Source organism: Phalacrocorax carbo, chromosome 9, assembly GCF_963921805.1.
Source record: "Phalacrocorax carbo chromosome 9, bPhaCar2.1, whole genome shotgun sequence".
In the NCBI taxonomy this organism is placed as follows: domain Eukaryota; kingdom Metazoa; phylum Chordata; class Aves; order Suliformes; family Phalacrocoracidae; genus Phalacrocorax; species Phalacrocorax carbo.
Window position 1 is genome coordinate 34,426,049 of NC_087521.1, and position 129,351 is coordinate 34,555,399.

A 129,351-nucleotide genomic window follows, 5' to 3' on the forward strand; every position below is an offset into this window, starting at 1 on the left:
CACAACTGGTTGCATGATGGCTGCCTCCTGTCAAGCAGGGAGAGAAATCTTCTTCCCCTGCACATCCATGCCAAAGTAGCCTCACATATCCCAATGCATTTTTTTTCCCAAGCATTGTGCTGAAGGGGTTTCCATGCTTCCAGATGAAAGCGCTCCAGTGCCTGACCTGCTCACCACCACTGCCCACGTCACTGCCACCAAGGTAGCCAGTGCTGGACAAGACCAGCTCCTGGGTGAAGAACAGCTATCTGAAGGTAAAACTGAGGAGCAGAGATAGTTTCGATCCTTGGCTATCCACAAAGCACGTGCTTGGTGCAGCCAGGTTGGAGGGGATATGATATACCTCAGACAGAGCGGATGGATAGTGCATGTGAGCTACATCCACAGCCATCCTGCCCAGGGCTCCTCAAAAGCCTGGGGTGGCCACAGCATCAGTCGTCTTCTCTGTGTGCTACGTAGCCCAGACATTCCCAGACATGTCCAGCATTTCTGGACATACAGCAGCCGTCAACAAAACTGCAGTGCTGCTGTGGCTTCTCACTACTAATGCAAAACTCCACAACACTAAAGATTATGGCTGAACATTTAGAAATGATCAAAATATGCCCAGAAGAGATTTCCTGGTGGAAATGGAAGACATTTTCACCATGTAGCCCCAGATGGAACAATTCCTGGGTAGGAAGAGCCTGCAGCTGTTTGCACAATCAGGATGTCACAGGCTCCTGGTTTCCCACTGATGATGAACTCAGGCACCGCAGTAGCACCCTGTGATGGCTCCCATCATCCTGATGAGCAACCACCCTGCCCAGGCAGGCAGACAATGACCTGCTTTCAGGCAGACCTCTTGCCAGCTCAGGGTTGAATTACAGCTGCAGCACAGACCCAAGCCCAAATCATCATTGATTTGGAAACCTCAGGGAGCTGGGGATGTTGCAGATCATGTCCTAAATCCTGCCTTGTCCTGTCCTCCCCTCTCAGTGCTTTCTTCCCCAGGGATTCAGAGCCATCATCTCAATCTTTAAAGCACCCTGTGATCAGGCTCCAGACCAGCTGAACACACCAGTAACAAGCTAAATCAGTTGCCAATGGTGTTGCTGCAAGAGGGGCAGTGCTCAGCTGTGCATTAGCAGTGCTTTCTCTGGGGGGTCATCGGCAATGGGGATGAACTCCTCCAGGAACCATCACAGACCTCTCCATCGCGTGCAAAGGGCATTTTGCTTACCTCAAGACGGCAAAACAACACATTCTTAAATTAACAGAGACAAAACAACACGAGTGGCTGCTCATCTCGCTCCCAGAGGAGAGGATAACACGACAAACACCCAGCAGATGCTGGCCACCTGGCTCCCGGCACGACTCAGAGACTCTCCAGTGTGGTGCACCAGCCTGCAAAACAAAACCTGGGCTCTAACAGCCCAACACTTTCCCTTAACATTGGCATTACCGAAGGTGTTGGGGGAACGGGACTCAGTGTTGCCTACCCTCGGACTGAGGTGCAAGTCTCTTCATCGTTAATATTTAAAGCCCCAGGTTCTGGAGTCAACATGATGATGGAGAGGGCTCCATTCTTTATATTTCAACCAAGTTTAGCCCCTGAAACCTGCACCAAAGCTGGAGACACAGTTTCTTAAATATTTTAACAAATCCATATTTTGAAGTCAGGCCCAAGGGCAAGCTGGAAGCCACCTTAATGAGCTGTATTCAATCACCCAGGCCCCATGGATGACTCCAAGACATATCAGGTATCCTGCTCTGGCAATGAGATGCTGCCTGTGTATCCTGACCCTTGTGTTAGCTTTCCCTGTTAATTTTTCAAAAGAATGAACCCGAGCCTGGGACTCCTCTCTATTTTTATTCTGTTCCATCACTCCCAGCAAGAACCAGACAAACAACCCCAAGAAATGCCTTGGAAAGTCTGGAGGACAAAAATAAATGCCCAGACTGTGGTTAGAGGGGCTGAGCATGGCCGAGCCAACTTGGGCTGGAAAACAAGCAAGCTGTTTTCTTTTAAAATAACTCTGTGCCCAGAGAGGTAGAAACGCCATCCCACAGGACTGGGGCAGCGCAGATCCATGAGGTGGGAAAGAAGGACAGGTCTGGACAGCCCCAGCCTCAACATGCCCAGAAAATGAAACTCCTGTAATCCCAGTGTCACATTAAAGAGCTCCTTTCTCTCCCTTTCTTCCCCCTCCTTTCCCGACAATTCTCAGCCAAGCCTACATCTGGATGCACCAAAAATAGTCTCGGAAATCCTGTTTTCGCCCAACTTCAGCCACCCACGGGTGGCTGGGGAGCAGATGTGGGGCATAGTGGCACTGCAGTAATGTAACCCAGAGAAGACCTGAGCTTAGCCTTCTGCTCCACTGCAGAGTTTCTGTGCAACCCTGGGCAGGTGGGCATGACACGTCACCCTTTGGAGCTCCTCTTCCCTCACTTGGAGATGGCAGCACCCTCTCTTTGTCCGCCTTATCACCCCAGTTGCTGAAATTTTGCAGGATGTAGTAGGTAAAATGGATATGAGAAGAGCCAATAAAGTAAAACTTGTGATTTCTCCAGACCCAATGGAGGCAAAGAATCGCCCCATCAATGCCCTACAAGCCAATACACTGAATTAAGCTGTCCATGGCCAGAGCTGGGCTGAGGGTAAGAGAGACACATGGACCTGTGCAGGACATAGGGAGCTTTCCAGAAAGAGCCTGATCCTTTGAGGGTGAGAAACCCAGGCACATGGGTGGGATATAACCCAGAAGGAGGTTTTCTAGAAACTGAGATCAAGAAACAGAGGAGAGAGGAGGCACCAATATCTCTTTAGCAAGGAAAAAAAGGAGCTCTAAGTTAGAAGGTACTAACATCCCTGCTAAATCTTCTGCTGGACACAGGTTTGATCTAGAGCTGTTGTGACCATGGAAAGAACCTTGAGCAAGGATGGGGATGGCTGTACCAAGCAAGTCTCTACCTACCCCAAAATACTGTCTTGCCTAGGACCCTGGATCATTTGGAGATCTTAGTAAAGGATCCAAGATGCTGGCTCTGGGTCCAAGCGACACCTGCAGACGGCCTTGCTGGCAAAGCAAACCCTTCCTGCTCTTGTCTATTATCAATAAAGATGCAGCCTACCCCAAGTCTTCTGTATTCTTGGTGGGTCTTAAGAAATTCATGCAATCCTTAGTAGTCAAAATAATGAGATTGTCTCCTAATGTGAGATTTCCTTTGCAGAATAAAGTACACCTAAGGGCTGCTGATGTAATTCTTTCATACTAAGCTGATTAAATGCTGAGGAGTTAGAGCCTTTTATAATTTTATTACATTAGATTCCAGAGATGAAATGAATAGAAATGACCAGACACTGAAGGAGGCAGAAATCTGTGTCCGCAGATTTTAGAGACTATAAATTACATTCGGCCAATATAGCTAGGTGTCTGCAAGAACAAATCTAATAATAGAGTATCCGTCTGTTCGACAATATGGATAAACTTGGGCTATCGGTATTGTACAATATTAAAAGGAGAATTACAAGCAGGACCACAGAGAACAAGTAAAGGTCGTTGTATCCCAAGGATTCATGCCATCCCTTTGAGGAAGAGCAGCAGCCATTAGTACTGCTTAGCAACTGACTGCTGGATATTATTACCACCGCTAATTATTTGTTGTGAGAGATGAAGGTTTGCTAGGCTGGACTGAGTATGGGACATGATAAATCTATCATCCCTGCCCAAAAGGTCTGAGCTGGACCCAGCTGCACACACCCATGTATGGAACCTAGTAAAGTCCTAGATTTGGCTGAGTTTGGAGAGAAATAAGGATTGCAGTCTCCCCTGAAGAAGCCCAGATAACTCTCAAAATCAAAGCAGAAACAGCAAAATGCTTCAAGGTTCAAATATAGATGTGGCGTTGGCTTTGGGTGATTTGATAAGTTTCAGCCATCCTGGCACAAAACCCTTCATTTCACTAGACTCTGGCTTAGACAAGTCGGCTGGGGACAGAGATTACAAATGAAGCATCTGCTTTTTGAGCTCCTTCCCATTATCCTTCACAAGGAAAGCTGGATTTATAAGTAGCTTCCGACCAGCTCTTTGTGCACACTCTTGGGTCTTATTGGCCATATTGGCCAGACGATCTGGTTTGCAGTTGCCCAACTGGGTGATTTATGCAACTCATCAACAAAGCAGCCAGTGTGAGTCAGACGACCTAATGCACAATGTGAAATTCAAGGGATATTCATGCACCAGTGCTTTACATTTTTCTCCGGGCATCGCCGTCAGCAAAATGCTCCAGTATTCAGATGAGGGTCCTATAAAAGGTCAAACTGAAATTTGCTTGCATATCTGAACAAATATTTGTGAACAATTTTCCCCATTATTCTCTAAGCTTTACATATGGCCTGTTCAGCTGAGAAGCATGGTCCTTTTTAAAGTACTGCTAGGGACTGCAGCGACTTAAAAACTGCCTGAAAGCAATTAAGAAGCTGACTATTCAAATGTATTTTCTGCAAACAAAAGTTTATTTGCTATGTATAGATAAATGCTGTCAGTGGGCTAATTTGGAAGCATTGTTGATTACCCATTGTAATGAGGCCTATTACATAATTAAAAGAGTTTTCTCCTAACTGCGTTTTCCTGCTAATTAACATTTTATGCCATCCACAATGGACACTTTGGGCTGCATCAAAGACATTATTATGCAATTTTATCCTAAGAGCAGTCTATGAATTATTAATTAATGTCAAATCTGTTGATTAAAGGGTAATTTGTAAGTAAGCCAGTCATAGCTAGGAACATGCTTTGCCCATAAGTATTCCCCTGAAACGCACTCCAAAATAATATGGGCTAAACAAAAGGTGGAAGACTGGGAGAATGAAACATAGGAGACTAGGATAATTTATGAGAACCTCTGATGTTTTTCCAGAAATTCCAGTTGTTGCTGTTTTAATTAAATAGGGTATTCTAAAACACTCTGTCATGTCCCAGCAGGATTCACGAAGTGAAAACGATAGAGTCCTCGTTCTTTGTGCAAGTCAAACAATCAACAGAAACCTACTGAATAAATTCATCGCAACCTGGAAGTTCAGATCAAAAAATACCCAGGCTGGGGGTGGAAGCAGCAGATGTTGGCAGAGATTGGAGAACACCTACAGAAATGCTTTTGCTGCAGCATCACCTTAAAAAATGAAATATGGGTCAGACCATGGCTGCAGCACATACCTGGGGAGAGTTGCCTTCCCACTGGTCACTTATACAAGTGCATTTGCCTAAATATAGGTTCAAACGGTCAAACCAAGCTGTTGAATTGTTACTGGGCAAAGTCCTGGTTTGCGGGGTCAAGAGCAGACTCACTTCAGCGTGAGCCAATTCATCATCTGAATTGCCCACCACGGGCGATACTCAATGCACATCAGGTCCCGTAACATCGAATCCAGCCCAGCTGCACCCCCTGCACCTCTCCTGTGATGAACGGGTCTCTGGAGAGCAGCATTACCTGCTGGGCTTGTCGAGCCGCCGGCTGGGAGCCACAGTCACCCGGAAAAGTCAAACCGTCGAAGGCCAGGCATCTTGCAGGACCAGGGTGGGAGGCTGGGGAGCGCCTGCCCTGCGCTGCTCGGCCGCCGTGAAGTCAGGGCTCATTAATCACACGTGCCGCGACGCAGCATCGTTCTGGGTTTTGGAGATGAAGGTGCAGCCTGATGAGCCCTCCTCCAGCCCCGGCACCTGCTTGCTGCTGCAGCAGCCTGTTTCTGCTCCATGCTCAGGCTTAAATCAGCTGCTCCTGAGGTCAGGAGTGGTGGTAGTATTATAATAATAATAATAATAATAACAACAACAGCAGCAATTATAATAGCAAAAACAATAAATATCATACAATCATCATCATCATCATCACCCTGGTGATGTACATGCTATAGCATAGCTGGAGATACCTGAAATGCTCTCCGTGTGCTACACAGATTGCACCTGGTCAGGGAGAGGTAACCAGACTACTTTTCCTCCAGCAAATGCCTGTTGGGAAAACCTACTTGTAGCAGTCTTATTTACCAACGTGAGCTGGCTGCAGGAGTGCTGTGTGTCACCACAACGGGCACGCTGCGATCAGGCTGCATGCCCTAATTATAATAGGAGAAGGGGAGAGGGAAACACTGGGGGTGATGGTGGTGGTTGCAGCACGGTACAGCCCCGACTCTGTGTGGCAGCTCGTGATCAGAGTGGCACATGACTTGGGTGAGAAAAACAACAAAATAGGTCATAAATAGAAAAATAGGTCAAGCAAACAGCTGTGCTTCAAATCTTGGGCATCAGCAGATGTCTTGGATGGAAAGGATGTTTCTGAAGGCTTAGAGGATGATCCATGCCATCTCTCCCTCAAGATCATCTCCAGCACGTTCCCACCCCCAAAAAGGTGAAACTCTCCCAGATTCCTGGTTCAAGCACGTCCCCAACCCCAAAGGTGCAGGTCCTCTCCCTTCTCATCACAACAGCTGCTTGTATGGACCCTCCCTCTTCAAGCCTGTGCTCGCTCACAGCCTGGCCGGAGGCATGTTGTTAACTCCTGTGGTGTCTGGGAGCAGTAATGAAGCCCAGGACCAATTACTCATTGTCCTCCTCCCAAGAAAAATACACAGAGAAAATAATTGTTGGAATTCATAAGCCCTTGGATATAGCGGTGATTAATGAGAGCAGCTAACTATAGAGACCTGGAGGAAGATACAGCTATGTTTTCATCAGCCATTTTCATTAAGTTTTTCTCATTTTGACTTCTGCCATTATTCTGGAAGATGTAATGAAGGGCTCCTTCAGCCATGCAAAAATGAAGCCAGGTAGTTCTTGAGGGTTATGGCTTGTAGAGAGGATCTGGAAGGCTTTTCTTTGCAAGACTGGGTAATTTTGAAGGCAAACTAAAGGAAAGGGGTGATCACATAATTTCTTTACGCTGTATATAGTCATCTCACCTTTAGCAAGAAGTTTTGCACTTTGGATTAGCTGACAGGTCCTATCTCAAGTGAAAACCCCAGTGCAGAAGGTATTGGTGATAGCAGATCTCCCAGGTTTGGGTGCTTTTCTTTGGTCCCCAGCCCCACTATACCACAAAAACGAGGAGGTGCTCCCCAAAACTGAAGGGACATTCCTCCGTACCGCCCAGTGCCATACCAGCACACATGGTTTCTCCATGGGCACTTGCACCATTTGGAGCCATGTGAAGGAGACATCATCTTTTCTAACACATTTCTGGCCATCAGGACTGAGGAGGGCAGCATGAAAACAAGCAAAGGCTCAGTGGAAAAAGAGCCCCTTCATTGCTATTTTTCTCAGATTTTAAAAGCAGTGTCTCACCTGGCTAATTTCTGCTCTTTAACTACAAGGAGGTGGAGATTGTTGAGATCACTCATTCAGCACCCAGTGTAACTCCAGCCTCAGCATTTCCACTACTCACTGAGCGCTCTCACAGCGAAACCAACCCATTCATTTTTAAAGCCACGAAAACACAGGCGACAGCCACCTCTCCCATCCTGGTAAGCTCTCTGGGCAGTTCAAGCCATACCATATTTCTTGCTTCTACCAGACTAGGCTTTGGACTTTTTGACCCTGGCCGTTGGCAGAAAGCCACGCCATGCTATGGACTGCAGCATTTATTTTTTTTTTTAAATAAATGTTTCACATATGAGAGCCTATAAATATCCAAGCAATTTACTGCAGATTTACCACTCTCCATTTTTCTGATCTCAGCACTGGTGCTCCAAGTTCAGCCCTAACCCAAATTAATACACAGGAGTAGCTTTGCATGTCAGTTAGAGGGAGAAGGTTATTTTCTGGCCTGACCTCTGAGATCAAATGCTAATGCACTACAGAAAAACGCAGTGATCTATCATCCAAACTCTAGCAAGGACCACTTTTTCCTACGAGAAGGGCTTGCAATAATTTACTTGACATCATCAGTCATTTCTTGGCCTTCCTCTCGGGGGCATTCATGGTGTTACGTCCAAATGCTGCAGGACCAGGAGCATTCAGCCCCAGACACTCATTGAACACAACACTTTATTATTCATTTTATGCTAGTAGCTTGCTGCCCAGGTCATGGAGCAAGACCCAGCCATGGAGAACAGCAGACCTTGTGCCTGGAGACTTTGTGGTTTGAGGATATGCTGTGTTTTGATGGTGGTGCAATAAACGCTCCTTTCTACGGAGGAGTTGCTGGAAAGGGCAGCAGTAAAGGAAGGAGAAGTGAACTGATAACGAATTATGTCTGGAAGCAGTCAAAAAGCAGTGTTCTGAAGCCCTTCCACTGCCTTGTGCTTTGTGTATTGGAAATCACAGTCTAATCTGTTTTCATACATAGACCAAAAAGGGAAGCAAGCACCAAATGATCCCTGGGGCCAAAGAGATAAAGCTGTGTCCCCAGAGAGTGAGCTACCCATGGGGACACAAGACAAACATCATCGCCATCTCCTCCTCTTCCTCCTGCTCTCCTCCTCTTCCTCACTAAGCCCCAAACCCTGCGCTGGCCCCATGGCTTAGCAGAGGACTGTGACTCTGCTCTCCTGCATTATTGCAGCCCCTTGTCTCCCTGGTGAGCCCAAGCCCGTGCCCATGCGTGGTCAGGACAGGCAGCAGCTGTCACCCAGAGCTGCCATCAGCCTCCCCTGAGGCATAAAACAATCCCTGCCCCAGTCCCACGCCAAGTTGTCTGAACATCCCAGGCTGCAATAGCAGCACGTGTTGGGGATTTGTCCCTGCCTTCACGGGTCAGGAGCTGGCTTGCTGGTGAGCTGTGGCTGGGCTTACTAGAGGCCAGAACATGGTGGTGTCCCATAGCTGCAGGGAAAAGCTTCCAAAAGACCTGCTGGAGCCCAGCATGGCTCAGGATATTCTTTCAAAGGGAATATTTGAGGGCAAAAAGGAAAGAAAAAAAAAAAAATCTTAATTTTCTCCTGTAATGACCTGTGCTTTCCTGCTCTTTCCCTCCTTCCCTCCTTTCTTAGAGGGAAACTTTTAGGCTTGGAACAGAGCTAGAAAGTCTTCCCCTCAGCACAGTACCCAACACTGAGAACTGATGGCGTCCTGTCCCTGTGGGTAACATGAGCTGGGAAGGACGCCAAAAAAATGGGAACTATTTCCAAATACCTGCTGCATGGTGAGATCTGTGCATCCCTGGAGTAAAACAAATCTGCTCATCAGAGATGCTCCTGTCAAAGCAGCGGTGGGATATGGTTTATGGAGGAGGAAGGACCTCTCTGGACAGAATGGTCCCTAATGGTGCTGCAGCTGGGGAAAGGCAGCACGTGCCCCTTCGCTTTCAGAAGCAAAGCACCATCCCAGGTGCCCTTCAGGGTGGCTCAGAGCCTTGTATGCTTTTTTTCCCCAATTTCATATTCATCTGCTTCGTTTGTGAATCCCTGGAGCCTCATTTGTCCAATTAGTGCTTGCTGAGTCTCTTGCTACTGGCAAATAATAGGCTTTTCCATGAGCTATTGCATTACCCCAAAGAAAATTACTTGGCAGCTAAGAACTGAGGCATCTTAGTGCCGTGAGGAATTGAAGGGAGGAGATGCAGCTCCTGCACCTTAACTGGCCCTGACATAAGCCCTGCACGGATGGGAGGGCTCAGCCTCAGCTCTCGCAGGGATGTGAGGTCGTTTCAGTGAAGTTTTGGTGTTCTGGGAACTGGGATTTGAGAAAAACTTGCCCGATCCATCCATATCCAGCAGCTTTGCAAACAACCCACTTTAACTTCATGCCTCTTAGTCTTCACGTTACAGGCGCTGTAGCATCCCACAGCTCCTTAACAGCATTTCTTGCTTTGCTCCCCATTACAGCTTACTGTTGGTGAAAGTTAATCTGGGAGCCTCCCCTCCAGGCAGACCTTTTGCATTCGAGTGGGTTAAAAAAGATTCCCAAGCATTTAAAGAATGAGAACATATCTTTTTTTGGGGGGGAAGCGCTCTTCTTCCCCCCCTCTCCTTCTACTGGTGCAGTTAATCACTGAGTGAGAGGGCTGTTAACACCACCAAACCCAGTCCCCTCCAGCCCACCGAACAGGCAGCTGTTCCCTATCCGCTGAGCTTAATGTCAGCATGAGACTGCTGAAAATCAAATTAAACACTAACAGACTGCCCCATCTCACCTTGAGCAGATCATCCCACTTTACTTACCTAAATCCCTCCAAATCTAGTCCATGTATTTCTCGGTACTCCTTGAGGCAGAACTGAACATACCGACATCAAGGTTGGAAACACCGGTGGAAATTAAGCTGCAGACTTAGACACTTTGGGGCTGGGGCATCTAACATGACAGTGGGACGTCTTGCTGGAGACCCATTGCTTGGTTTGTTGGGGGGAAGAAGAGGGGGCAAAGATGCAGCATCCAGATGCAAGAGCAAAGAAGGATATAACTAATGAAATCGCGCATGCTGGAATGTAGCAGGACCACAGAGCTCAGGTTATCTTTCCTCTAGCCCGACATTTAAGCTAGACATATATATTCCTTGACAGAGGTTTGTGAGCGATTTGACCTGTGCTAATTCTTCACCCCCAGCTGGGAGAGAGCTGCATACCAGAAATCAATCTTCCTTGCCTCGATTTCTTGTCCCGCTGCGTGCAGTTCCTTAGGAAGAGGCAAGTGTGTCCTTCTCTGATTTATCATACAACTTTAATAAGTGCATTTTATAGTTTAGGTCATATCCTTTCATGAGTCTCATTATTTTAGACTGGTTTTATAGCAACAAAAATGTGCCATAAAAGTGTCTTTCTCCAGTGGAGTCAAATAGCCCTTCAGTTTAAGCCCCCTTCGTGACTTGGAAAGAAGGAATTTTGTTTGTCAGTGTCAAATAAGACACCAAGATGACAATGTAAGTGCCTAAAAAGGTGTGTAAAGTAATTGCAGCTGTAGCTCGAGTCTGTTGAGTGTGGCTGCAACATCGCTCACTCCTCCAGGAGGGGTTTGGATATGCTGTCTATTTGCAGCTTGCCAAATCCTGCCCCTGGAGCAGGCTCTCTTCTTCCCTTGGCTCAGTTTTGGCTTTACAGAGGTGGTAAAGGAAACAGAATTAAGCTTTGATCTGCTGGATTACTGTCTGTCCCCAGAGCAGCTTGGTATCGAGCAAATTCCATGAGACTTCAACGGGCATTGGGTCAAACCCTTGGTTCTTCTCCAACCAAAAAAGCCAACATTAGAACTGGAAATAAGCCAAAAACAGAAATACTTGCCCAGATTTCAGAATAAGCTGAGTACAAACCAAATTCCTAAAACCTGGAGCTCAAACTAAATCAGGGATTGATCTGAGTATAAACTCTGTATCAAATCCACCTGGGTTTTAGGGACAGCTTGGCTCAAGTAAGACCAAAAGTCAAACCATCCTTACTTGGCTTTTACAGAGGGCTGATGACTTCCTTTTCCCTGCATTGAGCCCTTAGCCATCCCTCTCCAAACAGAATAAGTACTGCAGACTGAATTGAAAACCAAACTGAAATTTGCTTCCTTGCAGGCCATGGGGATAATCAGCGCATCCTTGGCCAGCAGTGTTTGACAAAGTCCTGATATTCTGACTCAGTCTTCCACCTTTACTTATTTCTGCTAAAATCTATGCATCCCCAGTGTTTCTTTACCTTTATGACCATGCTTTGTGCTCTCCAGGTGAGTTTAGTAGGATCTACTGCCCAGCTTTAAACTCAGTAAGTTTAAATCTGGGCTTCCAAATTTGGGGGTTCTTATTAACAAGAGGACTTTGATTTGGGACAGCAAAGTTTGGGTATGACAGAGGTATTCCCCAGCACTTTTTCCTCTCTGCCAAGGCAGGGTAACAGCCCTAACCACTGTTTTGCACTGGTGGAAGAAGCACACGAGATAGCTGACCCTGCTTGTCTTAAAATGGGTGGGACATGAAGGGAGGAGGGAAAAACTGCATACCACCTTGAGTGGAGCTGGATTAGGAAGCTGCAGAGAACTGAGGACACAGAGAGGTGAGCCAAAGCCTCCAGAACAGCAAACCTGCAGGAGGTCCATGGGTGCAGCCCCCAGGCTTCCACCCCAGCACTGAGCCCCATCTCCTCCATCCAGGACACCACCACAGCTCACCAGCATGTCGCAGACATTTCAGAAGACCTTTCTACCACTACACAGGATTGCACCCTGGGGTAGCCAAGGAGGGATGCAGGACCTTCCCACCAGGAGACCATGGCGTGAGATGGGGACAACCCCATCCTCTGGCTTTTGAAACCATGTTTCTAGCTGGACAGAGAGGAAACAGCTCTAAATTTAAAAAAGACATCCCAAATTAGCAAACCTAAACCGAGCCAGACTGAAGGATTAAATAAAATAAGACAAAGCCTGACAGTGTCTGTTAACCTGCTCAGGACAGAGTAAATATTTGCCTGCTAGGTCTATTTTGCTCTTCCAGCACGTATCCCCGTCAGCACATACGTCAGGAGATTTCGCCACTCGTGCTCAGAGGTCTGCCTTCACCAAGAGGACTTCACGTGGATTTTTCTTTGCCTTGCTCCAGAAAGAAATGGAGACCCACTTGCAAAGGACGCATTTCCTCAATTTTCCGCACCCAGACTGAGGTGGGATATGGGGATCATCACGGAGAGGATAAGCTGCGTGCCACCCATGTTGGCATGGCCAATGGGGCCAGCAAGCCACCTGCTGAGCCCTCCCCATCCACCAGGGATCTTCTCCAGCCAGGAAGTATTTGGTCTTCTCCATCCCACTCATTCAAAGATCCCTTTGCAAGCAGAAGAGGAAACCCACAGCAAAGTGTATTTGCCCCATCACATTTTAAGTTTCGCATCTTCTCTTTCTTGCAAGCACAAAAGCTGGAAATTTGCATTTCTAGCCAAACACCACTCAACAGTCTCCAGCAAGTAGCTGAGGGCATGGGGTCCCCTTTAATTAAAAAGCAGCCAAGCTCATAATAGACATAACTTTTACTTAGCTCTACCTGACTTTCCTTGTTGGGAATAGAGCCACCAGCCCCAGGCTGCAGGACCTGGGAGAAGCTACAGGTGTTTTCCTTTCTCCCAGTTGAGCTTCCTCCATCTTCTACAATGGGAAGTGTAGAGCAGAGGTTGGAGAGGAGTTAAGCAGGGATTTATGGACTGAATTTGCCCAAAGAGGCAGCTGGAGGAGTATCTGGCATTAATGCACTTTTAAAAGCACTAGATGTTTTTATTCAGGACCCTGCTGTCCTTGCACTGACCCCTGAGGGGGGGGTCATGTTTGGCCATGCAGTGGACACCCTGGCATGCCACAGTGAATGCACAAAAACAGGAGCGATCTCTGGCCCCAGGAAGCAAAAACACACAGTTGGGTCATTGCTACAATGCCCGGATCTGGTCCTGAAGCTGGTTTTGCTGATGTTGGGTGAAACATTGTCCTCAGTCTAATACAGAAAAAGCTATCAGAGGTGGCCACTAACCTATATCTAAAAGACACCGCCTGAGACAACTGGTGTTTAAGGGTCCTTGCTCCACAATGGGACTAAGACAACCTTCCCCAGGCAGCGGGAAATGCCCCACCACTGCTTTTGCAGACAGAAAGGAGATGGTTTGTTTCATTTTTATAGTCACATAGTAGGGAAAGCAGGCAATACAGATTTCCCGTATGAGCTAATGGGGTATACATACATTCATGCCCAAATACTCTCCCTTCAGCAAAAAACAAGACATCTGCCTTTGAACTGCACACTCAGCATCGCATGGCAATTATTCATTGTGAGCCTAAAGAGGAACCAAGTGAGTCACGGCTCCATCGTGGAGTAATTTTTTTCTCTATTTTGCAAATATTTGCTCTTGAGCAATACTGTTACTTTTGTCATGCTTACAGACCAGCTCCTTTGTGGAAGGCGTCTCATTGTGTGCAAGGAGATAGCTGCTAAACTGAGAGATACAGAAGACCTCGACAAGCAAGCGCGCGCCTAGGGAGAGTGGCCCAGGCCATGCTGTGCCAGCTGCTCTGCGCTCGCAAATGGTGCGCTGCATCCCGGCACAGAGCACCGACGAGCACAACTCCTGGGAGCCACCGATCCCCCTCCGAAGGGCTTCTTCCAGCTCAAGTTTTTAATTAAGGGGGTTAAACACTGTTGTCTCTGCAGCCATCATTGCCATCAGCCTCTGTTTGGGCAGCAGAAAAGGAGGGGAGGCTGAGTCCACCTGAGCTGGCTCTGATTTCAGTTGATGTCATGAGCCCGTAATATATTCAAGACACAGATCCCAAGATGTCAGACACTGGTTTAGGCACCAAAATGCTTGGGGAAGTAACAGCTCCATGAAATCATGGGCTTCCAATCTGTGCATAATGGGTGTTCTAGCACCACGTTCTTGACTCTGAGCTTTCAGGAGGATGAGCTGAAGCCGTGTCTCATGGCTAGATCAGCTCTTGGCTCTGTGGGAGAGGCTGTGTCTTGGATGCTGTGCCTTCATCCCATGATGTCATATTCTCCCTTCACATGTGGCCATACCCCTCCATGCCCAGAAAAATAGCAGCTTCCCTTTCCTTCTGCGTTCAGACCTGCAAAGCACCCCAGTCTGAAACATGAACCACATGGAGCTGGGGAAGGACTCACACAGGACCCCACTGCTGCCATCACCACATGCTGCCTCTGGCAGGGTTGGCCCCGGTCCACTGTGTACCAGCACATCCCCCTTCCACGGCAAATTGCTTTAAGGAATAACAAAAAAATCACCCAGTTTGTGCAAAGAACAGAGAGAGCCTGTTCCTAATGCCGCATTAAAACGCTTAGCTTAGTGTTGTAACAGGTTTTTCAAACATTTCTGGCTCCGGTAAAATATTTTAATAACACTGATAATATTTATCGTGTGGTTAGGGATGTTTGGGCTAGAGCAAGCCATAACTCCAGCTGGCAGAAACCCCAGGAGCCAAATAACTCCTCTGTCTCTCAATTGCGAGCTGACGTTCCTTGCTTGCACACTCCTCGGACCGTCCCCAGTGATGGGAAGCAGCACTAAGCCCTTTGGGAAAAGCTTTTTTAATGGCCTAAATGACTTAGGCACGTAATGCCACATAAAGCCAAGGAGGCTTAAAGGCAGATGTTTTAAAGCAATTACAGCATGTACTGAAGCAAACCTGTTCCCATGAGGGCTTGAACCGAACCATGGGGAATTACCTGGCAGGAAAAGATGCGACAGCTCCTGGGGCATCACCTGGGTCAGGCACTGAGAGGGATGGAGAGGAGGTGCCGGGCTCAGAGAAGACATCACGGCCACTGGATGCCACCACCCCACTCGCCAAGAGCGGGTGCTCCTGCTCCAGGGGCTGCAGCGATCTCCTAGACCTCTTATCCTGCCAGTACCTTGCCAAAAAGCCTTCTATTAATCAATTCCTTATTAAGACAACTATTTCAGCTCCCTAGGAGATGTCACTCAAATGGTAGTGGTGCTTGTTGGAACGTGTGCCTTGCCGGTGGGAAGCGGGGGCTTAGGTAAACAGGATATTCCCTGTGGGGAGCACTTGCATCTACATCCCCCAGCAGGCAGGAAAGAGGCAAATTCCTGGAGCAGAGTATTTTCCACTCACTGATAGAAAGCGGTGGACACGACCCCAGGCTATTCTTTTCCTGTTATGTAAGCAAAGTTTTAGGTGGGTTTCTGGTTTTTTTTTTCCATTTCTCTCAGACATTCCGGATTTATTTTGTTGATTTAGTTGAACAGCTGAGTGTGCCACACCTATTTATTGGGGCTTTCACCCTGGCTTCAGGATGTGTGATGTGTATATGTCTGCTTGTGCACGTGCGTCAGCCCAGGATGGTTTTTACGCTGCTTGAAAAGCACTTGGTGGTTAGAAAGGACTCCCAGCAAAGATATCAGCGTAACTCCACATGGTGGAGGAAATAACACCAAACCGAAAACAGTCAGCTGAAATCCTAGGTCACGTAAACAACTATGTATACACCCCCCTTTTTTTCTATACCATTAGTTAGGGATTCACTCACAGGGCATAAGCAGCATCAGGTGTCTGTGTGTAAATCCATTCACTTGCATTTTTCACCTGTATTTCTAATTCATAATTTCTAACTGCTGCTGGGGTCCTGACCCTAAACCAGAAAGCTTGGTACAAGCACCGAGCGTCCCCCAGGCTCCTGCTAAAACTATCCCACCCGCCCCATTGCCAGCTCTCAGGGGCAATCAAGGCTGGTGGTGCTACTCCTGATCCTCATGGGGTTGCAGGAGATAAGCCAAGGGGAGAGGTCAGGTCTACAGTCAGGTCTCCTGCTAGGTGCTTCAGTGTCTTAACCATATCATGCTACTCAGGAGACCATCCACAGTATAATTAAGCTGTAAAACAATCAAGAGAATGTGCTTATTAGGAGATGATCACACTCCCAGGATGTCAGCGGGTGTAGGCCTGCCCAGAGAGACCCAAATCCCTCGGGAAGGAGATTAGCAACTGACAAACAGTCCAGCTGTGATTTACCTTTTTGCATGGTAACTGAGCCAGGATGGGGTGGAGAGGGGAACTGGGGGCTGAGGGAAGAAGGACGGGATGTTTGCTATCCCATTTAGCCATGTCTGTGATGCACTTGAAACAACACCTCCTAGAGCAGCACACAGTGAAGCCTGGATTAAGCCCCTGACTTTTATTTTAACTATAAAAGCAAGAACATTCCACAATGGATTATAGAATTTCAGCAAGCACGTATCCTACACTGTCTATGGAGAAACTTAATTCAGTGGGAAGGGGAGGGACGGGAGGTCAAGTACCAGGAATTAGAGTCTTGCCTGGTATAAAATTGGCTTTTGTGGAGCTGTGCCGATTTATCACAGCTGAAAATGGCATGGGAAAACTTCTCTGCTAGAGTATGGTGCAGCTTTGGAGCAAGGATTCAGGGTGGCATCTCCCTTTCTGGGGGTTTTCAGGGCTCGGGTAGACAACAGAAACCAGCAAAATCCCATTTCAAGGAGCAGGTTGCACAGGAGATCCCTCAGATGTCCCTCCCCACCAGCACTGGTGTGATCCATGATTGGGGGTGTGTGGTTCTCTCTTGAAGGACACAACACAGTGTGACTTCTTGCCTGTTAGTTTGCCCCTAGCTGTCCCACAGCACCAACCCAACACGGTGGCACAGTCCTGATGCACTTGCAAAAATCCTTACCAAGACTGGCCTGTCAACACATCTAGACCAGCAACCCAACATGGGTCTCCCTTTTGTCAGGCCCAACTGTGTCAACTGTCCCCTTGTCAAGGAATAGACCCCCGTGGTCCTTCAGCAAGCCCTGGTGTGACCACTGACCCTTGAATCTGCTGCCACACAAATTATTATCAATAGCAAACCCAACAACAAGCTGATGGGTGGTACAAAGCACACCAACGGGCTTTCAACCCACCTCCAGTGGTGCAAGGAGTGGGGCTGGGGTCCCGAGGGCTGGGCACTGAAAAAGTCAGGATTTGCAGGCACTTGGAGTCTGCAGGTGGGGAATAGCTTCAGAAAAGCTCTTGGCCACCATGCAGCAACACTCCCCACCCTCTGGGCTGAGCTTTTTGGAAGGCGCAGCTCCCCAGCCAGCACCCGAGGCTGCAATATTGAAAGGAATCTAAAGCATCATTGAATTTCACTGGGATCTGAGCCCCGGCCCCCTCAGGTGCCTTTCCAAACCCCCAGCCAGCAGAAGCAAACACAGCCCTAGGAGAGCCACATCACTTTATCATCATCAACACGCACACCTCTTAGAGACTGGTGCTGGCCCTCCATCTCCATGTGCCTTGAAATACACTGTACAGCTCCAGCAGCACACCCCTCCACCACAGGCCTGTGTAGCAACTGACCTGCTGCTGCTAATTACCCTTGATATTAGTGCTGTCAAGAGCTCGTAAGCCTGTAATTAGAAGCAAAAAGAGGAGATGGATAGTTTGCAGCAGAAAACTGGAAAGTATGAGACACTGCAGGTCAGCGGGCAGGCTGGAGAACATGTGCAACAAGAGACCTCCATGGGCATTGTTAATCTGGATCCTTTAATTGGGAGTTTGGAAGAAGCCTTTTCCATCTGTCTTCAATGAGGGAGGGCCAGAGCTATCCCGAGGAGGCTGGAGCAGGATGACTACTGACCCTACGAGGCTGGCATCAGCCCTCTTGCAATGATTTCCATCTTCCTTCACTGCCAGCAGCCTCCTGGATGAGGGACTCATGTCACAACGTGTCCCTGGCCCCTTCCCTCTCCTGCACTTGCCCAGCTCAGCAGCCCCAGGGGAGGATGAATTTCCATTACTGCCTTCAAGTCTTGTCACTGGTTATTGCTTACCACTATATCAGCCATCAAAGTTCCCATGAAAACAGTGAATAGGACACAAATTGCAAATTAGGCTTTAATTAGAAGCTGGCACCTGCTTTCTGACCAAGAAATACAATGAAGATGTCTCTAGGTTGCTATGGCAGTCCAGAAATATAGATTTCTGTTTCAGGACCCTTTGAAGACAAATTTACTCAGCACTATAAACTTGTATGCCAAAGTGATTAACACTTTAATGCTAATATCAAGCTGGACCAGTTACACACATTTTATTCATTAGAAGGCATCATTTTTCAACTGTGTCTTATCAGTATGTAAATGAGATTTTGACTCGGTCGTTGTCTGCTCCCAAAAGCGCAGCCAAATTGAATTCAATTAATGCGATTTACATCCCAATGTGACACGCAAGGCTGTGCGGGGCTTGATAAGGCAGCCAGATGGGAGCTGGGCTCCCAGCACCGCTGTGCCATCGCCCTCCACCTCCTCCTGACACCCCCAAAACAAAGACCTCTGGCCAACCCAAACCCGAACCTGATTCTCCCCGCACCTTGATGCTCCTACTGGCGTGGGACATCCCATCTCCTGCCACCACCTGCTGCTGGAGTCTTTGAGATGGCATTGAAGCCACCGGCACCAGCACAGGGTCACACTGGGGTAAATAAGGACAAACTCCAGCTTTTCTTTATGGTTGAAGTCTATGATCTTAAAGGCCTTTTCCAACCTAAATGATTCTATGATTCTAAATGATTCTATGATTTTTCTCAGCTCAGGCAAGTCCTGCAGATGTGCAAAACAGCTGGTTAAGCGGCTTGCACTGCAAGGACAGACCCTCAGGAGATCCTGGCTCCCCCCTTAAAAACCCCTGCAGCTTTTCCCTGATTTGGGCCAAAATCCCAATCCTACTTATGCCAGGGTCAGACTGGAGGAAGCTGGCTGCTTTCAGCGCTACGTCAGGCACCAGCCACAGATTTCGGTGTAAACACCGATGGAGGATGATGTACGCAGGCTCAGGCACTGCTCGGCTGAGCTAAGGGGAAGAAGGACACTTGTTCTCCCTGCCTCACACTGTACAGCAGCTGCGCACATGGTCATTTTAGCCAGAAACCTGAGTTTTGTCTCATAGCTTGAGATTTTTTCCACAGGCCCCACGGCTCTTGGCACCTATTTGGCCAGAGCTGGCTCAGAAGCAGGGAAAGCCCAGGCAATCCCCTCCTGGGAATGGCCTCGTGGACATTTTGCCAGTGCCTGGTCAAAATGGAATGCAGCTGGGTCTAAGAGTCATCCCAAAACACCTAAAAACAAGGCTTAGTGCCTGCTTTTAATGCAAAACACAGTAATTTGCCCAAAAGAGTTACTGAAATATATGTGGTATATCCAAGAGCACTTACCTGAGAGCCTGGGAGGAAAAAAAGAGAAACTTTTCCTTAAGTGACTGAGCTTCATCTGAAAATAATAGGTGTTTCTGCCCCTGCTCATGCCAGGACATGGCCCAGACGTTGCGTGGAGGCACCTCTTTGGCTGCAGGTTTGGGTGTGAGGCCAAAAGCCATCATGACATTACTCGCCAGGCCAATTCGTGCACAGTGTAATAAATTATTTTCTGCAGGAATAAGCACTTGCTAACATTTCCAGAGCAGGCAGTATTTATTGCTTTATTTATGCAATGCTGCTGGTATCCAGGTAAATCACTGATGTCTCACCTGACCCCAAATTTTGCCCCAACCCTGACCTGTGTGTTTTGCCCACCCAATATGGATGCTCGCAATGGAGCACAGGGGGGCTCCGCAATGTAAATCCAACACATGACTCTGAGCGGGCACCCGTCCCGATCCAGCAGTGACTGGGAAACAGTGGTCAAGAAAAGCCCACATGTCCATGACAGCTAATTAATCCAGGGAACGTGCTACCCTGCTCTCGGGGGAAGTGCAACGCCTGACTGCGCAGGAAGAGCCAGGAGAGCAAAGTGGTGCTTAGCTGATGCTGCAACCAAGAGCCGCCCACCCTCTGGTTGCAGTCCTGCAGGGAGCTGAATCTATGCCCAATGGCTCTGAGCTCACCCTGCCCCCTGCACCCCCCGTCCGATCGGGGATACCCTCCCTGCCTCTCCTCTCTCGCTTCCAAAAAAGCCTCTCATTTTTTGTGTTTGCATAGCTCATTGACATGATTGCATAGTGCAAGGTGGGAAAGCTTTTCCAGGCACCTCCATGTCCTACCCACTCCCCTTCAACTCCCACCCAAGCATGGATGTTCATTCCCTGCCTCCCGATACTCCACGGCCCATTTCCACCTCCCACAGCCCCACAGCCCCATCCCTACCACCACCCCAATCCCACCGGCTCCCCCACAGCAATCTCCCCACTGGCAGGGATCCATCCCAGCTCAATTTGATTTCCAGGCATGGATTTGGTTGGACAGACCCACTGCGCTGAGCTCCCAGGCAGGGAGCTACCGTTAATTCATTGCATGCCACTCTGCAGCCAGGCAGCAGTTTGTTATCCCACCTGTGAGCAAGGTTAAACCTTTTCCACAAATAAAACTTTCCACAATAATTATTCACCTTAGCAGAGTGATTGTGGAGGGACGCAAAGAGAAGAACTTTCTAGGGAGGTGAATTCTGCCTGGGAGCTGGCGCGGTCCCCATGACCCCAAACACAAAGTCAATTGTTGCTCAAAATCTTCCTTGCAGGGTTCAAAGCACAGGCAATGACCAAGCTCAAATTATTGCTGGGCCTTAATGAAGTTGCATTCAGCCTGAGCAGAATTGCCTGCTTATTCATGCAAATTCACTGTAACCAGCTTACGCACATTATCCTCCAGCACAGGGACCTGTGGGAGATCCTACTTGCTGGGGGGAGATTAGGAGAAGAATTTCAGGACCTTGTATCAGCACGAGCAGCTAAGGTGCTTCCAAATACCCCGATTAATTCCCAGATTGGCCCCGCATTAGGACAATATAATAGGCCCTCATTGTCTGAGTGCATATGACTGTTAATGATGGGGAAAGTCCTCGAGTGCTTGGGACAGGCTCCAGCCAAGCAGCCCTACACATCCAACCAGGGAAAAACAGCATCGCATTGATCAGCTGGTTCCCAGGCCTTAATGACTTTGACTATGTGGAAATGCTCATTTATCTGTCGTGTGCAGATAATAATGAGATTGTCGAGGTGGCTGGCTGAAAGAAATGCCTCCTCCTGGGAGGATGCTAACAACCTCTGCGATGCCAGCATCACTGGGAATTCTCATTTCTCATTCGGGCACAGCTGCAAATTTTAGGTACAAAACCTCAGCGGCTTGTGCTGTCTGGGGAAGGCACCCACAGGCCACCGCTCGCCAGAGCACGCAGGGCCAGGACTGGGTTTTGCACAAACCAGACAGGCTCCCAGGGCTTGCTTTAGAGAAATTTGGGCACCCAGCACCAAGGACCTTCACCCAAGAACCCTCTCAAGCATAGCTTCAGCTCTGCCTTTGGGAGGAAACCCATGTTAATCTCGGCAGTCTCACATCAGTGAGCCCAGAGGTCTCCCTGCAGTCATCCAGGTGGGACCAACCTCATCCAAGGTGGACTTCTGCCCCAAGGCCATGCCTGCCCCAGAGGAAACAGGTGCTGGCAGGGCACAGGGCACACCTCAGATAAGGGTGCAAAATGGGTCAGTGAACACATCCAGGTTCATCTTTCATCGATGGGATGAGCCGAACACAGAGATTTGCATGCAGGTACCCAGGAGCACTCCTCCAGTGGTGGCTGGGGACCACAAGTCCAGAGGCACCTGCAAGGCAAAGGGAGTTACTCCAAGTGCAAGGAGCACAGCTCAGTGTCAGTTTTCAGTTACTGTGGGGTAAATCCGGCGTGACGCACATGCACACCGTCACTCACGTGCAGCCGCAGCCTTGCAAGCGATGGCAGAGTTTGGCCTCGCTGATGAAGCCCAGTAGGAAGGAGCAGCCAGAGGGGTTGCCCAGAACCTGGGGATGGAGGGAAGAGCGAACAACATTGGTCTGGAAACCCCAGGAATCTCATTAAACTTTACATCTGGTACAAAAAAAGCCAATAACAAAAAAAGGAGATCTAAGTGTGTGTAGCTGAAGGCTGGGGTTTGAAGAACGGGGAGAGACAGGGCAAAGGAAACCATGGGGCACAGCACAAGGGGCAATGGGCAGCACAGACTCTTTGCTTCCCATTTAGAACCATCCCACCACCAATGGTTTGGAGCAGATAGCGCCAGTCTCCAAGTGGTGCCGGGGTGTTCCCATGGTGTGTGGTGACCCCTTTCACCAGAGAAAAGCCACATTCCTACAAAACAGATGCGCAACACTTGCTCTTGCGTGGCAGGAGGAGAGGCAGCCCCAGCGGTTATTTTGTAGCTTCAGGAAAGAGGGGTACCTTTGGAAACATGTTATTTTTCCGTTTGTTATCTTCCTATTTAACAAGGCTGTTGCAGGGACAGAAATATTAACTTCCTTTTCCTTATCAGCTAGGGGAAATAAAAATAACAGGCTGCTGACCCCGGGTAACTCCTTCCTGCAGCCACCGGCGGCAGGGTGCTTCACACATGTTAGCTGCATCCCCTTGAGGTCAGTGGGTTACGGCTCTTCCCAAGGGTATCTATTTCAAACTCCCCAAAAAACCCCGCTGCCACAAAACAACAGCTGAAGGGGAAAAGAGGGTTTGTTTTCTGACTGAGCCTGTTAAAACTATTGGGTGCCATGAAAGCAAGCAAGAGCTGTATATTTCCAGGAGCAGCTCTGTAGAATACAGCTCACACAAAATCCACTCCCTTCCACTAGACACCTTCAAGCCCTGAAAACTGTAGGGCTGGAGCACTGAATATTTAAAGGCAGGAAAGACTAAGGGTGAAGATGATTTAGTAGAGGTTGGCCAGAAGGTGGGCAGGGCAGCCAAGGCTTAAACTGAGACCTTCCTTCAATACAGCACTGGTCCAGGATGTCCAGGGGGTGGTGGGATCTCCATCCTAGGTGGTTTCAGGTTTTCAAGACCCTAAAAGAGCCCATCCCCATCAAATTCACATTCCCCACATGGGGAATTCACACAGTTTTTATCTCTCCCACCAGCCCAGAAGCACCAGCCAAACCAAGTACTGCCATGACACAAGCAAGTCCCATGAGAAGTTTCTTGCAGCAAGGGTCAAACTCTGGCTAATCTAACAGAAAAACCTGGCTGCATATATGTATGGGTACAACCCTAGAAAGCCAGTGTTCATTAAGCCTCTCACTGGCAAAAGCATAGCTGTAGGCAGCCTGGATGGAGGGTGGGCGATTAGTGCATAGCTGTAGGGAGACTTTCCGTGCTCGTGCTGCCATGGCATGCAAGCCCATGCTCCGCGCTGGAGAGCCCAGAGCAGCAGCGGAGGCAGTTGCTGCATGGAGGTAGACCCAGAGCCAAGGGTCTGGCCCCCTCTCCAGCCAAACCCTCATCCCCAGCCCCCCCCGTTCAGGTGAAACCCTGGAAGGATTTGCAGCCCTGCCTTCTCCTGTTGGTCTTGAGCAACCTCCCTCCAGCCCCATGCATTGCTCCAAGGAGGGGGAAGCAACCTCCTCTGCCCCTCCTCACCCCAAAATAGTGCTCTGGGGAGAGCTCCTGCATGGTTGGCATCAAACCCATGTTCTTCCTCCTTGGGTATTGAGGGTTGGGCCCACATAAAGGTTTAGTTCCATCCAGGATGAAAGTGCTGGGTGAGATCAGCGTTCCACATGGGTACAGACCCAATCTCTGCTGGTGCCCAAAATCTCAACTCCAAATGAAGAGCATGACAGCAGTATTCCTGCTGGTGTCATAAATCACTGCCCCACACTCTGCTGTGCCTAAATTCCCCGACCGCCTTCACCCCAGAGCCAGGAGCTGCTCTAGCTCCCCTCCCCGGCCAGGATGCCCCATCTGCAGGTTTGCACAGGCAAGATGCACTGAACCCTCACACTCTTATAGAATCACAGAATCATTAACGTTGGAAAGACCTCTAAGATCATTAAGGCCAACCATCAACGCAACACCCCCAGGCCTCTTAAACCATGCCCTGAAGTGCCACATCTACACGTGGCAATTATGCTAAGAGGACATGCACAGTCCCTGTCCCTTTGCCCTCTCATTTACAAGTGCTGGCTTGAAAATTAAGCCACATTAACCCCCAGCCTAGTCTGGCCACTGCGACCTCCCCGGCTCACTCCCGCTGCCCCTTCCTAATTGCCTCCTGGTGCCTGCTGTTGTTCAGCCCAGCACTCGCAGTGGCTTGTGGCTGTGATTAGCTGTGGCTCTTTTAAATCCCTACAGAGCTGCAAGGCTGGTCCTGATGCAGGGAGAGGAGATGGGAGCAGTTCCTGGAGCCACAGCCAGCAAATGCAACTTTGGGGTGGTGTAATGAGGGTTATTGAGAAAGGAGATGCTGGGGCTCTGCGGCTAGGAACAGGGGAAGGTTAGATGCTCCAGTGAAGGAGATGAGGGAGAGGCAAGGAGCTGCTGTGGCAGCCAAAAACTCAGGGCTCTCAGAGCTACCGGTCACTGCCTATGGGCTCAGGTACGGGCTGGCCCTGTGCTGAAAGCCCTGCCCCTTGGCTGTCGAGTCCAAAGATGCATCTGCACTGCTGTTCCCAAGACCCCACCACTCCCAAAACATGGTTGATGGACCAAACTCTGTTTTGCAAAGCCCATGAAGAGGAAGAGGAGTTAGCTTGTCTGAGTGCTCTCCTCTCCATGAGGAGGGATGGGAGAGAGGGAGACATGGGGATGCATCTCCAGGGGACTGGGACACCCAGGACTCCTCTCTGGGTATCACAGTAGGGTCATCCTAGGCACCCCCTTCCCAGCCAGGTGATATGCATGGAGACCCCAACCTGCTGAGCCAAAACAAGCCACCAGCTCTTTTTGCCACACAGTTTCAGGTCCCTTCCCCCAGCTCTGATGCTACAGGATGAAATGCAGTCCGCGCCTGCCTCCAAGCTCCGGGAAGATTTCCAAATGGCACAACAGCGTCACGCTGGGGGCCAGATCCAATGCACAGCTGCCTCTCACCCAAGACACCACTCGCTGCTCGGCTCCTGCAGGATAACAATAGCAGCCTCCATCCCCCGAAACAAATGCAATTGCATCCGATGCCCGCTGCACTCTCCTCCCCCTAATAACCAGTGCTGCGGCTGGTGGGGATGGTGCTGCTCCCCTGGGCTGCCACCACTTCCCCATGGCACCCTGGCTACATCACAAGCCAAAAAGGGGCAACATAAGTTTGGTACCAATCTGCAGTATGGAAGTCTTCCCGCGGTCACCATCGAATAGTGCATTAGCAAAACAGGGAGATGGTGGGAGCAAGGCTCTTTCTGCTCTGGTTTCTGCAAATAAGCAGAAATAATATCATTTATGGACAACACCAAGCCAGAGAGGGACATGTTTTTGCCCATGGGCTGACCCCGCCTGCTAAGAAACCCATCGCTGCGTGGCAATCTGCCTTCTCCAGCTTTAGGGATTTTATCGTAGGCAAGATCCAAAGGCAAATTCAATGGGAAATTGGGCCAGGCAGCCAGGGGATGGGACACTGCAGTGGTCCATCTGCCCAGCCCGAGGGCAGATGCTGCCCAGTCCCTTTGCAGAGGTTAGCTTTGAGCATCCCTAAAGCAGGCAGCACCATCATCTCTCATCTTCTTCAGCCCCACTGATCCTCCCCTCCTGCTCCCCTCCCCAGGCACCCACCTCCAGCCCCAGCACACTGCACATCCAGATCTCCACCCCTCTGCAAATCCCATGAGGATTTTTCATCCTGAAGGAACAAAATACCTCTAGGAAAAAAAATTAAAACTCGGTGCTTACGTGACAGGCAAGAACACACCAAGCGCAGAGTGCAAGCACTTTCTCCAGCATCGTTCCCTTGCAGTGGCCGTGGCTGGACCTGATGCTCCATTTGAGGCTCCATCACAGCTTAAAGATAAGGCAACTCAATGCCCCTCTGTGCATGAAAACCAAAAACCACAAGCCAACGCAGGGTGCAGCAGGGTGAGAAAGGCAACGCTGAGCCCTGCAAACACCAAATGTGCGGCTGGTTGTTGCTGCGGGGCTCAGGCTCACTTCAGCTCCTCTGACCTGGGTACCAGCAGCACCATCCCATCCCCAACAGAAACCTGCTGCTCTAGATGAATAAGACAGCTCAGGTCCAGCACTAAATAGATAAGCCAGCTCAGGTCCAGCAGGCAGCATCCTCAGGGACGATGAACCGGCCGCGGTCCTGCCAACCCACCGCTCACAGCAGAGGGCTCGGAGGGTTTGCTCCTGTCTCAAATGCCTGTTGCAAGGAGGTTATTTTGGCTTTTTTTTGGTTTAGATGGATTTTTTTTTTCTGATTTCCTTCTATGCTTTCCATTCAGAAATAAAAGCAACAGCAGATCTTTTTAGAAGCGGAGAACAAAAGAGCTGTAAAATTAGGCGACTGCATCTGAAAAGCCGCTGTGTTGTCTGAGCGTTCAGCAGTGCCCCTGCTTCCCTTTTGAAGTGTTCTTGTAAAACCCCATTATTCTTCACTCAAACACATAAAACAACTGCAATCGGGCCCCTGTTGAAGGAATAATATCTTTGCTTCCATGCCAGCACTTTGCCATTAATGTTTTATTGCTTTTAAAAGACGTCACAGCCTCCCTCTCCTCGTGTCCCCCCCTTTTCACGTACCAAGACATTTTGCAACTTCCAGAGGTGGACACATGGGCTCCTGCAAACCTGCCGTCCAGCCCTCGATCCTCCCAGGCCGGCGGGCTGAGCCTTCGCAGGGGCTTGGCATGAAGTGAGACTGCTCGGCCTGTTGCAGGAGCCGGGCTTTAACAGATTAAAGACCAAAACGCAGCCCCTGGGGAAATCACTCCTCTGATTTCCATCATCTCCTGGGTTGAATTCAGCTTTCCTCCTCTCGGCATTGGGCAATAACAGAGCAAGCCCCAGCCTCGCTCTCCCCACCGCTCTAGAAGTAGTAGAGTGGCTCCATCCTCTATTTATTTCCCACCTCTTTTCTCAGGTTTTCCGAAAGGAAGGAAATTTTTTTTCCCCCAAGGGAAAGCCTGGGAGAAGATTTCCCAGGGAAATCTTGTGGCAGTTGCAGGCAGGGACCCCCAGCAACACCCATCCCAGTGCTGCCTCCCCACATCACCCACCCGATGGCAAAGTCACCAGGGTTTCCCTTCTAAAGGCAAAATAAAACACAGATATTCCTTAATCAAGCAATAGCATTAACCAGAAAGACCATTGTCATGGGATAACGCTATCCCTGACTCCCCATAAATGCAGGAAGGAGCAAGGTATTTATTTCCAAAGGCAGAAGAAATGAATCTTCCAAACACTTCTATCACAGTACATAATTTCCATTATACCTTGCGACCGGCGGAGATGTAATCACATCACTTGATGGATGGCGGCGTACGAGGGTTCCAACTGTGTTATTGACCTGCTGAGTCCGGGCTGCTCCCGAGCATCGCTTGCCTTGGCCAAGGAGGTGTGGGAATGCCTTATCCACACAAGCACTTTTTGAAGGTGCACGAAGCTTTTTCAAGCCTACTTCTGGTGGAAGGTTTCTTTTCATGGCAGCAGTCCTGCCGCCTAGGCCCCATCTATTTTAACACCCCGTTAAAACATGCTGTTTCTGAAAGGACATGTGGCAGGCACAGCAATTGCAAATGAGGTTGTTGCCACCTGCTCCCTCACAATGCAAATCATATTAATGCAGGACAAGGGGCCACCTCCGCCGCAGCCGGCTGCTGCCTGCCACACTGCCGGGAGCCCATCGGCTCAACCAGCGCAGCACCGACGCTCCCACCAGGCCACGAGGGCTGGGGGAAGAGCGCACCGCACCCGGACACATTGGGGTCCTGCTGGGATCACCCCGCAGGTGGTCCTTCCATGGGGTGCAAAACAACTGTCCCCTCGCCTGGGCATTAGCAAAAACAACCCAAACGAGATATTTATACGTCAATGACACTGCTCATGGTGTCAGAGCAGCCCGCCTTGCCATCGCAGGGCTGGCCCTTCCAGGCATCAAGTAGCGCAGCCAGTGCCCAACTGTCCTCCACCGCATCCTACAACCAGGCAAAGCATTAGGATTTATTTTAAACTCCTTGTTTATAACCACTGCATGGTCAAGGAAATGTGACAGGGGAGGAAAGAAAGTCCCACACGTTACGTGGGCACTCCAGCAGACATCGCCTCCGAGCAGGGGTCAGCCTCTCCTCCTGCAAACCCCTTAGCGCATGGGGTTGCTGCCCACATTTTTAAGTCCATCACCAACTTCTCTCATCCACCTTGTCAAAGAGGAGAAAGAGCTAACATGACTTGCGTCCCTGGGACCACGCCGGTCACGTGCAGGGCAGAAAAATGCAAAGCACAGTAATTAGCTGTTGCAGAGCCCTGTTAATGATTAAGTTTGGGAGACGCTAACAATCAAGCCTATTGAAAAGACTACAAGGGTTTCAAAGTGTTTCCTCTGAACCATGTGACAGAAAATTGTTCTGAGTAGACGGCTCTTAATTCAAATGCTCGTTGTCATGGGGACGGGATAACACCCCTCCTATTCAAGGATGCCACACAAGAAGCCTACTATTTGCTACAATAGGCTTTTTAGTTCAAGCTACACTTTATAAATAGCCAAAAAAAAAAAAATCTAGAGATTAATATCGGTACTGACCTTCCCTAGCACAACAGAGCTGAAGGGCCAGGGGATACCGGGGCCAGAGGAAAAGCTGTGAGGGCATGGATGGACGGACAGATGCGGGTCGCGGGTCGCTGCAGCCCGTGCTGCCGTGGCATTGATAGGGCTCAGCCACGCGTGTGTGGGCAGGGAGTTTCTCTTTAATCCCAAAATGTCACCCACAAGGTCACCTCCTCCTCGTGCTGGAGCTGAAAAGCAGCCTGGACGCTGCCAGCCACCAGCAGACACCAGCTCCTGCAGACCTCAAGGAGGGCAGGAGCCCGGCCCTGGCACCGGCCAGGAAACCCAGTTGTCACCAAGGACCCTGGATTCAGAGCAAAATCTCATAAGGGTGTTTCATAGAATCGTAAGATGCCCTGAGCTGGAAGGGACCTGCAAGGATCATTGAGGCCAACTCCTGTCCCTGCACGGGACACCCCAAATTCACAGCATGTCTCTGAGGGCGTTGGCCAAGTGCTTCTTGAATATCACCAGCCTTGGTGCCGTGATGCCTCCCTGGGGAGCCTGTTCCAGGGCTCCATCACCCTCGGGGGGAAGAACCTTTCCTAATGCCCAGCCTAACCCTCCCCTGGCACATCTCCCTGCCATTCCCTCGGGTCCTGTTTGTACCAGCACAGCCCGTTTCATGCGTTGGAGAAGTGGCATAGGTCCTGCTGATGAAACCTCTGCTCTCATCAGTGTTAAGGATGGGAGCAGAGGTCTGAAGGTATAAATAGGCAGCTCTATGGCACAGGGAAGGAGAAGGAGGAGGCGGCAGACTGGATGCCCCCAGCATCACCCCCCTCGATGCAGCAAAGCAGACACCCGCCCCAGACATCGCTCCAGCCTCTCTTTGGGCACATCACTGGCCTTGACCCTCTGTGCAAACCACATGGCAGCAAGACCACGACCCCCAAAGTCCACCCTCAGCTGATTCCCCTTATTCCCACCTCACCCCACCCCCTGGCCCCACAAAGCAGCAGGAGACTGACTGACTCCTGCTGCCACCCACCACGTGCAGAGCTTCAAGCAGCACCCATGGCAAGAAGAGGCGCATAGGGCTGCCCAAAACAAGGGCTGTGGGGTTAAAGGTGGGAAGTGCCAGCTCACATCTTGGGGAAGTGGCCTAAGCTGAATGAGAGAAGCCACCACTGAGGGTAGAAATATTGTTTTTTACATAGAACTGAGGTTGCACCAAAGATGATCTTCGGAAGATCAAAGAAATACAATAGCCAAGAGCATCTCTTACAGTATCCTGAGCAAGAAGGCACCTGGGCTTGCTGGAGCTGTGTGTGGCTTATGTTTCCATCAAGTCACCTTGTATCCCTAGTCCTCTCTGCAGAGCCCACCGTATCCTCTGCCTGCCATGTCTCTCTCACACAGATGTCATTTCTGCCATGGGTCACAGCCAGGCACCAACCACAAAGTGCTACCAAATTCCAGGATGGGGCCAAGGAAAACCACCACTGGTCAACATCTGAAGGAAAGGCATATTCCTCCTCATTGCTCCCATGCATGGGAGGACAGAGACCCACCTTATTTCCCCTCCCTGAGTCCAGAATGGACTTTGCACCACCTGAACCCGCCACCTGTCTCTCCTCTAGCCCCTGCCTTCTTCCACACACCCCCTGAGTCTCCCCAGAACCCTTGCGTGACAACCACTTGTCCTGAATGCATGAGGGACCATGAAGGAACTGGCTCAACTTCTTCCAAAGCCAAGCATCATCAGACCAGCTGCAGCACCACCCATCCCATTGCATCTCTTCCCCCATGCATAGCCCTTTGGAGGGCTCTCCAATAGCTTATGAAAAGCCACCAGGCTTTGGTGTTTCGCCCAACACCTATAATCGCTGGGACAACTGATTGAAGCAGCACACGTGAGCCCCAAGAAGAGGGTAAACCTGATTTCTCGGTGTCTGCTAACGACAACCTGCTTCAAACTCCTAGAACCCAGACTGGCATCTGAACCCAGCTCCCATCGGGGAAAAGAGCAGCACCCACTCATCCACATTGAACCCTGCCACGAGGGGGACTGTGAAGCTGAAGCCTTCAGGCAGGCTCTTCTTATCTGCTCAGAGGTACCAAATTTAGGGCTAAAATCAGCTGTGGCATCAGCAGCTGCTGCATGAGCCGTTCGCTCGCCTTCTGCTCACAGGGGCTGGGAAAACATTTGTACTAAATATGAAATCAGTTCCCAGGAGCTGCTGAAACATGCTAGGAATTTCTGGAACAAATCTTGCAGTCTTTAAGTGCTTTGTTCACATTTGGGGTTATAAACACTGGACCGGTGGTTGTGTAGGATTTAACGATAGATCCCTACAAGTGCATGTGTTTAATCAGTGGATCTCCTTGCCTTAGGGCACCTAAGTTAGGTGGGCTCCAGGGAGGACTGGATGAGCTCATGGATGGTTACTAAATACATGGAAACCACATGTGGCTAAGGAAATCCTGCGCTGCAGATCGCCAGCAGCTGGGAGAGCATTGCTACATCCCTGCCCAGCCCCTGGGCTCTGCCCTGCACTGGCAGCTGCTGGAGAGGGGGCAAGGGGCTTGGAGGGCTTTGGGTATCACCCTGACTGACAAGCCTTTTTCTTTTTTTCTCCCCTTAGGTGAAGCACAAAACCACAAATGGCCCTGGAGCTGGGAGATATGCAAAGGCGCCGGAGGGCCGCGGTGTGCCCACCAAAGGGTCCCGACCTATCCTCACTGAGGCACCTCTGACAGCAACCAGGGTTTCACGCTGTAGGAGACAATGGGCTATGACAGCTTTATTGTTTCCCCTGATGAGGAAGGAGGAGAACCACCACCTTCTCGTGTGGGAGCAGCGCTGAAGGGGGAGAGGCGACCTGCTAGACAGATGACTCATTTCCATCACCACCTCCTCCTCCAGTCTAAGCATCCTCAGAAAAGAACAGGAGGCAATCCTTCCCCTTCAGGCCCCTCTTTGCCTGAAAGAGGAGGAAAAAACCAGAGATGCAGCCAAAACCCCATCCCTGCAGCCATGAAGGATGCGTGCTGCTTCCCAGATCCAGCAGTGATGGAGCAAAAGCTCTCAGAGCATCACTAGCACCCATCGGCATCGCCCTCGCGTGCAGGCTTGGACTACATCAGCAGCCACGTTGCAACCCCCATGAATGCGACGCCCCAGCCAAGGGTTTCCCCCGCAGCAGCATCCTAAACCAAGAGGATGGGGGGACAACCCCGCTCACAGCAGCAGCATGCCCCAGCACCCCAAAACAAGCTCTGCAGGGGCTGGTGCTGTAGCAGCCCCCATGGAGGCTCCACACCGTGATGCGTCTCCAGCTGCTGCAGGCTGGCTGTTGATGTGGAAAATCTCCAGCCTTACTCCTGAAATGACTGGAAAAGGCAAGAGAGAGGGTCATGCATCTCCCCGGGGCTCTTCCGCTCACTCCCACCTTAGCAGAGCAGCGAGGGACAGCTCACACCTCCCCCAAATTCCCTCCCAGCCTACTGTAGACCAGCCAGGCTGTTGCTTGTCTCATCTTGCAGCTTGAAGCCACCAAGAGCAGATCTGACCGCGCAGGCAGAAGGCTCCTGCAAAGCCAAGGCTGCCTTCGCCGCTTGCTCCCGCGTCTGGTAACCAAGCAACTTAAAGCCGCGTAGGAAGAGATGCGAATCATCTGAACCCACTTAAAATTAACAGGACACACACCACTGGCCCTACCACTGCTCTGTGCAATGTGTAAATATTTCACAAAATTAATTAAGATGCTCTTCGTTAAGTGTCTGTGCTGCAGCCCTGGGAAACAGAGGCAGGAAATTGCGCAACTGTGATGCTGCGGTTTTATCGGCCGACAGCGCGAGCCACCACGGAAAGAAAAAAACCTGGGTACAGAGTTGGGAACATTTTCTTCTGTCAAGTACCAACCCATTTTAAAAGCCTTCCTACCTACAGGCTACCTCATTCCCTCTAGTCAGCAGCAACAAGAAGACTTTCACATAAAAGGGGGGGGGGGGTTGTGGGAGAAAAATAATGAAAGTGGGGGAAAAAAAAAAAGTGGAAAACACTGAATAAAATCAGGATGCAACAGTTCAAATCCTGTGTGGTTGCTGGTCTATGTAAGCTTAGCTGCTTTAATCTGAGCCGTTTTCTCCGTTTCATAAGATGCCCATCGCTCTGCTCACAATGTACACAGTGTGTTTATTATGCAGCCGGTGAGCAAATGGTAACGGAATAGTTTAATCAGATTTTAACACAACTGAAGTCCATGCAACCCGAGCGGGAGAGTAAGGTAAACACCAGACAGGAAGGTTTAATGCGCCTTTCCATCCCGCTAACTCCAGGTTTGCTACGTGAACAAGCGGCGCTCACTTTGCTCCATCTTAGACAGCAAAATGACATGGCCCACATCCTCGCCGCTGTATCCATCCCGGCACGGCCTGATGCCCGTTGGGTTTCTGCCAGGGACAAGCCCTCGCAGGGGGCTCCCTGCCATCGCCCTGCTCCCAAAGCTGACCCTCTCCCACTGGTTACAACTTGCCCCCAACGTTTAATCCCCTTTCTCTCGCTGTTATTCCATCCTAACGGAGGCAGTTGGCAGTGGGGGACAGGGGGAGCAGAGGAGGAGCCTCCCATTTCCAGAGGGACTGATTAATGAAAGATTTTTCTATTACTGGGTTATCGCTCCCCATTTTTCTTAATTGAGGCGGTGCACCTCCATCCTCTAAACTTCAAGGATGACAATAATTAGCACAGCTAGTCTTTATTGCTCTCATCATCTCTCCCCTTCAGGAAGTACAAGATCTAACGCACCAGTGATGAATCTGAAAACTAGCTTTGCAAGGCACACGCTTACGGACCTCACGAGCCACCCTGCGACCTTGTAATGAGCGGATTAGCACAAAATACATATGTGGCCCTTTAAAAGAGAATATTTATTAAAAATACATCAATATATCACTGCTGCGGTGCACACACAGCTCATGAAGAAGAGACCCCCCCTCCCGAGACTGCTTTTGTCAGCAGCAAACAGAGACACAGAGACAAACAGTAGCTCCCATAATTAAGAGTAGCCCTTGCATTGATGCCAGTTGCTGCCACAGGAGCGTAGTGCTGGCTGCAGAGCCAGGAGAGCTGAGACAAGGACAAAGGCTGATCCTGAAATGTGGATGTAGGTAGTAAAAGGTGAGCCTATAACGTGATCTTAAGCAAAAGGTAAGAAAAATATTTGTTCTTGGATTTAACAATCCTTGGGCAGCTTCAGCTGCCAATTAGGAATTAGCACTCCTAGACTTACGGGTTAAATATGTACATATATCATAAAATCTTAGCATGGTTTGTGTTGGAAGGGACCTTTAGAGGCCATCTAGTCCAACCCCCTGCCATGAGCAGGGACATCTTCAACTAGATCAGGTTGCTCAGAGCCCCGTCCAACCTGGGCCAGTGTCCCACCAGCCTCATTGTAAAACATTTCTTTCTTACATCCAGTCTAGATCTACCCTCCTTTAGTTTAAAGCCATTACCTCCTGTCACACCAGGCCTTGCTAAAGAGGTTGCCCCCATCCTTCCTATAGTCCCCCTTCAAGCACTGGAAGGCCACAGTGAGGTCTCCCCGCAGCCTTCTCTTCCCCAGGCTGAAAAACCCCAACTCCCTCAGCCTGGCCTCATAGCAGGGGTGTTCCATCATTCAGATCATTTTTGTGCCCCTCTCTGGACCTGCTCCAAGAGGTCCATGTCCTTCCCGTGCTGAGGGCCCCGGCGCTGGACACAGCACTGCAGGGGGGTCTCAGAGATGATGTATTTGTAGGTATACATATACATGCACATGCACCACATCAGATCAGAGCCCCAGCTGGCACAAGACATGCTTAACACACAGACACAGTGCGACCCTCTCCTGATCTCAGTCTTATAGGATTTGCCCCTTATACCCAGCTATAAAGGATAAAATTGCTTCAGCTTCCAAAAGGAGCCAAGACACTGCTTACACAACCCTGCAAACAGAGACTTGCCAAAAACTGTCAAATGCCTCAAGATTTATGATAAACTCGCCCAAACCGGCAACAACAGGAATCCAATAGCAAAGAAAACTTGGGGACGGTTTGTCTTTCTGCCTGCACAGCCCCTCCAGCCCCCAAGCGCCTGGCAAAAACACATATATGTGTGTTTAAAATACACCTGTGTGCTACAAAGCTCTTCACGAGACAGCTCCAATCGAGCAGGCTGAGAGCCAGACCGAGAGGGCTCTCCCGCACATCGCTTGGGGATGCGGTGGCAAAGCCACACACAGGCCCCGCACCCACCCAAAATCAGCACTGAACCCAACCGCCCTCCCCAGCAAAGTAGGGGGAAGGAGGTGTGGTGTGTGCATGTGTATCTATATAAAATATATATATATAGGGTTTATTATATTATACACACATATATATATAGAAGTTTGCCTTCCCCAAGAGTCACATTTTCAGGCTTTTTCCCCTACAAACACTTAAAGAGAGGAGTTGGATTCTCCCCCCGCAGCAGTAACATGTTGCTCTTGCTGCTTTTTCCTCATTAGGCATCAAAAGCGCTTTAAGAGGAGGGAAGTATCATTTTCTCCTTATTTCAGCTGGGGAAACCTGAAGCTTACGGTCAGGAAATGCCTTGCTTGGTTGGGAACGGGGACAGATCCTGCTGCTGTCGGTGCAGCCGTCAGGTTGCACCGTCTCTTTAACCCAAGACTATCATCCCATTGCAGGAGCAAGCTGGAGATTTAGGAAGAACATCCCGTAGGAGACAACTTACTGTTTGGGAGTCAAAGAATGCTGTAGACAGCTTTATAAAACCAGGGACAAAGGACATAGACCCCAGCATCGCAAAAACTACTATTTTTTTTGCAATGTCTAACAATTCTTTGAAGGCTGGTGGTCCCATGCAAACTTGCTGAAGATTCAACAAAACGTCTCAGCAAGGCTGCGAGAGAAGTGGTACTCGTAATTTTGGCTGCATCCGTTGAATTAATAATGGCCAGCCAGGACTAGCGTTGCTGATAGGAACCCGCTCCCACTGCTCCTGAAATATTTATTGATTTGAAAGAATTATATCCCAGCGCCTGATGTGGCTCAGGTTGTTTTCAATAGGTTTGGATTAGGACAAGCCTATTTGCTTAAGCAAGAGATCAGGTCTTCAAGGATGGCCCCAGGCAGCATTAACATACCATAGAAACATGTCTGGCTCTGAATATAAGCTTCGAAATGGTCTCAGGCTATTTCTTTCCTGTGCTTTAAGCCTGGTTGAGGAGGTGGTGGGGGTTTTACTCAAATAGTTCCTGCAAGAACATCAGGAGAGTAAAGCCCATGAACCTCCCCAGGCCTCCATCTCATGGCTTTTTGTCCCAGAGCAATATAAACAGGACCCACAGATGGATTTGACAGCGACTTTGTCAATATAAAGAATTGCTGAAGGCTAGCCTGGAAAGCAAAAGCCCACTGGGACCCCTCAGCACATCTGAGCTGGACACTAACCCTAGATCTCTAGAAATTAATGGGATGAAATTTATTATAGCTTAAGCTGTTTGCCCAGCCCCCATCCCGTGTCCAGCTGAGCACGGAAGGGGGCTGCGGCCAACACTGCTCATGGGGTTCATATGATGGTTGCAGTGGAGCCCAGGCTGAAGTTCAGGGGTTTAAAGCTGCACAACAGCAAGTGCTGATGCCTGAGCACCAGGGGTGTGAACCTGCCCTTCCTCCAGAGGAAGGTAAACGATCTTCTTGTACCGCAGGAGCAAAGGCCAGACGTGGATCATTGCAAAAAGGGGGGGAGGGGGGAACCAAACAAAAAAACCCCACTATCTTCAGCAACAGGGAACAGGCCCTGCTCAAAGGCCTGAGTTTCCTCCCAGTTTAATTAGCTCCTCAACAATGCACAGCCAGCCTCCCCAGGAGTCTAAAGATGTATTTTTAGGTGCAACTGCTCCAAAAATAGAAATCCCCACAGGAAGCTGAAAGCAGCCGCTGAGGAGCCACGTGCAGGTTGCGCTGTGGATGCACCAGCTGAAAGCACAGCCTGTGCCCATCCCAAGCTCAACAGAGATCAAAACACACTCCCCTTGAGCCGGGACCTCAGGACCTTCCCAAAATTATGCTTGCAAAGGTAAAAATGATTAAAAAAAAAAAAAAGGTTAAAAAAAATCAGGCTTTTGCACAGATCTGGGTCACGTCCCACCTGACCCACCCCAGAAGGCCCGAGGTTACTCCTGCACATCTGCGGAAGCAGCGGGGAAGCGCCCCAAGGCCCCACGCCAGCGCGGACGCACAACCGGCAGGAGCTGCCCGGCAAAGGCGGCGCGACGTCCCTCACCCCCGCGAACGACGGAGACGGGCTTAAAGAGGAAAGTGCTCACGGCTGTCAGGTTCGCGTTATGTAGCAAAACTGTTCCCAAGCTGTTATAAATCGTCATTGCAGGTATTTCAGGAGGAATGTATTTTGTTTTCTTTCCTAGAAAGAACATCAGACAGGAAGAGAAAAAAAATATATAACTTTTTTCCTCCTCTTCCAACTGAAAAAGAATTCAATTTTTTGAAGGGTTGGGAGTAGTTTAGGTGTTTTGGCAGAGTCATTTTTCACTTACAAGTGTTTTCAATTGACTTTTCATTAAAAAACAGCCTCACCCTGGCATTAAAAAAAAAAACGCAAGGGCAAGTTATTTGGTCCTGATGCTGGCTTTTGTTTCTTCCATGAAAAAAAAAAAAAAAATTGGTTTTGGGGAGGCAGTTTTTTGGGGGAAAAAACCCATTTCGTCAGGCTGGCATGATTTCTTTCCCAGCCGCTGACACCAGGGATGCCTGTGACACCTGCCTCTCGCAAGGGTTTTGTCACTGGTTTGGCAACATGTGCGTGGTTCAGGGGAACAGCTGGCAACGAGGAGAAGGGAGCTTCGGAATGGGACACACCACGGGCGACCTCCCCCAGCGATCTCCTGAGCAAGTCTTGGCATTCCCATGGGTTGCCCCTATACTCCTGGTCTCTCATATAGACGCAGGAAGCTCCTCAAGGCCTTTACTGACCCGTCTGCTTCAGTGGAGTCTTGCAGAGGACAACATCCAGATGGAGCTCTGATGGCTGAAGCCACCTCTCGGGTCTCTAGTCCCGCCCCGCGACAGGCAGAGCTCCCAGCAAAACCAGTATAATTTGTACCGTCAGGAAGCTAGTCCAGGTTTATTTCAAGCAATACTGGGAGAGAAAGTGCCCTCCATGAAGACACTTGGCTAAACCTCACTCCAAGGAGCACCCCTCAGCCATGGCTCCCCACCGACCACCCCAGGACACTGCAGCAGGGGAGCCCAGCCAGGGCTGACATGGGAATCACAGGGGTTTGTCAGAGCGAGCTAGATCTCCAAAAGGGCATCAAAGAAAACTACTGCTTCTCCAACATTCAAGCTATCTCCATTTCATTTTAAAGCTTTTGGAGACTTATCATCCTGTAGCATTACCAGAGACTCTTTCTCCCCAAGACCTTTCCTCTCCAGCCAGGACATAGGCATGCTTTGGAGCCACAGAGGAGAGTTTGCTGGAAGATCATGGTTAACTGAACAAATCTATATATATTGAAGGGTCCAGGCAATGAAGGGAAGCTCTGGCATGGTGATGTCCACACCTGGCCTGGCTTTGGATTGTGTCCTGACTTTGTATCCTGGCTAAGTTTAACCAAGCTATTGAAGCCAACCAACAGGCAGAAATGGTGTTTCTCACCTTCTGGATGCTCCCTTAGGAACACCCACCTGGCCCACAGCAGCTCTCTCTGCTCACAGCTTCCACCAAGATCTACAGAAGAGCTCCCCCGTATAACCCTGCTGTCCGACGTGAAAGGCAGAGCCCTGCCAAAACCAGCCTGGCAAGAGCCTTGGTTACCAGCAAAAGATTCAAGGAAATTCACGGCTTGCTGCAAACAGCACTGCAAGTGCTGCAGAAAAAGGCCAAGGTCACACACCGAGCACTGGGGCACAGGGACCACCACGGCACGGACCACCGGCACCCCTGGGGAAAACACAGCTCCATCATTGCGAAGGGGGTTTATGACAAAATCATTTATTTGATGTTGAAGTTGTATGAGATTTCTTAATCACAATAATAAATAGCCGAGTGAGTCATTGCCTGAGAAAACCCAACAGCAGCTACTAGATGAACAACTTATCGCTCACATCTGCTGGATACAGCTGGGAAAGGGTGGGAGGCTCGTGCTTTGGGATGAAGAAGAGGCAGCACAACTTCAGTGAGAGTAAACAGACAGCTCAGAGCCTTCCCCTGCATTTCTCATTTCCATTTTGAAGGGGCCGGCTAAGAACAGAAAGCAAGAGAAGCCGGTTTTGTGCGTGAGTTAGGCTCAGCAACACTCCACAGCCGGCACCAATGGGAAACGCTCAGCACCCCATCGCAGACGGCTTATGGTGCACAGCTTTGCCTAGCGCAAATCGCCTTGCAATTAGAAAAAAAAAAATCCATAGCCGGCATCTGAACATCCCCATTTGGGCTTTTTCCAAGAAAAGCATCTCTGTATCCATTAGCTATTGTCTCCCTCTAGCGCAGGCAGAGACCAAGCTGCCTCCTGCCACGGCCGCAGCTCCCGGCCTGGCTGGAAACCAAGAGCTGAAGCTCTGCGGAGAGCCAGGGGCTCGCAGCGGCCTGGGAAAACACGCCAAGTACCAGCTCTACCTTTGCACCGATGAATCAGCTTCCCGCACACACACCTCTTTTTTGGGGGGGCTTAACGTTTTCTCTCAGCAGATGCTCAGAGCAGGAGAGCTTTCTTAGTGACCAAATCAGCAAGCTAAAGCCTTCCAGATTTGAGAGACGACTGCCAGGAGCCGCATTTTGTGAAGGGCTGGAGAGGACACCAAGATGAAACAGCATCCATCCCCCTTCCCACTGCTCCATCCTAACCTCCCCTCACCCTTCAGAGAGGGGATTAGGGTTTGCTCAGCTGGGCTTCTCAGGGGATCTTTGCACAGCTGCTTTTAACACCTTTGTACATCTCCTAAAAGAAAATAAAAACCTGCGCTTAAAATTTCAAAACATAAGATCTCGCATCCTCCCTGGGAGGATTTCTGCCAAGAGAGAAAGGGAATGATGCTACAAATCTCTCTCCTTTTCAACTAAGCACTGCATCAGCACCTTCACCCCCTGCTCTGCGGCTTAACCCAACAAAAACAAGAAGTGCCTGGAGACCTGGCCAGGTTTCCATCTCCACAGTCACACCACCTTTGCTCCTCCAAAGGCTGCATCCAGAGGCTCTCCAGGCACTGCTGTCCCTTCCAAGTGTGTTTCTTCCTTGAACGAGGCACCATCAGCATTTGCGAAACCATCTTTTTGATGAAAAAGGGACATCGCTTTACCTGGAGACGCCAGTTCTCACAGGGACGTTACCTGTGCCAAGCTCCAGCCGTGGTGTCAGAGGGAGGCAGGATGAACGCCGCAGCTCCTCAGCCTGCTCTGCCTTCACAGCACCACGCTGAGGGGAGATACGGGCGAATCAACGCTGCTCCGCTTGGTACCTGTGCCACTGCGCCTCACTTACCATGGCATGTCCATGGCAAGACCCGCAGGAAGGCTCCGAGCACCCCTAGACTCGTTACACAGAAACTGGCCACTCTGTTACCTGGTCAGCCCACGCAGGACGGGAATCAGCTCCTTGCAAAGATTCCCTGCTGCCCATTGTCCTTATCCGTAAGGGGAAAGGAGGGGAGCAAAACACAGCTGAGACCCAGCTGCACGGAGGAGCCAAAGGAGAGTACCCGACCCAGGGGAAGGCTGAGCTTCCAGCCAGCTGCACGCTAGGTAACGGATGCGGTAGCAGAAACTCGGGTCTGCTCTCCCACACGACCACCACCTGCCTCCGCGAGCCTGCGTTTTACTAAGTGACAGAGCCTCAAAGAGCAGGAGCTCCCCAGCTGGGGTGGCCGTGGGGACTCTCCAGATGGGCAGGACCGCAGTCACAGCAACACCACGACACCCCTCGTCTAAACTAACATCACTGCAACTTGTCGGTTACGTTCATGGTTTCAAAACAGTCAAACCTGCACAGATCCATTAAGCTGCAACTTACCCCTAAAAAAATTTATGTCTAGATATCTGCCAAAGGATCAGGCTCTGCCCTAACCTGGGCAAGCGCCGAGGCCCTCCTGGGCTCAGGTTTTCCCTCGATCGAGTTGCAGGGGGTGTCCCCAGCACTAGAAATTCTTTCTATTTCAAGCCACCTACAAAGCAGTTAGACTAACGGCATTTGAGTTTTTACTCAGTGAAGTAACATCTCCGAGGAACATGACAGTTTAATGGCCGCCGTTGAAACCCAAGGGTAGCTTTTGTGAAGAAAACACAGGTTTTTCAGTTCTCTCCCTTTTCTGGGCTATTTCATAGCTCTCAGCAGGGCTTGCATCATCCAGGAAACCACTGGGCCTGCTTAAGGAAGACACTTCACCTCCTGCCCAGTCAAGGGGGGTGGGTGACAAAGGACCAAAATTTTAACAAAAAAACCCACAAAGGCAAGAGTGTGAAAAGCTCAGGGTGAGCATTATGAACCATTTTACCTCTACAATTAATTTACTTTTGCCCGTTTTGTAACCTTCTCTCTGATAATCACGTCCTCAAGCATTATCAAGAACTAAACAAGGTAAGATGTTGTTGCTCATTGAAGAATCTCCTGCAGGAGCAAAGGGTTCTAAGACACACTGAAAAACCCAAAGCAGAGGATGGCCACCTGATCTCCCCATGCCCCCAGGAGAAGCCCTGTCCCAAAGACCCACCCCAGATCCCAGATTTGTTCCCAACAAAGCACCCAGTACAGAGCATCCAACCCCTGCCCAAAACTCCTCACACCAGACTCCCACCCAGGAGGCAGGTCCAGGGCAAAGCGAGATACTCTGCGCACCACTGGTGGCGGGGCAGGCTTGTCCAACACTCCCACAACAGCTGGCTTTGCCAACCCACCCGACGTTTCTAACTGTTCCTCCCGCTTTGTACTCCCTGACTTTTCCCCAAAGACGATACATGACATGGAACCACAGTTCGTACGATGGTTTGCTGGGGATTTCCTTTTTTTTTTTTTAAACCCTTAGTGCCTTTTCTTTAAAAGGAAGGCTTGCTCTGAAGGTTGCAAGCACCCCGGTTTACCTTTTCTCAAGCTTGTGCCGCCTCCTCTGCCCAAAACCAAGTACACCAAGTGGAGCCTGATGCTCGTTTCAGAGAGGGGAGAGGTGGAAATCTCACCCAAGTCATCCACATTCAGTTAAAAGAAGAGAACAGAAACACCTTGAATAATAGCATCCCTTTATTTGCTGACACCATTACAAAAACTGATTACGTTAGCAACCAAAAAAAAAAAAAAAAGGAGTGTTTACTTGAGGATGAACTCAGAGGCAGCTAATCCCAAAAATGTAATTAAGTAAAACAGTGTACAACATCAGTATTAAAATGTTATATCCCATTGGTGACTTTACCACGTTGGAGTCTTCTGAACAAGTTTCATTGAGCAAAATAAGATAAAAGATTATGTGTTTACTGTCTCTCCAGGAATGTAAAGGTCTAATTATCCAAACAGGTTTGTTTTTATTATAAAACTAAACTCTGGAGGTGTCTACAGAGTTGGGTTTTTTCTTTAAATCAGTAGTCTAACAAGGATTAGAAAAGACAAAACTCTGTTCAGTGTTTCTGACGAAGTAGAAAGGGTGAAAACATAAATAAGGCTTTAATTTGGCAAAATATAATACAATGCCTTCTGCTATCCTCAAATTAACGATTCCCCCGTGACTTCATTCTGCAAGAGAAACACAAAACGCCACGTCAGCAGAGCAGTTTCTGAAGGGCAGCACTCAAGCAAACCCACGCCCCGCCAGCACTTCAGTGGCTCACGCCAGTCGCTTCGTTAGCATCGGCCCACAACAAAGCCCAGAGGAACAAACCAGGGTGGTGGAGGCTGAGCAAGAACAGCCTCCCAGAGCAGAGGCCAAGGTGCCAGTAGCACCTTCCTCCTATGTGCACACCAAGCCCGTCCTACAAGACCGGGCTGACCCCACCGTGACCACCCTGGTACCAGCTCTGCTGCCCACAGCATATTACAGAGCCAGGAGCAGAAAAATACACCTAAATTAGGAAAAAAACCAAGACCCATCCTCAGGAGATGAGAGGGAGTTCTGACACTTCTTGTAGCAGCTCGTTCAGTACCAAGGTGTGCTGCCTCCCAAACCCAACAGTTCACAACCCGCCTTCAGCCCTGGCTCACAGCACACCTAGCAGAGGCTCACAAGCTGCAGAAGCTTCCTAAGAAAGTTTAGTGCCTCGACTTTATCTGACCGTTAGCTAACTTTGGGCCATTTAAGAAGTTTACCAGCATGATGCACTCAGCCACAAAGGCCCAGGTTTCCACACTGGCTGCAAATTAAAAGCCTTGTTCGTGTGTCTATAATCGGATGAAGAGCCCATGCCAGCCTGACGCTTCAGACACTCATATCCCCGTGACCACAGCAAGCCGTTGCTGTTAACTCAGTGAAAGCCCAGTGGGTTACTTTATATCCTCCATCCCAAAGCAATTAGAGCACGGTAGTGGAGACACTTGGCTCACGTAGCTGGGACAAAGGAAACAAGGCAGAGGCACCGTGAGAAAAAAAGCTTTGGGAAACCTGGCTGCGTGAAGTGGCACATAGTGGAAGGGAAGGACAGAGTGACGTACCCAGAGAGGGATGTGGAGATGTGAGATCAGGCCCAACTAACTGAAGTACAGATCCAAAGAGGGACAAACACAGTCCCTACCAGAGGCTTTTGATGAATTGCATGTCGACAGTTTCAGATTTTGACACCGGACTTGTTAAATCTGAACGAGGTCCCACCACCACAGACCAGTGTTCTTCCTGACAGCCACCCAGTTCAACTAGGCGGCCACCAGCCGCACCTACCTACTAGCTGGTAGTGTTCTCGTCCCTTTGACAGCATTTGGCTTACTGACACGAGCAGCTTCTTGAGATGACCTACATCCTCGTTAAGATTCACTGCCACATTTAGTCTTTTATCAGTCAATTCCTGGAAGAAGGAAAAAAAAAATCATTAAAAACTCATTTACAATCTAATTACCAAGAAAGCCTAAAATTAGATCCTCCGTATAAAACTACAACTCTCTGCGCAGATTGGAACAATTCTGGTAAGTCAGAGGGTTAGGGCCACATTTAAAGAGAACACGGTTCAAAGTCAAGAAGCTGTTTCCTGTTCGAGGGAATCACCTGCACGTGCCAAACACCGGCGAGAGCATCGCTGACCCCTGGCTCCCACCCTCCCTGCCCAGGACTCCACTTACTCACTGCTTCCAGGAATTGTGCTCGTAACCGCGGCTGATCCGGCCTCAGAAGTTATTACCCCACGTCCCCACAAGCCTGGCTGAAAGCCCCATGCAGACAAGAGCATGTGCTTTATCACGCAGGCTGCTAAGCACAGTGACGGTGTGCCCGGTGGGAGCGATGACTTCTGACCCCTGCAGCTGTAACAACAAGGCTGCTGGACCACCAAGGACTCTGTCTGTATGGGGATCTGTCCTCAGCAGTACGTAATACCCAAGCTCAAGGCAGTTCCAGCTATGAAACCATTTGAAACAGCTGGCAGGAGGTACATACCTTTCCCCACCCCCATGCCACAGCACCAGTGCTCCTGCATGGGCTGCTGCCCAGCGGCTATCCCACGGGTTCACCCTCTGCTCCGAGCTGCCGTGAAATCCCTGCTTGCCAGTGACACCCAGACTTGGATAAGGGCTTCACAAAGCAGCCTAAGCACCAGTCAACACCGAGAGATGGAAAACAGCAAGCTACCAAGAGCTACAAAACTGGTTTCTTGCTCTCAAATGAAAATGCTGAGCTTGTTTTTTTAAAACAAAAATAATTGCTTTTACTTTTTAAGGAGTTCAACAGTTTGTTAATAGCAAAGTGTCACAGCTTGAAATGGACTCCTCCTCTCTTGCCAGCCCCCCTCCCCCAAGTCAGTCTTGCTGAGCTAACAGTGATATAATCCCTGTTTTATTACCTTTATTGATTAGTTCCTCCAGATATGTACAAAGAACTCCACATCTAAAACACACGTTACCACTCCTTATTCAGCTCATAATATGACGTGCAGATAACCCGTAGGAGAGCTTTCCCTTGCAATTTAACAGCTAAAAATAAGCAACTTTGCCTTGGTGTCAGCAATACCGAAGTACCCAATTTTCAACATGAGAACAGAGGTGTTCGCAGGCGCTCAGCATCGGCCAACTCCACTCCAAATGAAAGCAGTTCTACTTAACAGAATAAGACTAATGCATGACGCTGTTGCAAATCTCTCCCTAGAGTTTCAGGGAAATTAGAGTGAGTTCAGAGAAGGCCACTTTTCCAGCTCCCATTTGGCTGGAAACGCCGCTAGACTTGCTGTAACGCAGAGCGGGCATTAAATCAAACTCAACTGCCTGCACCATTACAGAAACTACTGTGGGCTCAGGCTAGAGAACAAAGCAATATATTGCAAAGCTCTTAAGTGCAACTAGTAAACATTTTTCTACTGTAAGAAATCATTGGGAATCTGTATTAGGGTAGCCTTAACCTATTTTACCCTTATTAAAGTAGAAAATCAGGCCTGCTAAGCAAATTCTCAGTCTTGACAGTCTCATATGGATTGATGGAAGCGGAAAGGCAAATGCAATTAGCATCCCGGCAAACGAACGAATCGCAGCGCTGACCGGCAGCGCCAGGTATGAGAGTGCACGTGCATTAGCATAGAAACCATCACGAGCAGACGCAGTGAAGGAGCCTTTCAATTCACTCTCAGCCCTCATCTCTGGGAAGAGCTCTTCTCCCTTATTTGCTTCCTCTCCCTTCTGTTTTGCGGTTTCACTAATCTCAGGCAGTGTTTACTCGTGAATTATAGACACATCCCCAACCCTCCTGGGGCCAATTCTGACCGGCTCCTGATGGATATGGGCTCACCACAGTCAACCTGCAGCTTCTGCTAACCCAGGAGTGCGAGACTGCCTTACACAGCCGCTGCTGTGCCCCAGACCCATGGTCTTCGTGACGCAGAGAAAAGCATGTCTATGGGATATGGGGATGAAGAGAGGAAGAGGACGGTAACGGGGAACGCCCTGCGACCACAGACCCAGTAGCTACAACAGGCACCGAACTGACAGACCAAGCTTTACATGTATGGCATTTCCAGTTTTCAATGGCAGTGTTGTACACCGAGATCTGGGGGGAACAGCACATTAGATTTCATATAAGCTTCAAAATAAGTTTACTGCCTAAGGAAGCTGCTGAATATAAATTACTTCCTTAAAGCATACTAAAAGGCACCCTTTAGTCATCATCTAATCCCATAAGTGACAAGGAAGCTGATTAGAAAAACCTAATGGTCTCTTTTAAAAAAACAAAGAAAAGGAATCTAAGGGAAACACATAGAATGTGTTTAAGGGTTTACACAAGCACCACTTATCAATTTTGTGGGTTGGTTCCAGTACCCAGAAGGAACAAATATGCTCGGTTTTAAGCACGTGTTTTCAGGTCCTTCTTAGAAAAGAGACACTGTTGCTAGGTGGAAGTGGCTGGAAGACTTTTTTTAATCTGAGAGCTATTTTGAGCTGGGTTTTTAGGCTTCTGGAGAGACAGCCTTTTTTTCTCTCAAAAAAAAGCAGCAAAAAAAGATTGGGAAAAAGATAATGTTCTAATTTCAGCCTCTGCCAATGGCTACCTGTCAAGAGCGCTGCTTAGACAATTAACATATTTTTACTAATGAAGGCTTAATTACAGGTTTATTAGGACTGTTTTTCCACACTCATCTTCAGCATAAACCAATAGATATTCTGGAGGAAACCTGGTTAGGGTTCCTCAGTGTGCCCACGCAGCTACAGCAGAGCAACACATGAGCCAGAGGGATTATGTAAATCAAGGGTAAAGCAATTAAATCAAACTTAGCATATTCGTGCCACAGCAGGGCACATCTTATGACGCCCAGCTCAGGATAGGGCTCAGCAGTGTCACCAGCCACAAAACACCAGGGCTGATGGCATTGCTGTTCTGATGTACCACTGGCGTTGGTTTGAGGAAGGCTTTTCTTCTCCAGCCTGCTGCAGACAGGGACACAGAGCACCCGATCGCCACCGTCACCGGCTGGTCTCCTGCTGGCAACACAGGAGAGGGCTCGGCAGAGCTGCCAACCCTCCCGGGCAGCCAGCTCACAGGGTTGGACATCTGTGGTCTCGCAGGCCCAGCTGCATCTCTGGCTCAGACACGGCAAGCCCACAATGCAAGGGTCAACCAGCATCCACAACTGATCACCCTGGAAGTGCCATTTCATTTCTGCTAACTACCACAAAGGTAAAGATTTTTCCACAGTACTCCTTAGAGGACTCCTAGCTTCCTCTCTCAGCTGATGAAGCTACTTATTTTCAGCAGCTAAAAAGTGAATATAAATTATTTGTTCTACCAACAAGAACTCCTCTCCCTCTCTATCCATCACAAGAAAATGGGTAATGAGTTCCCAGCATGTTTTACACAGCTAAGTGGTGTCAATGGAAGGCATCTGCTTTAGCCTTCCCCTTCCCAACTGCATCCTGGAAAGCTGTTGCGAAGCTATTTTGAAGCTGGTGTGAAAGCTCTCGTTTCCAGAGATGGAGAAGCCCAGTTACAAAGCCATAACTCAACCACTTGTACAGGCGGTGGTGTTTTAAGGCCAGCACTCGGAGTGCCAGCTGCACAAGCAGTTCAGCAATCATCCATGCAAACAGTAACCCACAGGCTCAGGCAAGTCACCGGCAAGCGTGAAAACAGGCCACCCCAGAGTCCACCCAATTCCAGACCCTGCAACTGCAATAGTGTTTTTATATCCTCCAGTAACAGCATCAATCTGGAGAACTGCTCATCCACAGCACAAGGCAGCGCTCAAGTCTGTTGCTTACTGAAGTTCAGTCTAGTAAGACTTTGCTGCTGGACCACTTTTAGGTCAGCACACATTTCCAGGAACCAGGACAGGTTCTTGGAAGTAAGAGCAGGCTCTTGCCCACAGCTGCAGAGGACAAAGGAGCAACCTTCTGGCAAGAGACATTGTCTGCCTTGGTGTTACAAGGGCCCTCACGACTGCCTTCTTTCTTTGGCGTTACAAATGTCAGCAAGTGCCAATCCAACAATTAATATTTTAAGCTCATTTAGTAATCAGCAAATCTTTAGCTTCCCTTCTTCAAAGGACAAGTCTGGGGATCTTCCCCGGGCTCTTCCCACTTTTGCCCAAACCAACAACCCTTCAGAAGCCCAGATCTCACATCCAGAATCTCTCCCCTTCCTCCTTACAAATCTGAGCTATGGGAAAGAGGTCACGATCCAGATGACAGCAAAACTCCCAATGCTTAGAAAGATGTCAGCATCCTTGGGATACAGCTCCAGGACACCACCCTGACAAGTTGTACTACAAGAAGTTTAATCAAGCCTTAATTTACCATCAGCAGAACACGTCCTGTTCCTTTGCTAGACCTCACTTCCCAAAGTTCACATTTCCCATGAGACCTGCATTGCCCCCTGAGCATGGGCTCCAAAGAAACACTCACCGACTCTGTGCAAACGTCGCTGTTTTCAATAACATTGGCATCCCCAACAACTTTTCCAATTTCTCTCTCAAGAGATGCCAGAGACTCCTGGGCCTGTAGGGGAGGAAATAAAAAAAAAGCCACAGGGGAGGGACAACAATTAACAACGGCTGAGAAGCAAACCCCCATCTCTCCAAGAGCACTAGAGACACAGGAAATCACTGTTCAGGAGGAAATCTGTTTTATGCCAGACTTGCTCAGGGGACCAATGCATTTGCCAAGATTGGCATGTCTCCTTACAATCAGCACGTTGCATGTCAGCCTGCTTGTATTTGAAAGCAATCCTACGGGGAAGCTTTAATAGTCTCACATCAAGTTATTAGGTAAAAATTGTGCAGCAAATTTTTTTGCACAAGAGTAACAGCACAGGCAGGTCTCCAAAAGCCTTGTCATATATCTGCATTTATATAGAATACACCGTGAATCAGGGACATCAGCACAGCTCACTTCATATGTCAACATCTAATGTAATTGTCCTGAGCAAAATGTTTTAAACACTTCATTGCAGCAGGTCTCCTTTGTCTTCTCACCTCCTAGCAGTGCTTTTGTCATCACTTGTCCCCACTCCCAGGACAAGACCTGCCCCACCAATAGCTCTCCCCACTCCAGCCCTGCAAGAATGCAGCCCAGTTTCCTTATTATGCGTCTCCCGCAGAAGGAACAAGGTGTTATTGCAGTCTGGAGCCGGAGCTCAGCCACTCTGCAGACTATTCTTATCTCCATTTATCAATTCTCCTGCAAGAAGTTCATTTCTGGGGTGACAGACAGCACTGAGACCTCTCATGCTTAAAGATTTCCCACTCTAATCCATCTTGCAAAAGCAGCCATTGAGGAAGAGCAGAGGTAACCCAACTGCCTGTCTCACCAAGCTTGCACAGATCTCACTTTAAAGACTTGCAAGTCTCCTGGGTTACAGCTGATTTGTAACCATGTGCAAATGGGCAGACAGCTTGTAAACCAACTTGTAACCCACTGCCATTTGAGACTGATTTAAAAGCTGCAGGCTGTGGATTGGGTGTAGGGCTGTGGGATGGGCTTTTTGTTAGGCTGTGTTTCTTTAAATAAAGAACTATTTGTCAGCCCCGAATCACCACTTGATCCCATTGGCATAAAATTGTCATGAACAAGAGGGTAATTAAACAGAGCCGTTAGTTGCATTTTTATCATTTTAGACAGGCAAGGTATCTTGCATGAGCTCTTACACCCACAGTCCCAGTCACCTGGGGAACCAGCGAGTGGAATAAGACACCAGGCAGGCAGTCTGCTCAAGCCGCTCAAATCACCATGTTTTCCAGCACTGCTGAACTATATAGATCTTGAGGTTTTCAATAATATTTAGATCTGCAACTGTTAAGGGTCTCTGCTTACCTTGGGCAAGTCACCAGCTACCTTCTGTCTCTCGTTTTGATCAACTTTAAGTTTTGATAGTGTTTCGTTTAGCTGTGTTTTCAGCTGCAAAATAGTAACAAAGAAAAATCAGTTTCCCTCACACACACAGACTCTGTCTGTCCCACGGATTAACCCAGCACACACTGACTGCAAAGGGAGTAAGATTACTAACAATTATTGCACACGCTAGATTAGTCAACATGTATGATGAGGTTTACAAGGACAGTCAAGGAAGAGAGACTCCATATGTAACGATAAATGTAGAGAATGGAACTACAGAAGACAAGACAGGGTTGGCATCAGGTTGATTACAAGTAGTTTCAACTTTTAAACTATATCGCCAGAAGGAATATTAGCAATCCTGAAAGTACATAAGCCTCTCCAGAACGGTTATCTCCAGTCAAACCCAGACTTCACCTTAATTCACAGCAAATATGCAAAAATGTAGATTGTCATCTTCCTAATTCAGGCTAAACAGTCACTTTACTGCTGAATAAACTAAAAAGCTCTACTTGTCATCTTAATAAAGCACCACTTACTACAACTTTGTTGACTTAACCAGTCTGTTAATGTCACATCCAGGCATGAATCACTGACAGGGGTATATTAAGTCGTCAATTTTGTTTAAATTCAATCCAAAAAAGTGAAAATTATTTCAGTCAAGAGAGAGGAATACTTTGCACTGGCTGCCCCTGAACTACTGCCTTCCAAAGGATATAAACATTTTTTGAAGAATATTTCGATTGCTCTTCAGCACATCACTTCAGCATACAGAACCAGCCACAGCACTTAAGGCTTGAGCCTCAAACAGGAGTGCTAACAAGAAGCTCGAGTGCCAATTTTGTTGGATTTGTGCCTCTGGAGTGCACTGTGCTAATGTTCACTACTCCTGCTGTCAATCTTCTTGGGAGCCAGCAGGGGATTAAAGAATCAAACAATAGGCTACTCAGAGCCCTGAATTCTCACTGATTCCAAACCTACGCATTATATTCATCTCACCCTTGGAAGGTTTCCCACTTTGGAGCACCTGGACTGGTGGATGCTGGTTTTCTACATTTTGAGGAAGCCCTGTTGAGCTCCTCTGCAGTTTCAGCTTCTCTCCTTGCTCACCTTACAAGTTAGTGGGAAGCGCATTTTGAAATCCCATCATTTCTACTCCTCAGCCTCCTGCCTACTGCAAAAACCCCTCATGCACACTGGACAGCATTCCTGAGCCATTTGCATGAAGGTAACTGTTTACCACCTCCTCACACTCCTACCAGCACAGCATCATCAGATTGCAGAGTCAAGTTGCCCTAGCAGGGAGCTCAGCTTTTTAAGCTTTTGTTGTTACAGACATAATAGATTGTTGCCTCTTATATTCAAGAGGTTTGCATTTACTGATTAACTCTATGATATGCATTCAATTCCCATTTCCCTTGCTTTCAAAACGAGAGGCTTTGGTTGCTGAGGCAGGACGCTAATCATTGCTGTACTAGACTTGCCAAGCATACTATTAAACTTAAGCAGATCGTTATTGCGGGCTTGGTTTTTTACTCGACTATTTTAACCCAGTTACATTAGTGGCAGTACCCTGGTGAGATCAGCAGCAAAGCCTGCAGCGACAGGTTGTGCCATGAGCTACTCTAAAACCCATCAAAGACATGCTACATAGACAACCTTCCCTGATCCTGGCTCAAGAGCAAGAAAGCACTGTTCAGCACAAGCAGAGGAAGGATCTGACTGCTCCTGAAGCCTTAAAAAACACATTACTCAAACCAGAAAACCACGCAACTTTGCGTCTATAGGACTGGCCTTGGTTAATCCAACTCCTTCTTGAGAAAACCTGATATAGCAGCTTTATTGGTTGGAGAGCATTGCTAGCAAAACATGCACCAAGCCAGAACAGGTACTATGCCACATCAGGATGCCAGCTGCTGAATGGTTGGATACTCTGAATTCATCTAACATCAGGTTTGGGCAATTTCTGCACATACAGAGGAGGATGGAAAAGACTCTGCACAGTCAGAGCATGATACGACTGTTGCATCCTCAAAAGGTTTGGGGGAAAAAAGAATAATCCTCATATTAAACGAATGGGAGCATAACTTTGTTGCTCCAAGGACATTATATTTGCTACTGCGTTTGTCTATACTGTAAAACATTGAATCTCAAGAAGTTTCAGGAATGAAAGTCCTACAGACTTCGGAAAAAGTCTTAAGAACCAGACATGCTATTGTTAGGAGCAGAGAAAGAGACAAATTGTAAAAGTCAGACTACATAAATGATTGCAACAGACAAAAATATCAAGCTGAAGAGGTTAGCAGAACAGACAGGATTTGAAATAAGTCTCCGCTTCATAAGTATGCTGGGAGCCTAGTTTGTGCCCAGCGGAGAACGAGCTTCTTACCAAATTTAACTCTTCATTCTGTCTTACTGCTTCAGAATATGAATCATCAAGTTTTTTCTGCAATTCAGTCAACAGATCTTTGAGCTGAAATGAAGTTTAGAGTTTTAGGATTTGTCTCCTTAGGATGCCCACTTTTCTTCTGCTCAGTTATTACTGTGTCGCTCTACCCTAAGGTCACAAGCATATAAACTCCTCAGCCACAGGGGCTAAGCATTAGATTAGTTTGCCAGCCAACTGGTAACCAAACAAAAGAAAAAGAACAGTGTAGTTCATTATGTTTACCTCTCTGACTTCTGAAACATAAGTAGATCGTTCCATTTCTGCCTTTTCTAGTTCTTTTTCCAAATGTTCTCTCTCTTTTTTAAGCTAGAAACAGAAAAACAGAGTTAAAAGATGTTTTCAGTGGTTTCTTGCAGTATTATTTTCTGGGTTTATTATTAGCTATGAATTTCTATCAAATACTCCGTGACATTTAGAAAGCATTTCACATCCAGTGATTGCACAGCAGATTTAAACTGTTACATTTCAAAAAGGCAACAAGAAAAACAACAAAGCCCAAGATCATCAACAAGCAGTAAACTGCTCAGCCTCACAAGGGAAGAGCTCCAGCAGGTGAGGACAGAAATAAAAACCAGGACGACTTCCAGCACCCAGTTTCTCTCCTCTTTAAAAGCACTGGCCAAAAGATTCAGTTTAAACTGCAGCACAGACCGCACTGGACTTGCGGGAAGTGCTGGGAAGTTCAGACTTACAGCATAAACCTAAATCATGTTTTAAGGAACACAAAGCTTCAAAGAAAAGACACCTGCACGTACAGTTTCAACTTCTTTGATTTCTTCCTTTAACTTCTCTACCTCGTGCTCCAAAGAAACGACCGAAGAACGCATCTGTGGTTTTCAAAATAAATAAATAAATAATTTGGTCAAATCAGTCTAAGACAAACTCTCCATATACATCCAAGCTTGCTTCTAAGATTTAAAAATATTAAGGATGGAATCATACTGAATAAAATTAGATGCTCACTCAAATGATTCAATATACTGAGTCTCCATCGTAACACCTTCTCCCAACATAAGAAGTTCTCTGATAGTTAGAGCCTAAAGCCTGAGAGATTTGGAACATAAAGGACTAAGCCAGTTGTCCACTAGCCATGGTACAGGAACTACCTTTCCTAGACAAAGAAGACTCTCTCCATCCATGTATTATATGCAGCCAAACCCAGCATATTTAGCCTTACTAGAGGCTGCGCGAGTGCAGCAGATGGTAGCACATCTATAGTTCGAGATCTGACAGCCTTTTATAAGCCACTCAAACAAGATGTTTATAAATCATCTCTCTGTTTGCTCCAGGCTTATACTCCAGCACTCAAATTACTAAGCAGAAGTACTTTAGAAATAATTTCTTTAAAAAAAAACCAAAACAGTTTGACCTACTTTAACTCTAGATTAGGAAGAAAACATAAAAGGCTTTTTTTCTTCCCACTTTTGCTAGTAGAGCCTTCCTAAAAAGGAAATCTTTGGAGGCAATTCCAAGTGTAATTAGTTGACCATAGTGGATTAAGCACTATTTTAACGGCTTCCAAAAAATTGTTGCGATCATATGATACTTAAATTTCAGCACAAAAAGTCTATATCTGTTCACAAATGGACTTTGGGGAAAAAAGTGCTTAACAGAAATAACAGTCCGAGTTGCCAAGATCAGAGAAATATATATTCCTGGGCACATTAACAGAACACACATACATTCCTGGATCTTTGGCTTCCTATCCCCTCAGCATTAATATTACTACATGCTATTTGGCTGCCTCCTGCATCACCTGCAAAGGACTGTGACACAGGCTTGCCATAATGGCCAAAGATCTTGTACTCGTCATTTGTTCTTGCTGCTCTAAAAATGGCAACAGGAAGAGCCACAGAAATCTAAAGACACCAACAATTCCTCCACTTTTTAGTTTTTTACATGGAAAGATGTTCCTCAAGGAAATGAAAGTCACTCTTACCATGAAACTAAGTATCAGAGCACCAAAAATCCTTCTGTTCTAAGGAGGGATCATTCCTATTATACTGGTTGCAGACTTCACCTTTTTCATCCCACTGGTCACGCACACATCAAACCTGGCAGCCTGGGCTGTTCTACACCTGCCTTCACAGCGCTGAAACACCCTCTGCCACTTCAAGCAGAAACTGCCTGGCTGCCTCAAAAAGCAGATCTTCAAAAATACCTGTGTAAGTTCCTTCTGTGATTCTTCAACTTTTATCTTCCATTTGCTTTCTTCCTCTTCCACACTCCTCTGTAGCCTTTGTAAAATCCCCTCCTAAGAAGAGAGCAGGGTTTGAAAGCTTACAGCAGAAGACAGGCAGCCTGCAACATCACACAGCACAGGCAACCAGGCATCCTGCTTACCGTCTCTGCCAGAACCGATTTGTATTTCTCACACTCCAGTTGCAGCAGTATGTGCATTTCCTCGGCCTCCTTCAACTTCTGCTCCATAGCCTGGCAAAGGAGGAAAGGGACCAGAAGAGTCACATCTCAACTGACTGTTTCGAGTTCTATTTACCTTATTTCAGCAAAGCAAGCAGGTATCATTCACATGGCAGGTCTGTCCCATCCCTAGAAACATCCAAGGCCAGGTTGGACGGGGCTCTGAGCAACCTGATCTAGTTGAAGATGTCCCTGCTCATGGCAGGGGGTTGGACTAGATGGCCTCTAAAGGTCCCTTCCAACCCAAACCGTTGCATGATTCTGTGGTTCTGTCTTTCCAACCCATGCAAAGACAACAGCAAGTGCCACGTTGACCTACATTGACCCCAAACTCTATGTAAGTTACCGCAGTAATTCCGAGTCACCTGAAAAAACATAATTACTTGAAAAAGGGAACGGGGATTTTGAATTTCAAACATTTTCACAACTACATAAGGTGCTTTTGAAAGATGCAAATACCTATAAAACAATTCTTGCCACCTGTTCTCCAGTTCGAAATTCACAATCCAGAGCACAATTTGCAAGATTTACACTGGAAAAACACGCTACGCCACGCACAAGGCAATCGTCCACCGTTTGTGCCTACCTTGACATCTTCAGATCCTGAAGACTCTCTCATGTATTCTTTAGCCATCTTTTCAAACCCACATATCCATTCACTATGACTCTGTTGGGAAATACATTCGGTTAAAGCTGAAAATAGCTTCAGTAAATCTATCTTCAGGACATTTGTCTCCCAGCTGCAGGCTTACGGAGCAGTGTTCAGTCCCCTAATTCCCCAGAGCTAAGACACAGTGGTTGTTCAGCTAGTACCGCACGAAGGCGAGCAGAGATGACAGTCAGTGGGCAGCAATCCAGGAGGCACAAGGTAACGAGACACACACAGTTCACGGGGGCTTGGACATGCTGAAATGCAACTGGGTGACAGAGGTCTCCCTGCAAGTGTCAGGGTTTCTGCAAGGAGTATTTGAAGACTTAAGGGAATCTTTTCCAAAATCCCTGAGCAGTTAAAGTAGACGCTTGCTATGTAATTCTAGAGACCTCACTAGGAAGACTATTTTATAACCTTACAGAAACAGTCTTTAAAAAGACTATTTCTAGTTCATCAGGAGACTAACTTTAGCGTATTTAAGAATAATTTTAAGTATGAATATTCAAAACCTCTAGACATTACAAATGAAATGTAGACCCCGATTTTCCAGCCTCACTTCACATCGTTCACACCGACTAAACCGTATGAACCCAGTGCACTTCCCTCGCAAGCAACTGAAAGCCACCAAGAATAAAAAATTGGAAACCAGCGGTTTCCAAAGGAACTTTGGGAACAAAACAAACCCTCCTTAATTGTTATTAACTGGCACTGAGGCAGCACAGCCCTTCTGGAAAGGGGGGCCAGCCGTTATCTGCACAGCTGCCGGGGAAGATATGGATCCCCAATCGTGCCAGACAGCGAGGAAACACGCAGCAGACCTTATCCACCCCTGAAAATTTACTGTCTCGGTTAGACACCAGATAACACAGGCAGATGAATCAGATGTTGGGGCAGTAAAAAAAACACAATAAGGCAACGATAACTTTCTGTTTTCACATTTTTCTTGACGTAACAGTCTGCAGCTTTGCTTCTTCACTGCCAGCAAGTACAGGTATTGCCAGCAGAAGACACTCACATCCCACTGCAAAAACCTTGGGGCAGAGGGGACTGCAGGGAAGTGCTCCAGACTACCCAGCACAGCAGGACCAGAGCTCCCCAGCAGTAGGGTAGGAAGAGCCCCTTCTCTTACCACGTTGGAAGGAAGAGAGACTTTAGGGAACAGCTTCTGGAGTAGTTCGCGCGTCTCCACCTCGGCAGCTTCCAAATGCTGCTGCTTCTCCTAAACCAAGAGAAAGGCTCATGTGAAATTGGGCAACACGCTCCATGGACCTGGCAATAGCCTCGTCTACACCTAGAGTAACTTACTTAACCCAGAAAGTCATTTTTTAAGTGAGAAAGGCTCTACCATCTCTAAGATTGCCAGTAAATTGCTTCAAAAATTGACACTGAATCGCTTCACAATTTGGCCTTCACATTTGTTTGTGCTTTTAAGCTTTTATTTTCATTAAGCTGTCCTCTAGCCTAGCCTGTTGTACAGAAATTACGCCACCATTCACTTCTTCACAACACAACACAAACTACACTGTGCTAAGTAACTGCACAGATCACACCAGCCCTGCCACTCAAGTTGAGCAATCTCAGAACCAAGAAGTCTGGTCAATCAACAATTTTTTTTTAAATTCATACTTATTCTAAACAATTTTAGGTGGGGAAAAATCACCATAAAATAATGTCACCCCATCAAAAAACAGATAATTAAAGTCAAAAGGAAACTTTGTGTTAATGCACATTTGAACCAGGCCAAGAAAGCAAGACTGTATCTTCTAAATATTACTTATAAGTACTCAAGAGGGAGACCTTTACATCCTCTTTCCCCAAGCTTGGGTGCAATGGGAAATAATTATTAGAGCTGTGTGACAATCTCCAGGTTTTCTTTGTCACTGCTCTGGAAATATAAATACACAGAGCCAAGGGCACCACAGATCCATCGTTCCGTTTATTTAACATTAAAAGCAGACCAGCCTCAGGACATTTTTGCTTGCTGTGCTCGTGGCAGATTGGTTTAGTTTAGCCATGCGACACTCAGGCTCCCATACAAGTTTAAATGCAGAAAGCCTGAACTTCTGCGCAGAAGGCAGCTTTCCGCAAAAATCCTTCACTAATCTTTGGGTTTATTTCCTTTGACGTGAGCATTACTGCGCCTGGCTGCTCAAAGTTCCTCTGCTGCAAGAGATCGGTGGCATTAGTAGGTTGAGATTCAGAGACAGAAACGGACAGGAGACATTAGGTTGTGAAGTTGTGCTAAGTGTGTTAGTTTTCAGCAATTTAGGAACCACCGAGAAGTGGCAAATGGCTGTTTGATGGAGTCTTCCGACTGCAAGAGAAAGCAGGCAAGCGTTAGCACACAGCAAAAGCAGGTACACGGCTTCCCTGAACACGTGGCCGAGCAAAGAGCAGAGACACCTCCAAAACACAAGAGAGACAATCCCAAACCAGAGCTCCTCTGCTTCTAGCTACCTGACTTGTGTTTTTAAAGTTATTTTGATGCTTTTTTTTTGAAATCTGCATGGTGACAATTAACACCAAATCAGGCTCGTAGCAAATGCAAGCTCCTTTCAGGGCAATTCACGCCCTGTATCGTTTTGAACGTTGGCTCTGACATAACCTGTCGAGCTTCATATGCTTTCAAGGAGGAAATTCACAGCTGTGGTGACACTGTTTTCCTGAGAAGTTCCCAAGTTTTTAAATAATAATTTAATCCTAGTTCTTCTCAGGTCCAATAAATTTATTCAAGCACAGCAAAAGCCCAGTAGATGAAAGCAGGTTGCTCACCAGCAGTTTTTATTCTAGGGCTCCCCACAAAGACAAAAAAAAAAATTCACAACAGCTCTAACAATTATGCAAACAAATCAAAAACCAGCATGCCCACAAGGATTAAAAGAAAAAAAGAAACCTAAAGACAACAGGAAGAAGCAGAGGTGAGAGTATATGAATGATCACTCAGAACAGACTATATTTAAATTGCAGTAAAAGTTAAATGCTTCCATTTCATTTAAAAAAACCAGCTGCAGATCTGCTTCTAGCTTAATGCAGTGTTTCTAGCAGTTAACATTACAACCTTGGCGGTCTTGTTCACTTTGTCCTGCAGCAATTTTTCAGTTGATGCCAATGCTTCCATTGCTTTCCAGTTTTTCTCCCGAAGGTCCTAATCATTTTTAGAAAGAATGATTTCAGTTCAGCCAATATTCAAACTGTTTCCGCTTTTACTTCAGAGATATATTTTGCATGACATTCCACCATTTGCATTTAAATGCTGGTTACTGCAAAATGATTTTGCGGGGTAAGATAACATACACTAGCAAAAATAAGTGTGATGATCAAAGAGTTTGAATGAGGGGGGGGGCGGGGGGGGAATTTATGCCGATTTCTGTCCAACCTGCCCCCACGTCCAAAACTGATCCAAGTGTTACGGCAGAGCGTATCGCTACAGCAACCCCACACTTTGACTGCACTTGTAAGAAGAGAGAGGGAAGTTTTCAAAAGTAGTGAGGAACACAGACACCAAACCACAGATTACACAACAGAGTGTTAGGCATGTCGTGTTGCAGAACCCAGCATGGACCCCAGTATACATGGAGGCGTACACATTTATGCCCCTGATCTTGCAACCAGATCTAGCTGCGTAGATCCTTGGGCCTCAGCCCAAACCTACTACTGATTTTAGAAACACAAAGCTCCGGGTCTTGGTTCACAGCATTTACCCACGCAGCTCTCTCCACCGTGCCCAAAGAAAACTGGTTTGCTCACCAGTGCCCTCCTGGGAGGTTTTGGGATTTCGCCAGTGGCGAGCACACCCCAGATCCACATGGAAACACCACCGTGCCCGTGCTGCGCTCCTGCATCTTTCTTGGCGAGGTCATCAAACGTGTACTCCACAAGACGTCAACATGCAAGCTCAGTTAGGAGGCTGGGAGCTCTTATAAAAAGAGCCTCACAGCTCTTATCTGGGAAGGACGGTGGGCCTTGCGGGGAGGAGATTACAGTGTTTGGGATTTAACCCAACCCTCAGAGCAATCTGCTTTAGCAAAGGGCTATTTTTGAAAGGCTGTATTTTTTTTTAACTCACCACATAAAGCGGCATCCAAATCCTAGCGTGCACCTGCACTAGTTTTACTTTACCACCTCTATTTGCCTGCTGTCCTAAGGGCTGTTTCACAGGACATAAAAACAAGGTTGGATAAAATTGCGATGTGGAAAGCTGGGACCTACAAGCATCGTCTGCATTTAGCAGTAGCCAGATTTCTGCCTGCACCACAAAGGGTACTTAGACCTTGCCATTCCCCAGGAAAACAGGCACACATATGTTCTACCTTTCCAGCTCATCTGTCTGAGCCTACCCAACCACTTTCCCTCTATGTTATTTCAGCTCTTAATCAAACACTACTTGCTCAAAAGCTCACATTCTCAATATTTTCCGTGTGCATCTTCCCTTATATCACCCCATTTTTAAGCAACAAAGCTTATTGCATAGTATTCAGGCAATAGCCTTCATGGGACGTCAAGGAGAGACAGGAGAGTTTAAAACCCTGTATTTTAACAGCTTTCTTCCATATAACTTAAAACATGCCATTCTCTTGCCCTGCATAGGTGAGGTATTACAAGAAGGTAACTTCACATGTCTGTGTTAGAAGATACAATCTTTACTTCCACCCACAAACAACACCTACTGCACCATCAGCAGCTGCTGTAAAGGAAGGCTCGCTGTCCTTCACCTCCTTCAGAAGATCAGGATTAGTCACTTAGGAACGGGAAGAGCCAGATCTGAGAGCCCTGAAGCCCTGAGAGCCTTCTCCCATGTCCACACACAAGGACTGTAACTCAGGCAGTGCATGGCCTCCTTCGCCTCCCACCCTCTCCCCAAACCCTCGGCAAAGGATGTGTTTCTGAACAGGGCTAACAAGGCTTGAACCCAAGTCTGAGAACTTGCTATGGGATGTGTCCTGTCCCCCAGCAAGTCCCCTCCCTCTCATCAGATCCGCAAATTGTCAAAGACGTGACAAAACTTGGAGCTGTAAAGTCACCTATGCTCAGTCACTCCCAAGAGGAGAGGAGTGTCCAGGAGCACAATACAGCAGACAACTCTCAAACATATTCTTAGCAGAATACCCCAGGCATCGAGGAGTGCTGTGCACACAGGTTGGGTTGTTCTTTGGGGATTTTTTTTTTTTTTTGGGGGGGGGGGGGGGGGGGGGGGGAGGTGGAGGGGAGAATTTCCTTACGTTGTTCTTTTTCCTCTGTTGCTCAAAAGCATTTCTCTGAGAGGCGAGCTCGTTTTGGAGACTGGCGATTTCCTTCTCTTTCCCTGCAACCCTGAATTAGCAAAAAGAACAATAAACAAGTCAGGAGGCATTTAAGAAATTTCAAGTGAAGCACTGACACCCTTTCATATACACTAACCTTCCTTCCCTGCCAGCAACACACTCTCTTTGAAAAGCTGCTCTCACTGACTTGGCAGTACCGCTTGCTTCCTACTGCTCTGTGAACTGCGGGCTGTCAGAGCAAAGCCCGTTGTAAAGCTGTTGTTTGCCTACAACAGGCATCTGCACACATTTATCAAGGCCACAGAAAGGCAACGCATTAGATGAGGATAAGTCAGCCAGCCCACGCTAGTACACCACCACAAAACAGGCACTGCCTGCTGGATAAGAGCATTCTTTTTCAAGCACCTAGTTCACAATTTATAACTCATTTAACTTGAAAGAAAAACAATTCAGCCAGCCAAAAACGCATGACAGTGGCAATTTGTGTAGCGCAGTAGAAGCCAGCATGGCATTAGCTTCCACATAGTTTTTTAGTGCACTTCAGCTCCCCGTTATACCACACTTTTACCCGAGACTTCCCCTGTGAAAAGATGATTTTATAACATGAACAACCACCCTCTACTAAGCTGAAGTTCCAAGAAAAAAGCCTGACACTTCTACTTGAAACACCAACATTTAACTCTTCAGAGCTGAGCTGGTGTGCATTTGAAAGTAAATCAATCGTGGCTTGCTTACATGGTGGGCAAAACACACTGCAAGCACTGCCTGCAGAAGACTGCAGCTGAGGATTATTAGCATGAGCAGAATATCTATGTTCAAGTTTTATTAGATAGTAGAGTGGTTTTTTTCTACTGGCCACTTCTCTCACACTGATATTATACATTTGGCATTTATTTCATCTTTTAAATTTCCTGAGCAATAAGTGAAATGAAGCGCTTATCTATTGTGTTCAACTTTTGGCAGTACTCACACTTGCAGAAGCTCCTCACTTTGGACAGCCAGGGATGCCTACAAACAGATCAGAAACTCATTAGGAGCAGATCAGCAGCAAAGAGCGAGGCAGAGGACACGATCTGCCTTGTTAACCAGACATTGCTGCAACGCTAAGCAGCTGCACTCTTGGCCTTCGAGGGAGTCCTGTCCAGCCTCTTCTGGCCAGGAGAACCCTGTCTGTGATATAGCATGTAAAGACAGGGGTGGAAAGCTATACAAGAACACAGCAGGCATAAGAAAGAGCACAAGGCTGCAAACTCACACCACAAAGGGAAGCGAGAACAGATATGCAACACCCAGAAAAGCTGGCCTGGTGCAATTCAACTCTGAAACTGGCCCTGGATTTGCAGGGCCAAAACAACTGCTGGTTTTCCATGCCATCCATACAAGCTACCTCCACCCCCTTTGACTCAGTTACACTGCAATTGGAAGCTGTACCTGTTTGCAGTTCTCCTGCTTTAATTCTTGAATCTGAACTTTAAAAGATTCATTTTCCTTTTGCACATCCTGTTGAAAGAAAAGAGGCAATATATAAACATGTATACATATAGATATACACTTACAACACAAGACACTTCTATTGAAACTTTACCTGCAACTGTTTTACTTGGCTTGCAATTTCTCTCTCTTTTTCTTCCACTACAGCTTTCAACTTCTTCATTTGTTCTTCTTCCCCTTTCAACCTGCAGAGATGGTTTAGAAAGCAAGAAAAAAGGTTTAAGAAAGAATTTATGCTAAAAAGGGACAGACAAGCTAGCTGCGACAGTTTTCAGCAGCAGAAGGTAAATATATTTTGTATGCTATCAGCCAAAAGGAGAGCACACACACCTGGAGAAGAAACCATTGCACTATGGCTCCAGACCAAGAAAGCTAACAAAAATACACGCGAGCTGCAATGACATGTGTTGCAAACACTGACCTGTTCAGAACTGGCCTGAAGCAAGCTAGTCATTTCACATGTCAATCAGCAAATGTATTTAGTCATAGATGATCTCAACAGCATTCAGAGCAGAAGGGGGAGAGGAGCCATTGATCACCTGAGCAAATCCTGCAAGCCAGCTGGCCGTGAAGGTGCCTGGGACAGTCTCCCAGAGGCGAGGCTGCCTTCAGTACCTCGCACTGGCTATACAGGAGCCCTGCTGGGAGGGCAGCACATTAAAAGAGCTGCACTGAAGTCAGAGCCCTTTTTGGCAGCCTCACACAACCTTCCCCTAACTTAGAGCAGCCAGACAAAGCAGAGTCAAAACAGAGGAAAGTCTGGCAGCATTTCTCTGTAAAACAGGAGATGAAGAATTGGCTATTGCATCTCAGACTGAAAATGGCCACCTGTGTCTGTTCATTGCTTTTATCGACTCACCCACAGGCACTTAAATCCAAACTCTTGAACATACTAAACAGAAGGAGAAATTATCACTAGACACAAGAAGTAGCAGCAATTTCACTAGTTAGTAGAGCCCTGGGCGATCATTCACTTCCACAAAGCTTTTGAGCACTACTTAGGCACGCCAGGCAGGGACGCCAGACACTTGCTGTTACACACGGCAGCAGACACGCTGGCTGGTGTACGTCCATCGGCACTAACAGCTTATTTTAGCAAAGCCCATAAAATTCTTGAAACCAATTCATACATTCCAATTTAAGATAAATGCCAGCACTGAATGCATATTATCAGCAGGCTCTTGAGAAACTGCTACTAAGCATACTCACAGGCTCTCCAGGTCCTGGACTTGGGATGCAGAAGGTACCTGAAAAAGAAAGCAATTCCCAACCTCATTTTGATGGTGCAGTAAAGCTTTCAAATTATCAGCAACTCCGTGCATGAGCAGGGGCACCACACAGCTTGCAAGATACTTGCCAAAGAAATACAAGGAATTTTGCATCAGACATTGCTCCAAGAACATCTAAACGCATTGTGGATTTCAGAAGCACAGCTCACACCAAGCATCCCAAACTTCACACCAGCCTATTTCTCTCCATTCCACCTTTCCCCTGGTATAAGTGCCTGTCTAGACATCCACCCAAACTAAGAGTGCAACTCAGTTTCTACGCTTTATCATCAACAGAAGTACAAACTGAGCTAGAATACCACCTTATTGGAAAAATTCTTTCATTAAGTAACACCTGGCTTCAAGGATGTCCAGACATCTGTTCTCAAGTCCAGTGCAGGAAATCAAAAGCCAAAATATTCTGACCAGTTGCAACTTCCACAACAGGTAAAGGCAGGACGGTATCACAGCAAAGCCTGCCCACTGCAAGAGGAGCTGCTACGTTCAGTTATGGCAGGAGTTCTTCCATGACCACAGCCCTACAGTGACCCTACTTCAGTGTGGCAAGGAGGTACGCAGGACATGATTCTGCCTACAAGCTTTCAAGTTTTCAGGCCACTAAAGCTACTCATTAAGGACAGTATCATCCAGATTAAAGAAAAACTCTGAATTTATCTGTGTAAAACCTGTTTTGGATGAACACAGTTGAACTAGCGGGCTCTCTGCACTACAGACTACCAGTTTAGTCAGGCAGGACTAGAAATAGCTCTGTAGGCTGAAGCCAAGGCGAACCCTTTGTGAGAGGCAGATGACAAAACCAACATTGTCCAGGTCAACTGAGCAGCACTCCCAAACCACATCCACTCTGCAGGCCATACCTGTTGGAGCTGTTGCAGGTTCTGTTGTTCTAACTCCTGAACTTTACTGGTTAATTGTGCAATTGTATCTTTCTGACCCTTTGGGGGAGGAAAAAAAAAGGCAAGTTTGGAAGTGTAAATGTAGCTTTTCCACAGCCAGAAATACTGCAACAGATTTTATCTCCCTTTAGAATACCAAGAAAGTTTACCTGCAGCCATTCTCCTTTCTTAACAATCTCTTTTTCCTTCTCTTCCAATAAGGCCTCCATGGTTTTCACCTGCTTTTCCTTCCCCTTCAACCTGTACCATTAAACACACAGACACACAGCATAAACCCTTGCTCTTTTATCCATCTGAAAAAAAAGAAGACATCCTATGCTTTGCAGCACGTAACAAAAGCAGTCTATGTGATCAAAGGCACAAACACAATTCATCTGCTAAAAATCAATATGTGAACACTTCCACTTCAAGTCTGTGTTAGCAGGAGATGCCCTTGATCAACGGTACTGCTCATTAAGTGAAAGCAGACAAATTCTGCACTGACATATATTGCAGGGATTTCACACATGTGTTTTCCTCATCCAAAAATACTTCCTTCCCCCTCTGCAGTTGGGGACACAAGGGACTGACGACCATGGTGACTCAACTCTCACTTACCCACCCAGCTACAGGACAGATATTACCAAAGTCAGTCTCCCATAGTGCCTTGCCTACATCCTTCCATCCTGACCTGAATTTAACCCCTTGTAGGTTAATTGGGGCTTATGAAGCCACGCAGCACTTCACCTGGTTTGCCATCTCAGACTGGACCAAGTACTAAACAAGGACACGCATCTACAAAGACCAGGGTTATAGCCTGGCTCACTTCATGCAAAGTGCAGATGCCAGGCGAGAATATTTTAAAACAGACTGGAGGGGGGAAAGAGAGGGGTGCACAGGGCAGATTAGATGTGTTAACAACTGTACTTACAGAGTCTGAAGCTCTTTGATTTGTGATGTAATCGACACCTAAAGAAAATAAGTAATTCAGTTCAATGCACATGGAAGATGCGCATAAATGTTATAAACTGCTTTAGGGAAAAATACAGGAAAAAAGCCATTAGACATTACTAAAATAAGCACTATTTGTTACAGTTATGTAAGCACAAACATGCTCTTTTTTTGGTGGGAAAATAAATTATGAGAAGCCAAGTGTCTCCACTATTTACTTTCTCCACATTTAAAATATGACCTCCAGAGAAGAAAACAGGACAAATGGGAACACAAGCAGCCCCACTGGAGCTCCCTTCTGCCATGAGAGACAAAGGAAGCAGCAGACACTGAGGACAACCATCTCACTAGCAATTGCAGCTTAAATCGGAGCAATCACCCCTGGTCATTTAGATGCTCTCTGCAATGCCAGCACTCCCTTAAATTCCCATTCTAAGGCTGAACATGGATTGAAGGAACAAGATTTAATGGGATTATTTCCTTTGAATTTTGTATAAAAGCCTGAAAGCGGCTATCCGTGTAGATACTGTCTGTCCAAACAGCTTAGTCAGTCCTCTATCACAACACGGCAGGAGTTTCCACATTCCCAAAAATTTCTATTCTGCTTGCACGATACCAAAAGTTGCATATACACCACCTTTGGAGCAAGCATCCCACACATGCAGCATTTCAGAGATGGCAACTCTAAACTGCATTTTGTTCTGGGCTCTGTGTCAGCTCAAGGGAAGGAAAAACATGCAAATAATTCCTCCAGTTCCTGGGAATTTGCTTTGGAGGAAAAGCCCAAGACGGAAACACATTCTATGAAGTTTTACCTAAAAAGGACAAAACTTTAGCACTAAGGAAAGAAGAAAAGGGGGTGACACATTGGAATGTAGCTAGAAAGACTGAAAAAAGTGCAGACAAAAAAAAAAACAACCCACACCCCACACACAGAGACAAGCAAGCAAACTTCCTGACAGCACGATGGATTAAGCTGCCTGCAGAATGGGCTCCCTAAGGAAACGCAGGTTCCCGTTGTTTTGGACACTAAACAGCAAGCGTGCCAAAAAAGCCAATAATCCTCCATTTCTACATTCCTGATAGCTAGAGTAAAACTTACTCTGCCAAGACAGGCTTTCTTTGGACACCAGAAAGCAAACAGTCTTAGGTTTACCTGGAAACCAAAAACTATTTGGGCCAGTAGTATTATTCTAGCAACAAAGAAAGGCCAAAAGAAGCACCTTTAGCAATTGAGATTTCCGAGGTGCCAGCCTCAAAGGATGTCCCAGGGTTTCACTTTTACCAAAGGGACAGTATGTAATATGACCGGCCAATGCTACAATGCTTTAGTTACAGCAATTCTTGCCAAATTTCACGCTAGAAGTCCAAAAAGCTCAGGCATCCAGAGGAATGCGGTTTCTGAAGGGCAGCAGTAGTTATACTACATTTTTACAAGCTTTATATCGAAGAATAGAGTAGCTCTACCGTTAAAAAGTTCCCTTGCCCAATGACATTGACCAGTGAAAGAAAAACACACCAGAACAGAAATGAGCGAGCAGCGCATCCAGGGAAAGGCTGTTTCACGCTGCTGGCACTAAGGTATTTTACCTGTTTTTCCATCTCAAGCTGGGAATTTCCTACTTCTTCTTTCAGAGCCTCTATTTCCTGTGTCAAAGCCTTTTCAATGACAAAACAGACAGGATTGGACAATGGAAACAAAAACGACACAAAAATGGATGCTACAAGTTCATCACTATAGAATGCCATGCAGTAACAAATAAATGGTAGTCAGTGGCATAGACACAGACAGGAAGGTAGGTAGTGCAAAAATAGATACCTGAACAGTCTTCTCCTTGCTTGCTACCTTAAGGATTTCAGCTTGTAGGAGTTCTTCCACCGATTTTATTTTTCCATCCTTTTCATGGATCCTTTAAAAAACAAAGAAGGGGAGAGGGACAACATTAGCTGGCTGAACAAATGCACTGCTTGAGCAGATACACAGGCTTTGGTTCTGCTATCACATCACATCGCCAGCCTCTGGGATCCACAGTGGGACCTCCCACTATTGCAGGTGCCATCCCTCACTGCAATCCCAAATCCAGATAGAACGAGCAGGAGAAACAAATCGGAGGAATAAGACTGGGAATAGTGCAGAACAAGCTGTCTTTATATAACCAGTAGTTCACATGCTAAATAGATACTGTTACTGTCTAAAATGCAAATTTAGGTATCAATAGTCCCTGGAATGATGCACACTTCAGCCATCACTGGACATTCCAGCAAAGTATTTATCAACTTCAAATACACAGACAGAGTGCAAACAAGCTCACTCCTCTTAGAATTCCTACTGAAGACAAACAGTTATCCTGGCAATTCAGTGTAATTCTTCGTCTAGTCAAAGTTAGGCTTATGAAGTTAATGGCTTTGCAGAGAGACAACTGGATTTTCAAAAGGTATTGATCTGACTTGATGTGTTTCCAAAGTGACAATGCTTCCTGGCACACACACACACACGCTTCATCCAGTTAAAAGCAAATCATTTCAGGGAGGCAAAACACTTGTAGGCATGGAATAAACACAGACAGAAGTAACAATCAAATGAAATCTGTGCAGCAACTTACACTTTCTGGAGTTCTTCCACCAGGGATTGGAAGGAAACCTGTTCAAAACACAGCTTCAACTTAGAAAAACAGAAGAGAGCAAAACAATCTGCAAGTGTTGAGGTTGGTAAGGAGCAGAGAGCTTGACCTCTCTGGCACTGGGTAAACTAGGTAGCAGCCTAATGCTTTTATCTATCTGGCTGCTCCTGAGAAAATCAGGTGCTGGTCTCCAGTTCCTGGCAAACCAGTAATAGCAAATTTGCTGCAAGTTCGAGGAAAAACAAAGCAAACCCACACCACCTTTACCAGGAGAGGCTGAGGTTCAGGACCAGCATCTGGTCAGCTAACCTTTTCATACTGGCACTTCTGTACACCTCTCCACAGTTATTGTGCTTCTCCTCTCCCATAAATGATTTTCTAGAAACTAAGTGCTCTCCTGAGCTGTACAAGCACAGCTGGGCATCAAGGAAAGGCCATTCCCAATCAGCACCACGTGCACATCAAAAACAGTAATACTGTGGCAGTACCACTGAACACAGACATCAATAGAAGGGGGCTAAGTCCCACCTGTACAAGTGTGGATCAACATCAGAAAGCTCAAATATGCATCATGAATCTGATGCAGATGAGCTTCCTACCAGCCACGCTTGCTGCACTAGGCTTCTGGAAAGATAAAAAAGCAAGCCGCAGCCATTGCGGTACGCGACAAACTTAAACCAACCTAGAATCACCGCTGAATTGGAACCTTTACACCTGCCGTGTTTCTGACACTTATGCAATGGAAGTATTAGACAGAAGCATCAGCTTCAAGACCAACACTGGAAGAAAAGAGGATGCTTTGCCAATGGGCTTCAAAGACGCCTTCACCTTTTTTCCATTGACTTTTGCAACCACAGCAAGATTCTTTTAGATTTAGTTTAGGTGTAATAAAAGTTTTAGATGAAAAGTACTACCTGCTCTGATTGCTGAGTTTGCAGACTTTGAAGTTCTTTTCTCAAGGATGAATTTTCCGTTCGCAGTGCCTTTGAAAGCAGACACACAGATAATGAAATATTCATTTGTTGGGGAAAAAGTGTTAAGCTTGACGGAAAAGTCATTTCTTTCAGAGCAAGTGAAAGACTTCAAAAATCTGAAAGAGACCCCCCTCTGCAGCAGCTGGAGCCAAAGCATTCAGTGGACTAATTATTCATTATAGACAACTCAGAGTGGACTTCAGTCTGTAGGAAGCTAGAGTCCAGGGAAACATCAAGGTGATGTGCTCGCATCTTTGGCCGTTTAATAACCTGAGAGTCTGCTAGTGTGCAGCCCCACCCCAGTCAGCGATGCACCTGGAATTTATGGACATTAAGCAAGCGAGCATTGTCTTGGCTACGTCCTGGTAGACAGGGCACAGCTTTCCAGCAAAACCCAGCTGGAAACAGATTGGGATTTTTGTGCTGGCTTTCCAGATTTCTCATCACTAGCTTCTTCATAAGCAGAACATGAAGGAAGCACCTTTAACATCAACCCAGAAGTGTCCCTAGTTTATGATCCATTTATCCCTTCAGATTACCAACTAAGCAAAGAGATGCAAGCACCCCATACTGCCAAGTTTTTACAGAACACCCTTTCTTAAAGCCAAACTTTTTGCAGATTAGGCCAAACACACAGCTCCGGAGATGTATTCACTGTATTCCAAAACACACCAGGTAAACACCCTAGCAAAATCTGCTCTAGACTAGATGGAGAGAAGCACTTACTGCACAGCGTCAATACTCATGCTTAGTCTATCTTACCAAAAAGGTTTTAACCTTGTCTTCACAAGATGCTTTTCCTATTCAATAGGAATGATCTCTGGCTGCACTATGAGCAAACATACGCTTTGCACAAGAGCACTTTTTTATGGGGAAGTAGAGATTAAGAGAGATTTTACCTTCAGCTCCTCCTCTTTATTAGCCACCTGTATGAGTCCTGCCTCAAGCAGCTCTTCAACTGTCTTGATTTTATCATCCCTCTCTCTCATACTGAGAAATCAAAAGTGATTATTAGTAAAAAGAGACTTAACCTTTGACAGCAGCTTAGCTATCAACAGTAACCCTGCTGCCAACAAAACTGCATCTTTATTTTAGCTTCTGATTCAAAAGAAAGTTTCTTACCTTCTCTCCATCTGCTCTACCAATTCTTTGTTCGGCTATGAAAAAAACACAATAGGGTGATCGTTAATTGGATCAATAATGGTTTGGGATTTTAAAAACAGAAATAACTAGAGAGCATCAACTTAACCAGAACCTTAGTTACCACACTAATCCAGAAGGGAAAATAAAATAGCGGCAGAATGTCCTCATGGCATGTGTGTCTAATATTGACGCTGAAAGGATGTCAATCTTTCCAGGGAGGTACAGATCCCGCCAGAATGCCTTCATGATTTTACACTGATGGACTACAGTTCTGGTGACAAGATGCTGTGAGACACCAGATTCCAGTCATCCTAGGGAGTGTCAAACATGCCAAGCACTGCGCAGCATCTAATCCATAGCAGCCACCTCAGTACCTGAAAAATCTGCCTCTGCTGAGCTTGAGGCTCACTCAGGAGAGCATTTTTGATTTCTCAACACCACCACATCATGAGGGATCACACGAGAAACATAAGCCAGCTACCAAAAAGAAGAAAAAAAATCAGCCCCACTATTTCAGACAGGACACCCAATCAGCCAGACCCAGGGGAATAAGGCTGCAAATCTGGTTCTCTGCCAGAAGAAAGAGAGCCACTCCAGACAGGGAGCTGCTGGCTAGCAGACACCAGGGCAGAAAAGGAAATAAGTTTCCTGTCCTGCAAGTTTTTCTTCAGTGTTTTAGGAAGTTTTCTCATTCCACAATGGTACAGAGGCAGGGGTGTTCACAGGCGCTCTCCCAGGCAGCACTTGCAAAGCAGATGAGGCAGAGCAACACAAAAGCTTTGAACCTGCAGCATCCTGTGTGAGTACCAGTCAGACTGGCTGCAGCAGATGTGCCATGGGCAAAAATATAGAAGAGGAGGGACAAAAGACATCATGATATAAACAGTTTTCCCATTCCATGAGTCTGTTCTTTGGTTACTACTGCTTTAAGAATTCATTCCAGGATGGAAGAAAACAAGTAGGGTAAAGATCTTAACTCTGGGTTCCTGACAGCCCAGTAAGAGCCCTCTCGCCCAGAAGGGCCAGTTGCTCATGGAATTTTTTTATTCCAGAAAGCTGCCATTAAAACTGGGAGGTGTTGGAGAAATAAAGTTTTGGCTTGTGTTAAGCCAGCATTCTTCAGGGGGTGAGGGACACAACACGGAATGGACAGACAGGACACACGACACTCTTGACTAGGTCTAGAAGACAGCCACAACTGCCTTACTTGAACCCTCCATGGAAGGAAAAAATACCTAAAAGGCAACAGACTGACACCAAACAGCTCAGCCTAGGGCCAGCTTAAGAAAAAAAATACTGAAGAAGTTAAAAAGAACAGAAGATATTTGATACAACCTCAGCGAACACTGGCTATACCTGCTCAGACAGGAGCGTCTGCAGCTTCTGAACTTCAGCCTGCAGAGTTGCATTTTGATCCTTGAGAACCTGGAATGAAGTTTAAACATTATATCAGTTCAGAACTGCAAAGCCTAACTACACTTTCATTTTGACAAAGAGGTAATTAAATAGCACAGAAGACATTACAGGGAGTTCTTTGGAAGCTACAAGACTACAAAGAGTCCTTTCCCCTTCTTTCTTGCTTTTCTTTATTAGTACTTTTATCCATATGTTCCCATGAGAAATTCAGCTGTAACCATCTCTACTCCCTGGCAAAAGATCAGACAGTACCAAGTGTGAGAGTCAAGAGAAACTGCATTTTTCTCCTAAAGCAGCACCAGCATCATGTCAAGGTTTGATAGCTGCCTCTTACAAAACACTCATCTGGCGAAGTAAATGGTCTAGGATCACCTCTCGAGTTCTCTTCAGCTGCCTTTACACTGAGGGTGCACAGCAAGGAGTGAGCAGCAGAGGTGCGCACAGCTTCCACGCTTTGCTCCAACTGCAGGCTGGGAAGAGGCAAATCAGGAAGGCAGCCAGCCATACCACAGACCGTGCCTTCCCTCCGGCATCCCTGCAGCGGCCCTTAACAGGCAGGCTGCCTATCTGGATTCCTCAGAGATATATATATGTGGGTTTTTTAAAAAAACCTCCATTATTACTGATTTTTGTTTTACAAAGTCTTTTTAAAGAATTGCTAGGTGCTTTACAAAACCAAAAAGCAGGACACATGATCTATGCTTCAGTCCCAAAGCCTCACAGGGACAACACAAGCAGGAAGGGACAGCACTGGTGAAGATGAAGAGCATTGCTCTGTTTTGAACCTGTCTTTTCTCTCTTTTATGTGCATGGGAAAAAAGAAGTGCTTCCTCAGGTGGAAGCATTTAGTCCAGAGCTGGTCTGGCTTGCGTTTGGGATCAAAGACAGGAGGAAGAAGCGACTAGAAGGGCACACAATACTGATGCCAAGCCCACACTATGAATTTCCACAGTATGACAGTGACGATGATCTGCATGCAGTTCCCTCTTCACTTCCCAAGAAGTGCTAGGATTGCCTCCAGCTGATTTTGCCATTACTTAGCACCGAGCTGATTTCAGCACATAACCATCCACAACACATCTAAGGCCTTTTTCCTGAGTAACAGTTACTACAGAAACGATCACTTTAAGGAAGTTCAGATTATTCCTCCTTGTATTCATTTTTACCACTTTACCTGCCATTTTAAAATGTTCCACCACCCTGAAAGCCCTGAGAGCGTCACTAACTTGAGAGTCAATGACTTACTCAAGCCTGCCATCTCTTCCCACTCCCCCTTCACTGAAGATTCAGTTAATACCTTTATTACTAAAATCAAACATCTGAGGTGGTATCTTGTTTCCTGGTCTATTAATTAGGCAAACTTCTTCCCTCTTATTCTCTGACAGCTTAGAGAAATTACTGGGCCTTGCAAGGGGCTCTCATCAAAACATCTTTAAAAGTGCCACTTCAATACGTGACCCAAGTTTACTACCTGCTTGCTAACACCTTTAAAGAGCTCCAGGAGATTCCTGAGGCATGGCTTCCCCTACAAAAGCCACGCTGCCTCTGCCACTACCCACCTGCTCTGTTCCTCACCAGCAAAAGTAGCAACTTGACCTTATGAGATTCAGACTGTGTGGCCTTTCATCAGGAGCATCAGAAAAGCAGCACTACCCAACAGGGGCTTTAAAGGAGTTAAAAAGATGGAGCCATCACCTTTCTCAGGAAGCAGGTCTATTTCTAACAGCTAAAGTTCAAAAGAAAAAGCCTAAGGCGGCAGAGGGCAAGGAGTTAAGTTGCTCTCTGCATACACCATCTAGAAACAAGTATCCGCTCTGCTGTGCAGACCCCAGATGCCAGCACTAAAAGCTTTGGCAATTTAGCTGCAGCCTCATAAGAAACACTTTGGAAGACAGCAGGAGAAAAATAAGCATTTTCATACCTACTTTGACAGAAAAAAAAAAAGAAAAAGGGGAAAAAAAAGACCTGACAGCACAATAATCCAAGCAACAAAAGGCTCACACCAAGGCCTTGAAAGTCATATTAGAACATGGAATGCTGGAAAACCGCAACAGCTTTTACTGAACAACCTCCTCTTACAGATTTCAAAGACCTCACTCTTCACAACTGCAGACAACTGCAGGCTTCGCTTGCGTTACCACACCTCTTACTCTGCTGCAGAGTCTGTTGCACTGCTGTGACATCCCACATTGCTCCTGCCTTGCAAACAAATACTGTTATTTACCTTAACACCCGAAAGCCAGTTCTATTTTACACATCAACATTCAATTGTATGAACTGCTCCATAACCTCCAAAGGCTGGAAAACTTAAGATAAATAAGCACAAAAATAGCTATTCTATATCTTACCTTCAATTCTTTTGTGTTTGAAATCTGAGCAAGTGCTTCTCGAAGCTGGTCTTCAAGAGTTCTTATTTTGTCATCTTTGATGTGAATGCTGAGACACAGCAGAACAGTTAAAAACGTTTCCTCATCCAAGTCTTACAAAACGCATCGATTCAAAAGAACATGAAAGACTGACAAACATTGTTTATCAAATCCCAGAGCTATTTACCTTTTCTGCATCCTTTCCAGCTCGTGTGCAGCAGCAGCCTAGACATAAAGAGGATTAACACAGACTTAGGATCCATCACATGATTCAATCAACCTTTCATTCCACAATATTAAAAAGCTAGAACAAGTCATTTGGCCTCTCAGCACATGACTCACCAGCAAGACCAAAAGGGGTAAGCTTGTCTTCATGCACTTTTAAGACACCAATATATACCAGACAAGCATGCAATTACGCAAAGGGAAGATGATCTCGAAGAGATTCATTTGACAACCAGGATTATCTCTAATTAAACACTGCACTCCCACCTCGGTAATGAACAGGCCACATAGCAGTAACAAAGGGAAAGCATTCTGTCTGGTTCTAAAAAGGCGAGGCAGGGATTTTGTGTGCTTCTGGGTTTTTTTTAAGGGGATGCTTATGTCCCTTGTATGCAAATCCTTGGGCTGCATATCCAAGCACAGTTGTGCTCACTCCTGACAAGTGTCCTGCACTCTGCACACCTGCAAATCTAAACCGACATGGCAACCTGCTTCAGTAACTTGGATATCCAAGAAACAGATTTCGATGGTGAAAGAGAGGTAGGAAGTAGGCCTCCCACCAGCTATAAGAACTCCAGGGAATCACATATTAGCCCTATGCTGTAGCCTCACACCTTTAACGTGCTTAAGCACAGCTCACTTAAACCACGGGATCTGTATTTGCATTTATACTAGAATAGGTAGTGGGAAGAGAATAAAATTAAATATTTAATGAAACAATTATTCTACCTGTTCATTTGTCAAAGCCTGTAACTTCTGTACTTCTGATTTCAGGGATAGGTTCATATTCTGTAAGACCTGAAAGAAGGAGAAAAAGAAATACATTTGCACTTTGCATGGAGACAGTATTTCAGGTAAGTTCACTCTCCAGTACAAAGTATTTCATGTCACTTTTTGAAGAAGTTTAGAGGTAACAGCAAGGAAAAACCCCAAGCTTTCTTACAAACAACTTCCCAGCATCAAGATTGGCCTTGCCTAGAAGGGCAAAAGTCAGCAGACTTGTAGCTGAAAGAGCTGGCTCTAGACCCAAAAGCAGCAGCCTTGTGGGCTTCATTTTATACGTGCAGCCAGCGAGCCTCTCTCTATCAGCTGTTATTTACACATGCTTCTATTATACCTTGAGCTCTTCCTCCTTGCTGGTTAAGTTGGCACGTTCATTGCCTAATGAGTCCTCCATCTGCTTTATCTGTTTGTCCTTTTCCGCAACCCTGCACAAACGAGAAATGATGACATATGACTACTAAAAGGTCTTGGATGAAAGTGGCACATGAAGCATCAGGCTAAACACAAGACACATGCTAGCCCCAAAGTCCAGCTCCTAGTCTAAATCCTGCTGACAGTACACTTTGGGTCCAAAAGCTTTTCCATCCGTTTTAAATGCTTGCCAAAAACTTATGGGACATTCTCTAGCTCTGAAACACAATAACTATCCCATCTCCCAAAGGGAGAAGCCTCCTGGCACAGCCATACAGCCCAAATATTAATAATTCTCATGGTCACGCACATTCCTGCACGCTGCACTGATCCCTGCACATAGGCAGCTGTAAACAAGAGAGGAGACACTGCTTTCCCTGTCGCATGTAGTGCCACGTACAACGGACTCCAGACCTGAGGCCAGACACGGAAGGGAAATCCGCAGGAAACTGTTTCCCAGCTCCCAAGTCAATCTCACAGGGACAAGTTAAAAGCACAGACAGCAACCGTTTCCTTCGCCAGCCCTTCCCACACGCACTGCACGTGTGTGGAGGAAAGGTGGCATGCATTAAAAGCCAGTAACACTTCCCCACTTCCCAAATACCAGAGGAAATGAATGCTCACACTTTGTGTAGTTCCTCTGCCAGGACTGAAGCCGAGGTCTGCAGAAGGGGGAAAAAAAAAAGAAAACAAACAAAAAATAGCTGAAAGTAAAGCAAGTCAAAGAATCGTTATCTACAGTGAGCCAGGAATAACATTTGTACAATTTGTCTAGTTATTTTAAACTGGCACAGGACGATCCCAACTATTTCCTGGCTGAGGAACACTGAAGGAATACCAGCACATACTAATGTCCCTTCCTCTTTGGCCTAAGGTAACATGAAGGGAAAAATGAACCATCTTATTTGCCCTTTACCAGACTCAAACAAGCCATGGGGATCACCAGCACTTGTCTCCCAAGGATTAAGTGCTTTACAGAACATTCTGCTGACAAACCACTTGAATTTAAAAAAGAAAAGCCTGCACAGTACTTCAGGACTCATGTTAGGAAGAGAAAAAGCAGCATAAAACCAGCCAGTGGCATTTTTTCCCGCTGGGAAAAGTCTATTCCTATGTGGTCACCCACAACAAGGAGACACCCATCACACTGGTTATCAAGACATCGAGGGACCTCTGCAGACTGTTTCACATCTAGTTTGGTGGCAGCTGTGGCAGAACTTCCAGGTTCATTTGTGCTTCAGATACATGGTTCTCCTTATCCAGCCTTACCCTCCCCCCAGAATCCTTGATCTTGCAGAGCTTCTACCCATGGAACCCTGTAGCAATTCCTACACTGCCTTATCCAGATCATGCCATAGAAAATGGCATTGCAGGGGCAGGGGGTGGGAATTGTCAAAGGGAACAAAAAGTTCTAGCCCAGAGGGTCTCAATGACCAAAACAGTTTCATCAACCCTGACACCCAGAGCAGCAACCACTCCAACTTCTCATCCCCAAAGTGCTGTTTTCACACCCACTGTCCATGGTGGAAAAATGGCCAGCGGGGCTACATGGGGAAAGCACACACCTCCCTCCAACCGTCTCCTTGCATAACCCAGAGCAAAAAAGTAAAACTTCCCTAGGGATTTATTTTCAAAGCCCTTTTAAAGGACTAAGGTAAGAGTAGTAGGTCATAAAGATACTGTAAATCCAGAGCATCTCTTCCCTCACTACTCTCCCACCCAAAGGGTGCACCAAGCTCTTCAAACAAAGCCAGATGACACATTTTCAGTCTGATTGTTGAATTTAATCAAACTACATCAAGCACATCCATGATTAAAAGAATGCAGCACCTAACTGCGTAGGAACAGTCTCCACTTATGCCCACAGAAGTTACGGCCTTGGAGCTGTTTTCTGTGACCTAGCTCTATGTGGAAGCAGCTTCAGTGACTGAGGTTTTACATAGTGTTTACAACAGAAATAATCCCTTTAAAAAAACCTAGTCAAACTAAAATTTTAGAGGCTAGAAGAACTGAGAAAGGCATTGTGCACGTTTGGCTGTTTTTTGGTGGTTTTGTTTTCTTCTGCACAGAAATCGCCACTGGAATGAACAGACAGCTTTATATGGGAGCTAGACAAGACACTGTTTCTCAACCTGATGCACAAGGGGAAAGCAGGATCACACAGTTCACACAAGGACTGCAAAAAGACCATAGAACCACAAGACAGAATTGTACACATGCAAGGCTACAGAAAAACAAACATTCAAAGAGGGATTCTACCCTTCGGTTACAAATAAATGCCACTATAGGAGGAAATAAGTGGATTTTTCCCCCAAAAGGACAGCAGAAGCTTAAGTTCTAAACTGGTTTGAGAAATATTAGAAAGCAGGATGCTAACAAGTCTTTGCTTTCAGCATTACATATCTCATATCCAGCTACATAAGAAATCTGACTTTTATTAAAAGTTCACCATTCATGACTGCAAAAGAAAGTCTGAGAACATGCTGTACCTGGGCTGCCATTTGTGAATGAAACTTCTGAAGCTGAGCATTCAAAGCATCATTCTGCTTTATCAGCTCCTTGTAAGAGAGCACAGAAAGAAAAGCAAGCTGAGATCTGCAACTAGTCAACTTTTGCTAGGATTAGCTCTTAGCCATGATTACGTTAGTAAGAACAGCTTAGTATTTATATGTCAGACACTCTTCAAAGATGCTATTTTTCTCCCCATTAAGATCAACCAGTTTGAGTGCAAGCATAAGAACCTGTTCAGTATCAAGAGAAAGCATATGATGGGGCAGGGAATATTTATTTGGTTTCCCTGAAGCTCTCAGGAGCTATGTCCACACTGCCTCTCACCACTTGATGCTAGAAAAGGGATCACTCCAGAAGAGCTCACACAAACATCGAAGTTACATGGCTGCTCTTCCAGGGTGTTCCCCAGACCATAGCGTCATTTCACAGCTTGGGAAATTGCTTGGGTCAGCACATTTTCCTGCCTGGCCCAGAGTGCTTCTCCAGTCTGAGATGGCCCCAGACCTCCTCACAGCACCACACACAAGGTCTCACTTCAGAAGTTGCCAGATGATAGACTGGCACACAATTTTCCTCATTCTTTACCGGGTGGAAAAGCTTTACTAAAGCAGCATTTCAAGGATATTACTGTGTTTCCACAGGCACAAAGTGGAAGGAAAAAACCCAAACCCTTAAGACACTTGAGCAATACTACCTGCACCTGCATTTTCATGGAGTCCTCCGCAGTAGCTCTCTTTTGTTCAGCCTCCATTAACTGCAACATCCTCTGCTCCAGCTGCTGTTTTGACACCATTGTATCAGTAAGTTTACTGTGCAAGCTCTGGATTTCATTGTCTTTGGCCACAAGCTTATTCTGCACATCTGTAGCAGAAATGTCAGCATTTTAATACAAAAGTTAATATTTAACTTTGGGGGAAATAGCTGTCACTGCAAACAGGGAGGCTGATTAGAAGCCTCATTCCAGCAAGCAAAGGTTCAGCGCTCTCATCAGCACTCAGACTAACTGGTGTCACAACATACTATTTCCCCAGGGTCCTGAAGCAGCACTGACTTCACCTGAGCTTTATTTAAGCCATTTACTCAATAATGCCTTTTTTTTTTTTTTAACAAATAGCAACAGCCAAATCACTGCGGTAATCGTTGCTTGGGAATTCTGTGATACATGCCTTGTTGTGCTGCTTCATGTTCTGCTGTTCTTTTCCTGAGATAAGCCTGGATTTCTTCCCATCTTCTCTCTGCATCCTGCTGCTGGACCTTCACATTGAGGGGAAAGTTGATGAAAAGAAGTCTAACCTTTAATTTATTTTTGAAACATTCAGAGTGCATTTCTTCAGTGCTATTCCCAAAACATATGGCAATGAAATAAAATTGTTTCTTGTTTCCATTAGGGCTCATCAGAAAGACAAAGCGCCCTGTAATCCTCCTCCTAGAGTAGTTCAGACTATTAATTTGAAAGGCAAATTGTGAACAGGATTTCATTATAGGCTCTTAACAGGACCGTTTCTGTAATATGAAAGTGCAGCATCTTTGCCCTGCAAGTTCAGAACTAACACTAGAAGCCAGACTAGCCATGCATCACACAAATCCACATCTAGTAATTAAAACATGTCTCAACTCTAGATACCAACTCTCCACCCGCAAGGCCTAGAGGCAGGGAGAACTTCTGGTCACTAAGACTTAATTACAAATATGAAAAAAGTAGAGAGCTCTGGACTGGCATTCTCACCCAAAAACACTGTGTTTCTCTTCTGGAAAAAAAGAAAAAAAAAGAAAAAACCCAAAAGACCCTTTCTTCCAAAGACTAGGAGGCATCCAGAAATGCAATTTAAAATTTAAACATACATTTAAGCAAAACCATGTCGTTTCAAATTAAAAAAAAAAAAATTAAAAAAAAAAATCACACAAGGACTATGCCATCTGAACGAACAACTCCAAAGCATCAAATCTTGCTGGAATCGTATGCTTATAGAAAGCAAAGTTCAACATCACCAGTTAAGCTTTTAAAAGATATTTACCTGCAAGGGCAAGTTTCACTTCATAGGGAGGTTTGTAATCACTCAAAACCCAGAGTACTGAATAAAAACATTAAATAAACCCAGAGGCCGGCTCAGCCTATCTGCAAATAGATACTTGCACATATAAAGACCACCAAGAGATTTAGCGGCCAGGGAAACAGCTAACGCATTTCTCACACACCTCACATCCCGCCCGATTCAGAACTTGGCTCAGATAAAGCCCTGAGCACAACTCGACAGGCAGAGAAAACCCCGGTCACCTTTAGCTGAGCAACTGCCTGCTCTGCATTCTTCTTCTGGAGCTCCTCTTGCTGCAGCTTGCTGTTCTTCTCTCCCAGCTCACTCATCAGCCTCGCATAATCCTGGCGCAATTTGCTCAGTTCAGCCGACTGCCTAAAAATAAACGTTTTCACAGCTTTTTTTTTGTTTTGTTACAAGAAGCATAGGCCATAACAACAGCTACTCAAATTTCAACACCAAGTCCTGTATTTACAGCCAGAGGGCTGTACTGGGTGGGTTTGGGGTTGGTTTTTTTTTTTTTTTTTTCACACTGCTTCATCCTAGGAAATGGATGAGGGTCAGGAACTCCTGGCCATCAGCGCAGCACAGCACCTACAGCCCACTGAGTCAGAAACAGAAGGTCAGCAATAAGCCACAAGCATCAGCTCCTCTAAAACATTTGCAAACTGATGGGCATCATTTGGATAGTCTCACATAAACTAAAGAGGTTCAGCATAAGGAAAGGTCTCACATCAAAATTCACATTCCTTTCCTCTTCCCATAAAGGATTATCTAAAGAATTGATCTCAGACCTACTCAAGACTATTCCTCCTGGACTACTAACTGCACGCATCTCTTCAGACTACATGTTGCCTCCTGGCCTTGACTTACCTATTAACTTATGAAGGTGTCCGATGCCCTCTCTCGCTTTGAGAGAGAAGATGCATTTATGTAGGCCAAGGGGAGAATTTTAAGACTCCCCTTTTAAAAGTAAATAAAAAGCATTTTATTTTTATCTTAAGTTTGCCTGAATAAAGGTTTTTCCAAGATAACTAAGAGACAATGGTGCTTCGTTTCTACAAAAAAGGACACCTAAAATTAGGGTACCAGTAACCCTTCCCCTATCGACCTGCCCCAGCAGGACACGTGCAGGGAGCAGAATGCACCTCTGCTGAGCTGCACTTGACAGTGCAGGAAGGTCCGTCCATATGGAAGCAGCACCACTGCAAGAACAGAACAGCCAGGAAAGAAAGATACTGAGCCCTTAGCCCTTTCCAAGTCCAGAGAGTGGTTTTGACATTCTGGTCTCCAACAGCAACAAAATCTGAGCACATATAAAGCTTCAGTTTTGCTTTCTATTGGCAGAACCCCATTGGCAGCAACTCACCCTTCTGACTACACACATTACCAGGGCACTCAGCTTTTACCACAATCTATACAATCCTCTTTGCCAGATCAGGGGCAGCTGAAGTCATAACTCACAAAAGACAAAACCTTGAGATGCCTTTTTGTTTCTCCTAACATTTACAACACCAGCAGATAAATTCAAATGCCACTTCAACGGTATTAACTGCAGGGTGTTGATATTTTTTCTTATTGCAAGACTGATTTATAAGTTTAGAGCTGCTGTCCTCCCAAGAAGCCAGCATCAGCACCTCTCAAAGCCTCAGGGAAAAGGATACATACCCTGCCAAAAACACCAGTCATGGCTGAATGCTTCTGCACTTCTTTCTGTTAAAGCCTCAGCACCCACCCTCCAAAAGCTCAGGCTCCAAACTGATAGAAGACAGTGATCTGTTTTGAAAGCCTTGGCTCAACGCAAATGCAAACAACTACCTCCCCAGCCCAAAAGAACTGTGTTCCTAGTTTAACCACAAATTCAGAGACAGCCAAGGAGATGAAAACAAAAGGAGCAGAAGCCAGAAAAATTCTTCAGGGAAGGCTTAAACACACACAGAGCTCAGAGTAACTGCTAACATACTTGCTCTCCATTTGATTGGTAGAAGTACTGACAGCATCTCTCAGGATACCATTTTCCTGCTTCAGGTGGCTTATTTCTGCCTCCATCTGCTCACGGAGTTGCTGGAACTGATAGGCAAGAAAAGATGAATAAAAAAAATTAAACTAAGGAGAAATAAAAAAATCCCAATAACTTACAGCAGTAGGTAAGATACCACAATAGTTTAAGTAAATAAGACTGAGTGGATTTTTTGGGAGAGGGGCAGCTTTAAGTCCTTCCCCGCATATCCACTCTTAAATCAAACTGTGAACTTAGAGCCTCTTGCTCAAATAAAAGCACCAGTTTCCTTTCATACCAGTATGTCAATCTATTTATCAAGGCAACCTTTTTATTTTGTGTAAAAGGCTACACAAGTGTTACTTAGGATACTGACTGCTCTACTGAATAACTTTAGATACTTGTCAGTAACTGGATTATCAATATATTACTTTATCAAAGGGAAATAAAAGAAATACACCATGAATTAACACGAGACGTTTACAAAGCCTTTAAGCAAAGCAGAAAAAGTATAAAACAACGAACAACACAGATTATAGCATGTAACTTGCAAAAGGCTAGTTCTCATATAATATCCTGAAGTCAAGATTGTGAAACAGATCCTTTTTTTAGGCAATAATATGCTCCAATTGCATTGCCAGCATGGTGCGAAAATGAGGCAGAGAGAAGCCCTGATAATCTGAGTCTGCTTCAGAATAGTGCAAACAAAAATCAAAAGACCGGATTCAAAGGAAAAAAAAATGAACTCTGCATATGCAGATGACAGCATAGCTGGTCTTACAGCCCAGCAGCCTGCTTTGAAAATCCTCCAGCTATATTCAGCTATAATGCTTTCTTCCTCTACCAGTGCCAGTTTGTAGATATGGTTGACACCAATTCAAGACCCAGTTTCATTAAATGGCTGACTCACCAGTGAGGATTTTATATATAAAAAAATCCAAACAAATGTTTGTGTAACAAGCACAGCAGGAGATAGCAGTCCCTTGTAGGGCAGCCACCTCCAATTCAGCACCAACACATGTAACAAGCTGGTCCTTGGACGTTTGTCGGGGGGTTCTCTTGGTTGTCCCCCCCTTTTTTTTTTTAAATGCCAACAGGATCTACAAGATCTCAACAGAAGCAAGGGCAAAAGCCCCATGTAACTGGAACCTGAGACAATTACGTTTCAGCTTCCCTGCAGTGCTACAGCACATCAGCAGGGGGAGCAGAGCAGAGCACTGGTTCTGTGCATCCTTTCTCCTGCTTTGCCTGTGACAGCAGCATTTGCAAAAACCACCTAGTCGTGCCCAGATCTCCTTCATCCTCCCCAGGCAGCAGTAAGGCCCGCCTATTACACGGTTGTCTGTAGAGGTTCAAATGAAGTTGCCTCTGCTCTGGAGAACATAGTTCTGCTCCAAAACTGCAGAGGTCCTGCTCTCCAAAGTGCAGAGACAGAAGATAACAGTATTAAAGCCAGAAAGTTCACATGCTGTGCTTGATGCTGTTTCTCAGGACTGATGTGCTTGTGCATGAACACCAGCTCGAAGAGTTTGGGTTAAGGATTTACCTTAATCTTCATCTGCTGAGATTCTTGGTAGCTAACATGTATTTTGCTCTGAAAAGTGCCGTTCTCCTTTTCTAGTGCGTTGATGCGCTCTCGCATTTTTGTGGTAAGCAAGCCATTTCTCTCCTTTTCTGCAACCAGCTCCTTGGGTGGGAGTGAAAGGAAAAAGGGAAAGAAGTAATCTACTGCTCCTTTGTAGAGTCTAATAGTGAGTGGTTTAAGATAACTAAAAATATAGCAAGTGTGTATCAAACCAAAGTCAGCATGAAATTGCTCAGAGAAATTACAGCATTAGGCCTGACCAAACTTCCAGCACCTTTATGAGAATTGCAGATCAGCGCAATTTCACATTTATTAAAAAGACCTTTGCCAATTTAAACATTGATTTTCTGCTGTCTCAGAAGACCTGTAGTCTTGTTTCTGTCAAGTTTGGCCAAATTGCAGAGTCCTAACAATTAAAACCATGGACATCACACAGGGCAGAGCTTAGATTTTCATCCCAAGTTTAGCAAAATGGAAGAACACAGGTAAACTGTGGCAAAACTACAGAGCGTTTTAGAGCAAGTAATTGCTTTTTGCAGGCTGCAGAGCCAACAGTTTTGCCAGAGGAGATGGGCTATTAGTACCCAGCAGCCAGAGAAGCCCTGAACCCCACGAGCATGATGCCGTATTACAGCTTTCAAATGAAAATACTCATTGCTATTTAATCATTTATTAGCTAGTAATTCAACCCAGACACCTGAGAAATCCATAGAGCTGCTCCTCTGCAATATAAATGCACTTGCTGTAGTAAGCAAAAATATTAAGCGCAGCTTCCAACAAGCTCCCCTTGCAGAATGAGGTATTTGTACCATTTAAGCTTCAGGTGTCTCCAGGCACGCAGCACAGCACGCAGCCCCTTACAGTGCCAGGGAGCCTTGACACATCATTTGAGCAATCTACCTTATTAGCCTGAATACCCTCCATCTCTTCAGAGTAATTGTAGCTTTTCCCACATTTTTATTTAAATAAAAGCTATTCTCTCTTTTAAATCCAACTTACTAGCTTCAGAAGGCTGTTCCCCCCGAATAAATTAAGTGACCCAAGTTCCCAAGCCCATGTTCACAAGGGCATTTATCAACTTGAGTCACACCAGCTGTTTTAAGTCATTTCTGCAAATACAGTGTGAACAGCTTGACACAAAGCCTTCTCCATGTTATATCAGCACCTGCTAAGATGCAACAAAAAAGGGCACCAGGACATACTGCAGCTTCCTTCTACCCCTCCACCAATTCCACCTTCCATCTGCAGTCATCACTAACTCTGCAACCCTGTCAAGGCAGTGCCAGATATTCTGGGAAGATTAACTTTCACCTAGCCTGTGTTTTGCCAAATACCTCCGAGGTCAGGCATCCCTTGCTCCCATTTATCCTCCCCAGTTATCATCTTTATCAACACCCCTACAGCGACACCTCTCCTCCTGAAAGTCCCTCCGTAGCTTTTGGCAGCAGAGAAACACAATAATTAGAAGGTAAGAGCTTTCTGTCAGTCAAGGTGAGCTTTTCCCTCGTTTATCCTCATGCTTTAGCACTGCAACAACTTTGCATTTACCCATTTTCTCCCATCTTTCAGGAATGCGTATTTATTTCCCCTTCTCCCTTCCCTCCTCCAATCCAGATGGCGAAAACCCTCAATGAACCCTACTTCTCCACAGCTCCTGCCTTGCCTTCACCAGCACCACTGTGCAGATGTTTTTTTTTTTCCCCCAACCACAACAGCTTCCTCCACACCCAGGCTCCTTCATACATTTCCTCTGCTTCTTCAGCAGCAGATACCTCCCCCTCTTTCATCCTGCAGTCCTGAGCCAGTGGTTTTTTTCTCCCCTCCAAACACAAGTCCTTTCTCCCTACAGTTACATATTGACTATCCCAAACCTCTTCAGTCCCACCTGCAAATATACACCTACCTGTGCCCCGCCAGGAGCTCACACAATACCCACTCCCTTCTTACCTTCTCATCTGCCGAGGCTTCCAACTCCCATGCCCTCCAGCCATTCCGCTCCCATCGTTGGCCACCCACCTTTCTGTGCCCAACTTCTGTCCCACACGACCTTCCTGAGCCTAATGCCTGTGTGCTTCCAAACTAGCCAAAACCTAAGAATCCTTCCCCCAGAAGAGTCTCCAATTCACTGCATATCTGCCTAATTATTTGTCCTTCCATAAATGCTTTCCTCTGAAACTTTCACAACAAAAAAGCCAAGTTTCATAAACTAGTCTTGACAGTGGTGCATCAGCAACCTCAGCAGGCAGTCTACACTTTCTGTACCTTCCTTCTTGAAGAAAGCTGATGATTGTTGTGCCTAGAAGCACACAAGCAGGTGAATGCTAGAATATGTACCAAATTAAAGCTGCAATGCAGAAACGGTGTTTAATATTTGCATCCACAAAACCTTAATATACTCATGAAGGAAGTGTTTTTAAAGTAGCCTTTTGAAAAGAAAAATACTCTCAGCTTAAGAGTCTCAGTAAATGAGCTCTCTGGAAAAACTACTGGAAAATGACTCTGCATAAATACATTAATAGCATCATAAAACCAAACATAGTGTCTTGGAAAGCTTTCCCAATATAAAAAAACTCCATCTTTCAACTGATACTAACTACATCAGCATTCACTGGCTGCTAGTCCTACAAGCCCCCTGCTCCTCTCCCACAGCTCTCAATACACCTGAACCTCTTTACATTTACCTGGGTTAGCTGCTTGCACTGCTCCTTTGCAACAGCTGCCTCCTCCTTCATCGCAGCAAGCATCTTCTCCTTGTCTTGTAGCTGATGTATAGCTGCAGCCGACTCAGCCTTGCTAGCCTGCAGCAAAAGTACATAAAAATGGTCATACATGCCAGAAGTACTTGCACAGCACACTAGCAGGCAGCAGAGCAAACATGAGAGGAAGAAACACCCCCTCCTGCCCCCAAATCATCTGTCTGCATGTGGTACGTGGCACCACCAGTACCCAATTCTGCTGCTAATGGATCCTGCAGCACAGATTTCATTAGACAAGGAAATGCATTTTCAAATGCACTGAAACCAATTAAGAGGATAAATGGGCTTTTAAGGTGCTTCCGCATTGGAACAGAGCTGCTGTGGTGGCGCTGGGGAAAATAAAGAACAGACATTAAGAGAAATAAAAGGAAAAAGATGCAGAGATGCTGAATCATTCAATAATTAAGGTTGGAAGATACTTCCAAGATTACCTGGTCCAACCCATGCTCAAAGCAGCTATAACCCAACTTGGATTATAACTCCAAACTTAATCTCTTGAAATACCTCCCTACAAAGGGAAAAAGGGAATGCTTATCTGGTCTCTCCTACTTCACAGGAAAGCCTCCAGTTGACATAATTGTTTCTGCTGGCACACTGACACACAACGTTTCAGAGATACTACAGGGAACAGAACTAGAGGAACGATCCCCACAGTCCTGCCACTTGGATACTCGTCCTCAAATTAAGTAACTGCAGTAAGGGGAAAACCTTCCAAAATCTGCACTCAGACTTCATAACTGAAGCAGCAACGAGGAGTGTCAGACCCCTAAACCCACTCAGAATTTGTTTGGAAGTTCTCCTTTAATGATATTGTACCACTTACATACACAAAAACCATTGTCAGTGCCTTGCATGAGTTACACACAGGAAAACATCCACATTTCCATCTACAGAAACCTACATTTTTTGGTTGTATACAAACCAGGAACCCATGTGGATCCTACAGCTTTACCCTTAACACAAAGCATTCCTTAAAACAAAAAAATACAGCAAGCAAGCTGGCTGGTGTTCTGAATAAAACAGGGGATGCCGTTGCTAGTGTACCACTACAGGGCTTTTCAGGCAAGCACTGAAACAGGCCCAGAGACACTGAAGACTCTGTCCTTGGAGGCTTCCAAGACCCAGCTAGACAAATCCCTATGCAGCTTGCTCCAAACTCAATGGTGGCCCTGTTCTGAGCAGGCAGTTGGACTGCGTGACGTCCTGAAGTCCCTTCTAACCCGGATTACATGATATGCTACTATATTGCATTCATCGAGTTGACACATAGCCAGTTCTGCATTTCTGTTCTGGTACCATATTCCTGTCCTGGTACCAGATCTGCAGCAGAATACAGAATTGCAAGACTTCAAGTGTGACAAACAGGATGTCACAAGCACAAAGTGACAATCATAATGACTCATGGGAGGGAGGAGTAGATATTTGTAAGATACTGGCGGTCACCACTCTCTTCTGTCTTCATACAAAAATTAAGAGAACTGCCAAGCACTGGCACAGGTTGCCCAGAGGGGCTGTGCAGTCTCAGTCCCCGAAGGTTTCAAGCCAGACTGGATAAAGCCCTGCACAGCCTGGGGTAACCTCAGAGCTGGCCCTGCTTTGAATAGGAGGTTGGACTACAGACCCTCTGAGGTCCCTTCCGAATCTGAATTGACCTACCATCATGTGGAAAACATGGAAAGAACTCAGCAGACCAGAACATATAGACTTATAAGATGGAGAGACTTGCAAAACACAGAATTAGCTGATTGGGTGCACAGTCACAACAGCTTTTTCTTAATTTCTACTATAGTTTATCCTATTTACACATTTGTGAAAGACCACTCCTGAAAGTCACCAGATCGCCTTCCCCCATGCCAACACGCCCATGTCAGCTGCAGCAGCAGTCCTATGTTATATACCTTATTCTCCACGGTTATGTCTGCTTTTTATGAGTGGTCAAAAGCCATCAGCCTATCTAGCCAGCCCATGGGATGGCAGATGGCAGCACACAGACATCTGACAACTGCTTTCTGCATGCAAAGCAAGCACAAACCAGCTGGAAAAAGTCTTGCAAAGACAGAATGCAGAACTCACAACGCAACACTGATATAGCTAATTTGACAGCACCTCTTCCAATTGCTGCTTATTTAATACTCTTCTCTCCCCCTGTCCCCCACGGTCATTCACCTTTTGCAAGACGTCATGAATTGCACTCGATTTTTCCTTTAACACCTCCACTATGCAACGGGCCTCATCTTCAGTGAAGATCATATTCTTCACGGCCATTACAAAGTCTTTAAATTTTACTTCAGCATTCTCTGCAACACAGAAGGGAGTATATATTTACTTTGGACTCCATACAGAATTATTTATTTTGCCTCGAAACAGCATGTGATGGGGTATCATTACGCATTATGTTTAATTTCAGTCTGAAATGCCAAGAAGTAAAAGGTCATGAACATTCAGCAAAAACAACATATCTACAATTTAAATCCGATAACAATCTGCCAGCTGACAGTTTTGGGAAAAAAATCCCACCACTTTGTTTGTACAGTTGGTAACATTTATAGTGTTGCTAGCAAGAAGACAAAGCATAACACAGACTTGGAGGGAAAAAAATAGCATTAATGTGGAAACTTCAAGAGTCCTTTCTAGTGCATTATGACAGTAATTCAATCTGAGCTCTCAATTTAAAGGACAGGCTGGCTGCACAAACAATATGCAAATGACAAGGTAACAAATTTAAGAACTGGCACATCTCTGATTACAATATCTGGAAACTAGAAAAATATTCCATCAGTCTAAGCCTGGAAATGAACTGCTGCAGAAGGAGTTCAGCAGTTGGAAGATAAATCATTAAGTGTTTAAAAAGACAAACAAGGAAACACAATTCAACTCATTAATGGTCTTACAGGAACAAAACAACATTTGTTCATAAAAAACAGGCTGCACGGACGTAGGTCATTAGGTGGCCCCCTAACTTAAGTAAATGGAAGCACAAGACCAAGGCATCCAGCATCCCTGTCAAGTATTCACCAGCGCACAAAAAGTACATCAAGGGACTGGAGAAGGGGGGGACCAAGAAAAAAGGAGAAGCTTAAAAGTGATGCTTGGTTCAGAAAGTGTCCCACAGATCATGAAGGGTCCAGGTTTCCCACCACAGGTACTAAACGTGCCGCTGAAATCAAGCCACAGAAACCCAAACCTCCCCAGATTTGGGGAAAAAAAAAAAAAAAAAAAAGAATGAAGAACAAAAACGTGCTGGTGGTCCTAAGCCCCTAAGATAAACTACCAAGCATAAAACCAAGTTGCTGAAAACAGTCCAGGGAGGCAGGGGAGGCACTGAGAAATTCCAGCACACTCTCTCCTAGTCCTAAATCCAACTTATTCTTGGCCACAGGCTTCAGATCACATCATTGCTGCATTGACATCATCCGTGATGATGTTACCAGGAATATGCCAAAATCCTGAGACCACGGTCCAGTTAGCTGGGAGTCTATAGCTCCCTGAAGAAAGGAAGACCTTGCCCTTGCATTCAAGAGGCTTACAATTAGAATAGGGGAAGATTTCTATATTGGGAGGCCAAATCCCAGCTGACACAGAAGAGTTAGAATCTCATATAGAAGGTTACAGCTTGCAAAGAAAATGACATGGGACGGGTGCACATGAGAGGCTTTGATGCTGCAGGGCAGTAATACGCAGCCATTGAGCTACAAGCACAAGAAAAGCCTCAGGCAAGTGGGAATCCAATCTAGATACCACGAAGCATTGCTAGGAAGATTTCAAGTAAGCATTTTAGAGGACAAGTCTAAAAAGAAAGGTTCCAAAGAGTGCGGTGAGTGACCAGGCAGACAATGTTGGAGAGCCAGCCTTCTGCACAAACCTGAGCAGGGAACCACTGCTCAGTCACCTGGCTTCTCCTCTCTGGCTACCCACATATTTGAGGGTCTCAAATCATGTCTCAGGAAGTTTGGCATGCATTGAGTGGGTCAGTGGCCTATTTAAAGTTTCAGGGTGGGACACAATGCTCATGAATCACTCCAGGCCTCTGTGGGAAAGTGATTGAAGCTCCCCTGTCCCAAGCAATTCCAACTGCAGTGAAAGAAAACTCGAAGTCTTCCTGGGAACTGCCAGGCTGTGTCCACTGGCAATTTGCTTCAGGTAACTCCATGTTGCACTCAGATACACACACTGGCTAGTCAGCCCCAGCAAACTCCATGAACAGCCCTAGAGCATACAGGCTGCACTCCCAGTCTCAGACTCCAGCAGCCTGTGCTGAAAGCTCTTGGTTTAGAGTCCACTGTTAGCGATGCCTGAACTATCTACTGTAAAACTAGCTCACATGCATCTGTGTGGTCTGCGATCACCCATTTGCTCACTGTGAGGACACAAAAGCCTACAGTCAGCACTAAAAGGATTCAGATGGCACAAAGCCCCTTCAACAGTGCCAAAGACAGGGGAGAAACGAGCACAGACAAGACCAGTGTCCTGCAGCCACAAATGTTTTCATCAAATCAATTCTTCCTAGCAAATGAGAGGATCCCCTCCCCACGTACACAGCATGCTTCCCCTGTTCAGGTTTGCAAGCAGGCTACACCAGCGACAGACTGCATTATTGGTTTCTTACCTTTATCTGTTTCATTCTTCAGTTTCTTGCCGCTGCTCTTCTGGATCCCCTCATTCGCATTTTGTTTTGCTACTTCAACCGCTTCTCGCTTCTCCAAAGTGCCAGTGTCAGAATTATCCATCAAAGGAATATAAGTAGTTGCCTGAATAAGTGGTTCATCCACCAAAACTGTAATCAAAAGTCCACAGGACTGGTTAAGGCTTTGTAATAATTAACATCGATATTTTTAGAAAAGATGCATAACATATTAGAGAGTTGGATTAAAGCATCTCTAACCTCAATAGTTAGTTATACTCTACTTCTATTATCCTTCACAGCTTAACTCATTGAAGCTCTTCAGGTAAGTTCATTAAAGAAAGGTCTCTAATGCAGAGTAATTTAATAGCTTCAATTAAATTTCTATTTCCAAAGCTGCCTTTCAGCATTGTAACAAGTAGCAGAGAAGAACCTTTACATTTTTACTTTCATTTGACTTTAATTAGAAAGTTGCACGTAGCATCAATGAGACTGGTTTACTTGTGGCTGCATGTGAAATCATTCAGCATCCCTGAAGCATGACTATAGTTAAGTCTTTTGTCCCTGCTCTGTTAAAAGCTGGTACCTTACTGCCAGCGTTTTCACCCAGATTACATCACCTGTGAACTAAACCATTTCGGCTGAACATGCAGTAGGGACAGCAACCAAGCGTATTTCACATGCAGACTCGGCTGCACTTAATGAAGATATCTCATCTGTCAGAGCAGGCTTTAGGCATCATTAATATTCAGAGAGGTACCCAGAGGTACTGACCGACCTCGGGTCTCCGTTCACACAGCACTGTACAAACACGGTGAGGATCAGCCTCTGTCCAAAGAACTTTTCAGCCTGTGCTGCTGAAACAAAAGCAGGGGAGGGGAGAGGAAGAGAGACAGACCAGGGACAACAGATCCGGCCAGCAACAGAGTTGGATTTGCTGTTTGCCCAGCTCCTGAGCTGCTGGTCCACACTCCCTGAAGCAGGCAGGACATGCACAGAGCCATGCCACAGCAGGAAAGCTCACTGACCCAGCCAGCCCAGACTGAAGGGCTGATGGACAACAGATGCCACGCGGCAGACCAGAGAGAGGAGGAATTGGGTGGGATGCAAGGTTTCAGGCATCACTGCAAGACTAATATGCATTCCTGGCTGCCAGAGCGCCAGTTATAAAACACTTTTGTATTCTGGCTGCTGTTAGGGAACAGAATAGGCCAGATGGACATTTTCTGTCACCTGCTAGAGTCTTTCCACTTAAGCAGCCAGCAAACACCTGCAGGTACACTGCAAGCTCACAAGTGAGGAAAGCTCTCCTATAGCAGAAATATCCACCACCTAATCTGGTTACCATCCTCACCTTTTCCCTTTCTCTCATTAACTTCCCCTCCTCATTTAATTCCCATCCTTTCAAAATCTATTTAATATCAGTGAGCCATTTTGCAGTGTCAGTAACATCTGAAATCCCCATAATACTGTCTTGGCTAATCCGGATGCCTGCTGCAGCTAATTTTTGCTCTGTCATTTTGGACTGGTAGCTTTAAAAGAAAACAGTGTATTCAAATAATGCATGAGCTATTTCCACGTAGCACTGACAGCTTAGCTTTAATGCTGGCTGAGCTGGTACTAACACTTACTTGCCACATACAGACAAGTTTGTGGTCCATAAAACGGCCCCTCAAAAAAGGGCAACGGATGCATCAGGAAAGACACAAGAACATCCATACAAGGTAATCACATCCTAGGCTCCCCATCAGTAGGCTTCTTCCAGGAATAACTTGAAAGTTGTTATAAAATACAGGAACCCTACATTAGTTGGAACCCCACCCTGGTTTACCAGGGCCCACTACTGATCTGGACCCTGATGACCTGATCTATAATCTTACAAACAGCGACCGACATCATCTGCTGCAGAAGCAGTCCACCAGCCACCAACTTCTTCATAGCTGTCCCAGTAAAGAGTTCTGAGAAGCTAACAAGGTGGCCTCACAGAACTTCATGGTCATGCTCTTCCCAAAAGCCTCAGGCACAACGGCTGTCATTGTAAAAAACACAAACACAGAGGCACGCTGAGCCAAGAGGAGACAAGAAACAGCATCTTGGCAGAGAATGAGGGATGACGAACAGTAAAGGCCTTGACAGCAAACATGAACAGTTTATGTTGGAGCTAGCTAACAAAAGGACAATAAGAGAGGAACGTGGTCAAAGCAACCAGCTAAAAAAACTGCAGTCTTGTTTGGGGCAGATGACTGCAGCAGTTCCAGACATGGCTTGCTCAGAGCAACTTAGAGCCCACTCAGCTTATACTCTAAGTCAACACATTACTCCAATTGAAGCGTGAATGTTTGGATCCAAAATAGCTCAGAAAGGTTCACAGCATCATCCCATGCTCAGTGGTACCAGACGTTCATAAAATTAAACAGTGTCTCAGGCTGAACAATCTTTCCTACCTGGATTTCCTGCTTTTTCAAAAAAGAGTTATTCTTCTACAAGATTCTTTTCTAAAGGAAGAGAAACTGAAGTACGGATGGCAAAAAGGTTTACCAGTCAGGTTTATCTGAACTAAGTCACAGTCTGTATTCTCACCATTATCAACTTTCTGCTTCTTTGCAGAGGCTTTCTTCTTTCCTGATACATTTTCTTGCTTTATCTCCTGGTGGAGCAGCATTGGGTCTTGCTTTTTGGCAGGAGATACAACAGAATCAGTCTTACTATCTTGATCATCTGTAACAGACAATTAAGACAATATGCTCTTCTGTAAATCCTCATCATTACTTTTAAATCAGGAAATCCGTAAGCACCACCAAAGTCCACTCCCAGAAAAAAAGAAACTCATGGATTTTAAATCAGAACACAAAGTTATCCATATATATGTACACACACACTCAAACATACGCTTCCCATATCAGTCGAGACCCCAAAGCAATAGAAAGGTTTAACAGAGTCAAGAGCCACAGCACCTAGTGTTTTGACAGACAGGAATCTTATCTGCAAGCAGAACACAAAGCAACACAAGTAACAGTTTAACAAATCCAATCCAGGTTTTACTGCGACAGAGCAGACAGCACGTGTTACCCATATTAGTTTCTCATTTGCAGGAAGTATTTTATCCCCCCTCCCCCCATAAACCCACTTGGGTATTTTACACACACACCCCCAATAGCTACTGGGACTGTGAGAAGCAGAAAATAAGTGTTTCACATTAGGGAACTGTTCTTTTTAGAAGTTGTTTCTAGTGAGAAATGTTTTATCTTTTTGGGCAGCCTGTGATATATAATATTCTTGTCAGAGCTGACACACACGATACGGGGTTATGGTGTTAGCTCCTGTAATCAAGGATAAGAGTTAGTTGTGGCTGCCCTCAGAATAGTGCTTGCAGACCACACTTTAACCATGCCACAGAGATTTTCAGAGAACACCCACAAACAAGATTTGATTTTTTTCTGGTTGGTAGTGGGTGGGTCTTTTTTCTCCCTTTTTTCGGAAAAGGAAAAAAAATCCACCACATCAAGCAGCAATGTCATTCTTTTTCCTCACTCCCTGTAGCAAACCTGTTATGCCTGCATCTCAGAAGGGTGATCTGCAAATACTTCAGTTTTCTGAAACTGGGTATTTTTATTCTTTAACTTCTATTCATAGTCAGACAACCACACTGTGACATGTTGACTTCTGCCAAGGATACAGTCAAGACAGTCACAGGCGATTCTGACTAAAGTTTTCAGTCTGTCTAGGCTGGGTGTTTCAGTTGCAATGGGTGGACCGGTTTTCTTTTAGCATCAGTTCCACTCAATTCTAGAGGCGTAGCAGGTGGGACACAGCTGTAAGCTCTTCTTTCCATGAATCTGCCACCAAACACCTCCCTGTACTTAATTAAGCCTGCACTTAAACAGTGATTTGTTTTGCACAGTCTGCTATGAAGTCTCCCTAGATGCCCTTCCTTATCAGAGCATGAGAATGCACACAGCAAACATCTAATGACTTCTTTCAGGTAATCAAAACTTTGACAGCTTGAGAGCAAAGTAGCCTAACCATGGAGCAAAGCAGAGATACGAGCTACTCTGTTTCACTCAATCTGCAGAAGAAAAGCAAGGACGGGAGGAGGAAAACCAGAGCATTGCTGCCAGATGAAAACAGGGAGAAAAAAAAGCAATAGCTCATTAAAAGGAGAAGGTGAGGAGTGAGCTTTGCCCTGTAGAGATCAGGCAGAACAGTTGTGAGAGACACTCTGTGGCCTTGCAAAAAGCAGAACACTGTTTTGGCGTTCTGTGCAAGAAGCATATGCAACATCAGATACCCATTCCATTTTTCTGCTTCTTCTGCCCAGGCTTCTTCTTAGATGCTGTTGATTCAGATGGTGGAGTGGGCTGTTTTGTAACAGGGACTGGTTCTACTTTCTTGCCTGAAGACTTGGATCCTTCTGACTCCTTATTTACATGATCATCTTGAACAGCCTTATGCTTCTTCTCCTTCTTCTTCCTTTCTCTAACGCCAGTAGATGCTTCAGTCACACTCAAGGGAACAGGAGCGACGTGCTCTTCATCCGTACTCAGGGCATCAGAGAGCTTAAAGTCCCGAGGTGTACTTTCAGAGTCAGACTCGTGGATGTTCCCGTTCTGAGCTTCTTTCTTCTTGTTCTTCTTCTTCTCTGTTTTCTTTTTATCAGACTTGGTAGGTGGAAACTTTAGGTCCCTTTTCTGTTTTGCAAGGACTTCATCATATAAAGTTTCTTTCATGAAAAGCCAGAAGAAGAGGAAGATGACTGTAATAACCACAGAAGGAATGAGGATGATAAAGTAGGTAGACTCGTAAAACTCCATTGTGCTTTTTTTTAGCTATATTTAAAAAACCTATAGGGAAAAAAGAAAATAAAAATCAGGTTTTGAACAGGTTTTCCTTGATATTATTTCCCCCACCAACTATAATAATAAAAGAAGCTTTGTCAGTGTTTTAGAGAAGCCTTAAAATACCTTTTAATAAAATTACCAAACTGCATCAATCGTGGAACAACTTCTGGAGTCGTTTACCATTTGCTTCGAAGTTATTAAACAGGATAGGAAGAAACTGCAGTTTGCAAGCCTGCTGATCTTGGAAGAGAACAGTTTCCCCCCTGTCCTTACTCTTACTCTTCTTCATCTTCCTCATCCTCCCTTCCCAAGTGAATTTCATTAAGTTAAAGCTCCCAATTTCAGAAATACATGAGACAGCACTTTCAGAGGCTGTGAAATAAGGACAGTACATGCCGAGCAACACTTTTTTTGCCATAAATCAAACATAACAAATTAAGATTTTTATCTTGGCATGTGAGAGTTAAATTTCAACTTCCTTTTGTTCCCAGATTTATGACAGCTTCAGAAGTAGAATGAGGGGAAGAAGGGAGACACCCCTAAATTTTAGTCAACCATAAAGAATCAGGCAGTTTTGAAAACTGCTTTTTGATGTCTGAAAACATCTTTAAAGTCATGAAAATTCCACATATTTGTAGGAAAACAGGAAGATCTGTTACTTATTTTGTGTATGTTACAGTGTACAACTTTCAGGGCACTAAGAGACCAGATGACTCCAGGACAATTCACTGAAAACACTATTTATTCTCAGAGCATTACTTTTATGTTTTGGGTTTTCTGGGTTTTTTTTAAAGCAAGAAGCACAGAGTTAAAAAAAAAGTCAGGATGAAGCTAAAAAACTAATTTTGGGGCCAAGACAAGCCCAATTTTCCCCTTTCACAACTGATCGCTATGAACAGACTTGGATTTTTGCAGGATGAATTCAAATCCTCTCCAGGCTGTTCCAAAGGGCAGAGGGGGAGGCACCAACCATTGAAAAACACAATCAACGCTAATTAGGCAAGTACAATTCCTGATTCACCAACTCAAGTTTAAAAACCACGTGCTTCAACTACATTTTTTTCTACACAAGAAAAGACGACTCTTCAACTCAAGCGTCCCTTGGGAGACCCATTCGCTTGGGAATGAAAGGCAAGGGATCTAACCCAGGTTGTGCCTTCCATAATCTGTTACCTTCTCTGCAACCAGTGCCCAACTGCAGCATCCCCCAGCACAGCCAACAGGTGCAAAGGTCCCCAACAACACTTGGGGAAACTCGTACTGTTACACATCAGCCTGCCCTTCTGCTTCTCAACCAAACAACTGAGGACGAGAACACTTCACGTAGGCTTAGACATAAGCGAGGTGACACCAAAAGAGCTGGGGCAACCGCCCCACACCTTAAAGCAATGTCGCTTAGCGTATTTCCACTGCTGCTTAGAAAAAGTGAATAGATGTGCCCACTGAGGGCACAGGGAATAAAGCCCATGTAGAAGCTACACGTCACAGGGAGAGGTCAGGCTCTCCTTGCTTCTGGGCAGACAGAGGATCACTCTTTAAACACCTGCTAGTATTACACTTCAAGTGTTTTTTTACCTCAACTCCTGCCTGTTCTAGAAGCTGCTATCGTAAACTGGCTTGCCATCCTGCCACATTGGCAAGAGCTTGGTTTGGAAGCTGGCTGTAGCGGGAAGAGTGGTATCGAATACATATTGTTATATCATATACAAAATTATCATGATCATATTGTTATATCATATACATGTTATATCAAATTTCTGAAAAGGAGTTACTGCGATAATATATTTGTACTGTGCATTGAGCAGTACAGAAAGCATGGAGTGGGAACTCTGATTCAGCTATCAAGTTATCCCAATAAAAGACCAACATTTCAGTACACTAACTATTCATTAGTTGTCTTAAAATTAAGTGTCCTCCCAGTTTGTATTTATTTTCTGTGTGTGTACAGCTCACCAAAAAGGCTTGGGTCTAGAATTACATCCAACACAAAGTTCCAGAAGGGCTGAGAAGGATGGGAGGAAAAGCTTGTCTTTTGGGAAGAAAAATGCTCGAAACTAAGCTCAAGCTCTCAAAATTATTACGTACAACTACTTGATAAACCCAGCTTCCTGCACTAAATGGTCTAGTAATAGTCACCTCTTGAAGGAAGCAGATCTTGAAAGTTTGTCTCAGCCAAAGTCAATATTGAATGCTTACAGGAAAAGCTAATCCCCAAAGTAAATATGTAATTAAGCAGATTTTTCACGAGTGTAATTAAGTTGATCATTACAATACATTACTGCAACAATTACAATACCTAACCACGAAGAGCCTAGAGCAGCCCACCTCTGCCTTGCCGATACACAAGCATGCAGATGGCCATAAATTCATCCAATTGCTTCAGCCAAGCCAGGATGATCATACCCTGCAGCCGTCCCTACACATTTCCCAGCACCAGATGCTCAGGTTGAATCACACGCTCAGCAAAACACACAGTGTAAAGGCTCGAGACATCAGGTCTCAGGAGGCATGATGGTCATCAGGGAAGAACCAAGTATATGCAGAAAGCAAGCATTGCTTTGAGACCAGAGAGGATAGACACATTTAAAAGCTTTAGCTGTTTCCAAGAGGGGCCATAAATACATAATTGTAACAGCTAGTCTGAGTGGAGAATATGTACTGGACAAGATGAGGTCTGATCTCAGAGCTGGCCGAGCAACACAAGCTCTGCGGAGCCTCCATCCATTGCCCTGCTCTTCCCTCCCTGCACTTAACTCCACTCACACAACAGGATCGCTTGCGTCCTACGCTGGATCTAGAGTGCAGCGTTGCAGTGATGAGTTTTAGAGCTTCCACGGGCTCAACTGCTGCTCCTGTCCTCCTCCCACTCATCAGAGCAACGTAGAGGGTGAGCCAAATGAATGCTTCCACCCCAACCACTGTGATCAGGGGCACACAGATTTGATCTCCGAAGTCCAGTGGGGAACATCACATACACAAATCCAGCCTTTCACAGGGAAGCCAAGTTAAAAAAAAAAAAAACCACAACACACCGAACAAGTAAAAGCCTCAGGATGTAACTAGGATTAATTAAGGACACTCGGGAATGGCAAACAAGAGCTCTGCTCCGATGGTAACACACTCATTTCCCCACCTCAGCCCAGCATGAGCAAGGACATTTAAAAATCACTTCTAGACATGCCACCATTGCTGCTGGCCTGTACGCAGAATGACAAGATGACATCCTTCACCATCCGCCCTTTGTCAAGACATCTTTGTGAAGTGGCATCCTTGCCACGGGCTATTTGGCTCACACACAGTCTCCAGTTGCCCTCTGACAATCTACAATTACTAAACAAGTTTCTCCATCCCCATTTATACTTGTGTTACACTGACAAGCCATCTAAGAAAAAAACCAGAGCAATCTATAGGGAAAAAAACCTTATGCCATACAAAAAGAAACAGGACAGAGAAACTCCTTCAATTAAACCAGAAAAAAGTGAATGCTACATTAACTTACATCATCACGTACCAGCTTAAATGCTCCTCAGGATTTAGTTTTACAATTCCTCCCATTCCTATTAGCTATGGAAATATGAGACACCTTCACAAAAACATTACTTCTTCCCCCCAGAAGTGCTGGTAAGGGGACTTCTAGCACTCGCAGCCCTCCTTTGGAAGCCTTTCCAGATCAGCTGCATCAACTGTCTACCCACTCAAAGCTGCAATCCCCAGGCAAGGCACACCCAGCAGAAATCGCACGTACACACCCCCTCACTACCGCCAAGAGGCACAGCGACTTTAGCTACTTTTAAATTTCAAGGTAGTTGGTTAAATACTCACCTTTCATCCATATTTGATATTTAACCTGATTTTAGCAGGCACGTTTCCTAGAGCCCAGCTGCCCAGCGCCCATGCCAGGCTCCCCAGTTGCAGACACGCTCCCGTCTCGTTCATAAATTCAAGAACCCACAACATCCCTTTAGTCATTCTGAAAAAGGGGAACAAACCACATCTGTCCCAGGCAGCGCACACACTCCGTTACTGTTCCCATCCTGCATTTAACAAAAGAATTGCACTTTTGTTCCCGTAAACAGAGCCTGTGCCACAGAAAATAACTATTTCTGAACTCCAGTGCAGTATTACTGCTTGCACCTGACTTCCTCTGCTAGTTAACGCTGCCCTGGATTTTGTAACACACCCTTTGCTTTTTGCATTGAAATCTCAAGTTTCACCCTGCAGACACCACATTTCACGGGATATTCATTCCGTTTAGGTCCAGGGAATTAGCTTACTTGAGAAGACAGAAATAAATTATAGCTCCATCTGGCTAATGAGTCACTCATAGCTGAGCCCCAGCACGTTAGAAGCATGGCTTCTATAAATGCTTCGGTCCCAAGATGCAAGTAATCTGCAGGGATTTGTGCCTCTTTGAAAAACTGATGTTAAAGGGGGAAAATATAGGTATCAAGGTAAATTTTTTTTTCAGCACTAAGCAGTTTAAGAGATACCACATACGATTTAGGTAAGGCAACAGCTTCTTTAATTGGGGTATTCTCCCTGGGGATTTTCAAGCTGGCAAGCAGACTAAAAGAAAGGCCTCACATTCAGCAGTCACTAGGAGCACAGCAAGAACTCTTAGGAATATCCGTATTCAACAAACTCCTCAAACAGAGCATACTATTTTTTTTCCCCTCAACCTGCACACAGTTAGCAACACACTCCGTATCAGCCAGCTGCAAAGAAGATCCTCTTGAAAACAGCTTCATTCCCAAGCTCAACTTCCCCCAGAGCTCTTCGGGAGAGGATGCCCAGCAGCTTGGGCTGGACAAGGAAACTAAACCCAGATCTGCCACAGGTGAAAATATAGTGTTAAACAAGATGTTCAGCCACTCCACGCCTATTCCTCATCCATACAGTGGGAGCAACCAGCTCTGTGACTTTGTTCACAAGCATTAACTAAAGCACTGCTGGGCTTAAGCTCTAGGAAGGAGGACTGCTGGAAAAACCTAAAGGCAGTTCATTTAACATCAGCATTGCTACAGTATAAGAAAAAACTGCAGAGTTAGAACTTAGGTTGGTTTAGTTTTGGGGTTTTAAGCAGCCCTATGTGTCGCTGAAAAAACCGTAAGATGTGATCTTCACACTCCAAGAGGAGACACAAAAAGCAGCAGAGTGAACGCCAAGCTGTCAGAGCAGGCAGGGATTTCAGTCCATCAAACTTGAGCAAGTTCATGAACACCTGGCTAACTTCAGCAGGTGAGCAACACTGGGAACGAAGGGAGCCCTTGCAATGACTCAATGTCCTCCTCAGCCTTCCCACTCAAGGGTTCCAATTCCCAAAAAACCACACTGCCCAGTGAACACCGATGAGAAACCAACTACACCTGAGCACTGGTTTTAAGACAGGAAAATAAGATTATGCATCAATCTCACCTGCCACCTACGTAAGGAAAGAGGCACAGCTCCCAGCAAAATCACAAGCATCTTAAATTTAAGGTTACTTAAATTTGCACAAATAAGAGGTGTGGATGAAGCACCCACTACCTAGAAAAGCTGTAAATCTAAATGGCCCTGCCAATTTTGACCCAAATGGCAAAAATTTAACCTACTTTTTTTGTATTCTTTTTAAACTCTACTTTTATAGCTATATTTCCATGTCCTGTTTACAGAAGTTCTCTCAAAACTAAGACTGGCAGGGGAAGCGTAATAAACAGCAATTCAAGCTCCAAGTTTCCTTCATTTTAATATTTGCCCTGACAGCATGATTTGTGCAGCAACAGAAGAAAGCTGTAGACACTCCAAATTACAGACTGAGCCATTCATGTATTAAAGTTACTCTTCTCTGGGAAGGAGACCTGCTCAAGTGAAGCTCCACAGTGCTTGACACCCCCTACAAACCGCTAACAGCAAGAAGAGAATGAGACTTGTCAATAAGTCTTGCCCTTCTTCACTTGATTACACTGATACAATTAAGCCATTTGCAGAGCAGTCTCGGTGCTTCAAATACCCTCTAGGTAAATATTTTCCATTCCAAACATGCCGTTGTTTGTACCATCTGTTGGGCTCTGTCTGCTCTCAGTTGCTTGATGTTAGTTAACACAGACACACTATTTATTAAATGCCAGAGAAGAGTAGCTTTGCTTCAACAAAAGCCTTTACTTTCCAGGGTGGGTTTTTGGTTGTTTTTTTTATTTTTTGTAAACACACCTTTAAAACCAACACCTGATAAAACGCAGCAGCAGTGCTGAGAGCAAGCCAGGAACACAAGATAGCTACGCGACGTTGCCACCACTACCTGGCAGATGACCTTGCTTTCGTCCAAGCACCAGCAGCGGTGAGCACCCGGGTACCTTCTGCAAGGGTTTGCCGGGAGCGCGCGGCAGGTTTCCACCACAGCCCAGCCGTCCAGGCAAGTTCATACAAGATAAGGCAGGGCAGGGATTCACCGTGCGGCAGCTGACGCCCTGAAACCACCTGGGCTGCGGGATAAAGCCCAGAGTTGGAATTAGCAGCAGGGAAGGTAGAACGAGCAACCTCACGTTTATCCAGGCATAAAAGCGTGCACAGCGGTTGCTGGCAGGGGGCGAGGAACGGGTTGGAAAACCACCCTCTGCCCTCCAGCCCAGCAGCTTGGCCGAATACCCCGAAACTGCACAGACCCCTTCCCACCAGCAACCGACGGGCCTTGCCAAAGCATGAGCACTAAGGTACTGATACTGTTCAGGACTGAAAAGTCTTAGGAAACATTTCTTACATTTGCGAGGGTGTGTTATTTGGGATAAAAACCAGCAGCCATCAGGGCCAGAGGAAAGTGTCCTCAGCCCCACCAGACTCCAGAAACAAAAACTAAGGCAAGTTTTCCCTTAAAATCACTAACTTCTAGCACACATCTATTATCTCCAAAGTCAGAAGATAACAAATTATCTTTACCTTCTTCCAAAGTGCCTGTAAAGGATCACAGGTTTCTTTCTTTCAGTGGGAAAGGACCGTGCCCTGAGGGGACTCTGGGCATTACTCAGCAAGTCTCCATCTTCCCATTGCTATTTCCAGGGAGTCCCTGAGGCTTCCCCAGCTCCTTCCTTCACATGCTCGAGTGTAGATGTTCTCTGCCCACACCACAGTGAAGGCAGTGTGGGCATTTAAACACCCGAGCAGCAAGCTCACAGTCTTCTGAGTAAGCATTTCCCCTTCCCTACTCTCCTTGCAAGCAGAGACCAGATCTGAAACTTGCTCTTCAATCACCACTCACTTCTGGGGAACTGGGAAATGACACTTCTCAAAACATGAGGGGAGAAAAAAAAACAAACCACTCACTGCATTTGCTCAGCCTCTCAAAGGACCAAAGAGCAGCAAAATCTAAACTAAAGGTTGAACAGACACACCGATTTTCTCAGCTTGCGGTTTTGCTCACATCCCAAGCGGGCAGCAATAGCAGCCAAGGTCACTCATTCACTCGCACAGCAGCTCCAAACAGCCAGAAGGATCCCCCGTTACGTCTGTTACTTCCCATCACATGCGTTACATCGGAAGGCGTAGCTCAACAGCAAAAAAGGCTGCACAAGTAGCCATACAAATGCACCAGCATGAACAACCCTGCCGATGTTCAGGCAAGGCAAGATGTCAGTACAGCTGCTCAGATAGGCACTGCCTCTGCAAGCCCAGCAGCAGTCAAGTCTCACTTCTCCTCCAAAGCTGCCAGACCGAGCCAACAGACCCAGCCACCAAGGCAGCTGCACCTTTTAGCCACATTCTAGAAGAGAATTAAGTTTATTTCTCATGTACAGTCTCAACATACAGACTTGATTAAAAACAACCTTCGCTGTTCTCACCACAGTGCTGCCCAGCCGCATTGCAACGCGCAGCTTCTGCCAGTTAGCTCAAGGTATAATAATACATTGCAATAAACCCAACATCGATTAACTCGTTAGTTCTGGCTTTGCAGGCAATGCTAGAACTTGGGTTTTTGCCAAGGCCATATTTTTAGTATGTAATCCTGCATTAATAAAAGACAAAGCTAGCAGATTAATGGCCAAAGCTGAGTTTAGATTACCAGTCTGAGCAGCAGTTCTATATGTCATGTAGTTTTTGAGTACCAAGGGGTCTCCTAAAACACAAACCTGCCCAGCAGCAGGCACCAGGTGCAGATTTAAGCCAGGACTCTTGGGTCAGCCAGACAGAAGCATTAAACACACACAACCACACCTGAAATCTGTTTGTGCCCAGCACCTGGACAGGAGGGAGGGATCGGGCCATGTTTGTTTTGTTATTCTGATTAGCTGCCTGGAAAGTTAACAGGTTTGTGCAAGCCAAGTTGATGTGACAGTCCATAGCAGCTCGGGTTTACCACACACAAAAGCCACTTACACAAGTTCAAAGCCACTATGCACCTCCACAAAGGCCTTTTGACATCTGTTGTGGTCTATTGTATAAATATACATTCACAGTATAATCTTCACCTCGGATTCACAGAAAGCCTCAGAGTGCAGCTATTGTCCCCCAAAATGGGGGGGCAGATACCACACGATAGCTCTGATGCCAAGCGCTGCACAGCCTGGTTGGGTTTGCTCAGCCTTTTGCCAGGGCGCTCTCGGCTAGCACGACACCATTTCCCAGGGCACAGGCGTTTCGCGTTACCAGCACAACTGTTTGCATGTCCTTCGGCTGGGGCCACAAAGCTGCTCTTCACCCATCTTATCCCCTGCTCCATTTGCTGACATAACCCTACGCAGCATCACTCCCAAACTTGGCTCTGCCAAACCAAGGCAGGTGAAGGGTCTCAGCTGTGAGGGTGTCAGGCTATCTTACTCCAACCCAGTTTAATCCTCTTCTGACACAGGAATGAGTTGCAGTAGCATAAGTATATTTATTCTAAGACTTCTGCACCTACCTTTGCCATGCTCTATTATTTTAACTTTATTAAAATGAGCCCTAGAGCACTCACAGCAATTACACAGCTAACCCCCCTCTGGTGACAAACCAGGCAGGGCCTCAAATTCCAAATACAAAAATATTTGAAGATCATCTCTTGATAAGTTTCAGGCTGCTACAGGCCCTTCATCTCTTTACATCCAATTCCGTCTCTGGAAGCATGGAAGGATAGAGGAAAGCAGGTACGAGCAGTAGCTTCTCAGTACTCAAATTCCTCTCATACCTTCACAGCAATCTGCACAGAAGAAACAGCTGGAATGAAACCTTTTTCCTTTCCCGGCATATAAATATAACTAAATATACATTCCTGTATTATGTAGTGTTGTTTATATTTTAAAAAATAAATGTAAAATAAGAGGAGACGGAAACAAAGGAAGAAAAGGCCTTCGGTCCAGCTTCTGTTTTTGCCGTAGCAGATTGCTGCAAAAGTATGAATGGCATCCAAGAACTGGGAGGCTAATGCTCATTAATAAAGAAAACCAACACCCAGGTTTTTATATACAAGAGCTGCAAATAGAAAAGGAAAAGACCCAAGTGTATTATCTACCTAAGCATCCCAGAAGAGGTAATTACCTCCCTCCGAGCCTCCCACAGCCCCACCAACACTTTTTCCTCAGGCTGCCTGGCAGGAGCAGTGCCGCTGCCCATGCCTCACCTCCCTGGGCAGGCACAAGATGTCCTTTGCTTTGAATCCAGGGCAAAGCAGATGTCCTCAGCACCTGAACGACAGGAAAACCACGACAGATTGCTAACGAGGATGTCATTTTGTTTAGGGGACGTGTTTCTGAAGTTTGCACATACGTAGGTCCATCTTAATTGCTCAATTCTCCATAATTTTTACTCAATTTTGCCCTTCACCATATCAGTCAGACAGTATTTTAGCCTACTCACTTCAATTTCTCCAGACCCACATGAAAGTTTTAAACCTACCACTTGTTCTGTGGATCTCCAGACCACCCGGTGCTAAAAGCTATTCTCCAAATTTCTCGCCAAAGCAGCAGCAGCAACAGAGAAGCAAAAAATACCCAGCCTTGAAGGGTTAGCAAGTCACTTGGAGCAGGTTCATATAGCTGAATTTATTAACCTTTGTACCTCCACACCCCAACGGTGCAGACTGCCAAAGCTATCCCACAACGGAGCCACGTACCGCCACATACAGCCTAACACTGTCACACTGGTGCTTTCACCAAGTTTCCACCCACGTTGAATGAGGTCAGGAACTCGGGGAAGGGGGAGAATGCATGCACGGAGGCGACAGCACAGGAGGAAGACAACCTTGAAATAAATGAGAGAATTCGGCAATTTTCCTATAGCAATGTATCACCTAAGTTTTCCTGCAAAACGTGTTAAATTCATTGTAGGACTATTAACCTGATTCACAATACAATTTCTTTCCCCTAAAAAAATAAGTCAGGCTGCAAAGATATTCTTAGTATGAGTACCGTAAAAGTGACTTTATCCAGACTTATTTTCAAATGTGTATTTAATGGATGAGAACAGAAGTCATCTTCTGCCAAAGACAGGTATTAACCCAGAGGAATCTATTTAGCTTCAGACTTTTTAAACTATACAAGATTTTACTGAAGTATGCACCCGCAGTCCTTTACCCTGTTGCGAAAGGAACAAAGGGAGAAGAAATGACTAATCGAAGCAGCAGCACATTAATATATTTTGGTATGTGGAACAGGAAAATCGTAGCGGGTATTTTTAACATCCCAAACAGGAGAAGGCACTGCCTTGTGCACACCAGCCGCCACGGAGGCTCAGCAGCTCCCAGGAGAGGAAAAAAAAAAAAAGTAGAGTTTTGTTCCAGAGATGAGTTCTGTATTTTCCATTTCCCACCACAAGCTCTGCTGGAAGCTCTGCGCCGCGGTGCAAGTGCTGTTTGTGAGTCGGCTAACGATGACTTTTGCCTAACAACATGCCTGGAAAGGAGGCACGGCTGGGGCAAACAGCAAACATCTCAGTGATATCGGGTGCACTTTGACTTGAACTCTAGGAGAAACCCAGCCTAGAGAGGTGCTCCAGAGGGAAAAGGTGAGATTCTTGGTGAGCTTCCAGGAGCGCTGCCACCAGCGGGCACTCCTGTAAGTCCCACCACCGCCCAGCTCTGCTGAGCAAGGGATGCCCTCACCCACGGGCTGATAAGAAATATGGGAAGAAGACTCTCTCCCTGCCCCAGGTGGCATCCAGCAAGTCACAAGTCACCCACGTGCCACAGAGCACCACCCTATCCCACACCTTCCCAAGCTTAATTCCCCCAAACTACTCAAAGCTCTCCATCCCTTGCACATGCAAAGGGGCTGTGCTGCCAGCAAAACGCTGTGCCTTCAAAGTTTTTCTTGCGATTTTTTTTGCCACAGCACCTAAACAAGCCAAGCCACTAACGTCCCAGTACAATTGCATTTAATAACTGGTTTTTAATCCCGGGCTCCCCCCACGGGAAGCTCTTTGGGGCAGCCACAGTAACAGATTTGCTCAGAGCAACAGGGCAGAAGCCTGAAGGACTACTGTGACAAACCCAAAATTAGAGCTTTCAAATGCCTTCCTAAGAGATCAAAACCAATCAATCTAGCAACAGCCTGCTACGGTCATTTGTGCAGTGGGATGGCACAGCACAAAAGCATTGCTCGGCCAGTAAGAGAGGAGCTGGACCGCTGCCTGTCTGTCCGGCTGCAATTCTTCCCGTGCTTCATAATTAAGGGCTACAATTCACCCTTTTCCTAATGCCGAACCCCAAAAGGCTCATTATAACAAAAACATTTTAAATACTAAATGGGAAGCTACTGCTGAACCGTCTTCGTTCGGATTCCCATAGTTCCAACACTGCTGAACGCAAAAGATGCGGAGAAACCAGTATTTAACACTCTTGCAGATGGATTTGTTAGCGGCCACCCGGAACACAGGTAAAAGCCTGAAGCTTAAGCAAGCCTTTACCCTGGTATTGCAAAATGACAACCCCGGTGATGCCACCAACAAGATTTTCCCATTGTTTCTGCCCAGTGTGCTGTTTGACAACTATACAAAGAGATTGGACCACTGACAAAAAAAAAAAAAGTGCTTCGTTAACCTCTCGGTGACTCAACAATCCTATTGTTAAACAGCAATGGACAAAAGGAGAAGCAGACAGATGCGCTCTCATCTGTTTGAATTCCTAGAGGAAAATGAGGTTGACCTCCATTGGAAACAGGCTGCAAGTTAAAGGAGAGTTGTTAACTCAGAGGGAAATCAAAACTTTTAAGTGATTGTGAATCTTATCAGATCTACTGCTTTCATGTGGTTTCCTCTAACTACCTGAAGTTTTAAGATACATTTACCCCACACATTATGCCTAAGCAGTGGAGTGATTTCAGTTTTCTCTAAAGGGAAACAATGTGTGATTGCTGCATCAAAGTTACTGTAAATGTGACACAGGCCTAGCTAATCAGAAAGCAGCATTTGAAAGAAGATTACTGTACCCCATTATCAGCCTAAATCTTGATAATTGTTCAACTGGAAAGGGAGATGAAATCAACAGGCAAGATTTTTCTCCCTGCTCACCACATTGAGTACAGTGGGAAAAAAAGGTGGAAAAAGTATCCATCAGTTAAACAATTAAAGTTCATGGAGTAGTAATAAGTTTTCAGGTATGCTAAAAGTTTAAAACCCAAGGATATGCAGTTAGTTCTCAACCCTGAGATTTTAAAAGGGCAACTTCAGGCTAGACAATACGAGGAATGCAAACTCAACATATAGAAGTCAAAGTTCCTGTAAGTTGGCAGAAGCATCATAAATAGATTTATCATCAACACTCACAGCACAACTACCAAACTAGGGCTTAGGAAGTGCGAGTACTATGAGTCTCCCCAGGCTGGAATTACCTCTTCAGCCTACACAGCTGGGTAAGCACTGCATCAGCATGCCTATTTTTGCCTTTAATACTGATACCACAGTTGTGGTTCAGAAAGACACAAAAAAAAAGGGAAAATCCAAAACGCTGGGCTGGAGCAGGCATTACTTGCTACCCTTGCTTCCCTCTGTGCATGTACAGCTACGCTGCTCTGAACTACAGCCAAGCAAACAGGGGCCATACCCAACAGATGGGCTTCCTCCAGCTCATTCCTTGCACGGTGGGGTTCAAGCCAGAGGACAACGCAGGCATAGGAACAAATGGGTAGTAACAGGCCACAAATCCATTTCGACTGCAAGGGGAGGGGGGGAGCTCTCAATGGTCAACCTAACGAAGTGCTCAATGCTGTAATGGTGAATCTACAGACTCTGTATAGAGCATGGAGGCCATATTTTGGCATACAGCAGCAGACTCCTACTCACTGCTCCCGACACTTAGCTACAGAGGTGAATCAGAGCCCCAGGGCTGCAGGGAACATGTTTGAACTGATAAAAGAGGCAGCTACCGCCCCTTTGCTAGTAGCAGTCAATGAGTTTTAATCTATAGTCACCTTTGGAACAACACCTGCAAGAAGGTTGGATTTTAGTACAACTGTGTATTCAATTTAAAAAATCATTTGCCAGATTAAAACATTGCTCATGCTGTATTTATAAAACCCTTGGAAGACAGAGAATGCATAGAGGTACATTCAGGACTGGATTTGGACCACAGAAGCTTCTGATGATGATGATGGGTTTCCTAAAACACTGATATTTTGACTCTCTGCTCCAGCACATATTTGCACCAGGTGAAGGCTGAACAGACTCCCATCACCAAGACTTCCACAGCAGGTATGAATTAGTTTAACTGCTCCATAGCAAAGCTATCCTTCAATATTTATCCTAAAAGTATGTTATCATACAGGCATAAAGATAGCACTTCTATATCCAAGCCAGCTCCCTTATGCTGCAGAACACGATGCTGTCGATACTCTTAAAGTTTCAAAATGGTTAAGAAACAAAAGAGGCTTTAGAAACAAGCCCTACAGCACTGGCACTGTGCAAGTCACCCCAGTGTATTTCAAAGTATAAATCCCATTGGGAGCTGGAACTTTTAACTCCATTTAAAAGTACAACACAAAGTTTAAGAAATTGCTGCTCAACTGTAATTGCTTCCCTACTGAGACAGTGAAGTGTTACAGTCCCTCTCCACTCTCCTTTGAGACACCACACAGAGCCCATTCATCGAGGGCAGCACTAAGAGTTCACATCATCATCTACCCAAAACACCACCTGCACCATGACAGGGACCTCAGTGGCTATAGCTCTACCAAGATACCATCCTTTCAAATCCCACACCAAGGATATGTGCTCCTGAACAGCAGCATCACACGCTCCTCTCCATAAGGTTTCTTTTCACCTTGTCAACCCCTGTGTTTCATTTAACAGTCTGCTGAAGACACTCATACAGAAATGATACAGTTAGTGTCATTTTAGCACATGGAGCCTCTAGGATCTGGGCAGGGAGCTTAAGGTCATACGCACTCAGGAACCAGCGCAGTATTTCAGCAGACTCCAAGGTAATACTTGCATCTTGTCTTAAATACCCAGAGTGGGAGACTACTCTCCCCTCCAACACCAGGGAAAAGGCTGCAGCTCCTCCACAGACTTGCTTAACACACTTGACTTAAACCTGGACCAAGTGGTGAAGAAGCTTTCTTTTAACACCTTACTCACATGGCTGTTGATTCCCCAAGTGAGCGATGCTGAGGCTTGCTGATGTCTCTCTGAGCAGCAGCAGCCCAGCAGACCCTGCAACACTCCTCAGCCGTACTTGTCCCAGTTCCACAATCTAGTTCACTGCCAAACCCCAGATACAGCATAATGTTGAGAGTTGGACAAGAATACTCAAGAATCCCCCCAAAAGATGTGTTTAAAATGCACCTGCAAGGGTTTCCTGGTTTTCTCCACTTGTAACCATAAGGACCAAGCTTGTAAGAGTTTCCTAAAAGGACTTCAAATATGTATTTTGCTGTTTGCAGAATTTTGAGTTCAAGTCAATAACCCAACATCCCAGAGTTCTCCCCCAAGAACAGCCTCACAACACATGCACGCACACCCACCCCAACGCATGCAGCTTTACTGATCAGTACAGCAATGATCTGAACTTGAAAACAGACCAGGTTGTTAAAAAGGCCTAAAAATGCTCAGCAACAGAAATGCAGAGTAATTGAGGTCATTTCTGTCATGCTTCTCTGGGTTCTCACTCTCCTTGCTTTGCTGTCCCACAATCTGCTCCTCCTTCAGCTTGCAAGGATTGAACAAAACACTTCACCACAACCACACAGATCTAAACTTACTTGCCTCCAACTTTGGTTACACCTCAAGCTATTACTCCAGTAGCCCATAATGGGGAGTGGGGATTAAGAAACCTACTTAGAAAGCGGTACACTGGACCTGAAACCAACATATTCTTCTTTTGGCACACAAACAACATGGGAAAGAGGTAGAAACTGGGAGATCGACGGTGGGGGGCTGAAAAGGCAGGCTAGTAATGGAAACATCTGACCAAGAATTTTCACAAGCCTTTAAAACTTCTGAAACCCAATCCCTTTGCTAGTACTTTTCACATGCCTCCTCAGACTGCAGACCATGTTACGCAAGTTGTAATTGTGCCTCAGCAACCCTCCCTCCCACGGCACTCCACACCTCACTAAATCCATGTGCTGAAGTATACTGAGGTGGAGAAGAAGCGTACCTGTTCCTCCCACAACTGGTCTGGTGTACTTCCACCTGTGCAGAAAAGCCTAGCTTTGTTGTGCATCTTCAACTAGGCTCTAATCCATTAAAAACTACTTTAAAAATCTGGTTTTACATACACACATGCACTAAGCTGTAAAGAAGTTTACTAAATTTAGCATGCAACCCAATCCTAGCAGTAGTGTAGCACAGGCTGTAGATATGGAATTGACCTTAGGTGAAGGTAACAAGGGAGAACTGTCAGTAACCCCATCGAGCTGCCGTGGGAAAGCCCAGGGAACCCAGTAAAATCCTAACACAACCTCCATAAATCCTCCCCGAAGCTTGGTGGTTTCCAAGGTTTTGAGATGCCTCTCTTCTGGACAAAGCTTCTCATTGTCCAGGCTAGGACAGGCTTGGCAAAGAGACCTTCTCAGCAAACATTAGGGCAAACAGCTCCTCCTTGGTCAGTTTGAACTTGAAGCAGAGCTTTGATGGGCCTCCATCACCACTGCTGTAAATACAAAACAAGGCAGCATGAAGAGAAAAAAAAGCAGCACAGTCCTTTATCAGTCCATCACAGCTGAAGCTGCACATGCTGCCAACAGGTATTTATACAAGCAAAGGTCAAGAGGTGTGACACGGGATGCAGCGTCCACCCGTAAACTCCATTTTCTGCCAGCTTCCCAGCACCACACCCCACTGAGAACTGCAGACGCTGCCTGGTCCAAGAGAGGGACGTGCCGAGCCTCCCCGGAGGACAAGTTAGAGGAGGCAGAAAAGTCCCCGCCTAGCTCCAGGGGAAAGGGCCCTTCCTGGCACAGCACCACTAAACTCGGATCACTTCCCAGATTTGAAAATGCCTTGTTAAAGATCCACTGAGCATGAGCTGCTATAGCCGCGGTGCTGCTCTTGGGTATACCTGGAGCTGAAACAGAGAAGGGCAGAAGTGATGCTGCAACTGGTTTCATGTACCGGATTTTAGGTCCACACACAGCACAGCATTAAGAACAAGGCAATGTCTACGTAAAAGCCAAGCTGGGACGTCTCCATGCAACATAAGCAATGACAAAGCAGCACTAATCATCGTGGCAGGCTTTCAGACCAGTTTGGGAGGCAGGAAGAAACATCACTGTCTGCGACCAGGCTTGGCCTCCCACCCACGAAGCAGCAGAGACCCCAAAAGGAAGAGGCACGCGGGAACAGCCTCAGTCGCCACAGAAGAGCGATTTCCCACTCACCCACCAGCTAACTGCTGGCCCAGCAAAGCCGGGGCAGCGTGCCCTGGGGGCCAGGTCACAAATGGGACCAAGAGAACTGCGTTGGCAGCTGCTCTGCTGGTGACCTGTTGGCATCTTCAACTGCAGGCGCTTGGCCTCAGCTTTCCCTTCCATTAAATGGGAGGGTAAGCACCCTCACTCCTGCCTGTGCACCAGGGCAAGTGGACAACGCTGTGCGAGAGCCTGGCAGCGGCACAGGCACCTGGCAAAGGGACATCCACGTGAGCGGAATGCAAGCCATCTTGTAAGCACTCCTGCCACACAGCACTCTGCACCAGAGGCTCCGGAACCATTCACTTCCTCCAATAAACTGGCTTTTTTTCTTTGTACTCACTGAGCATGGACTTTTCAACTTAAAACCCCACAGCAAATGGACTGAGGAAAAAAGTAGTCATAGCCAATGGTCAGATTAAACCGGTAATACTAAAATTGCCAGCTGACTGATATTATAGACTCTCTTATCAGTCACAATCCGGTCCAATCCCGGTGCACACCCTGAAGAGCTGCACCTTGTGCAATAGCTTAGTCATCACCTTCCTTGACAGCTACGCACTTGCAAATAGATTACAAGTCCACTCACATTTTCCTATGAAAACTCTCCCCTCCGCCTTACTACCAGCAGGACGGGAACAGAATGCTGCCAAGCCAAGGAGCAGGCCCCCACTGCGCAGCGGAGGAGATAGCGCTTTTATCTCCTGGACTCAACAACTTCCTTCCTGTGCAGTTGCAGGCAGACAAAAGACACCTTTTCACATCACACACAGGAACAAGATGTACCAAAATTTGTCACATCCCTGAAATGAAATAGCCTGCTTACCATTTTCAGTCCATACAGGAGAACATAAAGCAGAATTAAGCCAGCATTTCTTCTACAAGAAACACTTAGAGAGTGGGATTTAAAAGCAAAAAAATAAGGAGCCCAAAATAACACAGGTTCAGTTTATATTGCTCTGGCAGGTGACACAGCTAAACGAAAGATTATAACACTGCACCAACGTACTTCCCCTCTGCAGGATGAGAGCTGGATTGTTTTTGGAAGCGCCATGAATCACGGGCACAAATATACCAGGCTTTCAAAGCCTTCAACACCCACGTAATTCTGAGCTCAAGCTTTATTTTCCCTGGGTCATTCAACACATGTTCAACGAGCTGGACGCCAGTTAGCTATTCAATTAATACAACATCAACACACCTCTTCTGAGATGGAAAAAGCCCTCCCTGATGCTCAATTAGTCATTCAACTACAACTTGAAGGAAGCCAGGAGTTTTGCTCTATTTCCTCAAGTTTACAGTATAAAAGGGCTTAAAGATGTTTCCTGCAGCAGGGGAGCTGTTAGCAATGTACCGGCTGTTCTGGAGCAGAGCGGTGATTTGCAGGATCGCCTGGCTACGAGCAGATCCAGCCAGGGCAGCGGGATCAGCCAGGAGGGAGGGTGCGCAACGCAAAAGAGCAAAAGTCTGCAAGAAGTGCTGCTTTCCATACTTTACTACCATTGAAAATCCTGCACACCTGAGAGCGACAGCAGCAGGGAGCTATTAATGCTAGCAGAGGACAAGGCTATTTATAACAGGGATTATTAGTGCAAGAAAATCAGTAGCTTCCCCACATTAGTGACCTACAGACACTTTCTCCGAGTTATAATGCAGCACCAGTGATCTACAAGCGAAGATGAGGTTTCATTTAAAAAAAAAAAAAGTGCTATTCTTCTCAATAAGTCTTCGTGGAAAGAAAAAGAGGAAGGAACATCATCTAATTCTTCTTTGGTAACAGGAATTTAGAACTGTGAGTTTTGATAAGCAGGGTAGACACAAAGTGCTAACAAAAACAAAGAACACTGCACAAAACAAGAACTGCATAAAAGTAACCATTTTACTTCTGATTAACTCACAGACCTTACAGTTCCTGTCCTTCTCCTTTCCCTCCCATCCCCCACACATTGCACAGCAAAATTCAAGGCTTGAAGCTCCTGAACTACTTTGCATCATAGAGTTGCAAGGAGACAGTATTCTTTGTGTTAGAAAGCCTCAGAGACGCAGCTTTCCAGAGTATGTGCATACACATAACAGAACCCATGTCTTTTACCGGTTTTCCACAGTATCTAAGAGACCTTAAAAAAAAAAAAAATCACCTTCAGTTAAGTGGGAAGCATTAACAAGGATCATGAGATTTGCATTCTTTAGCACCTCAGATTATTACAGTTTCCACAGCCGTGACTTCCCCTTCCAACTCCCCACCAAGATTCAATTAAATAATGTCCATATTTGAGTGGATTTTGCCATTCTTGTACCAAGACGCTGGAGCACCCAGGCCGACAAGATGGCAAGGCAGCAGAATTTATGCATTCCCAGGAGATCTCCATTTTATTTTGCTGTACGGCTAGCCACTGCAGTAAGTCTGCACTCTGCCCAGTACCTATATTTAGGGTCTAAGTTGACCTGACAGTGCCCCCATAAGCTCATTTATTAAGATTCACTTATTCATTCTAATATAATCTAATTAGACTGCAGCGCTCCTGCAAACGAGCAGTGGCAGCGACCACGAGAGGACGAGTTCAAACACAGGGAACCCAGCCCAGATGCTGCTTTAGTTCTCAAATGGTGGGTGGGGGGGAACCCTTGCAGAGGAATGACAGGAATTGCAGATGCCTGCATACCGTCTCCCTGCTCAGAGCAGCACCTGGATCTGCTCTGCTCTCCCCTCCACCAGCTAAAGACCAGTTCTCCAACTGGGAGAAGCAGAGTCCAGACCAATCTACAGTGCTTATTGATGCGAGGGCTGCTGCTCCCACTCCAAACTCACTGGAAATAACAGCCACCATTAAGCACCAGAGGGGGGCAAAAAAAGCAGGAATGTGAGTTTCTCAGGCAGTGCCCACACCAGCAGATGTGTTCCCAAACCAGAGACCGCAGGAATCAGCCTGAAAAAAGCGCCAACAACTCCGCACTGTATGAAGTTACCTTCAACGCTCCATCCTGGCAAGAACAGGAAAGTTTTCAAAGCTCAGAAGTATCCCCTCTCCCGCAACCAGCTGTAGTTCAGGCATGCAAACAGGAAGAAGCTTTTACATTTCTAAAAACATAAATAAATACTACTTTTATTTTAAAAGGCATCGTGTTTTATTTGCTCGGACATCTTGCATAACGATGAGAGGAGAAACAGATTCCTAAGAGTCATGAGCTGGTAGTTCTCCAATCTATCATCCCCGTAGTTTATGCACAGTCATTAACAAGAAGTGATTTGTCTGGGACAGATTTAGCCCAGCAACTCCCTGTCTCGTTAGCCTAAAACAATCACCCAAGGAATGTCAAAAAGTTTGAGCGCTCAGTGCAGCGAGTAGGCCCCCGAAAAATATTCATTCTTTTAAAAATAGTCCAATCCTGCTGTTTTGTCAACAGGGAGCAGGAAGCTTAAGAGCTAGACACAGATGCAAAAAATTCCCTGTATATTAAAAAGGTTTCGATGGGTAAAGGCAAAAGGTTTTCACCGACAAGGAAATCCAGGGAACATTAAAAAGAGAACAACAGAAGGAGACTTAAAGACTTTGACTTGTTTAACCTGTCAAAACAAGTGTCAAGAGGGGATCCGATTGCTCCTGCGAATTACATCAGGGAGGGAAAAATACCATTTAGAACAAATGGCAAAACTAGAAAAAAAACAAATTAAGAACCAGCCATAAACACCATGAGGATGGAAATTCAGCAATTGCTCCAAGACTTAGAGGAGGCTCTCCGACAGCTCTCCCGCAGAGACGGGGGTGAAGAATAAACCGATCAAGTTTCACCTTAAGAGCAGTTACGTTATGAAAGGCATCCACAGCACGGACGGGTGCTATAAACGGGGACACTAAACTCGATCGGGGGCTCTCTTCCGCTCTCAGGTTCTTATCAGCCTGCTTGCTGCTGCAGCTTTTGGAACAGGGAGTGGGAATGAAGAACTACCCTCTTCCTGGCACTCGGCCTTCCGCTCCTTCCCCAGCCCGCTGGGAGGGCACAGGGGCTATTCGCGCTATTTACTCAGGCACGTAACTGGGGTATGATCAGGGAACTAAACTTGAGAGGTGGGCGTCTTGGCAGCAGCAGGGGAAGGGATTAGGAGCAACCAAGTTCGATGCTTAAAATAAAACACATGTCCTTATGCTTAAGGGTCTTGGCCAAAAGTGTATTTAGTCTATAACCCATCACCTTTGAAATTCATGGGGAATTTCAGTTTCTGAAGGATTTTGTTGACCGTGGGTTTACAGTACAAATGATGAAGCGATGATTAGACACTTTTGAGCCATAACCATCTAATCTCCAACACTAAGAGCAGGTGATGCAAAGGAAAGCTGTTACACATCTAACCGAGTAACACCGCAGTTTTATACAGGCTTGAGCAAGCCTTTCCCTTTTCTTCAAGAGGTTTCAAAAACAAAGTAGTTCTCAGGTGAAGTTATCTCTAATAGGGGTTTTATGACAGCGGTGGATAAAGGATCAAATTAAAAACTGTGTTCTTCATACCCTACTGCTCCTGCTACTTCCAAGAACAGAAAGCATCTTCTTAAGGCTGGCTAGATGAAGGGCAGGGAGTGGAAAAAAAAACTAACAAAAAAGGTATTTGGTAGTAACTCTACCAGAGAATTAGTGCTTCTATCCAAACCCCAACTTTTCCCTGCTGCAGTTATACACAATAGTTATTTTAATCACAGTATGCAGAAAGCAGCATCAGCATATGAGGCAAGAGAAAAAATATGTGGTAAAGCGAGTTGCATAGCCTGTTCACGGACAGAAATTATAGTGCAGTTATAGGGAAGAGGTCCACGAGGCAGAGAAACGCTTCCAGCCCAAACTAAACAAGAGGACATTAGCGATCCTCCGAGAGAACAGGCAAGAACAGTAAGTGGAAGAAGGTGGAACGTGGGAACCGAATCCCCTTTTAGCTTTTGCAGCAATCAGTTCAGACTTTCCTGCGAGGGATTTCTGCCTTGTCATATGTAGAGAGATGTTAAGTAGAACTTGTCAGTTATGTCTACTAAATACCATGTGTGGTGTTGGACAGAGGCGGCAACGGAACACTAAAGAAAAAAAAGAGCATTTTAAAGAGAAAAGGACTACAGCAGAGTTATCAGCTCAGCCCCTCTTCCACAACTCACTTCCACAAAGCAAGAAATAATCCTCAAGTATTTCTAACAGCGATCTCAAACTACACAGCAGAGCATTTGGGGATAAAAATGGTTATCAACCGACAAGCCTAAAGCACGCAGGTGTATGCACATCACTAGAAAGCAGCATTTCGCATTGCCTAACACCAAAAAGATGCTATGCTATGTTATTCTTAATAACCACCTGCTTAATTAAAATATTTCATTTTTGAAATATTGAAATGAGTTGGATACAGAAGATGTCGCTTTGCCACCTGAATTTTCCTCCCCCCCAGTATAGCTCCCCCCTGGCAGCCTGTGTGCTGGAGGAAGGCTGGAGCAAGGGCACAAGCTGCGAGCAGAGGAGAGGCGGGGGGACATTAACACCCCCGGGGTTAACGCCGCCGCACGCAGCCCTGACCGGTACCCCACCAAAGGGCAATTAGAAAAAAAAAAATAAATAAAATCAAATACCCCTGACACAAGTAACCGAACACGAGAAAAAGCAGTATATTTCACCGTGCGTGGTTGCCACATGAATACGAAACGGGCCAGACTATTCCAGCCAGCCAAGCGCAACGCTTCATTAAAGTTTGCGAGGGCCACCCGGGCGCCGCAGCATTCGCTTCACGCCTAACCTTATCCGGGGTGGGGGGAGGGGGGCTGAATTTCCCGTGGGTTTCTTATAAAAATCATATTTCGGGGGGAAATTTTCTATTTTCACCCAGCCCCCTTCGCAGGTTCGTGCCTCCGGCAGCAGGTAACGACGCAGACCCATGGAAGACGACTGATGTACCGTATTTTCTTTTTTCCCGTTTTTACCGGTTAACTCGGCCCCGGGAGGGCGACAGGGGATGTGCTGGGTAGGCACCGATCCCCCGCCGTGCCCAGCCGGGGCGGCGGCGGCCGGAGGCCGGCAGCAGAAGCCACCCCACCGCCCCACAGCCGCGGGTGGGAGCGGCTTCTCCCCCGCTCCCCGGGGACCCCCGCCCTCAGCCCCCCGGGAGGGTCGGCGGGGGCCGCATCCCTGGGCCCGCCCCGCCGCCCACCTGCCGGCGCCGCCCGCCCGCCCGGGGCCCGGCCACAGCGCGGCCTAGGCCCGCCGCCCCTCAGCGGGCAGGCCGCGGGCAGGCCCAGCGCCCCGGCCCGGCCCCGCCGCACCGAGCGCTGCCCGGGCGGGACTCACCGTGAGGCGCGGCGGGCCGGGCCGAGCCGGGCCGGGCCGAGCCGTGCGGGGCGGGGACGGAGCGGGAGCGGCAGCGGTGGCGGCGCGGAGCCGGTGCCTGCGCGGCGCTGGCGGGCAGGAAGGGAGGGAGGGCGGGAGGAGGCGGCACCGCACGTCCGCCGCCGCCGGCCCCCCCCCGCCCGTTAAAGGCGCGACGACGACGCCGTCCCCCGTGGGGATCCCCCTCCGCGGGGTCACCGCCCCACCCCCTGGTCCCACGCACCAGGTCACCCCTGACAGAGCCCACCCGGGCGGGGGGAGCCCGCGGGTGCCCCCCACGCTGGGACAGCCCCAGGAGTGAGGATCGCCCGCCCGGAGCTCCCCGGCGTAAGGAGCCTCCCACTCGGGTCTCCCACGTGTGGGGGTACATCCACTTGTACCCTTCCCATGGGCATGGGGATCGCCCCCCACCGCTCCCCCACGCGAAGATCCCACTCCCGGACCTCCCCCACACGGGGGTCCCCAGAGATCTTCCCTCCCAGACTCCACCCATGGACAAGGATCACCCACCTAGACCTCTCCCACGTGGGGATCCCACTCCCCAGACCTCCCCCATGCAGGGAACCCCAGAGACCTCCCCACCCATGGACAGGGATCACCCACCCAGATCTCTCCCACGCGGACATCCCACTCCCTAGACTCCCCACGTGGGGATCCCCAGAGATCTCCCCACCCAGACCCTGCCCATGGACAGCGACCAGCCACCCACACTTCCCCCACGCAGGGAGCCTCCGACCCAGGCTTCCCACATGGGTGGGTACATCCACCCAGACCCCACCCATGCGTGGGAATCTCCCCACCCCCCAGGACCTTCCCCTACGCAGGCATCCTCAGGGATCTCCCCACCCATGCGTGGATACCACACCCCCCTCAGACCTCCCCCACGCAGGAACCCCACCACCCAGACCTTCCACGCACAGGGATCCCCAACCCACACACAGGGACCCAGACGCGCCCACCCTCCCGAATTAACCCCCTCAGTGCCAGCCAGCTCCCACTGCACCCCTCTCTGCCTCCTTTCCCAGAGCTCTCAGGGCAGGCAGGCGTGGGGATCCCACGGGCCCACAGCACACCCCAATGCCTCCCCAGGGACACAAAGGACACCCCACCATGACCAGAAACAGGGGTGGCCTCTAAATTTCCCTTAATTGCCTTAAAACTGCAGCATGGAGCAGCCCCGCTCACAGCCCACGACATACCAGGGCTCGTTCCATCACGCCCTGACGGTCTGCAGTTGGGTGCAGCTTAACCACGCTTTTTCCAGCTCTGACTTCATCCCTCTGACGTGGATCCTTCCCAAAGCACTCGCGGGGCAGATCTCTTTCACCTTTAACATCGCAACAGCTTGCGCACGAGATCGGCGGCTGATCACGGGTCTGTGGGTACCCACAGGGATGAAAACTGATGCTCTGTTGGATGGTTACTTGGGGACAACAGAAGAGCGCAAGGAACCACCAAGGGCACCCAGCCGGCTCCGTCGCTGGGAGACTCACATTAACTCTCAGCTTCCCAGAGCCCCAAATATTGATGGGGAAAAAGCATTCCCAAATATTGATGGGAAGAATAATTTTCCATCAGAAAATTCATCTTTTTTGGCAGCAGGAACAGTGACGAGGACAGCAGAGCCAGCGGTGGCTGCGGGTCAGTACCAGCGTCCTGAGCCTGGCTGCGGTATCCGCAGCAGCTCGTCGCTCTGCAACGGGGAAGCGCTTGGCAAAAGGGAGGTATCCCAGCCAAGCAGGCGGCTGGGCTCGCCCCGGGGCTTTGCACGCACCCTCCCATCATTTCTTCATACCTCCGGCAAGGAAGAGTCTGGTTTTACTTCCAGGTACTGTTGCTCAGAGCAATTTGTTTATTTGTCCCAAAGCATCTTTGAGAAATCAACTGCTCCACAGCATTCATTATCAAAGAAGGATTTGCATCGAGCTGTGCTAAGGGGTCATGGTCACCCTTGTCGCCAGCCACGTGTGTCACCCAGCTGCAGGCTACCATCATGTTTCCAAACTACCTGGAGCAAACAAAGGCAGCAGCACAAGGCGAATGCTGGCAGCAGCTGTGCCTTGCATGCAAGGCTAAGTGGCCCCAGAGGCAAGGCAAGGCCACGCCGGCAGCGGTGGCATGTTCGGGGATGTGTGGGAGGCAGCCGCTTTGAACGTGGGGCCAGCCATCAGCTGGTGAGGCAGCATTTTGCTGCTTCATCCCAGAGCTTCCCTGGCTCAGCATGTCCCGGCCGGTCACTCGGCTCATGCAGGAGCGCTGCTGAGAGCAGCACATGAGTCAGCCAAAGGCACCATCCGCACCCTGCGCCTGCAAGGTGCAAATTTAAGGCCAAATCCTGCTTATATTAATCACTTAGGTCACTGCAGTGGTCGTGGCGGGGCTCGGCAGCAGGAGATTTTTGCTAACACTTCATTGATTTTTGTCCACAGCAGAGTTTCCAGCTGGCATCAGCACCAAATCACCGTTTCCCAGGAGCGGGAACAGACTTCCCACCACACGGACAGGGGATGGGGGGAGGGTCCTGCCAACAGCAAGAGAAAAGCTGGGGCCAAGAATCGGGGAAGGATGTAGGAGGGACAGGGCTGCCCCTCCTGCTGGGAGCTGAACCGGAATGGAAGAGCAGGGAGTGCAAATCCAGCTGCTACAGCTACAGAAACTTTTACTTTGCCCCGCTTTCCAGGACGTGGAGGCAATTGCCCCGCTGTTTGGTCATGGCTCCCACTGAAGGGGCCTCAGCCGAGAACACACCACTTTCTCCCAGCTCAGAAAAGTCTGGTCCTTCATGTATCTCATACATTTACCTCATCACGACAGTGTAAAGTGTGATATAAGGACCTGAAAATGCTTTTAAATCATGCATTGCATACCGTTGCCCAATACGTAAGGCAATAAACCATCTAGATTATGTGGACTGAGAAACCTCGTGGAAAAACTCACTGCAGAGCTACCGCTGTGCGGATCAGGCAGGCAGGCTAATGATGCTGAATATCCCCGACTGCAGGGAGAAAATAACGCAGAGTCACTGAAATCCCAGTCACATTAGGCAGTCACTCATGGGGAAAAAGAAAAGGGTTTAAAATGCCGCAGGAGCTCCAAGTCATTAGTTTTGTCAGGAATTTTGCTTTCTCAGATCACAGGGAAAAAGCCTTCAGATCTGTGGATTCAGAGAAGGCCCGAGAGAAAGGCAGGCTAAGCGCTTAGCGGGGCTGAAAGTCAGGGAAGCTGATTATTGTTAATTTAGCATCTTATATAAGAACGTGAGAGATCCTTATCAATGCCAGAGCCAAACGCCCTGCAAGTTTCAACACTGATTCAGCCTCTCTTTCCAGGTAGGAAAAAAACGATGACCAAATGCTGGATTTTCTCCATGTCTCTCTTTATTTGCATTATTTAAAAAATACTATTTACAAGCACGGATTCCTACAACTGGTAGGAAGTGGAAATTAATAGATCACACACACATGTGTCACAAAGAGTTCAACTGCTGCTAAAGAGGGTTACAAAAATGACAACAGTTTTCTTCTCAGAGGAGTAAACTAGGAGTAACTCCACTGCAGACACTCAAGCTACATAGAAAAGTATGTTTGATCCAATCTAACTGTAAAGGAATAAAAATACATCTGTCCTAAGCAGCATCTGTCAGCAGAAATAATGCTGGAAACTCTTGTGAGAAGAATAAAAGCTCATCATAAAAAACAACAGTCTAAGCCATGACATTGTATGTGACTAGTATAAAAATACGTCAGGCTAATCAAGCCTCCACATGATCCATGGGCTGTCACAACATATATATGTTTTTAATTAAACCGAAATGACCATGGTCACAATTTGTACTGCTGAAAATCCAGCTAATAAAGTGAATTGTTAGAAGCTGTTTCAAAGCTCACTGAAAAAACTTTGTATAAAGCACCTTCCATTTCTGGATTTCACCATTGTAATAGGGCACTGAAAAGCCCAAGACAGGGGGTTTAAGATTCTACTGTTCAATTCCATCACATTCAAAAGAGGACAAGCTATGAGCAGCACAATTAAAGACACCCAAATGATTAAGTGCCCGCCTCAGTGACTGACGTTTTCAGTGTGATTGGACTTAAATCATGATTTCTGACAGTTTCCCTTCAGGCTCTTCACCCCTCGCCTCCTAGCACAGGCATGGAACTAGTCACTCTGCGCTTTCACATTTGCAAAATAAAATGGAAATCCCGTGGGAAATCCCAATGGGAAACCCCTTTCCTTCCCTCCCCAGGCTGCTGTTCCTGTATGAGACACCCAAGCAGCACATGTGTCCACAGAATCATAGAATGGTTTAGGCTGGAAGGGACCTTCAGAGGCCATCTAGTCCAACCTCCTGCAGTGAGCAGGGACATATTCAACTAGATCAGGTTGCTCAGAGCCACGTCCAGCCTCGCCTTGGATGTTTCCAGGGATGGGGCATCGGCCACCTCTCTGGGCAACCTGGGCCTGTCTCACCAACCTCATTGTGAAACATTTCTTCCTTATATCCAGTCTAAATCTACCCTCCTTTAGTTTAAAACCATCACCTCTTGTCCTGTCACAACAGGCCTTGCTAAAGAGGTTGCCCCATCCTTCTTATAGAAAGCACTGGAAGGCCGCAGTAAGGTCTCCCCGCAGCCTTCTCCTCTCCAGGCTGAACAACCCCAACTCTCTTAGCCTTTCTTCACAGCAGAGGGGCTCCATCGCTCAGATCATTTCTGTGCCCTCCTCCGGAACTGCTCCAACAGGCCCCGTGCTGAGGGCTCCAGGGCTGGACGCAGCGCTGCAGGGGGGGTCTCACCACAGCAGAGGGGCAGACTCTCCCCCCTCACCCTGCTGCCCATGCTGCTGGGGATGCAGCCCAGGCCACGGTTGGCTGCCTGGTCTGTGAGCGAACATTGCCAGCTCATGTCCAGCTTTTCCTTCACCAGTATTCCCAAGTCCCTCTCCGCAGGGCTGCTCTCCATCCCTCCATTCCCCAACCTGTGTGGATACTGATGGTTGCCTCGACTCAGGCGCAGGACCTTGCACTTGGCCTTGTTGAACCTCATGAGGTTCTCACAGGCCCAGTAGGTCCACTCCCAAGAGCGCCACTCCCGACGCACTGCAGTTTATACCCAACATAGCAGCAGCAATTGCTGTCTGATGCCATAAGTGCTGCGTCTCACCCAGCTGTCCCAACTGCAAAGCTCATCACCTCTGGCCACACCACGGCCACCCAAAATCCCCCTTCAGCCCAAGACAGAGCCTTTCCAACTGCCCTATGTGCTAACACATGCAAAAATAAAACAAGCACCTAAATCCTTGCAAGAACAGGGCCTGCCATCAGTCTGAATAATCCCTGCTCATTTTCAAGCCACTAATTATTAATTATTCTTACACCTGTATTGCACGGCTTTAATTATCTTTTCCTCCAAAAGAATTCAATCTTGACCAAAAAGGAACAGCTTCAGCTGGAGGAGCTCATGGTAGAGGAAAACGTATTTGCCATGACTCCAGTGGACCATTAGGTCTGGGTTGCAGAGGTGGAATTTAATTCCTAATCTGGAGATTTCAAGCCATAAGAATCAGGTATAGCTAAAGGGATCATAGGGAATCTGGGTGGAAAAGCAGCTTTCCAAGCAGCACAATAATAACCATGCTTTGAATTAACATTAGGAGTACTGTTTCAAAGCAAGTTTCAAATATGCTTCCTCTTTCTTGGTGGCATCCTAGCAGAAGATGATTTTTTTTAAGATTGGATGGGTATCATTAAGCAAAGTTGCATGAAGAAATGACAGAAAACAGTTGTCCCCTGTTTGGGTTTCTACCATACCACTTGTAAGGCCCAGAGGACAGAAAGGGTTAAGAATCAACGGGAGATCCCTGTGCGGTATCACAGTGACAGTTCAAATCTTTCCTCCGATTCATCATTCATAGCACCCAGTTGTTATTTATGCTGTTCTACATTAATCTATAGCAGGTTTTCTATTAATACCCTTCTGCATCAATACTTATAGAATGAAGATATTTTCCTTTGCAAAAAAACATGTTTGTGACACCCAACGCAATACTCTCCTAAGCACAGACCTGTAACTCACCTGAAGTGTAGCAGGATGGGTAGCAAAGAGAAACAATATGCCTTGAGAAATGGGGGAAAAAAAAGAAATGCAAAGTCAGACAGACCTTCTGCTCCTTTCAGGATGAAGAACCCCAGCGCCCAAGCAGTCTGCACGGCTGGCTCAGCATGTTTTCCTCCCACAGCCAGGGAAGGACATTGATTGAGCTCTGCGAGGCATCTCGGGAACAGCGTGTGTCAGGCTGTGACAAACTTCTAAGGAAATGTGCAGCAAACACACTCGTAGCTTGTCTGGATAAATCAAAGAGAGCAGGAACCATTGCAGACGTTCATGCCACCGTGGAGTAAGTTAATCCTAAAGTATTTTGTCTGTGGCTACACAAGGGCTGAGGCCGCCTGCCTGGTGTAATGAGCGTCAATGCCAGAGGGGATCTTTGTTCTCCAGCCCCCAGTTCGCCACCTCTGGTGGTGACACGAACCTGCGTCCCAAGGGTGACTGGAGACTTGGAAACATTTGCAAACCCTTGGGTCTGAGGAGATGTCCTGCCAACAGCGTAAGGATCGCCGGTGCCCCAGGAGACCCAGCGGCAACTCCTGGTGGTGTCACAAACTCACCATACATCCCTCTGAGGTTGCTATTTTAGCTCCTCGTACTTAAAATGAGCAAATACTCTTCCCTTCACCTATATATCTAATCTTTTTAGATAGTGACAAGCCTCTCCCTAGTGCCCACATTGCACCTAGACTCGTAAGACTTAATCTAAGGGTTTCTATAATACCACTCGTAAGGCCCGGAGGACAGAAAGGGTTAAGAACAAACACAGGTTCTCTAGGGAAAATAGAAAGGCACCAGAAAAGAAACCAATTCAACTAATTTTACCCAAAGGGACAAAAGGAGGTTTAGGAGGTCCTTTATAAAACGCCACAGAGAAAAGTGTTATTGTCCTATGGGGAAAAACATACCCATTAACAAATTAGGTGAGAGTCGAGTGAGATGTAAGAAGTCTGAAACAGCTGCATTCCTCAACGCCTTTAAACTGTCTGTCTTCACACACTTCATTTATTTTGGACAGCAGCATTGCCCTCGCCAACTGGGGAGTAAAGGGGACTGTAAAAATACCTGGGGATAAATGTATTTTTAATGTTAATAGGCAAAACCTAATGGATCTGAGCAACACAATTTGGGTTTTAGAAAACAGCCAACTTCAGACCCTCCCAAACACAGGCCCATCTGCATTCCTCATTTTCCTCAAAGCATCACTGAGCGTACCTTAGCAACTCTACCTGAGCCCTGTCAAATGGTCTGAGTGGAAACAGAGCTCAGGGGAGCTACTCTTGTATTAATGAGTTGGGGAAATGCCCGTTGAAGGGAGGCCAAAGCAATCACAGTATTAATTATTTCTGGCAAGTTGCAGATAAGTGAACTGAAGAAAAAAAAAAAAGAGGAAAAAAAATGGCACCTTCATAAGGAAGGGCACTGTGACAAGTCAGCTTCTACAGCCTGCAGACACCAAAACTACATAGTATTCCATAATAATATATTGGGTTGTACTGGGCAAATTAACTCATATTCCACTTCTATACCCTGACCATAAAAGCTAAGGTATAAGAAAGCGTGATGTCTAGTGCCATCGCCTATTCACAGGAAAACTTACTAACAACAGACACTGTAAAGACAGCACAGAGGAGCGAAGAAGATCCAAATGGAGGGATGAGGCTGTACCAGAAGGGATCTCAGGCTGGATTCCTGCTTGGCTGGGACGAGCATGGAAATGAGAGGAACTGCAGGAGCACATGACGGCAGAGCTGGCTGGGCACGGACTCCTTCATTACGGCTAAGTTCACTGCGTTTATTGGCAGACTACGGGCGAAGGGCTAAAGCGACAGAACCAGGACTGCGTTAACAGTGAATTATATGTGTTAAAAGTACAAAAAGGTCAAGGCAGGCAGTACTGGAGCTTCTTCTGACATTTGGCAGCATTTTGGGGAAGTCTAGTTTCTCCTGAGGTCTTCATTGACTCAGGAGCGCCGACTTGCTTGCCATTAATTGGAGGAAGAGGTAATGAGAACTGACTAATCGCCGAGCTGTGCACCCTGCGGACTCATTCCAGCATCAGTCATTCTATCTTGCTGATCGCTCAGACAAAACTAAGTTTTGCAGGGATTTCAGTGACTGGTCAGCACCCTTCCTTGACTCACGGTATTTGCATACTAGTCAGCTGTCCTCCTCTGTACAATCAGCTAGCAAAACCCTAGTGCTGGCGTAACTCAGCTGACACAGCAGCAAAGACATCACAGTATGTGCTCTAATTCCTGGAGAGCTTGCACTGAAGGTCCTAGTCACGCTAATGTCATTGCTCATGTCCTCAGTGTTACTGTGACCCCTGCAAACTAAATTAACAGAGGTCTGTTAGCAGCTGCTACATGCACACCCCTCTGCTTTTCTGTGCAAACATGCATGAGTGCTATTACTATATTAGTTTTTTCCAGATAAGGCTTAAAGGATCCGTATTTAATTGCAGCAGTTCAGTTCAAGGTATGAGACACGGTGTTTGCATTAGAGCTATTTGTCACAAAACTTGGAGAGAAAGAGCAGCAGTCAGATGATCCATCGCACATTCACCTCATTTAAATGCAATTCAATTTAGACAGACCATTTGACATGAAAATTAGAAAGATGACTTAACAAAAGGCACGGAAGAATACTTCTGAACCCAGGTGTCAGCTATACTTGCGTGTGACATTCATGGAGGAACTGTCCAAGAAAGCCTCTAGCCATTAATTGCTAGGTTGCAATTAAGGTGGCAGCCAATGTTAAAAACCCTCCCTGCTCCCCCTTTTCTGGCCCTATTTTAAATGCAACACAGAATGAAAAATAAAAATATACCGACATGCTCTCCCCCCCCAATGCAGTGCAAGGCTTAAGAGCGTGGCTGGGAAAGGACAAGTGGATTTCTATGCACACAACATACAGAATGCCCTCGTTTAGTCAGTTTGTTGCTTTGCACAGATAGGAAAATTAAATGAAGTTAACTGTATAGTTTTAAAGTCACCATTCAGCCTTTCAGTTGAGACAGATGGCTTTTACTTACAGTGCTTCCTCTGGCATTCAGTGGCAGATCTGGCAATCCTCTCTGGGTCTGGTTCTCAGCAATTCTCTGACATGGGGGCAGTTCGTGTCTTCAATGCGCATAATAGTGCTGTGGAAGCCAGAAAAAACCAGCTCTTTTCTAGCCAGTTTACCCCTTTTCCATCTGACAGAAGTGACTTTCTTTCCTGGTCCAGAAGTCAATGCATGCTGAGCATTGACCTCACGCTGGTCTCTGCCAGCCAGCACGGAAAGCACGTGCATTTGAGGACAAATGCTGAGAGTCCGCTAATGTTTGCAGGGTACCAAATCCCCCATTACTGTCCATTTTAGGGAATAAAAGAGCCCCAGTTTAACTGGGACAAAGAAATGGCAGCTTTACCCCTGTGTGACCCAGGCTGCATTGTCTGATGCAGGGGAGGCACACATGGCACTAGTGGGTAAATGGGAAGGGACAGCCCTTCTTCCCATCATCCAGTAAACCTGGAAGATTAAACTAGATTCTGACTCAATTTCAAATCATTGTTACCTCACTTCTGTAAGAGGCTTATTCCTGACCTACACAGGAACAAGTTAGAACCAAATATCAAATCTAATGGACCTGATTCTGTTTGTATTTACACCACCATAACCTAATGATGATATATTTAATAATTTACTATTAAAAATCAAATTACTCACTATTGCTCAGTGAATAGTCGTGGCGGTTTCTTTCCTTCCCTGCCAATAAATCCAGTATCTACTGACACTGACAAGTGCTGATCAGGTCTAGAATGGAGCGCTATGGGACAAATAAGTATAAGAGAGCAATGGTCCCACTTGCCAGACAGAAGGTACTCCATCACCTACTTCTGAGTTGCCTTTTGGGCTGCAGCTGCTTCTCAACAGTCTTGCCAGCTCCATGCAGGTCCTTTACTCCTGCAGAGCCTGCCAACCTTGCTGCAGCTCACCTGCTCCTCTCCCTGACCCCGCTCTCGGCTACTCCTCCGCACCTCACTCTGCTGACATCCCTGGCAAGAAGGGACCAAAACAGAGTTAACCAAACAGAAGGAATCACCTTCACAACAAGACTCAGATTCTGCTGTTGATAAAGAAACAGAGAGTCCTGGGGTAATTGGAAGGTGCTGCATTCAGAGACATCTTGTGCATAATATATTGCTGTTTCCTTGGAACATGATCCTGCTCTCAATTGCTCTTCCACCTCCTCCAAAGGCAGGGCTTTAATGCACTGAGGGCACCAGGAGAAGCAAACTACACCTGAGACAAGCTACAATTACAGCTATAAAAGTTTAGCATAAGGCTCAGGAGAGCAGAAAGCAGAACCTTGTCAGTCACAAGCTTTTAATTCCCAAACTGGCTCCTGAAAAAGATAAGATAAAGCCTAACAAGATTAACCAACTTCAAAGCAAGCAGCAAAGCATTGGCATGCTAGAATAGAAGGCGGCTGTTGAGAGCAGTAATGAATAAAACAGGTAGAGCTTCCTTACTGACTTGCTCCTTGTCCCTTCCAGGTTTTTGGAAGTCTCCTGTGATTAGTCCCGTGCCATAACCAGATT

The 129,351-nt window shown here is 46.6% G+C and overlaps 1 protein-coding gene across 11 annotated transcripts; it reads right to left on the reverse strand.

Annotated features, from left to right (window-relative positions):
• Positions 1–42,127: 42,127 nt before the first annotated feature.
• KTN1 (kinectin 1) lies at positions 42,128–118,754 on the reverse strand. 11 transcript variants are annotated; one of them, XM_064461063.1, is made up of 44 exons: positions 118,617–118,753; positions 94,968–95,520; positions 93,260–93,397; positions 90,665–90,832; positions 88,225–88,355; positions 85,984–86,100; positions 83,264–83,404; positions 81,682–81,788; positions 79,961–80,093; positions 78,852–78,939; positions 78,380–78,546; positions 77,664–77,732; positions 75,799–75,836; positions 75,098–75,188; positions 74,710–74,778; positions 73,943–73,980; positions 73,738–73,825; positions 71,330–71,398; positions 69,953–69,987; positions 69,730–69,820; positions 68,771–68,839; positions 67,839–67,876; positions 67,055–67,145; positions 66,826–66,894; positions 65,216–65,253; positions 64,455–64,545; positions 64,267–64,344; positions 63,330–63,367; positions 62,215–62,305; positions 62,061–62,129; positions 61,600–61,637; positions 60,588–60,678; positions 58,427–58,513; positions 56,498–56,587; positions 55,303–55,383; positions 54,639–54,728; positions 54,457–54,549; positions 53,051–53,122; positions 52,518–52,601; positions 52,236–52,319; positions 49,826–49,909; positions 48,419–48,511; positions 43,767–43,890; positions 42,128–42,631 (listed from the first exon to the last, which is right to left on the reverse strand). In XM_064461063.1, exons 2-44 carry the CDS (start codon positions 95,488–95,490, stop codon positions 42,627–42,629), a joined length of 4,089 nt encoding a protein of 1,362 aa, XP_064317133.1. In that variant the 5' UTR covers positions 95,491–95,520; positions 118,617–118,753; the 3' UTR covers positions 42,128–42,626. The 11 variants fall into 11 exon arrangements, with proteins under 11 accessions (XP_064317133.1, XP_064317134.1, XP_064317136.1 ...); XM_064461064.1 differs by lacking the exon at positions 118,617–118,753 and adding an exon at positions 101,795–101,812; XM_064461066.1 differs by lacking the exon at positions 66,826–66,894 and having other exon boundaries at positions 118,617–118,754.
• Positions 118,755–129,351: the final 10,597 nt, after the last annotated feature.

What these genes read in the sequence shown, in the direction of transcription:
- KTN1 (XM_064461063.1), bottom strand. Translation starts at nt 95,490, where the DNA reads ATGGAGTTTTACGAGTCTACCTACTTTATCATCCTCATTCCTTCTGTG. An exon ending in ATAAAGAGGAGGAGCTGAAG is followed by an intron (nt 68,840 to 69,729) that starts GTAAAATCTCTC and finishes CTGCTTTCAAAG; the next exon opens with GCACTGCGAACGGAAAATTC. An exon ending in AGTGAGGAGCTTCTGCAAGT is followed by an intron (nt 60,679 to 61,599) that starts GTGAGTACTGCC and finishes TTGCTAATTCAG; the next exon opens with GGTTGCAGGGAAAGAGAAGG.